Raw genomic sequence first — 115,222 nt, forward strand, 5'->3', positions numbered from 1 at the left:
CATCAGTAAAGTAATGGAAGGGGTCATCAATAGTGCTATCAAGTGGCACTTGCTTAGCAATAACCTGCTCACTGACGCCCAGTTTGGGTTCCACCAGGGCCACTCAGCTCCTGACCTCATCATAACCTTGGTTCAAATGGGAACAAAAGAGCTCAACTCCCGAGGTGAGGTGAGAGTGATTGCCCTTGACATCAAGGCAGCATTTGACAGAGTGTGGCATCAAGAAACCCTAGCAAATCTAGAGTCATTGGGAATTGGGGGAAAATTTTCTGTTGGTTGGAGTCATACATAGCACAAAGGAAGATGGCTGTGGTCGTTAGAGATCAGTCATCTCAACTCCAGAGCATCACTGCAGGAGTTCCTCAGGGTAGTATCCTCGGCCCAACTATCTTCAGCTGCTTCCTCAATGGCCTTCCTTCCATCATAAGGGAATGTTCGCTGATGATTGCACAATGTTCAACACCATTCGCGATTCCTCAGATACTGAAGCAGTCCATGTCCAAATGCAGCAAGACCTGGACAATATCCAGGCTTGGGCTGACAAGTGGCAAGTAAAATTCACGCCACACAATGACCATCTCCAACAAGAGAGAATCCAGTCATCGCCCCTTGATATTCAATGGCATTACCATCACTGAATCCCCCTCTATCAACATCCTGGAGGTTACCATTAACCAGAAACTGAACTGGACTAGCCATATAAATACTGTGGCTACAAGACCAGGTTAGAGGCTAGGAATCGTGCAACGAGTAACCCACCTCCTGATTCCCCAGAACCTGCCCAACATCTACAAGGCACAAATCAGGAGTGTGCTGGAATATTCCCCACTTGTCTGGATGAGTGCAGCTCCCACAACACTCAAGAAGCTTGACATCGTCCAGGACAAAGCAGCCTGCTTGATTGGCACGATATCCACAAATATTCACTCCCTCCACCACCGACGCACAGTAGCAGCAGTGTGTACCATCTACAAGATGCACTGCAGGAATTCACCAAGGGTCCTTGAACAGCACCTTCCAAACCCACAACCACTACCATCTAGAAGGTCAAGGGCAGCAGATAGAGGGAGTACCTCCACCTAGAAGTTTCCCTCCAAGCCGCTTACCATCTTGACTTGGAAATATATCGCTGTTCCTTCACTATCGCTGGGTCAAAATCCTGGAATTCCCTACCTAACTGTATTGTGAGTGTACCTACACCACATTGACTGCAGCGGTTCAAGAAGTTATCTCACTACTACCTTCTCAAGGGCAACTAGGGAGGGCAATAAATGCTGGCCCAGTCAGCGAAGTCCACATCCCATGAATGAATTTTTTAAAATCTTGTGTGGTTATTGCCTAATTTTCCATCATATTGAAATGGACAATTATTTAATGAAGATCTAGCCTTTCTTTGATAGAAGTCCAGCTTTCAAAAGGTAAATTAATCATTACTATCAGGCAGAGCTTTGATAGTACCCTTAACCTTTATGGATAACATTCTGATGGATTCAAACACTAATGTCAAATTCAGTAAGGTTGAATACTTGGATTTAATATTACTGAAACAATTCATACTTGGATTCTTGATTGGGCAGATCATTATCAACTTCCCTTTCAATTTTATGATCAGGCTCTGCATTTTGTTGGTGGAATAAAAATGAATCGTAAGCTATTATTTGTCATGAATGTATAATAATTTTCATAACATTTTTCTGGTTTATTGTGAATAAATATTATGAGGTTTATGGGGGTAAATATAGTTGGGTCAGTCTGTATGTGATTTAATTACAATTGGAGTCAAGTAGACTGTGAGTTTAAATCATCAAAAGAAGCTAGGCGCTTGACATGCTAATGAGTAAACATGGATGCTGGCTTAGCATGTAAGGTATGAAGGGAATTTGCATTTTTAGATAAATGAAGGGGTATTTGGATTTCAAAGGGATCTCAGTCTGTTTACAACTAGCCGGATAAGCAAGGCTAAGGAATGTGTTTATTCTTCCCAAAGGTTACTGGCAATATTGGCATCATGAATGTTTTTATGTTATGATGAAGATACAGTTTCATAGACATACGGAACAATAGAATTTATATATTAAAAAGAGAGAAACATATATAAAGGAGAATGAAAGGCTATGTGTCAGGAGAAGGCCATGTAAGATCTAACAAGAGTATGTGAAAAAGACTTAATGATGCCTCCAGCATTTGTGTAAAAGTCTGCTATCTAATGAAGCTGAAGCTGGAGAAATACCATTTAGAATTCCACCGTCCAGGGTACTGTGTTAACTTACTAAGTTAGTTTTAAATTTAAAATCTATTAAAGATGTTGCCTTAAAGGGAGTGTAACTGGGAGGCAGGTTGATAATGATTTTAGGACTTAGTATAATAGTAATTGTAGTCTCATGTATGTACTTTAAATCTTTCGTATTTTGTTATTAAATATTTTAAATTAATTTTTAACATCGTTAAAGATCATTGTGGTCTTATTACTTTTGAATTCAGTGCACACACCTTTTTGTAATAAATACAAATTGCAAAACCATTGTGACAGCACAACCATGTTTCCCTCGGTGATTTGGTCCACCTGGCACACATCATCTGCCACATCATAACATATTACAGAAAGATTCTAATAATGTCTGCAGCAATATGTTGCTGCAGTGATTGAGGGCTGGATTTTCGTCACTGAGGCAGGTAGCTCAAGCCGGGAAATTTCCCTACATAGCAGGCCTGCCATGGTTTTATGGACCCAGTTATACCCAATTTTCACTCTGGTTAGGCAGAGGTGGGCCTGCTGTCCCCAGAAGCAGAGTGGGCGAGTGCTGAGACAGGCTGCTTAGAAGGCCTACCTCAATTTTCTGTTGTTTTAGAAGCTGTTAAGCCCTCTAGCCCTCAATGATCACTCCTTCACCACTCCTCCCCCCCCCCCCCCACCCCACTCACCTAATCCCATGCCTCCCTTCTACAACCCATGGATCTCCATGCCAACTCATGCACCCCACCCACCTCCCATGCTCTCTCATATCCCCCTGCCACCTTCATAGCAACCTCATTCTCTCCATGCCACCTCCATAGCCACTCAACAATTATCCACCAGGACAAACATCAGGACCTATATGGAGATGTGAATTTTTTTTTACTTCTAACAATCTAATACAGCTCCTCTGTCTCATGCAAACATGATAGTCATAGTCATAGAGTTATACAGCACAGAAACAGGCCCTTCGAGCTATTGTGTACATGCCGGCCATTAAGCATCTATCTATTCTAATCCCATTTTCCAGCACTTGGCCCATAGCCCTGTATGTTATGGCATTTAAAATGCTCATCTAAATACTTCTTGAATTTTGTGAGGGTTTCTGCCTCTACCACCGTCTCAAGTGATGCCAACCACCCTCTGGGTGAAAAAACTCCCTTCATGAAACCTATTCAAAGCTTTTAAATTCTCTCAAGTGTTCAATCTGTGATAAAAAACAAACTTGTCTTCAGTACCCACATCAAAGACAGCTAATCGTTTAATATCCTCTTTAAACAGTCAATCAAACTGTTTGAATGCTTGTTGAGATAAGCGCTTGTAAAATTCAGCCATGCATTCATAATGACCTCAGCTGTAATAACAGCCCTTGGGAAATGTTAACAAAGGACTCTATTGAAACTGTAGAAGAGGTGGCCGTATGCTTTATCTAACCCAACATCTGATGGTCTGTCAATCAAAACAGTCCAGCAGGTGGTGTTTTTTTAACTTAAACTGACAGCTTAAGCTTGTTTTTTTTTTATTTTAAGAGTTGGAGATTTATGAAACTTCAGATCATGACACTTAAACAGACCTTTTCCACCTTTCAAGAGGATTTACATCTACTCCATCAATCGGCAACTCCCACACAGTGGGTTAAAGCCCTTGAAACTGCAAAAAACTCAGCATGAATTTCAAATTGCCCTACTGAGGTTGGGTTTCCTGATTGTGTCATTCATGCCCCGCCCTCTTCCCCTGCTGGCAAAAATGGGATCTGCCAGAAACGGGGACCGGACTTCCACATCGGGGTCCTGCTCACCATCCTTAATTGTCTGGCTCTGAGGAATCCAGCCTGAACGTCTACTGAGGAGTCAGTCTTGTACGTTTATGGTTGGGCATGTCTGCGTGATTATAATCAGCAGGCAGCACAAATACTACATGCAGCATGTCAACGCTAACAAGCACATATAGTGTGCACTCCACTGGGAGTGCCTATTTTCAGGTGCAATTGGATTTCTAGGCCATATTATCAATCCTAGAGATTATGAAGAAAGCAGATACAAGGACCTAGCAAGCAGATGTAGCTGCAAAGTATCCTTTTAGTCTATTGTGAGTGAACTCCAACTGGTAACAGTTTCATTCCAGCTCATTAAAGCACGTGACAGCTGAATTATTCGCACATGACAAGAAAACCACAGGAGACAGGACACATCAAATAGAGCAGAGTTCCTTTATTGCCAAGATAACTGTGTTATAATCAGATTACTTTTCCCTGTGTAAAAGATTTAAACCTGCTCCAGAATGATAACATCGCACATTGTGATTTCAAGTAATTGCTTCAAGGAACTTGTGCTATTTAGGAACTGTCAACATTGATATCTTGTTCTGTAGCTGAATGCAAGCATTGTTTTAGCCATGTGTATTCAATGAACACCTTTACACATTCAGTCCTGCTAGTCAGGTATGAATCTTTGTTTGGTGGTTGCAACTTCATGGATCTTGAATTTACATAGTTACATGTGAAGGTTTGGCTCTGAGCTAACAGATTTGAAGATGACACCAAAACTGAGAGTGGATGTTGTCTTTTCTTGTTCTATAGGTTCCTTTGTTCCCACATCCACAGTCAACCAACACAAGTCCCCTGTTGAACTTCCCTTACACTTAACATAGTGACTGTGCAACTTTTGTAAACTGAAAACGGAGTTTCATTTATAGAATATCTTTCATATGAACACACAAAAATGGGAAAGTCCAACAAAAGATCAGCTGCCAACTGGAGTAGGAACTGGTGCAAAGTAGTCATTTAAAACATCTGCCATGTCTTGAATTCGCCCTGAGGAATCCTTTAATGATCCTGTGATATCTATTATCATCCTTTGACATCCAACACAGCTGCAAAAGTGTTTACTATTATGACCACAGTTATCCACTACCTCCTTTTCCATTGAGGCTGTAACTGTTCTGATAGCAGCTTTACTTTACTTTAGTTGACCTTGATATCTATCTTCCAATTCTGACCTCTTGATCATCCCCAATTTTAATCGCTCCACATTGGCAGGTATACCTTCAACTCCCTACAGTCTGGAATTCCCTCTCTGGGCTTCACCACCTTTCTAACTCTTTCCTCCTTTAAGACACTCCTTTGATACCTATGTCTTTGGCCAAAATTTTGGTCACCTGTGCTAATGTCACCTTATGTGACTCTGTGCCAAATTTTGTTTGATAAAGCTCCTGTTAAGCAGCTTGAGATGTTTATTTGCATGAAAAGCACTATTACAAATGCAAGTTGTTGTTACTGTTATCCCTGATCTCTTGAAAGTTACTTCCTTTAGTGTGTAAAGTACTTTTGCTTAATTCTTATCTGTCCTTGCATATGATCAGTTAGCCACTATAGCTATATTCTATCATGTAACCTTCTTTTGACTTTAGGGGTGTACAGGGTCTCGTTTTGAATTGGGATGTCATAAAGCGATTCTGGTTTTCCACTTTGTTGGTAAATTTCCAATTTCTGTTTGAAATCTGGAACTTGAATTACATTCTAGGCAAAATAATCTTGATTGATCAAGCTGAATCTAATAATTTGTCACTGTTGGCCTGGTGTTCCCTGCGTGGAGGCCTGATTATATATCCAGATCACTACAAAACTAAAAGTATCCAATTAACTCTAGTTTAGTGTTGCTGATAAAAAGACATTTTTTGTTGAAGTTTTTCATCTTGCACTCATCAGGATAATTCTCAAGAAAATGCCAATGCCAGGGGAAACAACACACTTATACTATAATCTTAGTTTTTGCATTAGCCTGTTGTATTAGGAAACAGTCATTTATAAAGATTATACAAATCATTTAGGTTACCTGCTCTCCATTGAATGCCTAGGAAATGAAAACCCTCATAACTGTCATAATTCCACGCAGAGCAAGGTACAGATACAGGTACAGGTATCATGCATTTTATAATGAATAGTTAAAATTAATGAATTTATACAAGTTTCAACATCAAGCTGTTTCTCTGAAACGATTTCCCTGCATTAAGTATGGTCAATCCAATGGTCCATCATCTGGTACTTTCTGAATGTCAGTGCATTTTTACATTTGCACTTCTGCTTCCTTTTCTGCAATTCCAATGGTTTAAATAAACATTTAGAAAAGGTTTGCTGATTCACTTGAAATGTAGGAGATAATCATTTTTAAACCTAGTCAGTGGAGATAACCAAGTATAAAGATGTTCTCAATGATTTATGCTGAGACATTCAGAGACGGCAGGACGAGCTTTTGCTATATTTCAAGAACTATAGTTATATAAAGGTCACTTCAAAAAACGAGTCAGGCAGCAAATGTGCTGCATGGAATTAATGTTACACATAATGCTAACTCACTTACAATGGCAAAATCAACCATAAGATAGCAGGTTCTAAATTAACTGATGAATTTTGACCTCCATCATATGCACTTCTGGGTTGTGAATTAATACTTCTCAAAACCGTTGCTAACTTTCTATTTATCTATATTGTCAAGTACAGAATTTCACATTATAATATATCTGGACAGTTTCATAATCTCAACTTTACTCTTAGGATATATACCATCATGTAAGAACAGCTGCAACATGTGAAGAGGGAAAATCAAGCAAAACTACAAATAAGGATATACAAATTTTTAAAAAGAGTAACACAAGAATCCACCAGGTAAAAGATTCTCCAAACAACATGTTCTCAAGAGCCTTTTATCATCAAAAGCCTAGGTAATAACAAAATTGCAAAACACTGCCTTGGCTATCTCTCCGTGATATTCCAAACTCCTCCTGAAGCTGAGTAACACATTTTAGGATTCTTGACTGACTAGCTGTCGAGATCGTTGTGTATATGATATATGTTAATAATGATACCTTGGGATAAACTTAACTCACAAGGGGATAAATTCAAAGGACAGTAAAGCTGGGCGATATAGGTTAAATTTAGAAGGGTTGACTGAACCCGCATACAGAAAAACAACGAATGATGCCACCATATTCTAGTGATTTTCTTTTATTTGTTGATGGGATGTTAGTGTTCCTGTCAAGTCAGCATTTATTTCCAATCCTTAATCACTTTTGACATGGTGAGCCACCTTCTTAAACCATTGCACTGCAAACCGTGTAGATACACCCACAGCGCTACTATGGAGGGAGTTCCAGGAGTTTGACCTAGCGACAATGAAGGAATGGCAATATAGTTCCAAGTCAGGATGGTATATGACTTGGGAGGGAACTTGCATGCATCTGCTACTCTTGTTCTTCTAGGGTCAGAGATCACTGTTTAGGAAGGTGCTGTCCAAGGAACCTTGGTGAGTTGCTGCATGAAATTGTGTAAGTGTACTCACTGCTGCCATTGTGCACCAGTGGTGGAGGGAGTGAATGTTAAGGTGATGGGTGGGGTGTTGATCAAATGAGTAGCTTTCAAATGGATGGTGCTGAGCTTCTTGAGTGTTGTTCAGCTGCATTCATTCAGCCAAGCGAAATATTATCACACTCCTGGCTTGTACCTTGTAAATGGTAAACAGATTTTTGGAGTCGGGGTGATGTGAGTATTGCTGGCAAGGCCAGCATTTGTTGCCCATGCCTAATTGCCCTTGAAATGAGTGGCTTGTTAGGCTACTTCAGAGGGCAATTAAAAGTCAACCACATCGCTGTGGCTCTGGAGTCACATGTAGGTCAGGCAAGGATGGCAGATTTCCTTCCCCAAAGGACATTAGTGAACCATGGGGAATTCAACGATGCTATTCAATGTCAAGGGGCAATGGTTAGATTCTCTCCTGTTGGAGATAGCCATTGCCTGGCAATTGTGTGGCACAAATGTTACTTATGATTTATCAGCTCAAGCCTGAATGTTGTCCAGCTCTTGTGGAATGAGGGCACAGACTGCTTCAGTAACTGAGGAGCTGCAAATGACACTGAACAATGTGGAATAAATAGTGAACATTCCCACTTCTGACCTTATGATGGAGGGAATGTCATTGATGAAGCAGCTGAAGATGGTTGGGCCTAGGACACTACCCTGAGGAACTCCTGCGGCGATATCCTGGAGCTGAAACGATTGGCCTCAAACATCCACAACCTTCCTTTGTGCTAAGTGTGACTGCAACCAGTGGAGAGAGTTCTCCCTTGGATTCCCACTGACTTCAATTTTGTTAGAGTCACCACATTTGTTCAAAAGTTGCCTTGATGTCAAGGGCAGCCTTGGACAGCAGCGGTTCAAGAAGGCAGCTCACCACCAACTTCTCAAGGGCAATTAGGGATGGGAAATAAATGCTGGCCTAGCCAGCAATGCCCACATCCCCGGAACAAATAAAAAAAAAAAGCCACTTACCTCACCCCTGGCATTCAGTCCTTTTGTCCATTTTTGTCTCAAGGCTGTACTGTGTTCTGGAGCCAAGTGGCCCTGATGGAACCCAAACTGGGCATTGGCAAGCAGGTTATTGCTGAGTAAGTACAGCTTGATAGTACTGTCAATGACACCATCCATCACTCTGCTAATCAGCAATATTTAATGCTGTTCTAATTCTATTTCATTTGAAGTTATCAGAAGACATTGCCAAGTTAGGCTTGTGGATTCTGCTTGGGGAGTTGGGGGTTGGCTTGAGGAGGGGCTGGCATGGCAGTGAGTTGTTAGCTAGTCTAAAAAGCTGACAGCATAGTCAGACTGACTGAAGAAAAGGCAGGAATTGCACTGGTGGGGTGTTTCTGTTCCAAGTTAGAGACCAAAGCGCAGGGGAAGTGTTGTCCATTATTTTTATGCAAACTTGTATTGATTGAAATGAATGAATATAATCATAATTGTTGTTCAATGTGTTCACATCCTGTGAACTAAAGCAGGTCAATTATTCATTTGAAGTATCATCTCGCCAAATGTTTTCTGAGGTACATTTGAAGATGCACCTTTACAAAGGTACAAATGTCCATTTCAGATCACTCCTTGGGTTACGAGTAGTTATTGGGCAGTGTGAATCAAACCTGTAAAGGTAAGATGCTCAAACTGACTATGGGAGTGACTGGCAGTGCTTGACATGAGATGGCATCAATGGCAGACCTGAATTTGTAACAGAGAAAGAAATTAAGAACCATTGAGGATGGATACAACCGTTCAGTCCCAATGGCAATTGTGCCATTTTCAGTGTTTTAATCACTTCAGAAATGGTCTGAGCAAATTCTGGAAGCTACAACTCAGAACTCAGTGGCACAGAGTGAATAAACAGTTAAAGCTTGGAAAGGATTTGTGAGATTTGGAATAAAAGAATGAGTAATACCATTCACTGCACATCCAAGTGCCAGACCACAGGTTTAAGAGAGCAGGAAGTCAAGCTGCTAGCCACCTTGTCTACTTGAAGGTTAATATTTGTATGACTCATGCGTGAGACCAAGATAAAGATCAGAGATTAAAATTGAAGAAAATAGGGTGAATTAATGTTAACTTAGATAAAAATAAAGAGGGAGAAAAGAGAATGGATTAAAAAAGGACAAAGGGACAGAAAGGAACGATAAAAAATAACAAATACAGTTATAAGTTTAAAAAATCATTTACAGGCGTGATAACCTACAATTTCATTGTTTCCTTTGACATGTCTAATCACAGTGGTGTAAGTCATCCAACAGTTTGTGGTGAATTCATCTCTTCTTTACCACATATTTTATTGTTGAATTGTCACATGAACTCGCCATTATTTATCCAGCAATTTCAGGGCCTTTGAATCAAACAAACAGTGCTACAAGAGGGAGACAATAGGGACAGACACATACAGCTGCTCCAGAAAAAAGTGTTTGTTGCTGTACCCTGCAATTCACAGAAACAGAACCCCACATTCAGTAGCCAATAACAGTGGTATTAAGCCTTCAGTAAAGTGAAACATTCCAAGAAGTCTCATAAAGACTAGAAAAGTAATCAGGTTGTCTGGTAGCCAATTTCCTGGTTGCCCTAATGGGGTTAAGGAACTTAAGGAAGAAAAAAATTAAAATAACCATCAGTGCATGTTGCCTGCTGTTTTATTAAGTAAACTATCATGTTAAATGGCATTTCTATTTCAGAATTATTCCTGAAGATTGACCTTCCCCAAAATATATTGTCTCCAAGTCTTTCATTTTAAGAGCAAAGCTAAGTGGTTATCACATTCACCTCACACGCGAAAAGCCCCCAGTTCGAAACGGAGAGAAAACATTTGTGCTTGCTTTGGCAGCACATTTACTAAAATTGGAACAATACAGAGAAGATTAGCATGGCCCCTGTGCAAGGAGGGCACGCAAATTCCTGAAGCGTCCCATAAAGACTGAAGTCTTCCAAATAAGTAACGGATATAAAGTTTACAGTTTGACCATATTAATTACATCTTCCATAAGCACTGAACTGCTCAGGATCCACCAGGCTAGCAGGAGTTTAAAAACACCCAGCAAATCTTGCTATGTTTTAACTGAAATTTTCTCTTTTAATAGATAAGATACCAACAGTATTATAAATAAATGAGGGCGCATTTTTATCCATATTGCCTACTCTGCTCAATAAAAGGACTGATGTTTGGCTCAATCAGCAATCTAAAATAATGATTCAGCAAAAGAACTGTCACAGGCAACTATGTTCAGCAGAGACCATTCCATAATCCACTCTATATCACCTCAACATAATTATTCTGATGCCCAGCAATTTTCAAGAGTAATGTCTTAATACTAAAGATGCTGATATTCATTAGAGAAATTCACAGGATGAACATATTTGCTGTCCTCTTCCGTGATGCCTCATGAGATTTGTCTCGAATTGGCAATCACAAGATGTTGGAATAGCATATTCTGTGTGCAATAACTCCTGTGTGTGCTGCTTCTTCCAGGAAGGGTATCTGACTACCTAGTTTCCCAGATTATGAGACTCAGGGAGGCCAGATAAGTGAAAAGATTGATTCTAGAGAAGTATGTATAAGTAAAATGAGAAACTTCAATTATGAAGATCGGTTGGTGAAATTGGGATTCTTTTCCTTGGAGAAAAGTACGTTGTGAGGAAATTTGAAAGAAGTATGCAAAATCATGAGGGACCTGGGTGGGGTAGTTAGAGTGAATGTGGAAGGATCAAGAACGAGAGGGCACAGATTTAAGGTAACTGGTAAAAGAAGCAATGGTGAAATGAGGAAACCATTTTTCACACAGCGAGTAGTTGGAATGCACTGCCAGAGAGTGTGGTGGAGGCAGTTCAATCAGGGCATTCAAGAGGGACTTAGATGATTATTTGAAAAGAAACAATCTGCAGGATTACGGGGAGAAGGCAGCAGAATGGCACTCGGTGAAATGCTCATTCAGAGAGACAGTGCAGACATGATGGGCCGACTAGCCTCCTTCTGCACTGTTACAAGCCTGTGATGTACCACAATAATTGGAAGTAAATACATTGACGGATCAAGACAGGTACTGTGCGCAATATGAATCTATGTGCAAAGCATCCAGGAGAAATAGACATCCATGAAATGTATAGTTCAAACTGTGGAATGCTGAGCTTGGACATCAGCTGCCTGCGCTCTATCAAAAATAAGGAACAAGGTTTCCGGAAGGTACATTCCAGGAAATGGTCATGCGACAAATGGGAACAGTGAAACAGGTGATGAATAAGGGAACAAAGAAAGCAAGAGGAGACAGGAGGAATTTGAGGGTCTCAGCTTGACTGAATAAGTGTATGGTTCCTGGCATCTATGAGGAGAAGAATAGGAACACAGTGGAAGGTCAACACAGGTAACACTGCGGCACTGTGGAATGAGGAGTTACTTCTGAGGAAAACAATAATACAAACATGACAAAACAGCTGTTTCTTTGGGGGAATTAGCAGGTAGACAATATTTGCAGCTTGTAACTTGGAAATCCAAAAAGGCATTGATTTCTTGATGCCAGGAAAATGAACGAGGTGGAGAAGTTGAAATGGTAATTGCCAGAAATCCTGGTTCACACAGGCAAGGATGGCACAGGAAAAATTGAGACGATGGTCTCAAACAGGTAGGTTTTGGAGTTAAGTTCGGGATTAAAAAGCTGATAGGTCATGACGGGCCAGCACAGTTATCACCTTTGAGGGCTGGATGCAGCAGACTCATGCAGACATGGCTGGAGGCTTTTCTGAAGCAGTTTCACAAGCTGCTGCCAGATGTCATAGGGCCCCCCTGAACATAGCCTTTCATTCTCCCTTATATATGTTTTCTCTCTTTATAACCTGTAAATTCCATTGTCCAATTTGTCTGTGAAAATGTACTTTCCCATAATATAAATCTTTACATGGTGCTAATATTGTCAGTAACCTGTGGGAAAGATACACACTGCTTGGCCTAGCTTCTCTGGCTAGATGTAAACATCCTAACATCTCTCTGAAATTCAAACTTCCCCAATTTATCTAAAAATGCAAATTCTCCTCACACCTTACATTCTAAGACTTTAACCATGTTTATATATTTAGCTTTTCAAACCCCTCTCTACCTACCTTCAGAGGAGATTGTAAGAGGAGGACCCTGGGACAGAGAAGGTTAGAAGAGGAAGGGGGGAGTTGGCAATATTGATTAAGGAATAAATTATAGCCATGAGGAGGGATGATATCTTGGAAGGATCATCAAATGAGGCCATATGGGTAGAAGTAAAAAACACAAAAGGGGCAAACACGCTTTTGGGTGTAAACTATAGGCTCCCAAACAGTCAGGGAGAGATAGAGGATCAAATATGTAATCAAATTTCTGAGAAGTTTAAGAATAATAGGACAGTAATGGTAGGGGGATTTCAAATACCCAAATATTAACTGGGATAGTTTTAGTGTGCAAGGTAGCAAAATTCTCAAGTTACATCCAGGAGAATTTTTTAAGCCAGTATGTGAAAAGTCCAACAAGGGAGGGGGCAGTTCTGGACCTAATATTGGGAAATGAGCCTGGATAGTGGAAGGCATATCAATAGGGGAGCATTTTGAAGATAGTGACCATCAGTTAGATTTAGGATAGTTATGGAAAAGGATATGGTTGGGCCGGGAATAAAAGTTCTAAATTAGGGAAAGGCTGATTTTACTAAGATGAGATACAAGTTGGCCCAAGTGGACTAGGAGCAGCTATTTGCAGATAAAACTGTGTCAGAGCAGTGGGATGCATTTAAGGAGGTAATAGCGAGAGTACAGGGCAAATGTGTTCTCACAAAGACCAGGGCCAAGTCTGGAGAACCCTGGATATCAAGGGACATAAAGGTTAGGATTAAGAAAAAAAGAGATGCTTATGGCAGATACCGAGGGCTCAATACAGCAGAGCCCCTAGAAAAGTATAAAAAGTGTAGGGGAGAACTTAAAAACGAAATTAGGACAGCTAAGAGAGTGTATGAGAAAGCATTGGTGGTAGAATAAAGGAAAACCAAAAGTTTTTTTTTAAATATATAAAGAGCAAGAGAATAACTAAGGAAAGAGTAGGGCCAATTAGGGACCAACCATAGAGGTAATCTATGTTTGGACCCGGAAGACATGGGTACAGTCCTCAATGAATACTTTGTGTCAGTCTTAACAATGGAGAAGGATGACAGTGGTATAGACATCAGGATGGAGGACTGTGAAATATTAGAAGAAACTAACACAGAGAGAGAGGAGGTAATAGCGGGTTTAGCAGCCTTAAAAGTGAATAAATCTGCTGGCTTGGATGAGATGTATCCCAGGCTGTTGAGAGAGGAAAAAAGAAGAGATATCAGGGGCCATGGCAGTAATTTTCCAATCCTCTCTGGCCACAGGTGAGGTGCCAGAGTATCGGAGGACTGCTAACGTTGTCCCATTATTAAAAAAGAGAGGAAAGGATAGGCCAGGAAATTATAGGCCAGTCGGTCTAACCTCGGTGGTGGGGAAGTTACTAGAAAGAATTCTGAGGGACAGAATATATCTGCACATGGAGAGACACAGATTAATCAGGGATAGTCAGCATGGATTTGTTAAGGGAATGTCGTGTTTGACAAATTTGATCAAATTTTTTGAGGAGGTATCCAGGAGTTTTGATGAGGGTCATGCATTTGACACGGTCTACATTGACTTCAGCAAGGCTTTTGATAAGGTCCCTCATGGCAGACTGGTCAAGAAAGTAGGAGCCCATGGGATCCAAGGCAAAGTGGTATGTTGGATTCAAAATTGGCTAAGAGGCAGGAAGCAGAGAGTGATGGTAGAGGGTGACTGGAAGTCTGTTTCCAGTGGGGTTCCACAGGGCTTGTGCTAGGGCACTTGCAGTTTGTGGTGTACACAAAATATATGGACTTAAATGTAAGGGGTATGATCAAGAAGTTCGCGGGTGACATGAAAACTGGTAAGATGGTAAATAGTGAGGAGAATAGCCATAAACTGCAGGAGGATAGCCATGGACTGGTCAGGTGGGCAGGGCTGTGGCAAATGGAATTCAACCCAGAAAAGTGTGAGGTAATGCACTTGGGGAGAGCTAACAAGGCAAGGGATTACACTATGAATGGTAGGCCCTGGAAAGTACTGAAGGTGTGCATATCCACAGATCCCTGAAGGTAGCAGGGCAGGTAGATAAGGTGGCTAAGGGATACTTGTCTTTATTAGCTGAGGAGTAGAATACAAGAGCAGGGAGGTTATGCTGGAACTGTATAATACGCTGGTTAGCTCACAACTGGAATTCTCCGTGCGGTTCTGGTCACCACATTATAGAAAGGATGTGATTGCACTGGAGAGGGTGCAGAGGAGATTTACTAGGATGTTGCCTGGGCTGGAGGGTCTGAGCTATGAGGAAAGATTGAATAGACTGGGGTTGTTTTCCTTGGAGCAGTGAAGGTTGAGAGGGACCTGACACAGGTGAATAAGATTATAAGGGGTGTAGATAGGGTGGATAGGAAGGCACTGTTTCCATTAGTGAAGGGGTCAATAACCAGGGGGCATAGATTTAAGGTAAGAGGTAGAAGGCTAAGAGGGGAGTTGAGGAGAATTTTTTTCACACAGAGGGTGGTGGGAGTCTGGAACTTATTGTCTGAAAGGGCAGTTGAGTCAGAAACTCTTGTAATTTAATAAGTATTTAGATATTCATTACATTGCCAAAGCCTCCAGGGCTATGGGCCAAGCACTGGAAAATGGGATTAGAGTAGTCAGATCTTTGTTGACAGGCATGGACACCATGGGCTGAATGGCATCCCCCAACCCCACACACACACACACACACACACGCACACAGGGCAGCATTTTCCCCTTGTCGGGGGGCTTGTGCAGGAGCGGGCGAGTTCCTGATTCGCGCCCCCAGACAGGGGCGCGCAGCCATTTTGTGTGGGTGGGTCTTAATTGGGTGGCCCACCCAGCGTGACATGCGCCAGGAAGCGCTTTGCGCTCCCTGTGCAGGCGTGGGGGGGGAATTCCCTGAGCCAGGAGTGCACTCTTTCGCTCATGCGCGTGTGAGAGCACAACAGGTCTCCCTGAGGCTAAGTGCTGCCTCAGGGAGATCAGTATTACTTTTAAAAAGATACTAAAGGATGACAAAAATTTTACTGACATGTCCCCTCATGTGACACTGTCACATGAGCAGGGATATGTCGATTACTTTTATTAAAAATGTAGCACAAATTTTAAATCCCTCATGAAATCTCATCCTGCCTGTGGATGAGGTTTCATGTTTTTTCTGAAGGCTGCCTGGGCTTTTCGCCTGCCCACAAACTTTAAGGTTGGATGGGCAAGTCCATTTATTATTTTAATTACTTTTTTAATGGCTTTAATAGGCCGTTGACAGGTCAGCTGTGCCTCCGCCGAACTGAGAATCTAAATGACGCGGGTAACATCGGGAGTTCCACCCTATGTCATCCTGTGTCATTTTATGCGTCAGCGTGCGGATCCCGCCCCCAATCGCTAACCGGAAAATGCTGCCCACAGAAACTATCCAAACCTCACTATTAACCTACTTTTACAATAAATCACAGTAATATTATGAAAATTATTATACTTTCGTAACAACAGATCATTCTCAGTTTAACAGGTTGTTACTAGTGGAGCGCTGCAACGATCAATACTAGGGCTCCAGCCTTTATAAATGATTTGGATGTGGGGACCAATTGTAATATTTCCAAATTTGCTGATGACACCAAACTGGGTATGTAAATTGTGAGGAGGTTGCAAGGAGGCTTCAAGATGACTTGGACAGGCTAAGTGAATGGGCTAGAACATGACAGATGGAATGTAACGTGAATAAGTGTGAAGTTATTCACCAAGGTAGAAAAAACAGAAAGGCAGAATATTTCTTAAATGGTGAGAGGTTGGAAAGTGTCGGTATCCAAAGGGACATGAGTGTCTTTGTTCATGAGTTACAAAAAGTTAGCATGCAGGTGCAGCAAGCAATTAGGAAAGAAAATAAAATGTTGGCCTTCATCACAAGGGGATTTGAGTACAAGAGTAAAGATGTCTTGCTGTAGTTCGATAGATCCTTGGTGAGACCTCACCTGGAGTATTGCATACAATTTTGGTCCCCTTATCTAAGAACGGTATATACTTGCCATAGAGGGAGTGTAATGGAGCATCATCAGATTGATCCCTGGGGCAGTGGGATTGTTTTAAGAGGAGAGATTGAAGAGACTGGGTCTGTATTCCCTAGAGTTGTGAAGAATGAGGGGTGACATTATTAAAAGTTACAAAATTCTTACGGGGCATGACAGGGTGGGAATAGATGTTTCCCTTGGCTGGTGTGTCTAAAACCAGGGGACACAGTCTCAGGATAAGGGGTAGGCCATTTAAGACTGGAGGAATTTCTTCACTTAGAGGGTGGTAAATCTTGGGAATCTTCTACCCCAGAGGGCTGTGGAAGCTCAATCATTGAGCATGTCCAAGTCGGAAATCGATAGATATTCGATGTTCCGGAAAAATAGGCAACAAAGAAGAGGTGAGGTAGCTTTGTTCATATAGGAAGTTACCAGTGTGGTATCACTATATCAGTGGTAACATAGGTGCAGTAGATCGTGATGTGGAATCAGTTTGGGTGGAAATAAGGAATAGCAAGGGGAAGAAGACACGGGTTGGAGTCATCTATAAGCCCCTGAAGATTTGCCTCACTGTAGGACAAAGTATAAATCAGGAAATAATGGAGGCATGTAAGAAGGGTGCTACACTTGTCATGGGTGATTTTAATCTGCATATTGACTGGACAAATCAGGTTAACATGGAAGATTAATTTGTAGAGTACAGCAGGGATTGTTTCTTAGAGCAATATGTTATAGAACCTACCTGGGAACAGGCTATTTTAGATCTAGTAATATGTAATGATGTGTGATTAATAAGAGATATGTAGCTAAGGATCCTCTGGGAGTAGCAATCACAACATGGTAGAATTCAGTTTGAGAGTGAGCAACTCGGGTCTCAAACCAATGTCCTCAACTCAAATAAGGGCAATTACGGAGATATGGAGAAAGTGTTATCTAAAGCGAGTTGGGAAAATAGACTAAGGGGGAGGTCAGTGGATGAGCAGTGGCAGAAATTTAAGCAGATATTTCATAACGCTCAGCAAAAATTTATCCCAGTCAAAAAGAAGGACTCAATGAGAAGGATGAACCACCTGTGGTTAACAAAGGCGGTCAAGGAGAGTATCCAGTCAAAAACTAAGACATACAAAGTGGCAAAAACTAGTGGTGAGCCATCAGATAAGCAAGGAGCTAGTGAGAGGAAAGGTGTTGTAACAGTCTCTATCGCAGGGGACAAAGTATTTGACAAACTAATGGGACTAAAGGCAGACAAGTCGTCAGGACCTGATGGCCTGCATCCAAGGGTTTTAAGGGAAGTGGCTGCAGATCTAGTGGAGGCATTGGTCGAAATATTCCAGAACTCACTGGACTCCAGGGGTCCCAACAGATTGGAAAACTGCAAATGTGAGGTCCCTGTTCAAGAAGGGAGGGAGACAAAAAGCAGGAAACTATAGGCCTGTCAGCTAAACATGTCATTGGGAAAATGCTAGAGTCCACTATTAAGGAAGAAATAGCAAGACATTTAGAAAAGCTTAACACAATTAAACAGAGTCAACATGATTTTGTGAAAGGGAAATCATATTTAACAAATTTGCAGAGTTCATTGAGCATATAACAAGCAGAGTTGATAAAGGGGAAACGGTAGATGTGTGTTCCAGCCTAGATTTTGGTCCCCGTATTTAAGAAAGGATATACTGGCATTGGAGGCTGTTCAAAAGAGATTCACTAGGCTGATTCCTGGGATGAAGGGGTTGACTTATGAAGAATGGCTAAACAGGTTAGGCCTTTATTCATTAGTGTTTAGAAGAATGAGTGGTGATCTTATGGAACTGTACAAGATTCTGGGGGGGGCTTGACAGGGTAGATGTTGAGAAGATGTTTCCACTAGTGGGGGAATCTTGAACTAGGGGACAAAGTTACAGAATAAGAAGACACTCATTTAAAACTGAGATGCGAAAGAATTTCTTCTCTCAGAGGATAGTGTATGTCTGGAATTCTCTAACCCAGAGAGTTGTGGAGGCTAGATCACTGAAAATATTTAAAGAGGAGGTAGATAGATTTTTGAAATATGAGGGAGCTTAAGACTATGAGGAGCTGACATGAAAGAAGAGTTGAGGCCTGGTGCAGATCAGCCATGGTCTTATTGAATGGCGGGGCAGGTTTGAAGGGCCAATTGGCCTACTCCTGCTCCTATTTCTTATGTTCTTACGGAGACTAGTGACATCAAGGGATATGGAGATAGTGCTGGAAAGTGGCATTGTGGTAGATGATCAGCTGTAATCTAATTGAATGGTGGAGGAGTCTCAATGGGCTGAATGGCCTATTGCTGTTCCTATGTTCCTGGGACTAATGCAGGATGAAGTCATTAGAAAGAATGCAGGGAGCCTGCAAGTGAGAGGTGCTACCCCTCCCTTACACCCCATTAAGAAAAGAAATATTTTAAAGAATACACGTACACGTCCTATACAAATGCCAAGAACATCCAGAATAAAGTATTGGAGCTGTTTGAATAATGAGAATATGGATATTTTTTGCATTTAAGAAAGATGGCTAATGGTAGATGGGCAAGAGGCAGAGCTGAGGAGGTATAAAATGTTTCAAAAAGAAAGATCTGCAAAAGGTGAAGGATTTGCATTATATTTTAGGGATAATGTAGCATCTATAGAAAGGATAGATATAATTGCAGAAGGGGATAAGTCTGTCACAAAATGAATAGAATTGAGTAATCATAATGTCTTGCTTTAGAAAATCCTCGTTTGGTGGACAAATGTTGGTCTGATGACAAAATAGATGTGGGCCAGAGTACAGTGCACTCTATCATTCAGGATGTTATAGCTATAGCTGAATAAACTGGATCATGTCAATCCTCTAGGATTCAAAAATTGTGAAATAACATCAGGGGATTTTCCAAAGCAACCCATTATCATTATCCAGATATAGCTGTATTGCTCCAGCCTTATCTCCTTCTGCCGTTATATCTGTCTTATGTAGGTCATTACTTCTGGCAATGGACACGTCCTTTTGTCCTCCAAGGTGTCCTGACAGTCATCCAGGTCACTGCATTCATTGATCTTGAAATGGTAATTAACAATATGAACATCCTTAATGTGTCTAGAAGGTAGTTTCATTAAGTTTTGGCGCAAATAGCTCTGGCCTTATTCAGGACCAATTAAGTCATCATTATCTGAGGATCTGCAGTAGAATTGGAGGTTTCTTGGAACTCAGGGCTAAAATGAAAAATATGATTTACCTTTTGTGGCCTGTGTTCCAAAGCAACAAAGTGCTTTTGATGTGTAACCACTGTTATAATTCAGAATATGTGGCAGCTAATTTGCACACAGCAAGCTCCCACGAACAGCAATATGATAATGATCAGTTCATGATTTTAATGATATGGTTTGAGGGATAAATTTTATGAAGGAATTAATGGTAACTAACCAGATAGCTCTGCACTTGAAACAGGTCTGAATTTCAGCAACAATTGGTTTCATTTCTTTATTTCTTACACTAGGCATCATGTAAGTCTTTATCCAAAGCAAATTTACACTCAGAAGGACCTAATGCCAGAGATGCCTGACAACTGGGCAATCTCTTTCATTTGTGATATCACCAGGCACATAATTCTTTCAAAAACATTCATCTTTCCCCCCTCTGTTCTTATTTCCAGCTTTATTCATTGCCCTTAATTTTCAACTAGCAATATTTTCCATAAAGCTGCAGATGTGGAAATCTGAAATAAAAGCAGAAAATGCTGGACAATACTGAGGTAAAGCAGCATCTTTGGAGAGAAATTGAGATAATTTTTCAGGTCACTGGCCCTTCATATAACTGGAAAATATCAAGATATTTAATTGCTTTTAAGCAAATAGAGCATTGGGAGGAAAGGGAGTGGGAGTTAGGCTGCAAGCAGAAAGGTTGAATGCAGAGGTGGAGTTAGGGCAAGGTCCATGGCTGAAGCTGGATATATAATTAACATTCCTACTAAAACAGGGTTCAGTTTGAGAAAAATCAGGTGGTGCAGCAAGTGGGAAATTAAGGATGATGCAGGAATTTACTAATGCTGGCTGGTGGTTATCAATTATAGTCAGCCATAGGACTTTTATGGTACAAATCTGAGTTTTGTTTTTAAGATTTGGGACAAAACTCTTTAAAAAATGCTTATGTAATTTTCTCCCTTCTGTTCTAATAATAGTTTGATTAAACACTTTTTAAATTCAGGATTAAATTGATTTACTGGTTGTACTTTTGCTCATCTAAATGATGTATAATCTGAGCTCATATTGCAGAAAAACCAATTGCTAGATGCATTATCTTGTGCTTCATGGTTCAGCACATAAGGAAGATTAGATAAAATGTTACATACTATTAACCTTCACTTGATAAAGATTAATCACTGTGGGCAAAAAGTCACTTTAAGGATTTCAGCATGATACTTTCTGCAACTCAAACTTATTGATGGATTTCACCTGGTGAGAAAATGGAAAACTGCTGCTTAACCCTCTCCACATTAAGCTTCAATCAGGTCCATATTATAGTGATTGCATAGTCAAATGCAAGTTTTGCAAATTTCTTTAGATACATCTCATCTGCTCAAGAAACTACAGTATGTTAAGTGCCTAGCTATTTGTCCTGGAAGGAGAGGGATTGACATCTTACAAACTCCATGTAAGGCTCAATGGGATAATTTATGACCATGCAATAGCATAAAACAAAATCAATGTAAATATTGGAAGATGTAAAATGAACTGCCAGCTTATCACCCATCTTATACATGGTGGCTCCATTCTTTTCTATCTAATCAAAGACAGGGAACCAATTATAATAAATTCTCTTCGTGCTAGTGAACCATTACCTCTGGTGTCACCTAAGGATTCATTCATGGACCCCTCCTATTTCTCAAATATGCTGCCCCCACCTCAACAACATCATCCAAAAGCACAGCATTAGTTTCCACATGTAAGCTGATGACCTCACCATCACCTCTCAAGCTTCCTCCACTGTTGTTAAATGATCAGAATGTTTATCCGATATCCAGTACTGGGTGAGCAGAAATTTCTTACAATTAAATATTGGGAAGACTGAAACCATAGTTTTCAGTGCCTGCTCCAAACCTCATTCCCTAGATACTGATTCCATCCACCCCCCTCCCCCCCACGCTTTGCAAGTCTGAGATTAAGCTAGTCATTTGCAACATTAGTGTCACATTTGACACCCCTCCCCAACCGAGATGCACTTTCAACCTCATTTTACACCATTAGCAAGACAGCTTGCTTCTACTTTTGTAATACCGACTTGGCTGAAACCCTCATTCATGCCTTTGTTATCTCTAGCCTTGCCTATTCCAATGCACTCCTTGCTGGTCTCCCACATTCTACCCTCTGTAAACTTGAGCTCATCCAAAACTTTGCTGCCTGTGTCTTAACTCAGTCCTGTTCCCCTATCACCTGTGTCCCCTGAACCCACACTGCCTCCTGGTCAAACAGCATTGATTTTTAAATTCCTATCCTTGTTTTCAAATCCTGCCCTGGACTTGCCCCTCTCTATTTCTGTAATCTTTTCCAGACCCACAATCCTGAGATACCTGCACTCCTCTAATATTGGCCTCTTGAGCATTCTTGATTTTAACTGATCCATCATTCGTGGGTGTGCCTTCAGCTGCCTAGGTCCTGAGCTCTGGAATACCCTTCCAACACCTCTTTCCTCCTTTAAGACACTCCTTAAAACTTTTCTCTTTAACCAAGCTTTTGGTCATCTGACCTAATATCTTCTTAAGTGGCTTGGTGTCATATTTTGTTTTATAATGACCCTGTTAAGTGCTTTGGGACATTTTATTACATTAAAGGCACTATGTAAACATAAATTGTTGTGCAATCAACAAAGTCAAGATTTACTCAATGTGCTAAAATAGTTTCCTATCTTGTCAAAGCTGTTAACTTGCAAACTTGTTGATGGCAGTCAGATATAATTGCCTCAGGAAGGGAAGATGGATTATGAAAACCAGGTTAAAGAAGTGGTACAAATGAAGAACTATGCTAGCCAACTTAGTAGCAGCACAGTGGATAGTTTTGTGTTATGCACCAGGTGATCAAGCAGGGAAAGCAAACTTAGCCTGCAGTCAACTGCACATGGAGAAAACCCATGCTGCAATTTGCCAAAGTGCATTGACTGTCAAGGGATTTGGGTTCACTGCACTACAGCAGACAATGGCACGAGGAAAATCAAAGTTAATATGTCCTATCTGACAAAGCCTGATAAAATTCAACTCCACTCCCTTTCTATCCAACTTTATTAGATGCAAATTATGGATAAGAGAACCATGGAAGCCCAGAGGTTTGTTACCAGGTCCAGAATGGAGTTATGTTAGAACAATTTGAATGGTTGGATGCATCCATAGTATATTCTATTTTTCACTCAACTGTACTTTTTCCCAAGGATTCCGAGTGGGGGGAAAAAAGGCATGACTTTATTCAATTTTGAAGATTCAAGACACAAACATGCCTATACATCTAATTTCTTAGATAATTCACAGTAAGAACTTACGTATATACTTATAGCAGGCTTGAGGGTCACTGCAAATCTCTCAAGAGCTGAAGTATGGTTCAGGTCAGGCCAATACAACCACGTGAAAAGCTATTTTTGCAAAGTAAATCCTTCAGCACAGTAGTTTAATATAGGGAAATTGTCAGAGCATTCCAAAGCTACATGCTTAAAATGAATTTTTTCAGTTTGGTGTAAACTCAAAATCAGGTATATTGCACCCAGTGGTCATAATTAAACAAGGATCTCTAAAGACACAGCTAGAATAGAATCATTTACTGAAAACCTGTGGATTTAATTAGTACACTCAGAACTAAACCTCAATATTGGATCAGAAATATGACAGATCACTCAGACAAGGAATACAGCCTAACCAGATTGAAGCAGCAAAGACTGATGTCTGTGAAATCGTTTCAAGGGCAGTCAATATCACAGAATCAGATGCTGAGACAAGAAGAAACTTACCATATGATGAAAATAAAAATTACCAACAGTCCTGACAAGTGGTTTATGAAAAACTTACAAGTGAGAAGAAAGCAGATAACAACTGTTCTGAATAAATGTTCTTCCAAGATGGTGAGGGTCAGTCTCTATCCAGACTTTATCAAGTATGACTTATCTTCATAGGAAAATGCACTAAGAATGCAAAAATTGCACCATCCAAGCAATATTTACTTAATATGGTTGTGCATGTTAGTACAGTATTTAGTTCAATCTCAATTTCCAGAGTAAATTACAATTACAATTCCACCTTCTTGATTTTCATTTCATTTTCTCACTGTGAAAACCATTTAATATTTATCAAACTCTCACTTATAAAACAATGCAATCAAACACAATCCATTTAAACTATTTTGTCAAAGCCCTTACAAAAATGTGTTTTTGTAAACCACAGTGCATCATCAGATAATATTTCACACAATGTGGACACAGCATAAAGTTAGTAGATTTCTTTTAGTCAGTTAACAAACATTCAATATAAACATCTACAGGGTTCATTATTTATTCTCACATGATCAAAAACAACTTAGTTCAGTACATTTACAGTCAATGAACAAAAAGCAATGGAATTTGTTGTAAGAAAATTATATATACAAAGTACATTTCTCATTTGTATCTACAGCAGAATTTGTGCAACAACCCATGTTAGAGCGTATTAAAAATACATTGTTAATCTAAAAACAATATATGTACATGTAGCTTACATGTCATCTGACAACTGCAATGCACAAATCTGCATTGATTTAAACAATCAATAAAATAAAGATTTGATTTAAATGGTTGGCCCTGTTCATTTGTTTGTGCATTTTCTTGGTCTCTGCACCATGCAAAATATGTATGATTAACATCAAAGTATACAATTCCATGATATCAAACAGTGCTCTGCTTGCCATCTGAGTGTTTTGGTTTGCTGACTGGTACTCCAATTAGTTTTGGACAGTCATGCAACCCCTTTGCAATTTGGTCACACTTCATAATTAGGTCATAGTTGATTTTTTCAGTTACAATACCATCTTGCTTGTAGTTGGGATGATCAGCAACAAACTTCCTCAACCAACATGCTGCAGTCATCAACTCCCCTGCAACAAATAAAAGCATAATTGAGTTTTCAAATATTTAAATTGATTTAGTATACAATTTCAGTGCACGTATCAATTTCTTAATTTACTCTTTGAATCAGTCTGGTGTTAAAGTTTTGTAATCAGGTTTCCTTGTAGGCAAATTGTAATATGGGGCAGAATTTTACGTCCCATGGGAGGGTGCGCCCCATCTGATCGAGGGTAAAATTGCGCAAGATTTTGGGCGAGCATCTCAACATCATCCAGCACTAGCGCGATATTTCACTTGGCAGCACATGCAAAAGTCAGAAACATGCCCGCCGACAATTAAGTCCACTAACAGTGCAATTGTCTCCAATTTTTCGTAGTCCGCCCAACCTTACAGTTAGCGGATGGGTGAATTGGCCAGCTGACTGCATTTTTCATGAAACCTCATCCAAGGGCAGGATGAGGTTTCCGTTATTAAATAAAAAAAAAAATTTATGGACAGCATTTTTAACATCTATATGTTCAGGTGCTTGATCGTGATGCTTGGGGCATTATTTTTTCTGATTTTCAAAACTTTACTTCATGGTTTTTGGGTTTGCAGCTTCAGGGAGCTTTGTTTCAGCGCTTGCGTGCGCCCATGGAAACGTCATCACATGCCCTCCTCCCGCCCCTACCCCGGCAACGCTGAGCTTTTCAGCGCACGTTTCATGCTCGCTGGCCCACCCGCTCAGGCCATGAAGTTCATTGAAAAGCACAAAAGCAGTAAAGTTTTACATTCTAATGATTGGTCCCTCTGGGAGGGAAGGGAGAAAGAAGAAATCTAGAGAGATAATTGTAATGAATAGACCAATTTTGACACACACTCACCCACCCCAACCCCACAGGTTTGCCACCAACCCAAATTCGTAGATAAGACTCAGTTGCAATGGCAGGACAGCGCAAATCTGGATACACATGCTGCCACACTGAAAGCCAAGATCACATACATCATAAATTGCCATACATGCTAGGTGCTTGGCAGCCTCAAATAATTCAAACCAAACCATGATCTATACTTCCATCATGGTCTATTATTAGCCGAATCTTTCTAGGTGTTGATGTTAATATAAGATGGCATTTAGTGTTTCATCCACCAACCTCTTGTGATATCAGGACAACAGCTTATCACAGAAGACTACTTTAGTAATTCTATAAAATCAAGCTTGCAAACATGTCTACATAAATGCAACTGACCTTTAGGTCATGGACTCAATTCCAGGTATAGTACACCAATATAATAACCAGTAACAATTAAGTTAAAACTTTACCTGAAGCTCGTTTTCTGATCAGTTTGAGGTAGTTTAAAATGCTGCACCGTGTATCCACATCGACTTCCATGTTTTCAAGGTAACTATTTATGATTGGAATTAAACCTGGAAAAACTCCTTCCTGCAAAACAAAGAAATGGAGGTGGAAAATATATCAAGATTCACAAATTTTACTCAAATACACATTCAACTGTGACAGGAAGCTATATCGATGCAAGTTTTTAAAAAATAAACATGTGAACACATTTTGGCAAAAGATTTCGTATGTTAATGGAAATGTTTATAATATCAATTTGGCAATATTGGTTATTTACACAACCTATATCCATTTGACAAACAGTTAACTGTTACACTGCATACTCAGGTGGTATTTTCCCACTTGTTAGCTTCTTTCAACCAAGACCATAGCCTGAACCTTGCGCTCATCAGGCAGACACAATCAGTAGGCTCAGAAGTGGGTGCGAAATGCGCCTCCAGCTGTGAACGCGCGCACCCCCCCCCCCCCCCCCCCCCCCCCGCCCCCCCCAACCCCCTACTTCCTCACCCCTGCCTAAAGTGCAATTTCATGCTGGCTGGCCAATTAATGGGCAGCCAGCATGAACCACGCACTGGGAAAGGCTCAATGCTGTCAGAGGACAGCAGGTAGAGGGTGGGCGCTGAGCAAAGTGAGGGTGCAGGTGGGTGCTTCTAACGAGCTCCCGGAAGGCAGACAGCTGCGGCGGAGCTGCAGACCTGGACAAATTGAATAAGAAAAAAAATGCAGCAAACTATGTCCTTGCAGCACATTCAAACATCTGGCAGCAGAACTCAAAAAACATGTCACCAGACATCTTTCTTTATTAAAGTTCACCACGCACATTTCACCCTGCCCTGAATCGTGATTGTAGCAAAGAAGTGAAGTCTGCCAGGCTGATATACAGTTGGCAGATGCGCCAAAGTAAAATCACTTTCAATTGACTCCTTAATGGGCTTAAATGCCCGTGGGTGCGCTTCCGACTGCTGCGTGCAAGTGCCAAGCCAAATATCATGCGAGTGCGTGATGACATCGGGACAAACGCCCGATGTCTTCTCATGTGATTTCATGCTCTGTCGCCTGCTCAAACGATCTAAAATTCTGGCCCATGTTTCTTTTAAAGAATGGGTCAATCTAAACACATCACTTTTGCACCAAAATAAAAAAAAAAGCACTCAGGGGAAATGATCTTCTACTGACCTTAACAGACTATTATGAGCTAGATAGTCAGCACATAAATAGACCAGTCATTGGGCCTATGCCATCATTCAATTAGATCATGGCTGATCTGCACCTTAAAACTTAATTCTTCTACTGTTACTTCACATCTGTTGATACTCTTTATTCAACAAAAATCTCAGTCTTGAAAGTTCCAATTGTCCTGCCTTTTGTGGGAGGAGTTCCAAATTTCTACTCCACTTTGCGTGGGGGGGGGGGAAAAAAGTGCTCCCTAATTTCACTTATGAATGGTCTAGCTCTAATTTTATTATGTTGCCTTGCTCCCAATTCCCCCACTATTGGGGACTGATTCTCTGTATCTACCCTATCAATTCTTTTTTTAACATTTTAAGTACCTTGGTCAAATCACCACTTAATCTCCTATACTATAGGGAATAGAAGTATATTTTATTCAACTTTTCCTCATGATTTAACTTTCTAAGCCACAGTATCATTCCAGAAAATCTGCACCACATTCCCTCCAAATATAATTCCTGAGATGCAGTGCCTGAAACTGAAAGCCATAGTCTGGATGGTATCTGATTGGGGCTGAAGCACAACTGTCTAAATGTATTCCAGCCCCATGATGATAAGGTCCAAAATTCCATTAGCCTTTTAATTTGCTTTTTACACCAATCAACTGGCTTTTCGTGCTTAGACTTGCAAATCGTTCTGCTCCTCTACAATCCCCAATTTCTCATCCATTTAGAAAATAATTCCAACTTATCTTTCTTGGGTCCAAAGTGGATGACCTCATTTGCCCACAATGGATTCCAGTGCCCCTGGCTTTACACATTTAATCAGTCCACGTCCCTTTGCAATCTTCAGCTACAACCTGTAATACTTATTGTCCCTTCAGCAAGGGGTCATAAAATTCTATTTCTTCAAGCAACTCATTGATAAATATGGTCAAAAGTTAAGGCTCTCGAACAAATCCATGGGGAATACCACTTGTCACATCCAGCCAGAGTAGAAGCTTTCTATTCTGTACCCTACCTCCCAATCAATCAACTTACAACCCAAAAGCAAAAAGCTTCAAATCTGCACATTCATTTTTGTTAATAATCTTGTGTGGAACCTTACTGAATGCCTTTTAGAAGTCCAAACAGACAATTTCCACCTGAATCTTGCATCCTTCGCAGTTTCTTAACTCTACTGAAACAGTGTTCCTCTTGTCTGTTCACCTTTACTAATAATCCTTTATTTCAACTGCTATAATATTGTCTTTTAGCTGTACTCAACACTCTTATTTATCTTATTAGCAACCTCAAAAGTCCAACTAGGTTAGTCAGATACATTTTGCACTCAAAGCCATGCTCACTGACTTGGATCAGCTCACTTGTTCAACTGTTCAGTCACTATCCCTAATGACAGATTCTAGTAGCTTCCTCACAACTGTCATTACTCCCAGCTACCCGGTTCCTCCCTCCCATTCTTCTAAATACTGGAGTGACATTAGCAAAGTTCCAATCTAATTGGCACAATTCATAGTTTTTCAAAGCCCTCTCGATTTGTGACAAATGTTTCTCCAATTCCCTCAACTACTTTTTTTTAATGCCCTAGGGTGGAAATACTAATACCCTAGGCTGGAGGCTTATCTATTTTAACTTCCAATATTTTCTTCACTACTGTTCTATCACTCATTAAATCTACTAAGTTGCTCCTCAATTTATTTAGTTTTTCTTCTATCACTGGTATTTTATCCTTTCCTCTACTATGAAAAAAGATGCAGAGTGCTTGCTTAATAAACATGTCATTACCTTGCTGTCTATTAGAATATCATGTGCATCTGTCTTTAATGGACCCACTTCTTCACCATTATATATCTTTGTATATCCCAATTGCAGCTCTTAATATTTTTGTGCCCCTTTTTTGCTTTCTATATTTTCCCCAGTTTGCTAGATCATCAGTTTTCTTGGCATTTGTGAAACCATTGCCTTTAGATTTATAATCATCTTTTCTCAAATGGTGACCATGGTTAATCAATTGTACAAGTGGAACTTTTGCTCTTTTGGAGGTCAGGATTGGTCTTATTTTGCATTAAACAGTTTAAATACCCCATATTTTTCTGCAGTCTCTTGTTTGTGTTCTTAAACTTAATCATCTCACTGTTTGCAGGATGCTCTCCTACTGTCGGATTAATTACTTGCAGCTCATAATTCATCACTAAATCTAGCATGGCCTGTTCCCTTGTTGGTTCAAGGAACTATTCTGGATACATTCTAGAAATTCATTGGCTTGATGGACTTCAGCAGTTTTGCATCTCCCAATCTGTGAAAATTAAAATATTCTGTAACTGCTTTGCCTTTACTATATGCTTCTCTGATCTCCCTATTTATAAACCTTGTTACTATATCATTGCTGTCAGGAGGTCTGTAGATAACTCCCACCTGAGTCTTGCATCCTTCAGTTTCTTAACCCTACTGAGTGTTCCTATTGCCTAATCACCTTTACTAATATTCTTGTCCTTCAATTGCTATAATATTGCCTTTAGCATTATTGCTATTCCTTCTCCTTTCCCTATCCTTTCTAAAAAATTTTGGAGGCTGGAATATTAAGGTCCCATTCATGCTCAGTTTTCAGTTAGGTCTCCAATACCTGCTTGTGCCAATCCCCAAGTTGAATCTGTGTTTCTAGTTTCACTTGTAGGGATATGCAGAATTCATTATCAGAAAAAGGACAATATTTACTGAAGGAATCCCCAATTCTTGAAAGCAGCAGGCTCACACTACACACAATAAATTTTTCAGAATTTAGACTGATTTCTTTCTCAAATGGAGGAATTAGAACTCTCCTTCACTCTTTTGCTGCACCCAATTTGCATTCCTGTGTGAAGTTCAAGAGTTTGTTCAGGGAATGGAATTATGGTTAGCAATGCTTCTTTCACACCAGATCGCATTTATTTACAGACTTCACTGCAGTACTTCAGAGTTCCTCTGCCTTGCAAGAAAATCTTAAAAGGCAATCAAGGATTTCAAACCATAAACTGCTAAAAAAAGTACAGTACTAACAATATCAAATGATGGATTACTTAAGCTTTCACGTTCTGAGAACGTGATTCAACCTCCACAAGATGTGAGATGTAAGAACCATACGATGATTGAGGCCCTAATTTCTTACAAAAAATGATTACAGAAGATTGGTGGGGCAGGGAATCAAACAACTACCTGTGTGTAGTTTGGGTTCTGGAGTAGAAAGTTGTATTTAAATTATTTTCTCAATGACACAATTGCTGCAAATCACAGGTGAATGATACAAGGTGCATTTACACTTACCTTTCCATTAATGATTGTGTCTATGCTCATTAATGCATACTCTTCTGTATCCAAATCAATGCCATTTTGTGCACAAGCACAGCCATCAACAACTGGGTTTCCAGCTAGAATGACAAAGCCAGGATTAAAAATATATGATGCAGCATATTTGTAATTGGCCTCAACTGAAAAATAAATATGGCTTTATGGCAGATTTACACACAAGTTCAAGTATTATTCAAATTTAAGAAGTATACTAATGATAGCAGGAGATAATCATCCACACACAGCTCCATGTTTTAGTTTTGCTTTCCTTAGAACCCCATATACTTGAGCAAGTTGAATGAATTGGGAGATATTACAAATTATGCCAGTCAGGTAACTCATTTAGTGTATCCTATCTACCAAATGTAGTTTGCTTTATTTCTATAAATCTGGCACAACTGAGTTGTCCTGCTCTTATCCAATCTATTTGTAATATTGGGTTTTTCAGATAAAGGGACTGGTAAAATTATATAGTTACTTCCTCTCTGGTGGCATATATGCACAAAATTATCTTTTAATAATTAAAAAAAAAAATCATTCATAGGATGTGGGTGTTGCTAGCCAGGCCAGTATTTATTGCCCATCCCTAAAGAGTCAACAACATTGCTGGAGTCCGGAGTCACAGGTAGGCCAGACCAGGTAAGGACAGCAAATTTCTTTTCTTAAAGGACATTAGTGAACCAGATGGATTTTTATGACAATCGGCAATGATTTCATGGTCATCAGACTTTTAATTCCAGATTTTTATTTACTTCATATTTCACTATCTGCTGTGGCGGGATTTGAACCCAGGTCCCCAGAGCATTACCCTGGGTCTCTGCAATACTAGTGCAATGACGATACCACTATGCTACCACTTCCGCCATTTGTTAAAAAAACAAAAAGAGAGCACCACAGACTAGGCTTTTAGTAGGGTTCATGTGCAGCTTTCCTTACCCACATTAGTTCCTATAATGCAGCTTTTGGTTCATCTAACTTTTGTAATGTGTAAGTAACTTACTTTTAGGTAGCATTTTAGGTAGTATATTCCACTGCATTAAACCAAAAAAAATACTTGGGGTGACTTCTGGTAAGTATTAGATTATTAAATTGAAACCTATTCAGATTCCTAAATTTTTACCTTTGTAAATATCTTTCCTAAAGTAGAACATTCCTTGGCGTACAGCATCACGCTTTTGAGCCACAATCAAATTCTCATCCACCTAGTCCAGTAAAAATAGTATGTTAGATTTTAATATTTACGTACTGTTTAAAGCAAAATCATCATTTTAAATATTGTCCTGATGAACCTCAACACACACTAATATAAAATATCAAACAACTTTTTAAACTGTAGGCAGATTGGAAAGCTTTATACCTGCAATTTTCTCTTCACTACACCATGTTTCAATAAATAAGTTGATGCATAAACAAAGCTGCTACTCTGCTGACAGGCCAAAATATTGCTGACATAAAAGCTTCAATTTCACAAGGCCAAACTATTAAAGCTAAATAGCCATTTTCAAAAAAAGACACTGAGGCAAATTAGCTGGTCCAGGGGCAATTGACAGTTCTGCTGACTGCTGCCATTTTTGGTGAATCGGTCATGAAACAACTGGTTGAACTGTGGAACAGAAAATTAACAGAACACAGCAGCATATAATTTTGGTTCACCTGATTCAAAATATTGGCTTGGAGTTTCAGCTAGGCTCTCCTGTTGTTTTCCCAGCATTATTCATCTGAAATTGGCCAAGCCAGTACAAAGGACTGTAAATGTTAAATGCAGAGTTTCTGTAGTGTTGTACATTAATTTAATCAATATCATCCTAGATTCCAGCCCCACCCGCAAAACTGGTCACACCTAAAATCGACTTTCTGCTAATTGTGCCTGCTTTTGGGCCTTAAAGTTAAACCTTTTGGGGGTACCAAGACATGTCTTTTAAGCTTTTATTTTTTTAAATTTAGTTGACTACTAAGGTACATGGTTCTGTACAGTTCTTCTAAAAATCATTTTCAATTTTTAATTGAATTTAATACAATATTTAAAATTGTATTACTCACATGTGGTGGACTAGACACTGACTAAAATCCTTATTTTCAGCTGTATTAATTAAACTGCACCAAGTTATCATTAAAATACATCAAAGAACCTTTTAAAGCAATGTTTTCAAGCTTAATTTTAAAATATTTTCAGATTGCAGGGGTTCATGGCAGATCTTATGTCCGGCAATATGAGAAAGTGTTTGAGTGGAAATCAGAACATCAAAACTAGTTCAATTTTGGGTGCATTTTGCCTCCAGATCGCTGATTGTGCCCAAAGTGGAAACTCTACCATATTACCCACACAATGGAGTATTACGCTGATGCATGCAGATTAAACAACACTAATGCATTAGGTTGGTAGGAGACAAGTGCAAAGATATAGTTGACCCTGGTGGCCTGTAGGAACAGCAAGCAGTTTGTTCTGAAGGGTCAACAGATGGATCACATGACTTCAGCAAGTCTGCATGAGAAAAAAGCCTGTGGCCTGAAAGATCAGAGACCCAAATGTTAACTGTTTCTTAGATTGCTGCCAGATTTACTGAGTATTTTCAGCATTTTCTGTTTTATTTCAGATTTCCAGCATCCACAGTATTTTGCTTTCTGCTGGATGAGAAAATATGGTTAACTTTGCACTTGAATTTATATGTACACGAGGTAATACTCCAAACATCACTGCCTGAGGGCATGGGAACATAGAGTCAAGAGTAAGCTATTTAGCCCCTTGATCCTGTTACACCATTCTGTGAGGTCATACTGATCATTGATCTAATTCCATACACTCGCCTTTGCCCCATATCCCTTAATAACCTTTGTCAACAAACATCTATAAATCTGATTTAAAATTAGCAATTGACCCAGCATCAACCGTTGCTTGCCAAAGTGTTTCAAACTTCTGCCACCCTTGGCAAGTAGAAATATTTCCTAACTCCACTCCTGAAAAGTCTGGCTCTAAATTTTAAGTTAAGCCCCCAAGTCCTAGATCTCTCAACTCCCAGCAGTTTCTCTTAATATTGTGAAAAGTACGATCAAATTACTTCCTAATTTAAATTCCAGGGAATACAACCAGAGTTTGTGTAAATGTAAAATACTGAGGGGATGCTGGAAATCTGAAGTCAAAGCATAAGATACTGATAAAGTTCATCGACCTGAACATTTTCTCTCTACAGAAATGTTGCCTGACCTGAGTATTTCCAGCATTTTCTGTTTTTATTTCAGAATTTGTGTAATCTCGCCTCAATTTAACCTTCGGGGTTCTATCAAATTTATGGGGAGAATTTTTCCAATGGCGGGCAGGCTGGGCGGGAGTGGGAGCGGAGCTGATCGCCATCCATGATCAGCTATGTGCCACCATTTTACGCAGGCGGGCCAATTAAGGCCCGGCCAGCGTAACGCACGGCCGGCAGCACTCGGTGCTACCTGTTTGGGCAGGGGGAGGAGGGACAGTTGGACCTGCGCTCTTTTGCACATGTGCGTGAAAGAGCGCAGTAATGCCCCTGCCTCAGGGAGATTGAATAGATTATAAAACATTTAAATAAATTAAATAAGAATTTGTTTAAACATGTCCCCTCATATGACAGTGTCACATGAGCTGGGACATGTTTGTGAAGTTTGGAAAATTTTATTCATTTATTTTATAAAAGCTTCAGGAGACCTCATCCCACCCGTGGATGAGGGTTCCTGAAAAACGCAAAGGCTGCTTGGGCTCTTCGCCTGCCCGCCAACCTTAAGGTTGGACGGGCAGCATTATTAACTTGTTTAATTACTTTCTTAATGGCCTCAATAGGCCATTGACATTTTGGTGGGCACACAGCCACCTCTGGCATGCGCCTGCCGAAAGGAATATCAACATGACACACGATGACGTCAGGATGCATGCCCAACGCGTCATTTTACGCGTTGGCATGTCTGGCCCACCCCCGCATGCCAACTGGAAGATTCAGCCCTACAGTTCACTCTCTCAAGGCCAACATATTCTTCCCAAAATGTGGTGCCCAGAACTGAACTCCAGAAATGGTATAACCAGACAATAGTATGACTTCTAGTCTTTTGTATTCTAGTCCTTCAAAAATAAAGACCAGCATTACATTTGTCTTTTCAATTATTTTCTGAATTTGTTCATGACATTTTAATGATCCATGTATATGGACCCTTCAGTCTCTTTAAACCTTCGCAGCTTTTGCTTCAACATTTAGAAAGTACTCAGATTTATTCTTTATAGGTCTACAGCAGATGATCTCACACTTGGCTATACTGAAATCCATTTGTTACAGTTTTGTCCACTTCACCTATCAATATTCTTTTGTAATTTTATGCTTCCATCTACATTGCTTACAATACCACATATCCAAGTTTGCTGATGACAAAAGGTATGTGGCTCTCTATCCCATCATCGAAGTCAGTAATGAATACAATGAATAGCTGAGGTCAAACACAAAATCCCTTTGGGACTCTAATAGTGACATCCTGCCAATTTCCGATAACCCATCTATTGGGCAGGATCTTAGGTCAGCATGCGGGCGCAATTGGTGGGCCAGGGAGTGGCCAAGGAAAGGATCACCACCCGTGAACGGCCCCTGACCACAGTTTTACGCTGGCTGGCCATTAGTTGGCCAGCCAGCGTGAGGCGTGTGCCGAAATGCTCAGCGCTGCTAGGGTGGTGGGGGAGGGAGGAGGGCGGGAACTGACATAAGCACAGGCATGGACAAGCACAGAATGAATGCTCCCTGAAGGCAGAGAACAATTGAATAAAGATTTTAAAATCTGGAAAAAGATGTCCACGCACCACAGTCACCTGAGCATATACACGACTAAAATTCTGTCCATACATTGTTATTTAATAATGGAAACCTCATCCCGCCTTTGGATGAGGTTTCAGCAAAGATACAAAGTCCACCTGGACAATTCACCTGTCTGCCAACCATGAGGTGGGACAGACCACAAAAAATCAGGGACAAGTGGAACTTTAACATTTTTAAACTGTCTTTTTAATTGACAGGCTTCTGACACTTGTGCATGCCCGCCGACTGAAATATCATGTGGGATGACGTCGGGACATTCGTCCGGTATCATCTCGTGATTTCGCATCTGATCTGGTCGGGCACGCGCCTGCACACCAACTTAAAAATTCTGTCCATTATCCCCGCCTCTTGCCACTCAGCCAATTTCCCAATCAGGTCAATAAGTTTCCCATGAGCCTCAACTTCAGCAAGAAATGAAGGGTTCAGCCATAAAGGTCAACACAGGTTCAATTCCTGAGGATGGCAATAAGGACACCATTACAATTGTCCTCGGTATCCCTAGGTTTGTGTGGGCAAGAAAAAGATTGTCCACTGCTGCTCACTATGTGATGATCTCTGCAAGTTTCCATGCATGGATGTCAAGTGGGCCTTGAAGGCATTATTTAACAAACTGCTGTCTAAATTGTTTATGCATATAAGGCATTAAGCATTTTTGAGTACATACAGTCTCCTCACAATAATTCAGTGAATATTTTGATTAATCAAACATGGGATTTTAAAAGAACATCCGAGGTAGAAACAGACTTCAAATTGAGAGCAGGCATTCACGCCACCTTTGATAATATCCAGCAGGTGACAGAGTAGCAGGGCACTGCAACATTAAAACTAAGAACCTGCAGTGCAAACAGGTTCTAGGAGGTCATATTGTGAATATGATTAGAACCTGTGAATAGACATGAATAGATCAATTATCTGAAAGGACCGATAATATATGTTTTCGGCACTGAGCAGAGGGTCAGGAGATGGACTGAATACAAAGACGTTACTAAGTCTTTCAGAAGGAGATGAGATATTCAGGTACAAATCATGAGAAAATGACAATATTACACAGATTCACTGAAGAGGATTACACCATTTACAAGATGATTTAATGGGTTAATGTGTTCCACTTTGATAAACAAATAACCAGAATGTGTTGACATGTTATCATCAAGTTAGCAAGATGTTACTGAAGTCAAAAAGGATCAATACACAAAAGCTTGGGCTCCTTGACCAGGTCCACCTTCGATCAGACTGATCAGATTAGAATAATGGGCTCACAACTCTTTCTGACGAGTCCTCCTGTGAGTGTCCTGGTGGAATTCTTGTAGGGTGCTGCAACGTGATTGCTTACTTATTATGCAATGTTTACAGTGACTGAAGCCACCTGTCCTGTTCAAAAGTAGATACTAGGAGAGCTGTTCAATAAAGCCAAAGCTATACATTGTAAATGAGAGTCTGGAAATATTTTTTCCTACCGCTTCAATCTCATGTTTAGCAAAAAACACCACAGGTTTTTGAACAGCAAGATTTGAACATCTTGGTTGGCTCTCAACCTAATTCAGCAACTATTTAGGTAACAGATGGTAATGACAGATATGGCAACAGGTTCCACCTGCTGCATTTTTGATGAGCTTTTCTTGGAGATCTGCCAGAGCCCTCTACCAAACAGCACTCCTCTGCTCACACTAATAAATCAAAACAGTAGTGAGAACAAGAGATCAACATCCTTCTGTGCTCCAACAATTTATAACAGATTGGGAAATACTATGGAGTCCATTCAGTTCTGCAGTGAATATTAAAATAGGATAATCTTCCACAAACACTCCCATCATTCCAGTGTTCTTAAACCACCTGCCTTGCTTTCTCCACCTTTACCAAAGAAAAGCACCTTGTTCTACGTTACTGACCCTATTCCTGATAAAGTGACTACCCAACTTCCCTTCCTGGCTAAAAGTAAATTAAGTGCTGGAAATCTGAAATAAAAACAGAAACTGCCAGAAAAATTCAGCATTTCTGGCAGCATCTGTGGAGAGAGAAACAGCTAACATTCCGAGTCCGTATGACTCATGACTCTGAAGAGTCATACGTACTCGAAGCATTAACTGTTTCTCTCTCCACAGATGCTGCCGGACCTGCTGAGTTTTTCCGGCAGTTTCTGGTTTTATTCCCTTCATGGCTCTCATGTTAGCTCATATTATTGAGTTCTCTCTCCTCAGGTACTGCTCCCCTCACAAATAAACAACTGTTACAAAACTAACAACCTTTTTCTTGGGGAGGGGGCTCTGGGTGGAGGCTGACTACAATACCTGGCAGGCCACGAGTTTAGGCACATGCAGTGTGTGGCAGTCTGCCTGGCCACACGCTCTCTTCTGGGTTTCTATTTTTGCTTAACCAACTTGACAGAACAGGCAGTCCTCAACTTTACAACATTTGAGTTATGACAAACGGCACTTATGTTTTTAAATTGACACCGTTTTGACTTTCCCACGTTGGTTTCGATTTTACGACACCATGCCAGCAAAAAGGTTTGGGCGAGCTTCCTAACATCATTGTGTAGTCCCACGATGGCTAGGTTGGTGAGCATGCGCCGGAGCCGGCAGTGGGTCCACTGACAATTCAAAGGCCTATTAAGGCCATTAAGTCAACAACTGTCCTGAATTTTTCCAAGCAGCTTTTGCAATTTTTAAGAAAGCTCATCCATGGGCGGGATGAGGTTTCCTAAAGCAAGTAAAAATAAAAATAAAAATTTAACACTTGAAATAAAAATATGTCCCTGCTCATGTGACAGAGTCACACGAGGGGACATGTTTATAACATTTTTATTTTGTGCATTAGTTTTTTTAAACAGCGCTTCATCTCTCTGAGGCAGTTCTGTGCCTCAGGGAGATTGAAGCACTCTTTCACGTGCATTCAAAGTTCACGTAAGGCCCGCTCACTCTCCTCTCCCCGCCCGCACAGGCAGCACTGAACGCTGCAGCTCAGGTTCCATGCTGGGCTGGCCAAAAATGGCAGGGCAGTGCCACCCCCCAAAATTCTCCCCATAATGAATGAGGTTATCAAACATTGCAGCCTAAAATTCTTCCTAGACAAGTTAAACAAAATCAATGCAAGCATCTGTTAAGCTGCGATAAATACCAATGCAGTTTACAAAGATAAAAGACAATTTGAAATTTCACTGTGATCATAATGTAATAAACATGCATATACATATCTCAGTGTCAAAAGGGAAATTCAATTGTCCACAGAAGACAACGGTTACATGTAACACACTTAGGGCATTTTACATGTACATCACTGTACAATTTTCCATCTCTTAGCTGTTATAAAATTTTCTAGCTCTTCTAGAATAACCATGCTTTTCTCCATTTCGTAGTCATGTCAGCTGCAAACCAAAAAGTCCTGGCGGATATCTATTCCATTCATAATTGCTTTGTAAGCAAACATAGAACTAATATATTTAATAGAGCAATATGTTGTGGAAGTACTACTTACTTTAGAGAGTGGAATAAGAAAATCCAACTTGTATGAAAGGATCACTCGGGTTAGCAGTACAACAAAGACAACGTATGCAGAATTCTCAAAATCTGTCAACTGGACCTGTGAACAAAATGTTTCCAAAAAAAAAAAAAATGAAAGATTCCTCTACACAATTACATTTTAAGGGAGCTAGTGTTTTCCTAAAACTTAAACAGGCAAAAAACACACTGGGCTGAATTTTTCCAGGGCCGGCTCGCCGACGCGAAAATGACATGGGATGATGTCGGGCAGAACCCCTGACGTCATCCCGCCCCATTTAAATATTCAGGAAGGCAGGAGGACAGCGTGATCAGCTGTCCACCCGCCAACCTGTCAATGGCCAATTGACGCCATTGACAGGGTAGTTAAAACAATTAAAGGCCCTGCTCGTCCAACCTTAAGGTTGGTGGGCAGGCCAGGAGCCCCGGCGGGCTTCTGAAAAAACATGAAACCTCATCCACCAGCGGGATGAGGTTTCATGTTGGTTTTAAAAAAGTTTAATAAAGTTTTTGTGCACTTTATTAACATGTCCCATCTCGTGTGACATTGTCACATGAGGGGGACGTGTTAATGATTTTTTTTATTTTTCTATTTTTACACTTTGACAACCTTTCAGCGATTTCCCTCAGGCAGCACTTTGCCTCAGGGATATGTGCGCTCTTTCGCACACATGCGCAAAAGAGCGCACTCTCGCATTTGGGGAATCCAAAGCATAGCGCTTCCAGTCAGGCGGGCCTTAATTGGCCCGCCCACTTAAAATGGCAACGGGGCCCGTTTCGGCGGCGGCAATCAGCTGCCCACCTGCCACCAAGTCAGTCAGGCCCGCCATCAAGGACAAAATTGTGTTTATTAATAACTGTAATGCAACAATTTAAGGTGGTTAAGGGGCAGTCAAAAGGTTTTTGAAACTATGAAGGGTTTGATAAAATGAATACAGAAAGGCTATTTCCTCCAATTGGGGAATCAGCAATAATTGGTCAACTTAAAATAGTCATCAAGAGTTCGGCTAAGTGTTGGGAGATATTGAAGAGTGAGGAGGATTGTTGGAATACTCTGTGGTGCTGTGTTTTAAGACAAAAGTGCAAGTAGAAGACCAGAAGGCTGCAGGAGAATGGGAACAGTTTGGATTGTTCTAATAAAGAGATGGGACAGACAATAGCCAAATAATTTCTGACCAAAGGTTACTCACTTCTTTCCTCCAAAAAAAAAAAATGGTGGTTATTTGGAAAGAGTCACAGGAGGGAGTGTCAAAGCTTGAAATTAGATGATAAGCTGATAATCAGCTGCGTTCTAGTGTCAGCTGAGCAAACAAAACGGATACACGCGAAAAAAGAAGAAATGTTGGCAGCTAATCCAGCTCTGCCTTACGAAAATTCTTTGACATGTTGAAACATCAGAATTATGGAACAACTCTCAAAATCCATTCTGGCCGTTAACACAATATGGATCACCTCTGGTTTGGAAGCACTCTACCTAGTAATTATTTACATTAACCCTAAATGACTGACAATATGGCAATCTTTTTCCATAAATTGCCTGGTATTATTTTGTCACTGGTTTAGAAGCAAAATGGGACACGCACTGCTGAATCTGCAACTTGTTGCTCAGAAATGTGTTGCCTTTAGTTCAAATGCCTGGGGGCCCCATTGCCTACTTTACATAACCACTTTCTGCAGATACTGAAAAGTTGACACCTACTGTTTTGGGTTGTAATTTTGTCAAGGCATCTTAGGAAAAACTACAGTCAAAAAAACCCACTAAATTATGGTTTCCAAGTCTTAAGAAAAGTATGAAGGGTCAGGTATAAATACAACAGCCTTGGCAGATTTTGCTATAGTTCTCTCCATCTTTTGTCTCCCTCTCTTCCCTTATTTACCTTTAATTTTTTTCTCTCCTTGCACTTTTATTTGCATTCCTCTCTATTTCTTGAGTCTATATTTTTAACTTGATTTTATCTTCCCCTCTCCCTCCAGATCTCTTTACTCACAAAGATGAAGCAGCATCAACCACAGCACTCAAAGCTTCACTTGGTAGTGATGGTGTAGACATATTGCATGTATCTTTGTAGAGTGGTGGTGTGTGGGTGGGTGGGGGGGGTTGGGTTGGTTGCGGGGAAATAATTGAGGTTGGTGCCTTTGCTGGCAAAGAACCAGAAATGCTGATGTTCTCCAGCTTCTTAGACCTGTGTGAAATGATAAAGTTTTTCTTTAGGTAATCAACTGCTTCTATGTAGGCTTGCCAAGTTCAGTACATCACTCCAAGGACAGTCACATACATAAGTTATTTGGGACCCAGAGATTGTGGGGATTGGGGTTGGGTGTGGGGCTGACACCTTGGATTACTTGACAGAGGGTATAACTACCAAGGCAAGTGATGGTTAATGGCTGCCAAGCTAGTGTGCTGGCTCTAAGTAGAGCACAAAAATCATACAACCACGGTGATGCAAATAAGTATTGGGAAACACAGTGAAACACTCCAGCTGAACGGCTGGATCAGGAGGAATGAAACGCAAAGCGAGCTTGAGACATATACAATGAGACCTTAAATGGTGGAAATTTAGAGGTGGTGAAAAACAGGGTGAGCAAATTAGGTTGGTCACCTAAAACTGGTAACCGTCTGCATTTATTTTTATAATTTTATAAATTTACTTGTATGTCGTACAGTAGGTGCGGAATAAATATGGCTTAACAGAACTCATGACTGAAATAAATTGTATTATAAAATGGAATGATTTGCAAAATGTAAGCTGATCAAGTGACAGCCATTACACATGAATAAAAATCAGATGATGGTCTGGGTGCCTCCACACGAATGCACTGTTTTTTGATGCAATTTGCTAAATAACTGGTGTAACCAGCATAAAAGAATGTGGAATTTTAACTGCAAACTGCATTCAGTGCAACTTGAATTTCAGCAATCTTTTGCACTGATTAAAATCACAAAAAGCAAGCCCTACTTACATAACTGGCCATGCCTCCACATTAACTAATCATTGGACATTTTCACTGGTTGGCGTGCCTTCGAGAAGAATCCAAACAAATTTAGATGGATCTTTTGAGCAGGGTACCAATACATTTTGAATGGTTTTTAATTTACTGAGGAAACAACTATGGTATTCCAAACCGACTAGAAAATAGTTCCGTATATTGTCATTTTCAATTTAAGATCAGCTTACTCAAAAGTGGTTAATTGACAAATGATTTAAAATGCTTCATTTTCAGCTGCATTAATCAAATCGCAAATTCCCACTCAAATATATCAAGGGATACTTTCTAAAGCAAAATAGGCTTTCAAAAGAAATTAATTAACTGATTTTTTGTTTGGTAATATGCAAATTGGCATGAAAAAGAACTTGGTGATTTGGGGGGGGGGTGGTGGGGTGTGTGTGTGCGTGTGTGTGTGGAAAACATACTTCAAAACAGGTATAATTTGTGGTGATCACAGGTTGCACCCCAAGTGGAATCTCTACTCCTAAATATTTAATTATATAAATAGATAAAACATAAGTGAATGGTCTTGATGGCTTGTGTTACATTGAATACAGTTACATTAATAACATTACGGGTACTTACCTCCATAGGTCGAAATTCAACTCTCCATCCAATTTCAGAATTTGGGGGCGGCGGCTTAAATCTCATGGTTTGCCAATTCGTAGACTGTATATTCTACAGGTAGTCAATTGCACAAGTGATTGTTTTTTAAAGTTAGCTTTCATAACCCACCCAATTCCCATTAAACCTTTCAAAACATTTCATTTAACAGAATTATTGTTTCATCAACATTCCAGTTCATTTCTTTGTACTTAATAAGCAAAATCAATACCATAGAAATAGGATTTTAGTAGGACAGCTCTGTACGATAGTAAAATGTCAAGGGAATCTTTCGACATTAAATATTTCAAAAAGTGTTTAAATTAAGTGATCATAGGAAATATGTGTTAGGTGCAAATGGGCAAGCAATGACAGTGCTTTTAGCTTTAATGGTGAGAAATCTGAAAGATAGGTGCAACTGAAATTTTAAAATTGTTCCAAAGTCAGAACAGAACACCTTAAAACTCATTACAAGAATGGAAGCATAACATTTACATATAATAATCTGAACCTAGAACTGAAGTTTTCTAATGACTAGAGTATATACAGCAGCAAATGAACAACTGGCCATTCAAGTGCAAAACCTGCAGCATGGGACTAAGGCTCAACATTAATGAACTGAAAATATATTAAATAGACACATTGACTTAACAAAAGAAATGATTAGAAGGAAAAACTCAAGTACCATTCACCCAAATATGGAGTAGTGCATCACTGTTTATCTTTTGGTTGACACCGAAAACTGCAGTGTTACTGGGGTTTGGTAAAGCAGAGGTTTCTTTCCATACAGGAGAAAATAATTTTATTCAAAATTAGAATCACATTTTGCTGAGTGTGGGACTGACAATTTTGAAGTTAAATTAAAAGCAGCACTCAGGAAAAGGAGATAGTGGCCCAAATTTTAAGGTAATAGTGACAACAATTGTCAGCGCTTGCAGTTATTGCTCCTCTGAAATGGACAGCAACTTCTGGAGTCCGCACATGTGGAAATCCAATCAGTGATTCTACGACTCTCAAAAGTTGAAGTCTCCACAGGCTGCCATCAATGAGAAATCATTGAACTGAGAAAACTTCCATTTTATACTGTTAGTCTTGCTGTAAAAACTTTTGAATAACAGTTACATCTTGTTGAATGAGATGTAGCCAGTGTACTAAGTTCATAATTGCTGCTGGAAACTTTTCTAGCCTTGAAAAACTAATCTTATCTTCATGGAAAATGAAATTTCTACATGACTGCTTTTCTAAAGTTTATGATATTTCAGCTTTTACTTTAACCCACCTCCCAATCTTTACTTTGCTTTCTGTAAAATTATATTAAAATGGATGGTTAATAGTGCTTTTAATTTCCTGGTTTGCTGTCTGAGAATTCTTCAATACGATTGGTTGCTTACCCTGCTTCATGGCATCACTGTTGCTGGCTGCCTGGACATCTCCACTTTACACCAGGTTCAATTTAACATTGGGAAAGGTGAACTCCACACCACAGAGATCGTTAGATCTTTGTGCGCAGCTTTTTTCAAGATTAGCAGCAAGCGCAGTCACTTCACTGCTGTTCGCAAAATCCAGGCCACTGAAATAGCATTAAATTGCACTGGTATAGTACCAAGTACAGTATTCCCTAAAGTGCATTAGTGCCAGTTCCCTAAACATGCCCAGCAGCAATATAGATGCAGCTTTGCCAGGTCAATAGTGTAAGGGAGTCTACCACATTTCAAGTGGATCTGGATCAATAAACCAAATAAGCTTCAGAACAGCAGGTGAATTTCAATGTAACAGTAATAAAAGAAACACATTTTCAAGGCAGAAAAGGGTTTGGCTAGAAATCATAATTTTTGAAAATTGATATGAAGTGGTTATCAACAAAACTGTCTGCCAAGAAAGACATCAACAGCATCTGGTTAAAAATCATTAATCTATGCAAAATTAGGAAAGAACTAAAACTCATTATAGGTTATACACTACATATGAAAGCAGTTCAAGGAGAAAGACGCAGGATCAACAGCCAAAATGGAGGCCAAGGCATCGTGGCTCAGAAGGCTGTCTGGGGTGGGGGTTGTGGAGGGAAGAGAAAGGGATGCCATAGTTACGGGGATAAAAAGCATTCTTTGCAGCCAAGATCGAGAATCCTGAAGGGTGTGTTGCCTACACCATGCAAGGGTAAGGGATACCTTACGGAGGCTGGAATGGAACTTGGAAAGAGATGAGGTAAGTCCAGATGTTTTGGTCTATGTTGGAACAAGCTACATAGGTAGGAACACAGAGGATGTATTGCTCAATAAGTTTAAGGAGTTAGGCTCTGAATTTAAAAAACACAGGACCTCAAGGGTGATCATTTCTGGTTTATCTTTGGTTTATCGCCTGAGCCATGCGCAAATTGGCAGATCAGAGCAGACAGATTGGGAAAGTTAACACATGGCTAAAGGGCTGGTGCGAGAAAGAGCGATTCCTTTTCATGGGACATTAGCACCAGTTTTTGGATAAAACAGGATTATACCAATGGGAAGAGCTCTACATGAATCGAGATGGGTCCTGTGTTTTAGCAGATGTGGCAAAAGCTTTAAACTAGTAAAATGTTGGGGGGCGGGGGGAGCACATGCGGGCAGTGGCAAAGGCATCAACAAGAAAGAGAAGCAACTCAAATTGTAAACAAAACAGGGCAGGAAAGCATAGGAAAGAATAAGAGAGGACGTTGATGGCATGGGAATAAGTAGGGTTATAGAACAGGAGTCAAAAGGGATGGTTAAACAAAGCGTGAGGAAATCATTAAAAATAAGTTAAAATGTCCTCCCTGCAATGCATAGACTGGAACAAGGGGACAGTTTAAAAATAAAGTCTCTCATTTAAGACGGCAATGAGATGGAAATTTTTTCTGAGGATTGAGAATCTTTGGAATTCTCTTACCCAGAGGGCGATGGGGGCAGGGTCAATAAATATTTTCTAGGCGGAGCTAGATAGATTTTTGACTAACAAGGGAGTCAAAGGTTATTAGGGGTAGGCAGAATGTGGAATTGAGGCCACAATCAGATCAGCCATGATCTTATTGAATGGTGGAGCAGGCTTGAGAGTCTGAATGCCTACTCCTGCTCCTAATTCGTATGTTTGTATACAGAGTCTGTGATATAACAGAGGACCTAGAGGCAATCATACATCGGGAGGAACCAGAAATAGTAGGGATCACCCTGAGACATGGCTACAGAAAAACTAGAATGGTATTAAAACATTGCAGGATATTACATATTAAGAAAAAAATAGAAAAGGAACAAGAAAGTGTAGTAACTGTGCTTATTATGGAAAACGATGACAGTAGAAAAAAAGAATGCAGCTTTCAGCAATGCAAAAACAGGACCTTTGTGGACAGAGCAAAAAGATAAAAGATCCATCATACTAATAGATGTAGTTTACAGATTATCCAGGAGGAAGAAATATGCAGACAAATTAGAGAATTGAATAAAAACAAACAGAATAACAATAATGGGGATTTTAAATACCCTGACATTAATTGAACATAAGGGGCAGAATCTTTGGCTTGGCGAGCGGGGGGCAGGGCCCGCTCACCGAGGCTTAAAATGATGCGGGCTGACGTCGGGAGTGCATCCCGAGTTCACTGCGTGTCACTAAGATTTTCAGTTTGGTGGTCGCGCCTGCCTAAGTGTCAAAGGCATATTAAGGCCACTTAAATATCAATTAAACTAATAAACTGAGCTACCTGTCCAATCATGAGGTTTCATGAACTTTTAAAATAAAATTAATGGACATGTCCCAGCTTATGTGACAGTTTCATATGAGTGGACATGTCCTTAAAATTTCTGGTTACCTTTAATCAATGTTTCATACGTGAAACTAATCCCCCTGAGGCACAGAGGTGCCTCAGGGAGGTTTCTGCGCTCTTTCACACGCAGGAGCGCACTCCCAACTCAGGGAACCGTCCACTCCCTGCCCACACGGAGTGCACAGCGCTTCCTGGTGCGTGTCATGCTGGGCGGGCCTTAACTGGCCCGCCCATGTAAAATGGCAGTATGGACTTGATCGGGGCGCCGATCAGGACCGCACCCGCCCGCCCTGCCCCTGCACAACCCCCTGACGTGGGGAAAATTCTACCCAAGAGGTGGGGGAAGAAGACAAGGGAATGGAGTTTCTACAATGTGCACAGGGCTTCTTTCTAATATAGAAAGTAAAGTCCAACAAGTCACTATTGAATCTACTAATGTTAATTGTACCAAACCAAAGAGAAGTAAACGTAGAGAAACATCCAGGTAATAGTTACCATAACGGTGACCATCCTTCTCTATCATTATCTTAAAGCATAAGTATGACAAAAACCAAGTTAATAGATTGGAGGAAAGCTGATTTTGAGGGGCTCAGAAGAGAATTTAGTTAAATAAAATGGACAAACATATTTTCATATAATGATGTGGAACAACAATGGGAAACATTTAAAGTGGTATTCAATGGATTAGAGAGAAAATATATTCTACCAAAAGGAGCAAACTAAACACTGTGGGACTCTATGGATAAATAAAGACATAAGGTAGCAATTGAGGATTAGGAAAGAAGCTTATATCAAGTACACGGGGCAGAATTTTGCCCTCATCGGGCAAGTGCGGCTGGCGTGCCTGGGAGCGGGGTCAAAGCTGCCTGCCGTCTGCGATCGGGCCCCAACATTGATTCAGACTGGTTGGCCAATTAACGGCCTGCCAGCGTGAAGCGCACGCTGCAGTGCTCAACGCCACCAGGGTGGGGGCAGGAGCGCAAGCGAAAATAATGAAAACTTGTTCCCTTGTGAGATTCTATCACATGAGCAGAGACACGTTAAATATATGAGTTTTAGAAGTTTTAAATTTCTTTTTAATGACTGGTCGAAACCTCATCCCACCCATGGATGAGGTTTCGCCAAAAATACAAGGCCGCTTGACCTTTTCACCCACCGAACAGTTGGATAGGCAATGAAAATTAAGAGTCAATTAGTTCTTTAAAGGCCTTAATAGAGCATTCAATTGTCAGCGGGTGCACTGCCAACTCCTGCACGCACCCGGCGACTGAAACATTGCGCTCTGTCGGGACGCTTTACACTCGTTTGGGTCAGGCACACACTCACCCAATGAGTGAAAAATTCTTCCCATAGATAGCAGGAGGAGTGCATGATGAGAGAATACAAAGAGATTAGGAGAGAAGAAAGAAAACAATGAAGGCAATAAAGAGGAACTATGAAATTATCAAGGAACATGAAACAAAAGTCAAATGCTTTACAGGCAGATCAATAAATGTGATGGGATAGGACCATTAAGGACAGACAGGATAACAAGTAACGATAGAAAATTCTTATGTTCAAATCCTTTCAGGGCTTCACCTCCCTCTTTTGCAGAAACCTCTTCCAGTCCTATAAGTCTCCAAGAACTCATGTTCCTCCAATTCTGGCATCTTGTTTATCCCCACTTCCTTTGCAACATTACTGGTGGCTGTGCCTTCAGCAAGCTAGGCTCCAAGCTCTGTACATCTCCCTCCTCTATTAAGATGCTCCTTGAAACCTACCTCTTTGATCAAGCTTTTTGTCATCTGCACTAATAGCTCCTTTGGCTAGGTGTCAATTTTTGTCTGATTGTGCTTCACAGGAGTGCGAGATGTTTTATTACTTTAAAAAGGTGCAATAAAGAATGTATTGCTGTTGATATTGTACATTACCTCAAAGTGGTCAGATTCATTTGCATCATCCATGTGTATCCTTTCTGCATACAGTGTCAAAGGATCCCGAATAAAAAGGTGAGCTATATGTTGTGCCAGGAGATGATCAATACCTGAAAAACATACTTCCAACCTCAAAAAAAAACATTTCTTCAGAACAAAGGATATCACAAAAAACACTACTAGACAACTCATCATGACAGGTCCTTATACCCCATGGGGATATTTAGTAATCCACCAAAACCTCCCCAGTTTCCTCCATAAACTGAATACATTTAATATACTAATCTTATCTCCCAAGATCAAGTTCAATCTTCAGGTAAACCAGGGGCTAATTGAAAAGTGTACCAAAAAAAATTTATTTTAGAAGTTATACATTTTGTTCTTTCCATTTAAGTCTTTATATTATTTACAATTAAATAAAGCAAAGTTAAGATAACTTAGAAAGCAGAAAAGCAAAGTTAGCTAGTGCACTAGAGTTGCTCTGCAATACAGGTCAAGTAATTAGGAGATACAAAAACTAAGATGCTACATTGTGAATATTGTGGAGTGTGTAATTACAACTTACACGTACGTAATGCCTTTAATATAGTAAAACATCCTAAGCTACTTCACAGGAGGATAAGTAGGCAAAAACTGACATTGTGCCAGGAAGGAAAGACATTAGTACAGGTGATCAAAAGCTTGGTCAAAAGGGGGGATTTTGAATATCTTTAAAAAGGCAAGGGGTTTAAAAAAGATTTGCAAAGCTTAGGGTTTAGACAGCAAAGGCACAGCACTCAATGGCGGGGTGAAGGAAAACACAGATGCACAAGAGGCTAGAATTAAAGCAATGCAGAGTTCAGAGGATTGTAAGCTTGGGGAACTTAAGAAATAGGAAAGCGCAAGGCCATGGAATGTTCAAACAAAAAAATGTTGTAAAGAGAAATAATATTTTGTAGATGGGAACAGCACACAAGATATGATTTAAAAAAAAACATAATTAGTCAATTCCCTGTGGCATTGTACCTGGCAAGTCTAGGTAGTCTTTATGTGAAGTGAAATTAGAAGCTTGGGGAAAATTTAACCACAGTATACAGATGCAATTCAGATCCCAATCTTTCCTTTTTGTATCTCCATTATAAGTTCCATTGTTCACACTTATAACAGAAACTTGTCATGCTGTAACTATATGCTTCCCCTGCTGATAATGCTGCAGCCAATACGGTTCAAGTTAATCAAGTGACAATTAGGGGCTGTGTGTTTCAAAGTTCAACTTTTCTAGAGGAAAAAAAAATCTCAACTACAAGTTGGGAAATGCATGGTGCAACTTAGAGAAAAGCAAAATTACAAAAAGCATATAATTAGCAGCCTGTCTTGCCATTCACTTACGCCAATATATCTCCCACACCCCAACCCCTCTGGCCACCACTTAAAATATTTTAAATTAAGTAAATATTTTGAAATGTATCTACTTCAATTATTTTTGAAAAGCTTTCAAGCAGAAACTGACAGAAGCGAAGTATTCAATCCATAAAGTTACCTCAACAGTATTGAGGCAACCTGGGAAATTAGGTGAGCTGCACAGGTTTATACTGCCCAAGTAAAATTTGCCTTTCAAAAAGCAGAGCAAATTGTGGGAACCTAGTGGCTAGACTGCATTAAGTGAAGAGGTTACAGGCAAAACCCTTTATAGGTGAATTCAAAGTTGATAGTGTGATGGTCAATGCTTGCAGACAAGATGTGCAAGAAGATGACAAGGAGTTATGAAACAATATAAATGAAAATTGTGTGTGTTTTCTGGTGACAAATCTACAAACAGAAATTTGTTAAACAGCTCATTGTTGTACATTAAGTTATTTGCACTATCACACTTTGCAAACAGGTCCTGATCAACAATGTTAAGTTAGCTCAAGATTCAAATTGAAAGTGCTGTTTTTTTAAAAAAATCCGTGAACCAAGAGTATTTGGCAAATGCTGACAAGGGACTTCAGGTTGGCATCCTACTCCATCATATCCTCTTAGAAGTAGTTAGTATAAAAGTATATGAATTTCATGCCTATTCATTTAAGTCAAGAAGACTTGAGCTACAAATGTTGTATTGGCTAAAGGCACATCAGTCATACTAGGCTAAATTGTTACCAGTACTTTACAAACAAGGTCTTAAAAGCCATTAAGTACAGCATCACTTCAATACCAGTCAACCTGCAGTTCAGAAATTTGATGTACATTATAAAATGTAATCCCAGATTTTATTTCAATGCATACTTTATTACCTCCTTCTCGAAGCTGCTTGTAGATTTCATCATCAACTGTCAATTCGAGGTCATTATATTTTTCACCACATTTCGAGAGGTAACTATCAATGGAATCATACCTGGATTTACTGATCCTGTACTTGCTATGTTTTCGAGGCTGCAAAAGCAACAAATCAGGCATAAGGTTCATGCTATGCAGGTTAAAATGACAAGCAACACATTAACATGAGAATTCAGAGTTCGTTACCTCCAAACCTCTTTCTTCCCTGGTTCGGTCATCTACAGAAGCTGAAATTACACCCCAGCGACAATCAATGTCCGACACATAACCTCTATAAAATGGTGAAGCAGCACTCAAAGCCATCTGGAAGGGAAATTACACTTAAATGACCAGGGAAAAGAAAAAGTACAGCATTTGCAATTCACTTCAGTTGAATATTCCATAAACGTTACCATTTAATCAATTTTTTGCACTGAAGCTGTCAGAGCACTTTTATTCAGTAAATGATTTTTTCTTTAAACAGCTAAATATTACAATCAAGTATTACAAACACATTAAATATCACAATCAAGTCAATCTGTAGCACTCATCAATCTGTACTACTTAGCAATCAATATGTAAGAGCACTAAAGCATCTGATACATAGTTTCAAATTTGTGAACACCTTTCTGTCCAACTTTTCAGATAAGAAACTTGCATTTATCAATGGCAACTTTTAAGTCACCAAGCCTAATTTCTAGGGGCTAAGAGTTTATACACAGTTAGATGTGTATTATCATTTTGCCTGCTGAACAAGGTCTTACCACCAACTTCACAAGCTTCTACAGACTAGTTTTAAGAAGTTATCAGGTGTTTTAATTTCCGCTATTAATTCACTTTAAAAGCTAACTTTCAGCAGTTGCTTTCTCTATTTGAAATGAATAAAGCACCTTCAATATCCACTTCCTCCACCATCAATGCACAGTGGCGGCATTCCGTACCATCTACAAGATGCACTGTAGCAATGCACCAAGATTCCTTCAAAGGCACCTTCCAAACCCATGACCTCTACCACCTAGAAGGACAAAGGGCAGCAGATGCACAGGGATGCCACTGTTTGCAAGTTCCCCTCCAAGCCACACACCATTCTTACTTGGAACTATATCATTGTTCCTTCACAATCACTGGGTCAAAATCCTGGAACTACCTTCCATGCACTGTGGGTGTACCTATACCACATAGACTTCAGCGGTTCAAGAAGGTGGCTCACCACCACCTTCCTGACGACAATTAGGAATGGGCAATAAAAATGCTGGCCCATCCAGTGACACCCATGTACCGCTAAAGAATAAAAAAAAACTAAGAGCCCAGCCTGAGCTCTAATTGTAAACAGTCCCCAAAAGGCTTTTTAAAAAAAAAGTTTGATAATGCTTTTAGTTCTTCTGAGGTAGTAAGAGTCAGAGGAAACAAAATAAGAATGGGGCTTCAAATTCTATAAAACAAAGTATATTAATTATAAAGTGAATTTTTTAAAAAGTGGGTAAGGAGGGTATTTAGATTTGAACAGCTTTATCAGCCTGACAAACATGATTCAGCTACAGCAATTTGTTGTTACTAAGACTAACTCATCCAGAAACATTACAACAGTGACTTCTCTTCCAGCACCTACTTGCCATGAAGTGCTATGGAACACTGAGGATATGGGTGCTATTTAAATACAAGTTCTTCCTTGATATTGTGCTACCGCTTAGTGGTGAAAATTAGTTATTGCAACAACAACAAGGAAAAACATTTTTCCCAGTTGGAAGAATGAGGGCAAATTAGAAATATGGTAAGTAAGATCTGGGTGCACTCCACCAGAATGATCAGGTGAGGGGAAAATCGAAACTTCAAAAACATTTTACATGCAAGTAGCTTGTTGCATCACTAAGAAATAGATCAGGGAGGTTAAGTGTCTATTCTGTAAAAGTTAGATTCCAACCAGAACAGCTGCGAGGCCACAATTGGTTTTGGTATTCTTCAACTCGAGAAGCAAGGAAAATTTAAAAAGTCATGGTCAGAGCTCATTATCATACAATACCCTTGCTGTAAAACGCCCACAGCAGACAATTTTAGTCTTTACTGTGATGCGCCCACAGTCAAACAAAATTTGCCAACACTCACTGCTGAGGCTCACATAAATAGAGAGAGTTGAATGATGTATTGTACAGTTACTGCTACCTACAAAAATATGCCAGTATCTTGCCAACTTCAGGTTAGGCAATGGGGACAAAAACTGAAAATTGGAAAGACTTTAAAAACTGTGAGAAGTTCTACCAACAACACAGTAATTTAGAAAGGAAACTAAATTCTTGGAGTCATGTTATCAACTCTAAAGCACTCTTCTTTGTTTAAGAAAGCAAAATATTTAAAGAAAAGATTTGTTTGACTTCTTAAAAGAAAAACTATGTTCCAACAGATGCCAAGCCCACACAGCTCAGAGATGCTTGGAGATTACTGATTGCAAGGGTGTTAACTTAATGAAATGGCAATTATAACATTGAACCATCTCAAGTACTGATGATTTGGAGCTTCCCAAACCCAGGAATCCACCTGTCAATTTTTGGAACTCTAGGTTAGTTCATGGCTGCTAGCTCTTGTACTGTATGGTGTCACTTCAGGACAGTCACCACAGTGATATTAGACAGACAATTCTTAATTTACAAGTGATAGCATTAGCAGAATGAATTCACAAAACAGAGACCAACAGTCCTTTGCACTTACCACAATAGGGCAAATTGTAGCAAGCTGATCATATAGATACCTGGCTTCCGAGATGCTGCATGCTTGGAATGTTACCTATCACAAAAGATGTATGTATGTAAGAGAGCGAAGACGAGAAGTTAAATGAACACTTCCAAATTTTGCAATCGGACACCCACCTGAAGACAGCAATTGCCCATACCAAACCCCATAGCATCCATATAGATGTGATCAGGTTTTGTTGCTCTTGCTGCTTCGCCATCATCATTAACAAATCTTTCAATAAATGGAGATGAAACACCTTTGTCTTTATAAACTGCAATGGAGAAAAAGTTAAAGTCTGGCAACAGCTTGTAGCAATATAGACTTGAAAAGGGGAAAGGCAAGTAGTTGACAGTATCTTCTCACTTTCTCAGCATTTAATTTTTCAATCAACTGTTAAAAAGGTTAAATATCTCTTTGTGCAACCTAGCATACCAACATTTCACTGTAACAGACATGATCAGCCGGCCACTCAGTGCAATAAATGGTCTGTTTACAGACAGATCAAAAACAACTACCTTTAAGTTTTTGTTGTTAGTGGAGAATACATCAAAACTCACTTCTGTCTCTAAACAGACTAACTAAAACATCAAATGGTGACATGCAGATAGGGATCCTTGCCGAATCTCTGCTGCTATTAAATGTAAATCTACCAAGTTATATGGAAGAGGCTTTTAAATTATAATGTTCAAAACAAAAGGCTTGGCACATAAAAAGGGCATGCTAATTCACACAAAGTAATTATTCATCTAATAACATTCCCTTTAATGTATGCACCTATGATTGGAGATAAGACGTACCCATGGATAAGCACATGACCCAACATGATACTAAACAATCCAGGTAAGAATGTTCCAGGTATGATCCTGAATATGTTGAGTTAATGGGTCTCAATTGTGGCAACTCTACAGTTTGTTGTAGTAGTGAAGAACAGACATGGGTCTCTATTGTCTATTATTGAATGGCTTTTAGCTGTAAAGTACAGATTAAGATGGATGTTTGGAGAGTCCAGCATTGAGCTCAACAACCCAATTAAAGCTTATAAGCAGAATGGCATCTTGAAGCAGAATCACTGTTATAATGCAGGAGACAATTCGGCACAATGCCTGCACTAACTTCTCAAAGAGCCATCTCAGTTCCATTCTCTTTCCTCATTCGTAGAAAATGCAACCCCAATAGATCTTTCAACCCAACTGGTCAATGCACCTCTCATGCCTCCTCCCATCCATCTTAACAGCCCCCTATTCCTTTCGCTTCACGTTCATCTAGCTTCTCCTAAATGCATCCATACTATTTGCCTCAACTATTCTAAATTCTAACCATTTTTCTGAAAAAAAAGGAAAGTTCCTCCTAAATTCCCTATTGGATTTATTGGCAACTGCAATTCAGTTAGATCATGGCTGATCTGCACCTCAATTCCATTTACCCACTTTTGTTCTTTGTCCTTCGATACCCTTACACAACAATCTCAGTCTTGAAAGTTTCAACTGAATCAGTAACCGTAGCCCCCAAAGGGGGAAGAGGGTTTCAGATTTCTACAGTATGTAAAGAATTTTACTCTTGAATGGTCTGTTATCTAATTTTATTAAGATTACACTCTCTTTCACCAGGGGAAATATTTTCTCGGCAGCTCTTCTAATGAATCCTTTTAACATTTTAAACATCACGTTGTTATCAGGTTGCTAGCCTGACTTATGCGCCCTATCAGGAGTATTAACTGGCTAAGTGCAACTGATGAGGTTACCACTCGATTCCCATTGAGCAATCCCTGGATATACATCTGAAGTTGGGCTCAAATCCATAAAGATGACCAAAGAAATAATGGGGGAAAAAATAAACTGAGGGTAAACCAGACGTAAGAGCTTCTTTAATATAAAAAGGAAGAGAGGCCAAAGTAAACATAGGCCCCTTAGAGAATAAGGCTGGGGAAATAATAATGGGGAACCAGGAAATGGCAGGGCAGTTGAATAAATACTTTGCATCACTCTTCACGCTATAAGACACTACTAGCATTCCAAAAATACTAAATAGTCAAGGGGAAAAGGGTGGGGGGTGCAGGCAGCAGTGGAGGGAATAAATGCAATAACTATCACTAGAGAAAAAGTGCAAGGGAAACTAATGGGGCTAAAGGCTGAAAAATCCCCTGGACCTAATGTGTTGCATCCTAGGATATTAAAGGAAGTAGCCACAGAGATAGTGGATGCACTGGTAGTAATAGTCCAGGAGAGCTTCTGGAAAAGTCTCAGAGGATTGGAAAACTGCCAATGTAACACCCTTATTCAGAAAAGGAGCGAGACAAAAAACAGGTAAAATCAAGCTTAACATCCATCATTGGGAAAATGTTAGAGTCTATTATAAAGAATGTAATAGCAGAGCATTTAGAAATACATAGGCCAGAATTTTTGGCTCAGTGACATCACTGCGCATCATTTAGATTTTCAGTTTGGCGGGCTCGCAGCTGATTAAGGCCATTAAATATCAATTAAACTTATTAACTGAGCTGCCTGTCCAACCTTAAGGTTGGCGGGCAGGCAAAGAGCCCAGGCAGCCTTCGCGTTTTGCATGGAAACTCATCCACAGGCGGGGTGAGGCTCCATGAAGGGTTTATAAATTAAATATTTTTTCATTAATGTCCCTTGACATGTCCCAGCTCATATGACACTGTCACGAGGGGACTTGTCTTAAAATATTTTCTTTCCTTTATTTAAACCGTAAACTAATCTCCGAGGCACCTCTGTGCCTCAGGGAGATTTCTGCACTCTTTTGCGCACATGCGTGAAAGAGCGCAGGCCCCGACTCAGGGACCCCCCCCACCGCCCGCACACACAGGGAGCGCATGTCACGTTGGGTGGGCGTTAATTGGCCTGCCTACGTAAAATGGCAGCGCAGACCCGATCGGGGCGTCGATTAGGTTCGCGCGCCACTCCCCCGCCGATGGGGGAAATATACTCCCCATAATATAATCAAGCAGAGCCAGCATGACTTCATGAAGGTGAAATCATGCCTGACAAATTTATTACAATTCTTTGAGGATGTAACAAACAGGATAAAGGGGAACCAGTAGATGTAATATATTTGGATTTCCAAAAGGCGTTCAATAAGGTACCGCACATAAGGTTGCTTAATAAGATAACAGCCCATTGTGTTGGGGGTAGAGTATTAGCATGAATAGGGGATTGGCTAACTAATAGAAGAGGGAGAGTAGGAATAAGGGGGGCATTTTCAGGATGGCAACCTGTACCTAGTGGAGTGCCACAGGGATCAGTGATGGGCCCACAATTATTTACAATGTATGTTAATGATTTAGATGAGGTAAGTGAATGTACTATCGGCAAGTTTGCGGATGACACAAAAATAGGTGGGAAGGCAAATGGTGAGGATGACACAGTCTACAGAGGGATATAGACAGGTTAAGTGAGTGGGCAAAACTTGGCAGGTGGAATATAATGTGAGAAAATGTGAGGTAATGCATTTTGGCAGGAAGAATAGAGGAGCTGAATATTATTTAAATGGAGAAGGACTGCTGAAAGCTGCAGCACAGAGGGATTTGGGGGCCCTCATGCATGAATCACAAAAGGCTAGCATACAAGTTCAACAGGTAATAGGGAAGGCAAATGGAATGTTGGCCTTCATTTCAAAGGGAATGGAGTATAAAAATAAGGAAGTCTTGCTAAAACTATACAAGGCCACACCCAGAATACTGTGAAGTTTTGGTCCCCTTATCTAAGGAAAGATACACTGGCATTGGAGGCAGTGCAGAGGAGGTTCACTAGGTTGATCCCTGGTGTGGAGGGGTTTTCTTATGAGGTTCAGCCTGTACTAAATGAAGTTTAGAAGAATGAGAGGCGGTCTTATTGAAACATATACGATTCTTAGGGAATTTGACAGGGTGGATGCTGGGAGGATGCTGTTACCCCTTGTGGGAAAGTCTAGGACCAGAGGGCATAATCTCAGAGTAAGAGGTCACCCATTTAAGATAGAGATGAGGAGGAATTTCTTCTCTGAGGGTAGTGAATCTGTGGAATTCTTTACCGCAGAGGGCTTTAGAGGCTGGGTCGTTAAGTATATTCAAAGCTGAGATAGACAGATTTTTAATCAGTAAGAGAATCAAGTGTCATGGGGAAAAGGCAGGAAAGTGGAATTGAGGACTATCAGATCAGCCATGATCTCAACGAATGGCAGAGCAGACTCGATGAGCCAAATGGACTATTTCTGCTCCTACGTCTTATAATCTTAGATTTCAAACGCTCCTTGATGGTTTAGTGGGTTAAATGTGATCTTAAGCTATAAAAAGCAGACATTCCAAATTGAATCCCAAGTTAGCTAGTCTCAGCCAAGGCAGCAAGAAAGACAGAAAAACCCTCAATGCCCTTGGTTTATTGGCAAGGACAAAATATTGCAGAGTTTTGGGCTCCTGCTCAAAACCCAGTTACTCTAGTCTTATCTCAGTATGTAAGTGCACATCAAAACCTGGAAGAGGATTTTTTTTCGTAAATCTTTGTAAGAAATGCTGTCGCTTACCTGTGTTCTGGGACACTAACCTGTTTAAGAGCAGATTCAATAGTAATGACTAAAGTCCTAACTTAGAATAGACATCAACCTGCCCGTATTTTAAAAATAACTGAAACTCAACCTTTCGATAAGACTGGTCTGAGTAAAGCTCTGTGAAGCTAAGTGACAGCATCGAAACACAGGTTTGAGGTGGCAAGTTCCTGGAAGGCACAGTCTGACCCAATCTGCAGCTGGCTTGCTAGACTGATTAGCTGAGAGTGTCCCTGCTCTCAAAAACTGGACACAGCTGCCAGAATACTGAATGGAAATCACAAAAAAAATGGAGGTTGAGACAGCGATGTGGGGGCCTAACCCATGGTATCTGACCTGCTCCATGCTGTCTGTCACCGCTCAACTTCTGAATCAAATAAAGATGAGGTCATGTGCAATGTCACATTTTGAATTATTTCTTCACCAATGGGAGATCAATAAATTACAAGGCATTACTGCTTTCACTAACAAACATAAGCTCACTCCAAGAAATAATATAATTACAAGCATATGGAGCAAATTTTGCATTTTCAGATGGGAAAGAGGTGGCTGCATGGTTAAAAATTGTGATGTAGAATACATCGCCTGTTTTCTGCCAACATCCAGCCACAAGTTTGGAGCTGCAGGAAAGCAGTCAAACAGCATTCTTGCCATAAGAGGCAGAATCTTACTTCCAATATAGAAATTGGTGTCGTACACTGTCGAAATTCAGTACAAATCTGGTCTTCCAATGGAAATATTCTACATGCTTTGCCCATTGGAACTGAGCAGCCAAACCAGCTCTTCTTAAAAAGGGATCACTGCAGGCTGCTCAGAAAAATACAAAAAAAGTTTTGCCAGTCACAAATAACTTCCTGTCTGCTAGTCCCTCCATGCACCCCACACCCACCAACACCAGTTTTACACAGGAGAGATCTGGGATTTCTACCCTAACGCTTGGTCAATTAGTAGCCTGCCCGCACGCTAATATTTCTGTAATAAGGAACTGACATGAAAAAGATTGGGCCTCACACACCAATGGTGCCAAGCAGGCATAATCCATATCACTCTTCTATCCACCCTCATCTCTGCACTAGCTCCAAGGCCTGTCCCTTGTGGGGAAATCAGCTCTCTAAGCTCAAGTTTCCTGCACACAATTTTCTGTTGCAATAAGTTAGGTTAAGGTGAGCATTTGAGGATGGTTCCCAGGTGGCAACATCCAACGAAACAGTTCTGTTGACAGCACTCAGTTATAGTGAGGTAAGAGTTTTAAGGTTCTGTATGCAAGTAATTCCAGTTAGGTGAGTCGGCAATCCCTTTAGATATAGAATTTGTGAACCACTTGATGGTGCAGTGTGAAGGATATATTATTCAACTATTGTGAGATGGTAAACAGTATATTGGTGTCTATGGTGACCAAAAAAAAAAAGAGATTGGCTGCTCACGTTAAGTCAGGATCTTTCCCTGTTACTGGTCTGTATTCCAGGGGGTGACAAATGCCAGTTAACATCACAGCCACCTCCCTACACAAAACAGACTTGCAAGAGTTCCTCAGAAGGGCTCCCAACAATCTTTACTGTATTCATTTAGGATATCTAACGTTCAGCTTCTTGGGCTCTTTTCAGCCTCCTTCTGGTATCCTGATCCCGTTTTTGGGTATCACTCTGCCTGCTTCTTCAGTGGTAAACATGCTTTAAAAAAGGTTCCTAAGTTTCAACTCATGTAAATCATCTACTTAAGGCTCCCGAATAGTCAACTATGGGCAGAATTTTCTGCCTGTCAGGCAGGCCCGACCCAACCTCCGGCGGGCGGGGAGCGGATCCCCGCCAGAGAAGCAGGCCCCATCGCCATTTTACCTGGGCGGGCCAATTAAGGCCCGCCTAGCGTGACGTCCGGCAGAAAGGATTCCCTAAAAGCCAGAGCGCGCTCTTTCACGCATGTGCACGGAAGAGTGAACATCTCCCTGAGGCTAAGTGCTGCCTCAGGGAGATCGCTTAACACTTTTAAAAATATGAAAAATAGAAAAAAATTCCCTAACGTGTCCCCCTCATGTGACAATGTCACATGAGATGGGACATGCTCATAATTTGCATAGTAAGTTTATTAAACTTTCTAAAACCCCGCATGAAACCTCATCCCGCCAGTGGATGAGGTTTCATGGTTTTTCCATGCCCGCCGGGGCTCCTGGCCTGCCCGCCAACCTTAAGGTTGGACGGGCAGGTCCTTTAATTGTACAATTGATCCTGTCAATGGCCTCAATTGGCCATTGACAGGTCGACAGGCCCACAACTGATTTTGTTGCGGGCCCACCTTCCTGAAAATTTAAATGGCCCAGGATGTCATCGAGGGTTCCGCCCAACGTCATCCCGCATCATTTTACACATTAGCGAGCGGGCCTCGACCCCTGCTCGCCAACGGCAAATTCTGCCCTATGTCTTACAGAAAGTTTACTACTTATATGTTGCTCTCCTAGCTTGCTGCTGAAATCTGCAGCCATTTTAGACTTTTTAAATGGTTCAACTTTAAATTTCCAACCTCCCCCCGCCGGCATTACACAAGAAATGATGGCAGGGACCAAATAAGGTCGCCCTGCAATTTATAGTGGGGCCAGCATTACAGTGAGTCCACAGGCAGAAGTCAGGCTCAGAAATGGCTACATGGAAGGTTAGGCCCAGGGTACCATGAAATTAAACAAAGCAAATACCCAATCTGGTATAATCCAACGTATTTTTCAAACGCACTTCAATGTGCTAGTAACTCCAATAGTTCAATATTGGCAAGATTTCGGAGAGTAATACAGGAACTGAGAGTACACTCACCCAGTCTCCTCCACCCTCACATCCAACACTTCACAGACTACTTTGGCACTAAGATCAAGACCGTCTGATCAGCTGCCTCTGCCAGGTTCCTCCCTTCCACTAGCCCACTGGGTAAACTTTCTCTAAAGCTCACTCCCTGCCTAAACCCTGAACTTTCTCTAGTTTCTATCCCACCTCCCCTCATGCCAAGATCTTCTGATCGACAATAACTACCTCCTGCTTCCTCGGCCCTACTCCTACTAAACTATTGACCACCTAACTTCCCTTTCAGGTCCCCATGTTAATGGTTCTCTCTTGAGGTGCTGTCCTTCTCTTCTTCAAATCTGTTGTAATCACCTCTTCCTACAAAAAAAAATTTACCCCACTGTCCTTGCAAACTACCATCCCAACTCAAACCTCCTTTTCCACTCAAAGTCCTTGAATGTGCTTTCAGCTCCCAAATCTGCTCCTATCTTTCCTGGAACTCCGTGTTTGAATCCTTCCAATCAGATTTCCACCCCTGCTACAGTACCAAAACAGCTTCGCGTGACAAATACCTTTGTCACAGTCAGATGGGATGTTAAGTTATCCCTCTTTGTCATTCATGACATAAATGCAGCATTTGACATATTGACCATACCATCTTCATTCAATGTCTCTCCACTTTCATATGGCTGAATGAGACTGCTCTCACCTGGTTCCATTCTTATCTAATCACAGCCAGGGAATCAATTCCTGCTCCTGCACCATTAACTCTGGTGTCTCACAAAGATCAATCCCATCATGCTCTACCTCACCATCGCACTCCTCAATTGCCTCTTCAACATCCAGTACCAGTGGGCAGAAATATTCTCCAAATACCGGGAAGGCTGAAGCATTGTTTTCGGTCTCCACTCCAAACTCTGTTCCCTGGCAACTGAGACCAAACCAGACTGTTTGCAACTTTGGTGTCAGATTTGACCCAGAGAGAAACTTCCAACTTTATATTTGTGCCATCAGTAAGATCACCTATTTTCATCTCTAACTTCACCTGACTTTACCATTGCCTCAGCTCTTCTGCTGCTGAAACCCTCATTCTTTGTGGCCGCTAGACTTGAATATTCCAACGCACCCATCTGGTCCCCCACATTCTATCATCTGTAAACTGGTTATCCAAAACTTGCACCAAGTCCTGTTTATGCATCATCCCTGTGCTTGCTGACCTACATCAGCTCCCAATCAATAACATATTCATTTAAAAATTCTTGTCCTTGTTTTCAAATCTTGCCATGGCCTCACTCCTTCCTATCTCTAATCTCCTCCAGCCCCACAACTTTCCTAGGTATCTGCAATTCCCTAATTCTAGCCTCAAGCATCCTAGATTTTAATTGCTCCACCATTGGTGGCAATGCCTGCAGTTGCCTAGGTCCTAAGCTCTGGAACCCCCTCCCCACATATATCTGCCTCACTACCGTGTTTTCCTCCTTTGAGACACTCCTTAAAACCTACATCTGACCAAGTTTTTGGTCATCTGACTTAAAGTCACTTTATGTAACTCTGTCATATTTGGTTTTATATTATTCCTGTGAAGTGCCTTGGGATGTTTTATTACATAAAAGCACTATTTAAATATAAGCTGCTGCTTTAACACTGAGTGAGCTTTTAATTTTTTTTGGAGATATGTACTTTCCATTAAAAAACTTTCAATTCTGCATCCACCACTGCTTCTGTAGGGCATCCCCATTTCTAACAGCTCTCTGTATGGAAAAAATTCTCCTAGCCAAAATGACAGAGCACGTTTATATTTTTGCATTTATGTTAAGCTTTAAGTACCGACTCATCAATGCAAAAGTTTTTTTTTAAAAAATTCAGCAAGTGCTTTAATTCTCAATACCTCCATCCGTTCTTAGAACTATAGAACCAAAGAACCATTGAAAAGTTACAGCACAAAAAGAGACCATTCAGCCCATTATGTCTGCACTGGCTTGGAGAGCTGATGGCACCCATGGAACCAGCACTATACATAGCTTAATCAATTTTTTAAGAGACATGAAGAAATTCAGAAGGGGAAGGGAGAAGAGAATTTGCAAAAGAAAGATTTGTAAAAGTCAAATTAGAAGGTTTACCTACTTGGTACATTAATGGCTATTTTTTCTCCCCGCCTGTGGCGAATATTCCTCGTCAAAGTGCTGAAGAAAGAAGTCCAACAAAAGAACAAACTGAGATGGCATCATGAAAAATAAATATAAAAATCCCTTAAGCAGCTATAATTTTTCCATATAAATCAGTAGTGTAAGAATTGGCTAATTTCAATATTGTTCAAGTAAAATTAAACTGGGAGCCAAAAAGGTATACTTTGAGAGATTGAAATCAGTTTGAAGCAAAGTAAATGATGGTTTTAAAAGGAGATATTCCAATTTTATTTAATTATTTTATGAAGCTAAGGATTCAGCAGAGGCTAATGAAATCCACTAAAGATATCTGCTAGCATATACTCTAGTTTAAAATTAGACATTCCTCAGTGTGGCTATTGATGGGGAATATCTAGATCTAGAGGCAGTGTACAAAAGGAAGGATATTGTGTTAAAGCTTTATATATCACATGTTAGGCCTCAGCAAGCATATTGTGTTTAATTCTGGGCACCACATCTTAGGATGTCAAATCCTTGGAGAGGATGCAGAGATTTAGAAGAGAGATTCCAGGATTGAAAATTACTTGGAGGAACTAGTGAAGTTGGGATTTTCAGAACAGAAAAGATCAAGGGGAGATTTAATAGAGATGTTCAAAATTATGATGGGTTTTTACAGTTACTCCTAGTGAATTCAGTTTCCACTGACAGGTGGATCAGTAGCCAGAGGGAAGATGGTTTAAAAAAAAATGCAATGAGTTATAGTGATTTGGAATGCACTGCTGGAACAGAAGCTAATTCAATAGCAAGTTTCAAAGGCAAATTGGGTAAATACTTAAAAATCAAACTCTGGAATGTTATGGGGCAGATAAAATGTGAAGAGGTGGGACTACTTCAATAGCCTGGAGTCAGCACAGGTACAATGGATTGAATGCCCCCCGTCTGTCCTGTAAGGTTCTATGATTTGTGCTGATGGATTAGCTAACCTATAGATCGTTCTTACCTCCTAGCCTATCCCCCAAATAAACAAACAGTGTTAGAACCATATCTACAAGAACTATATTTTCCTTTAAAATCTGAAAGGACATTGCATTATTTGGACACTTGGGAGCTGACCTGGATTTAAAAAAAGTCATAAATTCATCTTGGATTCAAGCAATTATGCCTTTTCCAAGAAATCACATGAAAGGGAAACAGTGGTTTGGGGCAATGTCACTAGACTAGTAATCCAGTAGCCCTGGCTAATGCTTTGGGGGCATGGGTTCAAATCCCACCACAGCAGTTTATATTACAGATTTATTATACTCCATGATGGTGATCATCAATTGTCACAAAAACCCATCTGGTTGATGTCCTTCCTTTTCTGGTTCACTAATGCCTTCCTGTAGGGAAGGAAATCTGCCACCCTTACCTACTCTGGCCTTACACGTCACTCCAGACCCACAGCAATGTGGTTGATTCTTAACTGCCTTCTGAAATGGTCCAGCAAGTCACTCAAGTTGAAGGGCAATTCAGGATGGGCAACAAATGCTGACCTTGCTGGTGACACCCACACCCCATAAAAGAATAGTAAAAAAAAATGACCAACATAGCAATTATGGAGGAGAGCTATCTGTCTCTTTGAACTGCAATCACTTTAATTGATGGGGGAAAAAATTGTTTGAAAGGCAAAGGCTTGGTGATTTACTGGAAATCACCTGACAGAGGAGCTTTATGTTTTGAATGCAGTTGGGAATCAACTGAGAAGGGGAAAAGCTGCCCAACTCATGCTCTCCTTGCCTTGCTTGAAATAGTGTGGTTTTCAGCTGGATGGATCTGGATGCTAGGAATCCTCATCTCAGGGGAACTTGTCTGTATTTGGAAACCTGAAAGGCTGAGATGAGAAGCAATGATCCGGCTCTAAAGGGGGGGTATGTGCGTGCGTGTGAGATTACAAATTTGTGTGTTAACCAGTTTTTGCAGCTTGTTTTAAAAAAGAAGTTTCATTTTATAATAAATCAATCATTGAGTTTATTGAAAGAAGCCTGGTTAAAGTTTCCTTTATTCTGTGTCTAACAGTAGCAAATCATTGGCCATTTTAGCAAGCGAATTAAACATTTACACTAATGGTACGATCTGCGGCATAATGGGGCTAGATAAACTTATGCACTCCTCCCATCCTGGTCGTAACAACAGGCCATCATCAAAATCCGGAGAATGCAAGGTATTTTCACTTTAGGAGAGCATTAAGCTACAGACTTCCTAGATGTGCATAAAACACAGCATTGAATTTCTTCTCTATGGGAGTAGAATAAGGCAAGGTGGCTACACCCAAAAAACTGACTTCAGATATTGTGTAGCAGAAAGGGAATTCTCTTGTATAAAAGGGAAGTGAGCCCCAAATTCCAAATGTATACTAATTAGTATTTATTTGTGCATCCTCCACGTACTAAGTGATACCAAATAAAGTTGCCAAGAGCTTTTGTGGAAGGGAGCGCAAAGGGCAAACGCCATGCTACAGCCTCAAATAAAAAAAAAACAGCCATGGGATGCCTCAAAAAATGATAGGAAAGCTGCCCTGGAGTAATAAGTGTGAAAACTGGGGCAAAGTTTAGAATATGAAGTGTTACTAAAATGGAAAGACAGGAGCAGATATGCAAAATAGACGTGGTAAAGGATCCATACCCTTTAGTGCAGGCTTTTAAAATTGAGAATGCACATTAGGGAGGAAAAAGCCACAGGGACCGAATAGATCTTGGATTCAGTAAGCTACTTCAACATTGGCATTGGTATTAACTGCTTCCATCATTTGGCAAATTTGTAACCACAAATCTTTGCACCAGCAAAGAAACTAGACCAACTAAGTGGAATAAAATCTATGAATATATTTTTGATGTAGGTGACAGAATTCTGCTATAGGTAATCTACTTCAGCCATCCATATAAATGGTGTTCCGTGATGCACGAGGGATTGGAAACGTGAAGAAGGCTGTCTAACCAAAAATTCACTTGGTGATATCAATATATCTGCATGTATTATATTGTAAGAGGTTATTGTACAAAAAATACATATGCATTTTACATTCACGGGAAATCACCAGGATGTTCTTTACCAACATAAGGTTAGTGTTAACTCACCTAAACCTTGGATGTTTATTAATTGCTTCATCAGGAAAGAACAGCGATTTAGAGGCTCCACTTTCAACTGGTTTAGGCTCATATACAGGTTGTGTGAATTGATGACATCCCAGCCTGGAAAATAATATTTCCCAAAGTGAATTTAGAAATTCTCTCTCAGAACAAGACCATTCATTTAGTCTTTCTTCTCTTCAGTCCCTGCAAAGATGTGACTATATTACTTTCATCATAACCACTTCACACTGGAAGCGGTTCAGGCAAACTTCACTAGGCTGATTCCTAGGATGAATGGGCTTGTGTTATGAGGAAAGGTTCAGCCCATCTATATTCACTGGAGTTTAGAAGAATGAGAAGAGATCTTATGGGGCTTGACAGGGTGGTTGCTGAATGTATCCCTTCACAGGGGAATGGCAAGCTTGGTGGGGGACACAGTTTAAAAATAAGGGGTCTCCAATTTAAGACTGAGATAAGGAGGAATTTCTTCCCTCAGAGGGTGGTTAGTCTTCGGAATTTTCTTCCACAGACAGCTGTGGAGGTAGGGTCACTGAATATATACAAGGCTGAATTAGACAGATTTTTGATTGACAAGGGAGTCGAGGGTTATGGGGACAGGCAGGAAAGTGGAGTTAAGGCCACAATCAGATCAACCATGATCTTATTGGATGGTACAGCAAGCTCAATGAGCTGAATGGCCTGCAACTGTTCCCATTTCTTATGACCTCATGATCATTGGGAGCTAAACCTTTTATGCAGCTGAACAGTCTCCCCAGCAAAATAAGAAAAATTGCAAATATTTGTACAAAGGATGATTATTCATCTTTATACCAGGAAATTTTTTATGACATTGTCTATCAACTGAATATACAAATATAGCACTGGAGTACGAAGATTTTAGAAACATGCTCCATTGCACCATCTGCTGGCTAAAATCCACAACTGTATTCTAATAGGCAACTGATTATATACAGGAATTCAATTCTAAATATTCACATTGGGAATTGAAATGCAGACAAAAGGTGCAATCAAAAATTGTGATAACAGGAAGTTGCACAGAAAGCATGCACTTAGATTGAAATTTAAAAGCATTTACCCAATGTCTATTACTGGTGCACTCTCAGAAGCAAAATAGTGTTAATACTAGTCTTCCTAACAGCTCTGAAGAAGAATCATACGGATTCAAAACGTTAACTCTGTTTCTCTCTCCACATATGCTGCCAGACTGAATTTTTCCAACATTTTCTGTTTTTATTCCTAACAATGCACTTGAACTTCAGAACATTACCTCTTAATTCCCACATCAGCTCAGAATCAAGATCTTCAGCCCAACAGCATTTTTTCCTGCTGTGGGCCATCGTACATAGAATTTGGAGTGAAAGTGGCCGAATGCCCCACCAAAATAAATGTAAAACAACAGAAGAATCAACAAGGCAATTTCATCTCCCTTGCTGGGGATGGATTTAGAAGAGGATTATAAATCCTACCTTGGCTAGGTTATCTTATCCTTTCCGTATGACTTCTTCAGAACATGAGTTCTGATGAAGAGTCAGATGGACTCAAAACGTTAACTCTGTCTTCCTTTCCACAGATGCCGTCAGACCTGCTGAGCTTTTCCAGCTATTTTTGTTTTTATTTCGGATTTCCAGCATCTGCAGTATTTTGCTTTTATCTTATCCCTTGACTGGGCAATATCTATGCTCCACATGTCCTGGTGACAAGCAGAGATCCAAGGTTCACTTTGTGAATGTGAAATGCCTCCATTTGCACCCTAGTCTCACTCAATATCCTAAGTCATGACTTAACATATGCAGATTGTTAGCTCAAAAGGTAACGCTCCCTCTAAGGTGTGCATGCACAGCCATTTGAGATGTAACAAATTACCTGCTTCTCACAATGCACATCAGGGAGCTCACGAAGGAGCAGGGTTTGGCAATAAATCCCAACTGCAAAATGCAAGGAACAGGAAAAGTGCAGCTCTGATTGGAGGAGATTTGCGTGACGAAGAGGGGGATATCTGTGATTGGAGAATTGACAGCACGAAAAAGGTGCAGCTTCTGTTGGAAAAGCAACAAGCTCGAGTTGGAGGATGGGAGTACATGTGCCCTTAATTGTGCAGCATGTGGGCAGAAGGATAGGAAGCAAGGAGCCAAAGTCTATCTGTAGGCACCAAAACCAAGGCCAGGGTTTCCTGCTCCAGGCCTAAGTCTGGTGGCGAGAGCAGGAAGTTAGAAGGATGCTCACTGGAGAGCAGGGCAAATGTGCATGTTAAATCATGTGCTGCTCACCTAATTAATTATGCAGCTGCGGGGATTGTGTTGCATCACAGGGCGGGTAGGTAGTCACGAGCCCCATCGTCATAGCCAGGCGCCATATTTAAACGGCACCTGGACAGCAGCATGATGCCGCCACCAAACACATCTTCCCTTCACCCCCCCACTGTTGGCATTCAATAGGGACCGTTCCCTCATGGACCCTGGTCCACTCCTCCATCAACCCCAACACCTCAACCCCTTCCTGCAGCACTTTCCCATGCAATCGCAGAAGGTGCAATACCTGCCCATTTACTTCCCCCCTCCTCACTGTCCAAGGGCCCGAACACTCCTTTCAGGTGAAGCAGCCCTTCACTTGCACTTCCCTCAATTTGGTCTACTGCATTCGCTGTTCCCATTGTAGTCTCCTCTACATTGGAGAGGCCAAATGCAGACTGGGTGACTGCTTTGCGGAATACCTTCAGCCTGTCCGCAAGAATGACTCAGACCTTTCTGTCGTTTGCCATTCAACACACCATCCTGCTCTCATGCCCACATGTCCGTCCTCGGCCTGCTGCAATGTTCCAGTGAAGCTCAACGCAAACTGGAAGAACAGCAGCTCATCTTCCGATTAAGCACTTTACAGCCTTCCGGACTTAACATTGAGTTCAACAACTTCAGACCATGAAATCTCTCCTCTATCCTCACCCCCTTTTGATCCTCTTTTTGCAACTATTTATTTTTAAATTTTTATATATATTTTTTCCAACTTTTTAAAAATTATTTTTAAAATTTATTTCCATTTTTATTCATTGTTTTATCCCCACCTTTTAGCCTATTTCGATCTTTTTTCACCACCGCTGTCCCCTTCCCCTCACCCCACCCCCCCCCCATGGCCATTTGTCACTTGCTCATTCTGCTTTCTGCTCTTATTGTAACCACTAGCATCTTCTTTAGCCTGTATCACCACCATCAACACCCCTTCAGCCTTTGTTCATGACGTCTTTTGCAATATCTCCTTTGCTTCCACCTATCGCTGGCCTTCTATCCAGCTTCACCTGTCCCTCCCCCCACCCCTAAACAGTATATATTTCACCATATTTTTACTTCTCTTTAGTTCTGAAGAAGAGTCACATGGACTCGAAACATTAACTCTGTCTTTCTCTCCACAGATGCTGTCAGACCTACTGAGTTCTTCCAGCACTTTTTCTTTTTGTTTCAGATTTCCAGCATCTGCAGTATTTTGCCTTTATCTTAGCAATTCATTGCGCCAGGAGTCCAGGACATCCAGATAGCTTCTGGAGAGCAACAAATACCAGGCCCACAGTTCAATGATGCCTCTCTGGAGACTCTCATCCAGTCCATGGAGGATAGGAGGGGCACCCGCTTTCCCAGAGATGGGCGCAGGAGGCCCGTTCGACTCACCACAGCAACCTGGGAGATGGTCGCCTGGGTGGTCAGTATCACAGGGGTGGAGAGGAGGACTGCCCTCCAGTGCAGGAAACACATGAATGACTTAATCCACATGGCCAGAGTAAGTGAACCCACGATTTTCTATACTAACCTCACCATTTTCTGAATCTGCCATGGTACGTGGATATCAATGGTGAGGCCAGCATCTGTGCTGCTGATCCAAAAAAGCCCTTCAGAAGGTGAAGTGCTGCCTCTTTGCCCCACTGCAGCCCATGTGGTGACAACTGTGGGTTGCTGACCCAGCCACACTGAAGGCACAGTCATTCAGTGGTGGTGGCCTGGGTGGGTAGGTTGCAGCAGATGCTGCTGATGCCATGCCTCTGCTACCCTTGTCCTTCTAGCTGCTACAGCTTGCGGGTCTGGAGGAGGCTGAAGTAGCTTTGGGGACCAGCAGCAGTGCATCATTCACACAGCACACATAGCTTACAATGGGTCGGCGGTGGAGAGACTGCATGTTGAGGGTGCTGGATTGGGGGTTAATCAAGCAGCCTGCATAGCTCTGCATGGTGTCCAGCTTCCTGAGTGCTGTCAGAGCTACACTTATCCAGGCAAGTTGACAGTATTCCCTCAAACCCCTCACTTCGGCCTTGCAGATGGTGGACAGGCTTTGGGGAGTCATAAGTCACTTTCTCAGCCACAGAATTAGCAGTATGGGACCTGTTACTGCATCAGAAGTGCAAACAATCCAAATATCTTTACGCAGAATAAGACAGCACACAACAGGCGAGCGAGGGGGAAGACGGGAGGAGACATGCCTGAGGCGCTCTCACAATTTGAACGGCTGGCTTCCAAGCTGGTGGGGGAGGACCGTGACTGTGCCAGTGTCAAGGGCAAGGCCGGCCTCCCAAGTATCCAGTCAGGAATCATGCTTAATCTTTGTAATTCGGAACCAGAGAGTGAGGCTCTGTGCAATGTAGGAGGTAGCCTAGGCACTCATTTTCTCACCTTTCAAATTTTGGGTGCCAGCAGGAAGAGGGTGAGGCCATCTCCCACACCTGAATTCAGCCCCAGCTGGCAGGAGACCTCAGAAGAGGACAAGGATGACTTCACATCTGTACAGCTGTCACAGCATACACCTGCACTCTCCACCAGCCCAGATATGGCTCATATTTAAATTAGGCTCAGGATCATACTCTGGTGGTCACCCCACAGCAGGAGGAGGCAGTGACAGTCAAGGTCTCCAGCACTCAAGAGGACTGCTGAAGAAGAGGCCCCTGCTAACTGAGTCAGATGATGAGCCTCTGGGAGCAGTCATTGGAAAGATGCTGGAGTAGCAAAGAAACGCTAGGAGAACATCAGCAGAGATATCAGAGGCCCTCAGTAGTGCATCCACATGCTCTAATGTAGCAGCTCTGACATGCGAGTGCATCAAAGTCTCAATGGGGAGGACACCATGAAGAACCTGGTCCAGCAGAACGCCCAGTTTCTGCTGGAGAGGCATTCAGACTTGCACTCCATTGCTGTAGCCATGGGTTATTTTTTTGTAGTGGCAATGTGAGAAGGGGGCAAGGCACCACGACCTCCCTCCTGGTGCCCCCTCTCCTCAAGGTGTCAGGGAGGGGCCCTCAGGCACCCAAAGGGAGGTGTGTCAGGCAGACACACACAGGTTTGCACCCAGGATTCTCCAAGGGTGTCCTTGAGTTCAGAGTCTCCTGTACCAGTGACCACATCAGCTCTAGCCTCAGACCTCTGAGAGTGCACCTGCCGCAGAGCAGGAGACCCAAAGGAGGCCAAGGCCCTCCAGAGGAAGCCCGTCAAAGTCAAAAGCAGAGGCAAGAGGGTATAGTAGTCAGCAGGTTGCCTCTACCTCTGCTGCAGATGTTGGGGAAGCACCTAGACATAGCAGTAGGGGAAGAAAAATTAAAAAGTATTAAGTTCACACTGGTAGCATGGGTGTACAATCATTGTAAATAGATATTGCATCAATGTACATATGTTAATCATTGCACTTCAGAGGTCTCCTGGGTTTTTCTTGCTGCCGGTTATGTTATTGCCTGTGCACACACTGCAACCCCACCGTCCCCCCAACCCCAACAACCGACTTCCAGGAGAGGGACCAAAGCTGGGTCTATGTCCTGAATCATTATTGCATATGGAGTCATCGCCTTATGCCAAGGTTCTTACAAGGCATGTGCAAGAAGTATCCCAGTCAAACAATTCCCCTTCTCTCTGCAACCTTTCAGGAAGTGCTGCCTCATCATTTTGGGCTGGTTGTGAATTGGACCGGCATGAATTCCTGCTGGTGGGGTGAAGGGTATGCTGGGGGAGGGGGGATATTTCCAGCCCTCAAGTTTCAGAAGGTGAGGGTACAGTAGTTTCAGGTTCAAGGGCTGTGAAAGGAGGAGACACTTGGGAACATTCCCTTGCACAGAGGCAGCTCTCAATGGGATAGGATTCAACCCGGAGCTGAATGGCCCAGAAAGGCCAACAACTAGAAAGGAAATAAACCCAGTGAGCATGGGCCATCATGGTCGGAAAAACACAGTCTGGGATGTAGTTGATCAATTAATTTAGTCTCAATGTACAGCTAATGCTTTCCGAGGGGCAGGTTTACGATGCAAATTCAATTTTGATCGTACATAGAGAATATTGCCAATGAATACCTAACATTGACTGAGCCACATATACAAGTCTGAAAATCACCAGTTTATTGAATCTGTCTGGTTTAATGGATGAGACACCAGATTAAGAGTGTTTTGTTTCATTGTTCAGCATGCTGAATACATCTTTTAAGGTTTGTGGTGATCTAAGCCCAGGCTTCCAGGCCATGTATGCCCTCCCTATGCCTTTTGTATTTCACATTTATCTATTCGTTCATGGAATGTGGGTGCTGTTGACTAGGCCAGCATTTATTGCCCATCCCTAACTGTCCTTGAGAAGATGGTGGCAAGTCACCTTCTTGAACCACTGCAGTTCATGTCATTGGAACACCCACAGTACTGTTAAGAGTTCCAGGATTTTGACTCAGCCCTCCTGAAAATGTTACTAGTGCCAGGCAAGTGGAGCCACCAGAGATGTGCGTCGAGTGAGAAGGAGAATGGCACCAGGTGGAGGCTCTTCTTTGGCATCCAGGAATGATGATTTATGCCTTGATGGTCAACTCCATTTAAATATGTCACCTGGTGTAGTTCAGGAATCCACTTTGGCATGGCAGACTCTGCCAGATTTTCTGAAGATGAACACAGTGAGTCAAGAAGATGCAGTATTTGCTGTCCTCTTTTCTCTGGGCCCTCTTCTTGGCCAGCTGAGCTTTCTGTTTCACCTATTCTCTTCCAATGCTCGTCTAGACCGTCAGCCTCCAGAAGTCACAGCTGATGGCAACTGTCTCCCAGTTCTCAATGTCTAACATCTTCATACCTCACTTGCAGGTTTCCTTGTAGTGGAAGCTTGGACCTTCAGCAGGTCGTGACCCAGTTGCCAGATCACAGTACAAAGTGCCTTTGGGTATACAGTCGTCAACCATCCAATGAACTAGCTGAGCCAGCGCAGATGTTGTTGCCTTAGTAATGAGTGTGTGCTGATGGAATTGGCATGCACCAGGACCCAAGTTGGTGATCCTGTCCTGCCAAGAAATGTCAAGGATATGTCTGAGACAGTGAAGGCGTAAAATGTTCAGCCTTTTCTCTTGCCTAGCATATGTTGTCCAGGTGTATCACAGCAGAGAGGTGTGTGGAGGACGCAGGCTTGATAAACACTCAGTCTGGTGTTCTTCAGGCTGTTGTTCCTTACTCTTACTCACCTTGGACAGAACAGCTGCAGCTTCTAATTGGTCCCATTCTACCTCTGCTCTTGCACATCTTATTCTAACTCTCTCTACCTGTTCCTATTCATCCCTCTCAAACAGGATTGCATTACTCAGCCTATACTCTTTGACATATTCTCTTTGCTGCTGTCATATGCCTTCAGTTCATCTACAGAGGGTATCTACTGGATGCCAAGTATAACAACTGTCCGACATTGCCCACCTGAGATCCAAGACAAAAAAGTGCATCAAGTCCATATCAGAGAGTTGTTGTACGCCAATGATGCCGCAATAGCATTTCATACTATAGGAATACCTTCAGCAGCAAATGGACAGACTCAGTCACACTGTAAAGAGTTTGGTTTGACCATCAGCATCAGGAAGACCAATATCATAGTCCAGGATGTTGCCATACTGCCACCCATTAGCATTGTTAATGTAATGAAAATTTCACATATCTGGGCTCCACAATCATCAGCAATCTGTCATATCACGTGATGCTGAAGCTGCATGGTACCTTGCTGAGAGACTGGACCTTGTAATACAATGAGGTGTGAAGATGCTGGATTTATGGTAGGTACATTCAACTCATCAGAAAAAGTTAAGCCTTGACCAGTCCAAGAATATTTTTTAAGCAGTATTTCAGCCTTAATTATTGCCAATTAATTCCTTTGGCACTGAAAATTAACACTTAACTTTTGTAAAAGTCTTATTCCTTCTGATTTTAATTATTGTTGAGTTTTTTTTTTAGTTTGACTCTATTAATCCCATCCATTTTCACTTTCGATACCTTACTTGACATATTCTGATAATGCTCATGAATGACTCTTCCAACTGATTGGTTAAGTACATACAGAGTTGCTTTACTGTTCACATAGGCCCCAGATCCCCAATAGAGGGCACTATGGTTTTTGGCTCTCCAATTACACTAAGATTTACAGCTGTGCACAAGGACAGACCGTCATTCATTCACCAGTGATCTGGCGCATTATTTATTACTTTTTATTTATATCGAGGCTTGGACTGACAAGTGGCAAGTAACATTTGTACCACACAAGTGCCAGGCAATGACCATCTCCAACAAGAGAGAATCTAACCATTGCCCCTTGATATTCAATGGCATTACCATCGCTGAATCCCACACCAGCGACATCCTGGAGGTTACCATTGACCAGAAACTGAACTGGACTAACCATATAAATACTGTGGCTACAACAGCAAGTCAGAGACTAGGAATCCTGCGGTGAGTAACTCACCTCCTGACCCCCCAAAGTGTGTCCATCATCCACAAGGCACAGGTCAGGAGTGTGATGGAATGCTGTCCACTTGCCTGGATGAGTGCAGCTCCAACAACACTCAAGAAGCTTGAAACTATCCAGGACAAAGCAGCCCTCTTGATTGGCACCCCTTCCACAAACAGTCACTCTCCTCACCACCGATGCACAGTGGCAGCAGTGTGTGCCATCTACACGATGCACTACAGGAACTCGCCAAGGCTTCTTATGCAGCACCTTCCAAACCCACGACCGCTACCACCTAGAAGGACAAGAGCAGCAGACACATGGGAACACCACTACCTGAAAGTTCCCCTCCAAGCCACTCACCATCCTGACTTGGGATTATATCGCTGTTCCTTCAGTGTCGCTGGGTCAAAATCCTGGAACTCCCTTCCTAACAGCACTGTGGGCGTACCTATAGCACATATACTGCAGCGGTTTAAGAAAGCAGTTCACCACCACCTTCTCAAGGGCAAAATCAAAAATTGCTGGAAAAACTCAGCAGGTCTGACAGCATCTGTGGAGAGAAAGGCACCCTTTCTCTCCACAGATGCTGTCAGGCTTGCTGAGTTTCTCCATCAATTTTTGTTTTTGTTTCAGATTTCCAGCATCGGTAGTATTTTGTTTTTTTCTCAAGGGCAATTAGGGATGAGCAATAAATGCTGGCCTAGCCAGCGACTCCCACATCCCATGAATAAAAACTCCAGCATTTAGAAGAAATGTTTATTGTGGTCTTTAGAAAATCCAAGTAAAATGGAATGTGGATGCAAAATAAACGAGTTCAAAAGCATAAATAAGCTTGAATCTTGCTCATCATGAAACTTTATAATACTCAATTCAAAGTGAACCTTAAACATCAAGGATAAAAACAGAGTAATCCCTTAATATACAACTATTAGATTCAGTGGATTGATAAGAGTAAACTAGCTATCATCTGAAATGATATCTTCCCATCTTAAGCCATTTTGCTATTCTGTAAAAATACAATAATTCTATTAACACTTTTTAAGGAACTATTATTTTGATCTGTTTCTCACCCCAACAAAATACACATATACTGATTTGAAATACACGTTTACCAAAGTTCCACAGGCTGCAATTTCTCTAGTGCGTTTCCCAAACAGCCATTCTCCAAGAGAAAACTCAGCGTTAGCAAGTGAAAGCACGGCATGAGCAGCTATGAGCTACATTTCAGGCTTCTCCATTGCCACAGCTGATATGTGCACTGATAATACACACAACAGCCACACACAGTAGAAAGGTCCCAGGTCCGACTTGCGATGTGCTATTAGCTGATAATTTCTGGTGACAGTTGGGGTACTGCAACTGGCATCACCATCTCCAAAGTGCTGAGAATGGGGTGGAAAATCAGGTGTTACTACTACTGACCCCTATCCAGCTATTGGCCACTGATGGAAAGGTTGTGGCGCCTACCCCGGAATAAATTAAGTTTATTGGGTAGATAATAAAAGGAAAAATCCTCAAGCAGTTTTGGCACACACAAAATACTGTTGTACCAGTTCTGATAGGAGTTTTGGATTAGTCTACACATTCAAGGCTATCTTGCCAATTAAATGCTTGTTTAAAATAAATTGCGAGAAAGAAACAGAAAATTTACAGCACAGGAGGCCACCACTTAATTACAGGAGGATATAGACGGGCTGATCAATGGCAAATGGAATTTAATCCGGATAAGTGAGAGGTGATGCACCTGGGCAGGACAAACAAGGCATGGGAATATACGGAATACACGATGAAAGGTAGGACCCTAGGAAGTACTGAGGATCTGAGGGACCTTGGTCTGCATATCCACCAGTCCCTTAAAGTAGCAGGACAGGTAGATAAGGTGGTTAAGGCGGCACATGGGATACTTGCCTTTATTAACCGAGGCATAGAATATAAAAGCAGGGAGGTTATGCTGGAACTGTATAAAACACTGGTTAGGCCACAGCTAGAATATTACGTGCAGTTCTGGAATCTGTATTATAGGAAGGATGTAACTGCATTAGAGAGAGAGTGCAGAGGAAATGTACCAGGATGTTGCCTGGGCTGGAGAGTTTTAGTTATGAGGAGAGATTGGATAGACTGGGGTCATTTTTCCTGGAGCAGAGGAGATTGAGGGGGACATGATTGAGGTGTATAAAATTCTGAGGGGCATAGATAGGGTAGACAGGAAGAAACTTTTCCCCTTGGCATAAGGATCAATAACCAGGGGGAATAGATTTAAGGTAAGGGGCAGGAGGTTTAGAGGGGACGAGAGGAAGGAATTTTTCTCCCAGAGGGTGGTGGGAATCTGGAACTTACTGCCTGAAAGGATGGTAAAGGCAGAAACCCTATAACGTTTAAGAAGTATTTGGATGTGCAATTGCGATACCTTGGCATACATGGGCTTAGTGCTGGAAAATGGGATTAGAATAGTTAGGTACTTGTTTGACCGGCACAGACTCAATGGGCCGAAGGGCCTTTTTCTGTGTTGTAGACCCCTATGACTCCTGTATTTGGTCCAACGTAGCTGTGCCAGCTAAAACAGATGCACTGCAGCAACTCACCAAGGCTACTTTAACACCACCTTCCAAACCCACAGCCTCTACCATCTAGAAGGACAAAGGCAGCAGATACATGGGAACATGCACTCCTCCAAGTCACACACCATCCTGACTTGGAACTATAATCACTGTTCCTTCACTGTCGGTGGGTCAAAATCCTGGAACTCTTTCCATAACAGCACTGTGGGTGTACATGCACCACACAGATTGCAGCAGTTCGAGGCAGCGGCTCACCATCACCTTCTCATGGGCAATAAATGCTGGCCTAGCCAGTGATGCCCACATCCCATGAAAGAAATTTTTTAAAAAGAGCGATCCAGCCTAATCCCACTTTCTAACTCTTGGTCCGTAGCCCAGTAGGATGTAGCATTTGAACTGCATATCCATGACTTTTTTTTAAAATTGCGTTCTCGGGATTTGGCCGTTACTGGATTGACGGCCTAAATTTCCCACTCCCAATTGCTTGAGGTGCTGATGGTCAGTCTTGAACTGCTGCAGTTCTTGCGTTAATGGTGCTAGCTAGGGAATTCCAGGATATTGGTTGACTCAGCTACAGTGAAGGCAATGTCCAAATCAGAATGACGTGACTCAAGCAAAAAACTTAGCGATCTCATAATATCGTTGTTCTCATCCTTCTCAGTCGAGAGGATGATATAGTAACTCTAGCAAGTTGCTGCAATGAACGCTAAAGATGACTGATAGCTGAAGAGTTCAGCTCATAAAACCAAGAATTATTAGAATCATTACACTGGCACCACATCCACAAACATTCACTCCCTCCACCACCAACGCACACTAGCAGCAGTGTGTGCCATCTACAAGATGCACTGCAGGAATTTGCCAAGGATCCTTAGGCAGCATCTTCCAAACCCACGACCACTACCATCTAGAAGGACAAGGGCAGCAGATGGATGGGAAGACCATCACCTGGAAGTTCCTTTCCAAGTCACTCACCATCCTTCACTGTCACTGGGTTAAAATCCTGGAACTCCCTTCCTAACAGCACTGTGGGTGTACCTACACCACATGGACTGCAGCAGTTCAAGGCAGCTCACCACCACCACCTTCTCAAGGGCAATTAGGGATAGGCAATAAATGCTAACCTAGCCAGCAAAGCCCACATCCAATGAATGAATACAAAAAAACCATGGCTTGCCTGGGTCTACATAGTAGCGGTAAGCATTACCACCTGACAAAAGTATACTTGTAGCTTTCCCCCCTTCAAGTACAGGGATTGAAGAGAGAAAACTCAGAGCATAGCCCCACCTAGTTATGTTTTTGTATGTTTACTTCCAATACTTGGATCATGCTCAAAAAATTCACTTCCTTTGCTCTAAAACAAACTTGTGTGCCTAATACCTGGATAATGATTGCAACTTTACAGTATTTACCATACTTGACACACTGCCCATTATTAATTTCATTGACTTCTGAAGGTCATAGAACAAATACCAGACCTCACCTCAGGCTATAAGCTAACAGATTTATTAATAGATAAGTAAACAGTAACAAAGCCAAACTGCAGAGTTTCAGTCATACACAGAACACTTACTTGTAATATAGAAATATTAGTCCCTGAAAATTTTATTTTGACATTTGCTGCTAACTTTCCACAGAGGTCCTGTGCCTCTCAGCTTTAAAATGATTTTTGAATTGGGGCAAATTTAACCACAATTACTGTTATTCCTTTGACATTCATCAAGAAAAGCAAATGCTTTTTTTGATGGCGCGATGCAATTTTTCAAAAAAGATGCCAAATACAAAAGGTTATTTACTGCACGGGGTATCCACTTGTAATCAGTAAAGTTTATCTATGAAGCAGAACATCAACACTTCTACAGTTAAGTATTTTCAATGCTTGTGGATAGATAACTAATGCAGTTTTGCAATAAACACACATTAACATGTTAAAATAATCTTCTATTTCACTGCAGAAAGTTACAGATATCTATGTACCTGTACTGAAATGCACTAGTCAAATGAAGTCACAGCTTTAATTGATCCTGGCTTTAACCTAAAGGCATTCTAACAAGGAAACAAACAAAATGCACTATATGTAGTCCTCAGATCTGTGGTTACAATGCTCAAATTCCTTTAATCTGATGTCAAGCACTATTATCTGCCATAATTCCTAGAAGCAGGTGAGGCAACAAATATTGAACAGAGAACAAGTTCTACTCTGGGAAGAGCTTAAGAATTGTATTGTCTATGTGGGTTCCATTTTTGCAATTGCAGCCTTGGCTCAGAACAAACCATATCGGAAACATCAAACTCATGACATTTCAATGTTAAAATGTTATCACCATAGAGATGGCCCACACTTACAAAAGCATTTTGATACCAAATGTTAAACCAAAACAAAATAGCAATGAGAGATTCATGCCAATGATATATTCATGCTGAGGATAACTGTGGGGAGCTTAACAATGGTTGAATAATGGCTTTGGAATTTCAATTCATACAACCAGAATCAATGGCACAAACTTTCCAGTATCTGGGTCATCCAGAGATTGGTCACAAGTCGGGATGTGCACATCAGGACCCCACAGAAGTCCTGATGCACGCACATATGCACTGAAATTGCTCAAGTTCAAACTTCCGATGGGCTGATTTCCCCTGCCCTGGATCCTCTGTGAAATTCTCCAACACTGAGCAGAATCAGAGACTTAGACCAGATACTCAGACTTACTTACACTGGAAATGTTATGCTGATTAATACCTGATGTAGCTCAGGTGATTAGCCAGGGTAACTGAACTGAGCACCGACTTGGCTACCCCTTTCCCGACCAGACCCACCCACCACCACTCCCCCAACTCAACTATCCACTCAATGAAAAGACTTGAGACCTTTAAAAACTGACCTGAATATGACAGTTACTGTTGTGAAAAGGGGACATAGCCTGTCTTTTCTTCCACTCAGAAGGTCTTCCCCATGGAAGTCTGTGCTGACCTATCGATGTTTCAGCTGGGATTGGATGTCCAGATCTTCCAGTTGGCGTTGACGCTGCATGCAATGACGCTGCCCGCAAAGATTTCTACGATCTGACCTTTTTGCAATTTCTTTTTTAGCTGGGGGTGTGGGGGAGAAAAATAGCAAAAGGGTCGGGTTGCAGATATCTATGCGGGCAAAGTCATTGCACACAGCATCAATGCTGATTGGAAGATCTGGGCCATTAACTCTGTCTCTCTATATGTAGATACTGCCAGACCTGAGTATTTAAAGCATTTTTGCTTTGCTGGCTGCATAACATGCTTGTAAAGTGCCTTGGCATATTTTATTAAAAGTTGCTATACAAATAAAAGCTGTTGCAATAATGACTAAAAGATCAACAAGGCAACATCTCTGGATGTCAGAACTGTCAAATGGGTATAGCTCATGGTTCTCCCAGTTGGTGACTGGAATTTATTCCTAGCATTAGAGGAACTATGGAATTTTTTTAAAAAAACATTCATTCACAGGATGTGGGCCTCGCTGGCTGGGCCAGCATTTACTACCTACCCCTAGTTGTCCTTGAGGTGGTGGTGGTGAGCTGCCTTCTTGAACCTCTGCAGTCCATACGGTGTGGTTACACCCAGATTGCTGCTAGGAAGAGAGTTCCAGGATTTGACCCAGCAACATGAAGGAACAGCGATATATTTCCAAGTCAGGATGGTGAGTGACTTGGAGGGGGACTCCCAGATGGTGGTGTTCCCATTTATCTGCTGCCCTTGTCCTTCTGGATGGTAAAGGTCATGGGTTTGGAAGTTGCTGTTTAAGGAGCCTTGGTGAATTCCTGCAGTGCATTTTGTAGATGGTACACACTGCTGCTACTGTGCATCGGTGGTGGAGAGAGTGAATGTTTGTGGATGTGGTACCAATCAAGCGGACTACTTTGTCTTGAATGATGTCAAGCTTCTTCAGTGTTGTGGGAGTTGCACTCATCCAGACAAGTGAGGCGTATTCCATCAAACTCCTGACTTGTGCCTTGTACATGGTGAACAGGCTTTGGAGAGTCAGGTGGTGAGTTACTCGTTGCACGATTCCTAGTCTCTGACCTACTCTTGTAGCCACAGTATCTATATGGCTAGTCCAGTTCAGTTTCTGGTCAATGGTAACCCCCAGGATGTTGAAAGTGGGGAATTCAATGATGGCAATGCCCTTGAACATCAAGGAGCGATGGCTGGATTCTCTCTCGTTGGAGATGGTCATTGCCTGGCACTTGTGTGGCATGAATGTTACTTGCCACTTGTCAGCCCAAGCCTGGATATTGTCCAGGTCTTGCTGCATTTGGACATGGACTGCTTCAGTACCTGAGGAGTCGCAAATGGTGCTGAACATTGTGCAATCATCAGCAAACATCCCCACTTCTGACCTTATGATGGAAGGAAGGTCATTGATGAAGCAGCTGAAGATAGTTGGGCTGAAGACACTACCCTGAGGAACTCCTGCAGTGACGTGGAGCTGAGATGACCGACCTTCAACAACCACAATAATCTTTCTTTGTGCTAGGTATGACTCCAACCGGTGGAGAGTTTTTCCCCCGATTCCCAATGACTCCAGTTTTGTAAGGGCTCCTTGATGCCACTCTCTGTCAAATGCTGCCTTGATGTCAAGGGCCGTCACTCTCACCTCACCTTGGGAGTTCAGCTCTTTTATCCATGTTTGAACCAAGGCTGAAATGAGATCAGGAGCTGCATGGCCCTGGCGGAACCCAAACTGGGCGTCAGTGAGCAGGTTATTGCTAAGCAAGTGCCGCTTGATACCACTGTTGATGACCCCTTCCATTACTTTACTGATGATAGAAAGTAGACTGATGGGGCAGTAATTGGCCAGATTGGATTTGTCCTGTGCGTACACAGGACATACCTGGGCAATTTTCCACATAGCCAGGTAGATGCCAATGTTGTAGCTGTACTGGAACAGCTTGGCTAGGGGTGTGGCAAGTTCTGGAGCACAAGTCTTCAGTACTATTGCTGGAATATTGTCAGGGCCCATAGCCTTTGCACTTTCCAGTGCCTTCAGCTTTTTCTTGATATCACGTGGAGTGAATTGAATTGGCTGAAGACTGGCATCTGTGATGCAGGGGACCTCCGGAAGAGGCCGAGATGGATCATCCACGGCACTTCTGGGCTGAAGATTGTTGCGAATGCTTCAGTCTTATCTTTTGTACTGCTGTGTTGGGCTCCTCCATCATTGAGGATGGGGATATTTGTTGAGCCTCCTCCTCCAGTGAGTTGTTTAACTGTCCACCACCATTCATGACTGGATATGGCAGGACTGCAGAGCTTAGATCTGATCTGTTGGTTGTGGGATCACTTAGCTCTGTCTATCACTTACTGCTTTATCCTGTTGGGCACACAAATAGTTCTGTGTTATAGCTTCAACAGGTTGACATCTCATTTTTAGGTATGCCTGGTGCTGATCCTGGCACGCCCTCCTGCACTCTTCATTGAAACGGTTGATCCCCTGGCTTGATGGTAGAGTGGGGGATATGCCGGGCCATGAGGTTACAGATTGTGTTAGAGTACAATTCTGCTGCTGCCGATGGCCCACAATGCTTCATGGATGCCCAGTCTTGAGTTGCTAGATCTGTTCAAAATTTATCTCATTCAGCACGGTGGTAGTGCCACACAACACGATGTAGAGGATCCTCAATGTAAGGGCAGTTCTTCGTCACCACAATGACCGTACGGTGGTCACTCCTACCGATACTGTCATGGACAGACGGTTCTACAGCAGGCAGGTTGGTGAGGATGAAGTCAATTATGTTTTTCCCTCTTGTTGGTTCTCTCAGAACTTGCCACAGAGCCAGCCTAGCAGCTATGTCATTTAGGACTTGTCCAACTTGGTCAGTAGCGGTGCTACCTAGCCACTCTTGGTGATGGACATTGAAGTCCCCCACCCAGAGTATATTCTGCACCCTTGTCACCCTCAATGCTTCCTCCAAGTTATGTTCAACATGGAGGAGCATTGATTTATCAGCTGAGGGAGGGCAGCACATGGTAATCAGCAGGAGGTTTCCTTGCCCATGTTTGACCTGATGCCATGAAACTTCATGGGGTCCAGAGTCAATGTTGGGGACTCTGAGGGCAACTGTGCTGCCACCTCTGCTGGGTCTGTCCTGCTGGTGGGACAGGACATACCCAGGGATAGTGATGGAGGAGTCTGGGACATTATCTGAGGTACGATCCCGTGTGGATGACTATGACAAGCTGTTGCTTGACTAGTCTGTGAGACAGCTCTCCCAAATTTGGCACTAACCCCCAGATGTTAGTAAGGAAGACTGCAGGGTTGACAGGGCTGCAATTGCCATTGTCTTTTCCGGTGCCTAGGAAGATGCTGGGTGGTCTGTCTGGTTTCATTCCTTTCTTGTGACTTTGTAGCGGTTTGTTACAACTGAGTGGTTTGCTAGACCATTTCAGAGGGCATTTAAGAGGGTCTGGAGTCACATGTAGGCCAGACCAGGCAAGGACGACAGATTTCCTTCCCTAAAGGATATTAGTGAATCAGATGGGTTTTTACAACAATCACCAATGGTTTCATGGTCATCGTTACTTTTAATTCCAGGTTTTTATTCAAATCAAAGTCCACCATCTGTGGGATTCGAACCCAGATCTCCAGAGGATTACCCTGGGTCTCTGGATTACTAGTCCAGTGACAATACCACTACAACATCACCTCCCCTATGGAATGCACTATAGTGCAACCATTTAAAAAATAAAATGCATGGGAATTCATTTATTGCATTCCCTAATGGGATGACCAAAAGCTAAACACGTTTAATGCAAGTAACCTGAAATCAAGCATCTTAAAACATTAGGTTTTGTATTCAATTCAATCTACTTCATTATTGTATACATACAAACCAGACATAGATTAACAAATACATTGGAAGTATAAGTGATCTTACAAGATTTCCATGAAAGCACTTCTCATATCCTCGTAGCTGCTGGCCCATGTGTTTTACTCTATCAAGAACATGACAATAACGATCCTCTGTGCTTTATGCTTATTCTGCATTTCAAACTACTTCATATGAACCTGAAAATGAAAAAAACTCACTTACCTGGGGAAAGCTGTGATGGTGCAGATGGTCTCATTCACTTTCAGTAAGGAAAACACTTCTTGTCGGCGTAACTTCATGTTTGCTTCCACAGTATTAAAATCTGCCATTGTTCCTCCATATGGTTGCCCTGGAGTACCTTCAATCATATAGCTGCCATATTCAGGTCTCCAAAGAGTGGGATGGCTTTGGGCAAAACATCAAGTATAAATGAATGTTTCCTGCACTATAGAGCCTTAGCTCCACTATTTATTTCTTAATAAGGAGTTCTTGAGTGTTTAGCTGTACCTACGGTTCAGAAACCCCTTAAGAGTTCCAAGCTTTGTCCTTCGCTTATGTGGCACTTGCCAATCATAAGCAAATGGCGATGCTACAACTGGTCCAATGTCTCGGGCTAATAGACTTATATATAAGGCATTAGGTAAGGAGCAGATTGTGTAGAGATTCTTTTCCCCAATCGTATAAGACAGTGCAAGTTCATACATGAAGAATTACCACTTGGATGAAGAACTGAATAGAACAAACCCTACCATGAGTTCCCTGCTGCTTCAAATGAGCAGTATGGTTTAAAGGGGACACTTCATCAGCGAGTAAAGTAAGTCTGTTCATATGGATCAACTGCCTTAGAGAGTTTTGTTCACCAATGTCCCTAGTAATCTTGATAAAACAATTTACTGCTCCTGAAAAAAAGGGTCCCTAATTACATGACTGAAACTGCTGACTCTCTCAATAAGTTACAATTCTACAGCTTTGAGATCTCTTCCAAGTGATCAATATTTATATTGCATTTTGACAGGTTGTGCAACAGAAAGCTGTCACAACCAAGCACTGCCTCATTCCCACCCACTGACAATACATATATATCCAGTAGAGGTCACCACATAGATAGAGAACCATGGATGATTTTTCCTTCCCTAACGCTGGCTGTGCAATTAATTGCATCACACCTACTGCACCAGCTGAGAAAAATTACAGCATATAAAAATTGAGATTCCACTCTAAATTTCAATTTACAAACAAAATATCTACTTACTTGGGATTTGTCTTTTCACCCTGATTTTGGAGCTCGTGAAGAATCTCTTCTGCGTGCAGCAGCAATTGAACTTTTTGATGTTCATGATCAAATGACAGCAACATATACTCAACCTAGTAGACAAAGTAGAATTGAGTAAATACTAACATTAGCACAACTGCTATAGTCAACATACGACCTTAATAAAAACTTCATCATATGATCTAAATGCACAGCAAATAACTCATTTGTTAACTTAAAACAGAAATAAGCATCTGTTCAGAAATATTGTGCTGAATGCTTACAATGGAATATTGATCAGTAGGCAATCATTCATTCATTAACCCACAGTGCTTCATTATCTTGGTTATGCTAAGGAACAATTTTCCAGGTCTGCCATGGCTGTTCTAATCCAGAGAAAATGCTCTGTGGCTTATTTGCACTATCCTGGTGGAAGTATTCAAACTTTTGGATTAGCCCCCTAAACTGGTTTACAATTGCAGCCCTATTAAATTGTATAGGGTTTTTTGGCACAGAGGTAGCTCCTTGATGTCCCACAAACTAAAGATGGAGGTATGCATACCAAAGCACTCAGCTTCAAGTAAAACAAATCCAAAGAAACCTGATCACCTACTGCCCCACCTCAATTGTTGGCACATTAAATGACACAGTCTGACAGAAGCAAGGACACAAGGACTTCAAGGTGGCTCAGTAGTACCAGTACTGATACACTGACCAAGTCCTAAAGGATGCAGATGAAAAACTACACCAGCATCAAGTAGTGAAAGGATCAAAACGAGGGAGCTTCAAGATCTTATCATTACCATCCAATCGCAGACATGCCTGTGCATGATAGCACTGGTAGAAAGGACCACCCCAGAGTCTCTATGTCCACTGTGAGGACATCCTCTATTGTGTAATGTGGCAATACCACCATGTTATGGCACAGCAGATGATAAATGCTGAGTTGTTCAAATCCCTGAGGGAAACTTGAAACAGTTGCCACAACTGTTTTACAATTTGTATTTATTTCCAGGTGTGTGCCTTGAATTCAGTAGTAATAAGAACACCAAGCCTTTTAGGTTTCTTACAAAACTAAATTAAACCTTTAATAAAAAAAAGTGATTTTAAGCATACATAAGTTTACAAATTACTGCTATGGTAACTCCTAGCTCCCCTGGTTAATTTAACTCCCAGTTACACCTCCATTAAGGCAACAGTAAAACAGATTTTAAAAAGCCCAGGCAAAGTAACACCATACTTTGAATTTAACTGTTCAGACTGAGTTTTTTTCACTTCAGTTTGTGTAGACAGCAACTTGAGGTTTAGAGGCTGGAGGCTTTACACTCATTAGATCTTAGAATACCTTCTTCTTACACATACCCCCATCTCCTTTATAGAGGTTTTTCCCTTTTTAATGTAAATCCCATTGTTCCAATATGTCTTTTCAACTCTACTCTTCTAATAATAAAAATCTTTCATAAAACTTATTTTATCAGTAGGCTTTGGGAAAAATAAACACACTGTTTGGCTTCTTCTGGCTAAGTGTAACATTTCACAACCTCTTGAAATTCAAATTGCTCTGGTTTATCTAAAAATGCAAATTTTCTCTTTACACCTCACATTCTAAAACTTCAGCAATATTTAACTACTTACCATTTCAAACCTAGCTTCTCTTCTTGATACGTCAAAGCCTTCAAACCAGCTGGCTTTAATTAAGACACAGACACACACACACACTACTCCTACCTTACAATAAATTCCAATAACATTATGAAAATTATTATATTTTCCTGACACCAAGTAGGACTGAGGTCTCGAAGTTCAAAACTAAGTCTCTCAAGAGATGCTATGGGTCATCAATAGCAATTAAATGCTAATATAATCTGTAACTTCATAGCCCAGTATATCCTCCACTCTGATCAATCCTGATTCAACAGGGAGTGTAGAAAGATGCGCCATGTGGAGCACTAGGCACGATTTAGGACATGGTGCAAACCTAGTGAAGTGTCATAGGCAAGAAGGCACAAAGAAAACAAAAATTTTTTAAAAATGTATTTTTCCTCCATATTCTCTTGCAGCCTTCCTCTTACAATTCCTCAACCATCTCAAGGCTCAATTATGAGGGAATTATTTACTATGGACCTGCATCAGTGCACCTACACTAAAGCTCAATTTGCTTTGCTAGAGCCCCTGGACACAGTCACCCATCCACTACCAGTACACTGTCAATACATTTACATGACAAAGGTTACGTCTCTCTCCTCTGCAACTTCTAAGAGCTACAATATTGTGGGAACACCACCTCCTCGAAGTTAGCTTCCCAGTAATGCATCCATCCTGACCTTAACATTATGCTCTTCCTTCATTACTATGTCAGGATCTTGAAGACCCTACTTAACACCACTGCACAAAAAAAATGCAACAGGTCAAACAAAGTCCACTACCATCTTCTCAGGGTAACAAGAAACAGCCAATAAAATGATGCCTCATCAGTGCTGCCCACATCTCTTTTACGAGAAACTGAAAACTTCAAGTGCTGAATGTTACCAGAACAAAGACAGCTTTCAGCAGGTTAAAATTACAACAGATAAAGCAAACCAATTAAACCTGAATTCCAGTTTGGCTTTTGTCTAATTTAAAAACCCAGGAGTTCGAATCCACATATTAAAAACAAATATTTTGTTTATAATGCTTTGGATTAATAGATCAGTTTTCAAAAGCTTGAAGTGGCAATGGTAGTGAATGGAAAAGCATAATTGTATTGCTATGCTAAATTTCATATAGTTAGCATTCCAGAGTAATCTGGCCAATACTACTTAACCAAATCAGTAACAGAATAATATTGCAGACAAATACTGGTGAGTCTTAGTGGCTGAAAAGTGACCTATGAATTATAAAGTATGAACTTACCCAGTATAAAACTGAAGCAATTAAAAGTGCCATTTCTAATTGTTCATTTTGCCTTGTTTGATATATAATACCCTGGTTTCTAAAAGCAAACCACCACCCCCCCCACCTTAAATTAGCACTGAAGTAGCATGGAGTTGTATTATAATGGAGGTCTGATGTACCATAATCTGAGAATCAGCAGCCCTAGATTGGATTCTGATGTTCAGATTGTCTGCAAGTTACAGCTTTGTCAGCAGATCAGAAAAATGGCATACAGGCACCTTGTTTACCATACTGACAGCACCAATGACTCTTCATCATTGAACTTTGTCACAAAACTTAAGGAACAAAGAATTGAGGAGATTGAAACGGTCACTCGCACCCATTTTAAAATATACACACTACCACCATCCCACCAAATGCCTCATGGAAGAATATCTGCCCCAAAAACATTTAAGTATTTACCTAGTCATCATTTTATCCAAATTCTGCCAGTTAATTTTCAATCCAGCAAACTAAAAGATACATTTGTTGCAAGTGGGAGAGGATCCGAATGCTCAAGTGAAGTTACAGTGAATGTGTTATGTTCAAGTTGTTCAAGAATTCCAAATTGTTTTATTCTATGACACTACTTGCACAACATATAAACAAATACTCATGAAAATAAAATTGAGTTTATGTCAGAAAGAAAATTTTTTAAAACTGTGGTAATCCCAATTTGTGGTCATGTTGGATATACTGTGTTACAAATTTGAAATTTGTAAGATGTTGTGCTTTGTGATGGTCTCATGAATTTCGGATGAAATGGAGGACTGAAGTTCACGTGACTGGTTCTGAATTCTGCCCACCAACAAGCTTGGGTGGCTTGTTTGTGAAAAGTTGGTGGGGGGGGGTGCAGGTTGTCTTACTGGGAAGTAGGTACCAGATATTTGCACGTGTAAACCTGGGCAGCTGTGCGGACACTTAGATGTTAGCAATGTCAAATTTTGTGAACTGTTATACTTTAAACTGCCTATATTTTGAAAGGGGAAGAGTCCATAGCAAGCCATTGTCAGATCAGGTTACAGAGTTTTTCTTAAGATCAGGATGGCTGAAGTCAAAAAGGTCTAAAATATTCGTGTGACTAGAAATGATGTAATTATTGCACTTTTTATGATCTGCATTGAAATGCAAATGCTTCTAGGCCACTTCAAATAGGTGGAATTATTAACCTTCAAGTGGGTAGAAACATTAGCTTTCCCTTTGTTTACCTTCTATTACTGTCAAGACAGTGGATCAATGCATTCATATCAAATCACCAAAATTACATCAGTATTTCAGTATTCAATGTTGTTAATGCATGTAATATAAGATGAGGTCCATACTAACAACAGAACATGATACATGTGAAGCAAAGCAAAGGACTATGGCAATGCTTTGCAAACTATTTTCTAATGTGACCTTAAATTAGCTCACCACCACCTTTTCAAGGGCAATTAAGGAAACGCAACAAATGCTGGCCTTGCCAATGCTGTCCACATCCCATAACCTCTTGAAAATTATGAGCCCAGACTCTAGCATGCCACTTAATACAGATCGCCAGGTCACTGCGCAAGTTTGCCATACCACCACCACTCCCTGCTTTAAACACTCTGTTTTCAGAGTACAGTTTTTAGTGATGGTCAGGCCAACACCAATTCCTCCTTGCCATTTCATTGTTTCAAATCAGGAAGAAGCAGATAAGTAGTATCCTGAAGTTGCTGTCCAAGTTGTGCCACTCTGCTATTAGATTTGAAAAGCACATTTCACTGCTTGCCTTGCTGTTGAAATGCATTGAAATGGTATGAAGTTGCTCTATTTGTATGGCAGATATTTAGGGCTAGTAATTATAAGTGTAAGCACACTTTCACCCTGTTAATATAAGTGTTCATGACTGCCAATGAACCTTTCTAGTCACTGAAAATAACCTATTAAAAGCATAGAGTTAAATTCTGACAGATTTTCAATTTGAGCAAATTTTTTTAAACAAGACTTTTTTTTCAAGTTTCCTTTCTCTCTTTGTCCAATCTTACTATATCTTATTTGACATTGAACTCATCATTATCTTCAATTCATTCTTCTTTTCAGTTCTTCTGCTGTTTATTTCCTAATCATTAAATCTCACTGGTTAAGGAGATACCCTACTGATTGCTGGGTTCACTCCGGTTCACAGATGCTCTGTTGTCCTCAATGTGCCATTTTCAGCACATACTCAGTAATTATGGGTAAAACATGTTTTGTGCTGAAAGGTGCAGGGACAAGTCTAACCAATGACAGATGCTGTTAGATGCCCTGCTCCTGCAATATTTGGCCATTACATACTGTACCAGGTCCAACGTTCAACTGAATGAAAGTAGTACACTGATACAAATCTCATGACTGTTTGCAAGTCTGCCAATTCTACTTATCCAACTCATGAATGGGATTGAAGAAATCCAATATTACATTGAACACAATGGTTCCTTTGCAATAGGATCATGGAAACGTCACCTGTGGAATACAGATTACAACAGAACAGGTTGCTATCTTAAAACAATGCTGGAAGTTTTGCTGGTTAAACTTAGTTGAAGTGTGGACAGACAAATTTTGTTTAGTTTTTGCTATAGAAATTGTAGATATTCCTTAGGAGTTAAATTAGGTAAATGTATGGTGTTTTTGAAAATAATTTGTTGTCAGACCAAGTTTTCTTTTCTTATTCCAGTTTTACATTAATTACATGTCCATCAGCTTTTCACAGCATAGTCACTTGCTAAAAGGTTTTTGATCAAATTTTGTGTATAGGATACATGGCAGGTAACCCATTTTGAAATGGTCAATTACAGAGAACAGAGCAGCCATTGCCCTTTTGATGGACTAAAGGATTATGGTTGGATGAAAAATCACCTGCAGCAATAGATTTCTCACAGAATCCCTAAGTTCATTCATATGTAAATTCACTTGTCCAAAGATGATAGCTAATTTTCCAATGGTCCAGCAAATTTATCCAGTGAGCCACACAGACCAGGAGCACTGACTGAATCTCAAGACTGTGCTATGTTAGCCAACCAACTAGGAGGAAAAAAGCTTGCATCTTGAAGTTTATTAACTGTTGTAATGTAGAAAAAGTGGCAGCTAATTTGCACAAAGCAAGGTCTCACAAAGAGCACTGAGATAAATGGCCAAGTAACTGATTTTGGTTTTGAGGTTGAGATACAAGTACTGGCCAGTACATAACCTCTGTATTACTCCCTCGGTACCACATTGGATAATCAGTCGGTTATGATCAAGTTCGTGGCACGGTACTGAATCCACGACCTTCTGACTCAGAGGCAAGGCTGACACCTGAAGCAATAATATGGGCACAAAATCTGGTACCATGGATTAGAAGTAAGATTCCAACATCTAGTTATCTTGGTTAGAAATAGGCGGTGGGGACAATGGGTGAGGACAGGTTCAGGTTTGGCGGTAGTTTTCCTCTCGCGCATGTAGAATTGGAATCCCCTCCAACTGGGAAATTTATAGAGTATAAAATCCAAACCGCAGACATGTTTTGACCTCATGTTTTGTACCACACAAAAGAGACCAAGCTGCAGCCAACAGCACAGGGCTAGGCAGCAAGGGGTTAATTTGGGCATTTAGTAAAAGACAGTGGCCCATCAAAAGCGTTTGGACATTGACTGATTGCTATCATGCAACAATAGTACCAGGAAAATGCCATTATCTGCCACTGACTAATGCAATTAAGACACTGATTACCCAATACAATGGCACAAGGAACATGCCATTGACATAATATAGTGAATGAACTGTAATGCAACTAAGGCCTGCATCACAAACAATGCTGCTGAAATGTGGAATTACAACTATGATTGGTTCCTCTCAGGGAGAGGAATAGGGTCATTCAAGCCTTCATCAACCTTGGAGCCAGGTGCTGTTACTGTATTGCCTCAAAACAGCAGGAGAATTGTTTAAACAATGTGAGAGCTGATCATATTCATCCGGACTATGTGTAGAATAAACTAAGAGTGTTAATTACTGGACATTGAAATGATAAAAGCAAAAAACTGTGGATGCTGGAAATCCAAAACATAAACAAAAATACCTGGAAAAACTCAGCAGGTCTGACAGCATCTGTGGAGAGGAATACAGTTAATGTTTCAAGTCTGTATGACCCTTCTGCTGAGTTTTTCCGGACATTGAAATGAGTTGGTCAGGCCAGCAGCGGAAATGGTATAATTGGGGACAGAGATCGGAGGATGCTACTGTTATCTGCAGGCATCTATGAAGTCGGTGGAATCTGGTCAACTCCACCTACAACACCAGTGAAAGACCAACTGTAAGTCTTCTTAGGATATAAAGATTTAAGTATCAAGTTAGGAACAAGGTGGGGGTTTAGCCTCTGGTGGGACAGGGTTCTGAGTAATGTAATGCTAATTGTAACTGTATTTCGTGATTGCTGCATGCAGCCCTCCTCTGAGGGCTGAGGGCAATTCAATAAAGTGATTGTGAATTATCAGAAGAAATTTGTCTAGCTGATCATTCTGTCTACGTCATGCACTCATGAATCTGGTGTCACGAATGAGTGTGGGGAGGGATTCTGGAGGGAGAAACGGGAGACCCCTACAGGCACCCCCTCCCCTCCAAAGCAGAACAGCCAGTCAACTACAGTCACTGCACACCTATGAACAATGGGGACTAGGTCAAGATATTAAGATAAAAGCAAAATACTGCGGTTGCTGAAAACCTGAAATAAAAACAGAAAATGCTGGTAAAACTCAGCAGTTCTGGCAGCAACTGTGGAGAGAGAAGCAGAGTTAATATTTCAAGTCCATATGACTCTTTTTCAGCACTAAAGAGATGTAGAAATGTGATGTGACGAATTCTATACTGTCTAAGAGGTGGTGGAAGATAGTAGGTCAGGGATAGGTGACAGCTAAGGAGAGATTGACAAAGAGGTCATGAACACAAGACAAAGGGAGTGTTAATAGTAGTGGTAAAGAGTGAAGAAGGTGCTGATAGTGTCATAAAGGTAAAATAGCAGAAAGTGTTAGTTGTAGAACAAGGATCAGTGCTCTGTGAAAGCGCCATATAGAAATGAGTGACAAATGGCCCTATGGGGGCGGGGGATGTGCGTGTAGGATAGGAAAATGAAATAAGTAAAAGAAATAGTTTCACATAAGATTGATCAAAAAAGTGTATTTGTACACAAATCACAGAAAACTAATGTGAAGGTATAGCAAGCAATTGAGAGCAAATGTTATGTTAGCCTTTATTACAAAGGATTTGCCCTGAGCAAAAGGTCCTTCAACAACACTTTCTGAACACGTAACCTCCACCACCTAGATGCATGGGAACACCACCACCTGGCACTTCCCCACCAAGGCACACACCATCCTGATTTGGAACTATATCACCATTCCTTCATGTCACTGGGTCAAAAATCCTGGAAATCCCTTCTTAGCAAGCATATGGATTGCAGCAGTTCAAGGCGGCGGCTCAAGGCCATTTTCCTCAAGGGCAATTAGGGATGAGCAACAAATTGTGGCCTGGCCAGTGATGCTCACATCCCACAAAAAGATATATTAAAAAATGAGTAAGGAAGTTCTATGACAATTATACAAAGCATTGGTGAGACCACATCTTGGAGTACAAATTTTTGTCTCCTTACCGAAGAAAGGGATTGGAGGGATTGCAACAAAGGTTCATTACACTGATTCCTGTGATGGTGGGATGGTCCTGTGAGGAGACATTAAGTACACTAGGTCTATATTCCCTAGAGTTTAGAAGAATGAGAGGTGATCACATTGAAACAAATTCTTAAGGGGTTCAATAAAGTAGGAGGACGTTTCCCCTAACTGGGAAGTCAAAGCCTCAGAATATGTGGTCAGTCATTTAGGGTTCAGATGAAGGCAGATTTCTTCACTCAGAGCATTGTGTCTTTTGGGAATTCTGCATACAAGAGGACAGTGGATGCTCAGTCATTGACTATATTCAAGAGATTGACACATCTTTGGATATTATGTGGATACAGCAGGGAGGTGGAGTTAGGTAGAAGATCAGTCATGATCTTAATGAATAGCAGGGCAGGTTCAAAGGACCAAATGGTCTACTCATGCTCAAATTTATGTTTTTATGCTTATAAAGTATGTCAGAAGTATAAAATCAACTTGTAGACAACTGTATTCGACAAGCTAAACTTGCAAATGTTGGATGTTATGCTTTACTTTTCTGAACAGTGAAGTATTGGGCAGCAACAGTTTCACAAGCATGTTGTATAATTCATGCAGCAATTTTCCACAAGTGTGTTTGCAAACCCAATGTCATATGCAATATAAAAGCAAGATCAAATGGATCAAGGTAGAGATTACAGCTACACAAGTTTGTGGCACATGATAAACTCAACTCTGTCAGACTGGAGAAGTAGATATAGGCCGAGAGGAAATGAGTGCCAAAATTTGTAGATGTTACCATAAATGATTTTTTTTAAACCAAAGAAAATTTCAGTAACAGGTTAAACAGTGACAGATGGAATACAATGAAGTGACATATTTTGGTTAAAAATAGAAGTAATTATGCTTTGAATAGAATTAGGCTCAGTGCTATGGAAGAGCAAAGGGACTTTGGGTTAAAGGTTTACAGAGGGAATCTGGGTTTCATGAAGGCAGCTCTCAAGTTGATAAAGGCTATAAAGAAACCAATAGGATTCTAGGTTTTATCTCAAGAGAAAACCAGAGTTAGAGCACTGAGGGCCATAATACAGTATGTCTGTTAGGACTTTTTAAAGAGGGTACAATACAAGACTTCACTAGGATGGATGCCTACATGGTATAGACAAATATAAAAAAAACTTCTTGTATTTATATATTGCCTTTAATGTAGTAAAATATTCCAAGGCACTGCACAGATATTAGGAAAATTGACACAATCACATATGGGAATATCAGGACAGATGACAAAAACTTGGTCAAAGAGGCAGGTTTTCAAAACCTTCTTAAGGCAGGAAGGTGGAAAAGTATTGGCAGGCAAATTTTAAAAGAGGTGAGAGCCCAGGCAGCTGGGGGCACACCACCACGTGGAGTGATTAAAATTATGGATGTGCAAGAAGCCAGAATTGGAGGAGCACAGATATCTTGAAGAGTTGTATGACTGGAGATTACAGAGGTAACAGGCCATGGAGACATTTAAAAGCAAGTCTGAAATCTTTAAAATTGAGGTGTTTCCAGCTGAGCATCAACGTCAGTCAGAGAGCAACAAGGTGACAGAAACAAGGATTTGGTGCGCATCAGGATACGAGCAGCAGAATTTTGGATGAACTTAAATTTTGGAGGATAGAAGATGGGAGGCTAGCCGAGAAAATACTAGAATAGTCAAGTTTGGATACAAAAGGATGGATGAGGGTTTCAGCAGCAGATGGCCTAAGGAAGGGATGTTATGGAGCTGGAAGTAAGCAGCCATGGTGAGGGAGTGATCAGAATTTCATCTTGGGGTCAAGATACCAAGGCAGTGCATGGTCTCAGGCAGTTGCCAGATAGAATGATGGTCATTGGAGGCTAGGGAATAAAGTTTGTTGTGGGGACTGAGGACAACAGCTTCAGTTTTCCCAATATGTAGTTGGGAAGAAATTTCTGCTCATCTATCACTCGACATCAGACAAATAATCTGACTTTAAAGGCAGTGGAGGGATTGAGAGAGGGTGGTGCTGAGGTAAAGCTAGGTGTCAGTGTACATGTGTAACCTGACGTTGAGTCTTTAGATGACGCTGTTGAGGGCACATTGTAGATGAGAAATACAAGGCAGATAGATCCTAGGGTACTTCTGAAATAACTGTATGGAGCAGAAAACAAAGCCATGGTGTGTTAGTCCCTGGCTATGACTGAATAGATGAAAATGAAACCAGGTGAGTCAAGTGCCATTCAGTTGGACAGCAGAAAAGAGGCATGCTGGAGGAGGATGGTGTGGTCAAATGTTTCAAATGATGCAAACAGGTCAAAAAGGGTCAGGAGAAATAGTTTATCATCAGTCACATGGGATGCTTCTTGTGACTTTGGTAAATGCCATTTGAGTTCCATGGCAGGAGCAGAAACCCGACTGAAGGGATTTAAACATGGAATACTGGGAAAGATGGTCACCATTTTGGGAGGTGACATCACGGTCAAGGATTTGAGGGAAAAGGATGGAAGGAGATAGGGCTGTAATTTGCAAGGACAGAGGAGTTAAGGTTTGGGGTTTTTTTGAGGAGACAGGTGATAATAGCAATTTGGTGAGAATAGGGCCAAGGGAGCAGGGGGGGGTTTGTCTCACAGGCAAGATGAACTTGGAGAAGAAATGAGAGAAACTAGAGAAAGAAGCAAATATGGACTAGGGTGGGGGAAACATTGGCCTGGTGGGCTGGGGAAGGAAGGGGGGAAGCAGAATGATTTGAGATGAAAAAGTTGATGAGCTTCGCAAATTTGCTGGAGATGAAGGTGTAGGAGTCAGTGGAGAAAGGTTGAAGAAGGTTGTGTTGAAGAGAAGTGGGGTGTTATCTTTGCATTCAGGATCCAATCGGAATAATGAATAATTTTGACAGAGAGGAGCAGGACCTGATAGTGCTTCGTGATCTAGCCAGATCTGGCTGTGAATGGCTAAACTAGTTGCCTGTTCAAGTTTCCTCCCATCTTTTTACATCTAAATCTATCATCATAACCATCTCTCTCAAATGACTGTCTAACTTCCTTTTATCCACTCCTATCAAAATCTTAAAGGCCTCTGTTAGGCCAGCCCTCAACCTGCTTTTTCAAGGGAAAAGAGATCCAACCTGTCAATCCTTTCCTGATATGCATACCAACACATTTCTGGCATCATCCTTGTAAATGTTCTCTGCACCCTCTCCACTGTCTGCATATCTTTTTTTATGGGCAGGATATTGAGGTCGGCAAGCAGGGGGGCAGAGCCCGCTTGCCGATGCGTAAAATGACACGGGATGATGTTGGACAGAATTTCCGATGTCACCCCAAGTCATTTCAATATTCAGGCCGGCAGGGGAGCAGCCGAATCAGCTGTGCGCCTGCCGACCTGTCAACGGCCAATTGAGGCCATTTAAAAACTAATTGAACTAGTTAAAAGGACCTGCCTGGCCAACCTTAAGGTTGGCGGGCAAACCAGGAGCCCTGGCGGTCTTCAGAGAAAGCATGACACCTCATCCACAGGCGAGATGAGGTTTCATGTAGGTTTTTAAAAATTTAATAAAAGTTTGATTAAAAAAGTGGTGGACATGTCCCAACTCATGTGACAGTGTCATATGAGGGGACATGTCAGGGAAGTTTTATTTTTCTACATTTAACATTTTTAAAATTGACGCCAATCTCCCTGAGGCAGCACTTAGCCTCAGGGATATGAGTGCGCTCTTTCACGCGCTTCCTGGAGACATCATGCTGGGGCTTAATTGGCCCGCCCACGTAAAATGGCGACGCACCCCCAATTGGGGGTGCCGATCGGAGGCTAAACTCCCCTCCCACCCCCCACTGAAGTGAAAATTCTGCCCCATGACATGGTGACCAGAACTGCACACAATATTCAAAATGTGGTCTAATCAAAGTACTCTATTTTTCAATTCTATCCTTCTAGAAATAAAGCCCAGTGCTTGGGTTTGTTTTTTTTAAATGACCTTGCGAACCTGTGGCACAACATTCAGTGATTAATATACTTGTACTCCAAGATAGCTTTGTACCTCTACGCAACCTAGGCATGTACCTTCCAAATAATAAATGACCTCCTTATTTTTCCTACCAAAATGTACTACCTCACATTTATATGTGCCGAAATTCATTTAGCCAATTACTTGCCCATTCTGCAAGTTTATTAATGTATTCCTATAATTCATTGCAGTTCTCCTCAGTTGACCATTTCTCCCTACAATATGTCGTCACCTGCAAATTTAGAAATTGTGGTTTTGATTCCAAAGCCCAATTGTTAATGTAAATTTTGAACAGCAGTGGTCACAGCACTGATCCTTGTGGAACACTACTTCCCACCTTCTACTACTGAATAACTGCCCTTTATTCCCACTCTCTGCTCTCTGTCTTGAAGTTACCTAGCAATCCATTCTGCCACTTGTCCTATAACTCTACAGTCTCTGACCTTATTCAATGTTATATTACAGAGCACCTTATCAAAGGCTGTTTGAAAATACAGATAAATTACATCTACTCCATTACCATTATCTGCTGTTACCTCCTCAAAAATAAGGTTTCTCAAGCAAAATTTTAGTTTTTAAAAAATTTTAAATGCACTTCTCTCATCATTCAATGTCATGTCTACCTGTTCTAGCTCCCTAGTAAAACTGAAGCGAAATAATTCTTTAAGGTCCCTGCCAACTGTATCGTTACCTGTGATATTATCCTGAATATCCATTAAAAGGTCCCATTCCCATCAATAAAAAATGTTATGAAAAATGTAACCAATTTATGTTCCTTGATAATTTAATTTCTAATTCCTTTTTGTCTTCTCAACTTCTCTCCTAATCTCTTTTCATACCCTCCTCTGCTGTCTTTGTACTTGAAGTAAGCCTCGTTCCTAATGCTCAGTTGTTTCCTTATGCCTTTATTTATCCATGGAATCCCACTAATGTTTTGTTTGTTTTATCCTTTTAACAGAACTTATTTTTCTGGTACTCTGTTGAACACAATTTTCAATGTTTCCCATCGTTGTTTTGTATCATTATTTGCCAATATTGTTATCCATTTTGTTTTCCCAAGTTTTAATCTCAACCTCTCAAAATCAGCTTTTCTCCAATTCATTAACTTGGTCCTCATTATGCTTATTTTCTCCATCATCATTTTATTATGGTCACTATTACCTAGGGTGTTTGCTACTTTAACTTCTTTATCTGCTCTGGCTCATTCTCCATTACTGGATCCAATAGCGAATCTTCCATTGTTGAGCTTTTGGCATATCGGGTTAAGAAGGAGTCCTGAACATATTATAGGAACGCCATTCCCTTATCCTCTTTATCCACCTCTTTTGTTCAAGTAATTGAGTAATGAGAGTAATTGAAGCCCCCCATAATTATTATTCTGTTTTATACTCAATTCCCTGCTTTCTCTGCATATATTTCTTCCTCCACCTCCTTTTCACTATTGGATGGTTTGTAGACCATACCTATTCATGTGATTGATCCTGTATCTTTTATCTCTATCTATATGGATTCTATTTTTGTCCCTGATAGCTTCATCTCTTTTTTTCTGTCATTATGTTAACCATAATAAGTACAGCTACTCCACCCCTTTTTGCCTCACATCTTTTTCTAAAAATGTTATAACCCTGTAGTGTTTAATTCCCAGTGCTGACTTTTCTATAGTCATGTCTCAGTAATTCCTGCCTTGACTGGCTCCTCCCAATGCATGACTGCCTCCAAGTCTCCCTTTAAAACAAAGACACTGTACGCATTGCTGTACAGATATTTTAACCCTCCTTAATAGGAATTTTCTCACTTTGTATTTAACCATCTTTTCAGGCTCCTGTTCTATAACTATTTATTCCCTTGCCATCAATGTCCTCCCTAAAGTTTCAAAAATAGACACCAAAAAAACTTGGAAGTTTAAACAGTGAGAAGCATAACAAACAGACTGATGAAATGGCAAACACATGGCAGATTAAATTCAATGCAGAAAAGAAAAAATGCAACTTAGGAGGAAGAATGAGAAGAAGAAGCAATATAAACTAAATGGTGCAATTTTAATGGGTGGAAGAAAAAGAAGATCTGGACATTCACACATGTAAATCTTTGAAGGTGGCTGGACAAGTTTCTAAAACTGTTAAAAAGTATGTGGGATCTTTGGCTTTATAAACAGAGGCATAACAAAAGCAAGTAGTTCTATTAAATTTTTATAAATCACTAATTGGGCCTCAGCTGGAGTACGGTGTCCTGTTCTTGGAAATCCAATTTAAGAAAGATATCAAGGCCTTGGAGAGGGTGCCAAGGGGTGTACCAGAATACAAGGCAGGCAGACTAGAAAACTCAAGTTTGTTCTCCTTAGAGCAGAGAAGGCTATGAGATTTATTAAGTGTGATTAAAGTTATGAGGGTTTTGATAGAATAAATAAGGAGAAATTGTTTCCAGTTAGTCAGTAACTGGAGGACACAGATTTAAGGTGAAAAGAACCAGTCGTGAGATAAGTGCTTGTTATGCAATGAGCTATAATCTGGACTGCAGTAGTTGAAAAAGTGGTGAATGCAGATTTAATATTAACTTTCAAAAGGGAATTAAAGATATACTTGAAAATCACAAATTTGCAGGACTATATGAAAAGAGCAAGGCAAAGTTGGCATATGATGGGCCAAATGCGCTCGTTCTGTTCTGCAAGGTTCTATCAATTTTAAAATTTGGAAAGTCAAAATTACTGTAATACATTTAGCATATTTAATGATCAACTCTAAATGTATAAATGTACACATATTTGCCCCTTCCCTCAGTTTTTCAAGAATTTAGCTTGCATTCTACTGAACTTGATGTTCAAGCAGTTTCAGATTACGCAAGAAATGCTGGAGATCATTACTTTCCACAAGAACATCACAAATTACAAAGCTATCCCTATATAATAGGCTATGGTTAAGCAGTTAATCCAATATCTGGCTGGTCTGAAAATTCCTATGAATGTTGGATTAATATTTGGTTTTTCTTCACACTTTTGCACAAGCTCAAAGCAAAATAATTGGCCTCTTTTAAAAAGAAACAATTTATAAGCATTAAAAATGTTATCAGATCAGACAAACCAGTTGGACTATCCTTGAACTTTAATTTGAAAGGTTACACTATATTTCCCTACATTAAAATGTTCCCTTCCAATGAGATAAACCCTAGTTCTAGCACGAGTTTACACTTATCTATCCCCTACACAACCTTACCAAGTAATTTGCACCTCCCAAAATATTCAACCAGTCTGTCTCAGATTATGTGATTTCCTCTAGCACAGTACTCATCAACCTATAATTTTCATAGATACTCCTCCAATGAGATAAGTCCCAGTTCTGTCACGAGTTTATACTTATCTATGCCAAACCAATGAACTACTAAATGTCTCTGCTCCACCACAGTTCCTAGCATCTCAGCATTTAAAAGATGCTTTGATCTAGCTTTCTTAGGTGCAAAATGGATGACCTTGCATTTTCCTACATTGAAGGTCATCTGCCATAGTTTTGCCCCACTTAATCTATCAACATTCCTTTGCAAGTTCCTGCTTCCACCTACATGATTTACTGTATTTCCTAACTTAGTGTTATCAGCAGGCATTAGATGCGTACATTTGAATGTGATAAACTTTGTATTTTGCCTTCTGTTTGTCAATGTTGTCAATAACTGGATTGCTTCCCCACTTAATTTTTCCAAAGATATTCAATTCAGAATCTCTTTACAACTGAATGGTTTCAAATTCCAGAATTACCCTGCCTCACTCCTTTAAATTCCACCCAATGCATCCATGTAATCTGAATTAATTTGAGCGAATACACAGTTGCAAAGAAATAATTTGGGTCTTTCATAATCTCTTCATAATGAAATTAAGACTATGCAAAATTATAAATAACCTAAATTTCAGCTTCAACCTGCATTAACTTTATTGCTGGGATGTCGGAGTTTCATTTGCAATCTTTTGACAAAGCTCTGTAGTGTAACTACAGTACTAAGTCCCAAGGATAGGTAAATTTATCACGAGTGATGTGAGATTCCCCCAAGGAGGCAAAGTCACATTCTTTAAGATTTAAATTAAAGCACAGGTGCAACTGTTACAAATCATTCTTTTAAAACAGCTAGCTGTTGAACCAACTATACACTGAAGCATGGAAGTACAGAGGCCCACTGCACCTAAGTACAGCTGCCTATTTGTTTAAAGCATGTACAGGTGTCAAAGCAGTATTTGTTGTATTCAAAGCCAAAGTAGATATTATATTAAAAAGTAGTCATTTTAGGAGTGACTTTTCTATTGTACGATTTGAATAATCCTTTGTCCCAAGGCACAAACCCTTTCATGAGTGCAAATTGACTTGAGCATAATGGCTAACTATGAATTTTGCTATTCATTCCACAAGGTTTGTGCTATTATATTGGGAGATACTGCCCTAAATCTAAAAAATCCAGTTGATTGATGGAACACATAAGGAATGTGCACAACTGTATTTAACAAAAACATTTATAAATAATGCTGTTTGACCCAAAAAGTAAAAGGGAAAAAAACTTCAAATTTTCAACACATACAGATTAAAAAACCTAAAGGTATTTAGTTTATAATGAAGCATGACATTATCTCTTGACCACAACAAAAGTTAATAGAAAATTGAAAAACACCACTGTAGAAACAGTTTTTAAGCTGAACACATGCCCATGAAAAATTTGGCATCTTTCTAAATGTTACTTGTAGTTATAAAACACACCTTAGTAAACTAAGTATTTAGAGGTGGTGAGGGGCAATTTAATTGGGGTGTGTAAAATTCAGGGGCCTAGAGAGAGTGCATCAGAAGGATACAATTACTTAAGCAGAAATGTCAACAACCAGTGTCATAGATTTAAAGTAAACGATAGAAGGATTGGGGTGGGATGGATGGAATGGAGGAGGGATTTTTCACCAAGAGGATGGTGGGAATCTGGAACTCACTGAAAGGGCAGCAGAGGCAGAATCAAGACAAATTTATTTCCAAGAAATGACATGCAAGATGCAAACTGGAGTAAAATCTCCATTATTAACACTCCTCTTTCAGGATACCCAGTCATTTTAGGCATCTTCTCAGGAATCCAGAAACCATATATTAATCAATAATACCAAACTACCACATGCAATAACCAGTATTGCTTAGACTTAGCAGCTGCAAAAAAATCCTTTGGGGTGCGTTCAATTTATTTGTCCATCTCCTTGTAAATGCAGTACTGAGGAAGTGATGCACCAGAGATGCAGTCTTCTCAAATGAGATGTTAAATGAAGGATCAGTCTGCTCTGACAGATTGACATGAAACATCTCATTGCAATATCCAGGAGACAGCAGTTAATGTTCTCCCTGATGCCCTGGCCAACATTTACTCACTGAAACAGATTATCTGATCATTGTCTTGTTGCTGTTTTTGGACTCCGTGGCACATAAAATTAGTTATGTTCCCAATACAACAGAGGCTACATTTCAAAATTGCTTGGTCAGTTGTAAAGCACTTTAGAATGCCAAAGTCGTGAAAGGTGCTATATAAAATCTAAGTACTTTCTGCCTTTTGTACCAGTGTTCACAGGATGTTGAATGAAGGATACATACATTGTAGGACCACCACTCTTCAGCTACAAAACATCCTCATACCCACTCACCTACCCCTTTAAACCTCCCAAGGGTTTCACAAAATGATGTTTTTAGTAAAAATAGAGAATGTTGGAACTTTTCAACATGTCTGGCAGCATCTGTGGAAAGAGAAAACCAGTTAATGTTTCAGGTCGATGATCTTTGGTCAGAACCGAAACCCCTACTCGGGTCTCTCTCTCTCCACAGATCTGAATACTTCCAGCGTTTTCTGTCTGTATTTCAGACTTTCAGCATCAGCAATATTTCGTGTTTGAATTATTTTTGCCGTTTCCCCCAAGCATCCTTCGCAACATTTGCCTTAAAGAATATTAGATAACTGGGGCTGTTAATAACCAGTTGCAAAATTTCTTTTGGTCAACCACCAACATCACAAGATTTGTCAGGCTCCGAAAGCCAAAAACCCGACAGGTTGATGCTGCGAGTGTAAAACGTGTGTGGGGATGCGTGCTCCCAATTGAACTATCAACTTTTCTCGTTCTGGTACCGAGTAACTAGGCTGCACGCCTAGAATTTTCCATTTCTCCTCTCTGCCCATCCGGCGTTTTGACCTCTCTCGATTGTACAAGATCGAGATGAGATAGTTCCAGAGGAAACAGCACCACACACGCCTGGCCGAAGGGGGGGGGGGGGGCAGGGGGTAAGTAAACATAGAGGCTGTCACCCATCGGAGACCCGACAGAAAGCTGCCCCTTTTACCTCGTCTCCCCATTTCAGCACGTCCTTCTGCCGGTCCTTCACTTTATGGTAAATGTTGAGGAACTGGATGATGCCGTGCTTGCGGACGTGATCAGCGTATCTCTTCGTCTCTTCCCAGTTCAATGGCGACCCCTCCGACAACAGACCCATAACCACCGACTGGAAAGGGGAGAGAGAGAGGGGGGTGAGGGGGTCAGTAAGGTTACTTAACTGCTTAAAATAATGCCGCGCTCTCTGAACGAATAGCGGTGTTTTAAAAAGCTCAACCCATGCACGAATGCCCATACATTTCCAGCCAGATTCCAGCCACAGAACACGACGACCACGGTCTTTACTCACTCCGCAGCCTCGGGTAGCACTCACCGCCTTCGGGATCGAGGAGACTGATCGATGGACTTGTAGTTTAGCCACTCCAGCTCGGTGCTCCCGCTCCGTAACCGTGCTAAAGCACCGCCGCACTCGATGGATGTTCACCGGAACAATACCGCAGCTCCCCCTATCCCGCTGTACCTCCTCCGCGCCTCTGCCCGCCCAGCGGCGCTGCTCATAATCTTTACCGCGACCTCCTCCTCCCACCAGCCCCGCCCCCCACAAATATTCAGAACACGTCAGCCAACCTTCCTCCGCCCCCTCCCTATCCCTCCTTGGATTGGTGGGCCGGCTTGAACCGCGACCATCACCACTCGCGACCCCCCCATGGGGCCCCACCTTTTGTAAACCCTCCGCCTCTTCCCTCTGCGCCGTTACTTTCGAGCGCAACCGTCGACCCGGTTCTGCCCTGCCCCTTTCCGCACGATCGCTCCGCCCCCCACTGTCTCGAGAGCAATTGCCAATGTGACCCTTCCCCTTTTCACTCTTTCCCAATCACGTCCCCTCCCTTCGACAGTCTCTTTAAACGCCGGCAACCGCCATAGTCACGTCACACACTACTGCCCTCCCCTTTTGTCTTTGTCTTCCACCCACGCGCTGTTCCGAGATTAACGGCTGGGTTCTTGAACCCAGTGACTCAGCATATTTTCTTCGGCCGGGGGAGAGGGCGGGGTTAGCCTGCGTGGGGGTAGTAGTGGGCAGGCTGGGTAAAGGGGGCTACAGAGTGGAAAGGCAGGGCAGATAGAGCAGAGGGCAGGATAGAAGTCAAGGTAGAGGAGGGGTTCAGTGTATAGAGGGGCAGGGCAGAGTACAGAAGACAAGGGGGGGATTAGGGTAGAGGGAGGCAGAGGGCATAATAGAGGAGTTCAGGGTAGAGGATGGGGCAGGTAGACGGGGCAAAGTAGGGGGTAGGTTGGGGCTGGAGCAAACAGGGCCAGGGCAGGGCCGACGATAGGGTAGTGTAGAGAGGGACAGAGTAGAAAGAATGTTAGTGTAGAGCGGGCAGGATAGAGGGGGCACAGCATAAGGAAAGCAGGGCAGAAGGGGTAGGAGTAGGTAGGGCTGGATAGAGGGGGACAGAAGGGCAGGGTAGAGGGTGGGGCAGAGGGCGGGCAGGATGATCCACCCTGCCTTAGCTCACCCTGGTTTGCGTTTGAAATAAATATCACCATTCAACCTTATTTTAATCAGAAACACTTTTTTTGTTTTTGTTCTATTTCCAAGATTCCCCACAAAACAAGACAAAGCTTTATACCAATACAAGTAAATAAGAGTTTGGGTGGAAATTACGTGACCATTGTACCATAAACATTCATCGGGAAAACAAGACAGCAGCCTTGTTGCTTGTTTTGACCTCCTTTATACTATGCTGTTGATGATTGTTTATTAAAGGGCATGACCATTATATAATTGTCTTTCATTTTAAGTTTGGGGAGAGGAATTACTTCCATTATTAAGTGAATGACAATCATTTTCAGTCAACTTCACATGCACCACCAATAGCCAGATTTGCAAATACCTTTTGCACGAAACAATTGGTGAAAAATTGTTTTAAATTAGCTATGATGAAAAACTCTAACAATTTAATGAAATAAAATAACAAATTGAGCGATGGATTTCTTCCATTTTAACTTTTTCCATCAGTTTTCCCATTTTAAATCTTCGCACCTGTCTTAGTGATTATAGCCTCTGGACTTAAGGAAAATATAATGTTCTATCTGCTGAGAAGTTAGGAACTGTGGATTTTGCGGAGATGTTTAGGGGTCATGTACAAAAATCACTAAAAACTAGTGGACAGCTATAAAAATAACTTAGAAAGCTAATGGAACTGTGACCTTTATGTTAAAGGGGTGGAAGTTACATTAGGGCCATGTGTAGCTCTCTCCAGCTGCAGCACTGCTGCTCAGTTCTGAGCACCGTACCTCAGGTAGGTTATATTGGTGCAGTGGAGAGTGACTGGGGCTAAAATGGTTAAAGTATGAGGAAAACTTGAATATACTAGGTTTGTATTCCCTTCAGTGCAGAGATTAAGGGATGATCTAATTTCGATGTTCAAGATGATTAAAGGAGATGACAGAGTAGAGATAGAGGATCAAAGGACCATCCTTCGCCATTTCCGCCAACTCCAGCATGATGCCACCACCAAACACATCTTCCCTTCACCCCCCTTATCGGAATTCCATAGGGATCGCACCCTCCGGGACACCCTGGTCCACTCCTCCATCACCCCCTACTCCTCAACCCCCTCCTATGGCACCACCCCATGCCCACGCAAAAGATGCAACACCTGCCCCTTCACTTCCTCTCTCCTCACCGTCCAAGGACCCAAACACTCCTTTCAAGTGAAGCAGCATTTCACTTGCATTTCCCCCAACTTAGTCTATTGCATTCGTTGCTCCCAATGTGGTCTCCTCTACATTGGAGAGACCAAACGTAAACTGGGCGACCGCTTTGCAGAACACCGGTCTGTCCGCAAGAATGACCCAAACCTCCCTGTCGTTTGCCATTTTAACACTCCACCCTGCTCTCTTGCCCACATGTCTGTCCTTGGCTTGCTGCATTGTTCCAGTGAAGCCCAACATAAACTGGAGGAACAACACCTCATCTTCCGACTAGGGACTTTACAGCCTTCCGGACTGAATACTGAATTCAACAACTTTAGGTCGTGAGCTCCCCCCCCCCCATCCCCACCCCCTTTCTGTTTCCCCCTTCCTTTTTTTTCCAATAAATTATATAGATTTTTCTTTTCCCACCTATTTCCATTATATAAAAAAAACTCCACTAGAGCTATACATTGAGTGCCCTACCATCCATTCTTAATTAGCACATTCGTTTAGATAATATCACCAACTTTAACTTTAACACCTATGTGTTCTATTGTACTATTGTCGTTGACATCTTTTGATGATCTGCTTCTATCACTGCTTGTTTGTCCCTACAACCACACCCCCCCTCCCCCCCACCACCTCTCTCTCTCTCTCTATCTCTCCACCCCCCACACACACACCTTAAACCAGCTTATATTTCAACTCTTTCTTGGACTCGAACTCAAGTTCTGTCGAAGGGTCATAAGGACTCGAAACGTCAACTCTTTTCTTCTCTGCCGATGCTGCCAGACCTGCTGAGTTTTTCCAGGTAATTCTGTTTTTGTTTTGGATTTCCAGCATCCGCAGTTTTTTTGTTTTTATATATATATATATTATAGAGATAGAGGAAAATGGTTTCCACTGATGGGGAAGTCCTGGACAAGTAGGTATAATTTTAAAATTAGAGCTAGACTGGTCACGTTGATATCCAGAAGCACCTCTTCACCCGAAGGATGGTGGAAATCTGGAACTCTTCTAAAATGTTGTTGAGAATTTCAATTGAAAATGTCAAAACTGGGATTGATAATTTTTTATCAGACAAGTGTGTGAAGGGATATGGAACAAAGACAGGTCAATGGAGTTAAGATACAGATCAGCCATGATCTATTATTGAATAGACTACTCCTTTTCCTATAATGGAAATTTCATTTATAAACACATTACCCTGTATCACATACTCTAACAGAGATGATACAGCAGCACTGCTGGCAGCAGAACATAACTGGAGTGTGGCCGCTTTCCATTATTAATGTGGACCTAAGAATTAAAAATGTAAATATGAGAACAGACCTTATTATATCTATAGTCTAATTATTTTCTTCCCTCTAACTCTGCTTCACCTGAAAATTACACTTGGCCTTGAGTTCTCACGTGCAATGTCACAAAAGATCAACTAGTAAAATTATCATTTGCTGCGTGTTATGCACTTTTTTTATTTTTGCATCACCATTCTGTCATGCCTGCAAGTGGCATCACAATAGAATTTCCCTTGATAACATTAGCTGTCATACAGTCACACCTGCAGCTATGCACTTTGTACCATTAGATGAGCTTCATTAACTACAGATTCTATACACTCTGATGGAAAATTGTTTACCCTTGATTTTCTATAGGCAATGCCACAAGAGATCAACCAATCCACATTAGGCAATCCCAGTCAGATTATAGTATTGATGAGATTCATATTAAAGTTCTCTAATCTTAACCAAGAAGGTCTTGCAGTCCTGTAATCTTGTAATCTCAGAAGAGCAATGTCAATTGCATCAGTGTGCATTTTCTGTTTCCCATCTTGTAGCTCAGAGTGAGATTGTTCAGTTTTCTGCTATGAGTTCTTCAGTAGGCAATGGATTGAGACTTTAGTAGGTAATGGATAATAGACTTTCATCTCATTCAGAGAGAAGTTTAGAAAGGCTATTCTAGACTATCATCATGTCTTCAGTGAAGTATCCAACTTTCTTAAATGAATGGCCTCAACTATCCACACATAATTTTTAAAAAATTATTCACAGAATGTGGGCTTTGATGGCTGGATCAGCATTTATTGCCCATCCCTAGCTGCCCTTGAGAAGGTGGTAGTGAGCTGCCTTCTTGAACTGCTGCAGCCCATGTGGTTTAGGTACATCCATAGTACTGTTAGGAAGGGAGTTCTATGATTTTGAGCCAGCGACAGTGAAGATCACCCTTTGCATAAAGAATAATTTCCTCGAATATGGTCCAAAATCGTATATTAAAACTTTGAATTTAGGCCTTTTTATCCTGTTGCTTTGGGGTATTTTTTTTCATGGGACATGGGTGTTGCTGGCTAGGCCAGCATTGTTATTGCCCATCCTTAATTGTGCTTGAGATGGTAGTGGTGAGTCGCCTTCTTGAATCACTAGTCCACAGTGCTGTTTGCGTGTGAGTTCCAGGGTTTTGATCCAACAACAGTGAAGGAACAACGATGTATTTCCAAGTCAGGATGGCTTGGAGGGGAACTTGCAGGTGGTGGTGTTCCCATGCATTGACTGCCCTTGTCCTTCTAGGTGGTAGAGTTCACAGGTTTGGAAGATGCTGCCAAAGGAGTCTTAGTAAGTTTCTGCAGTGCATCTTGTGGATGGTACAAACTGCTGTTACTGTGCATCAGTGCTGGAAGGATTGGATATTGGAGGTGGTGGATGGGGTGCCATTCAAGCGGGTTGCTTTGTCCTGGATGGTGTCAAGCTTAATGAGTGTTGTTGGAGTGGCACTCATCCAGGCAAGTGAAGTGTATTCCATCACAATCCTGACTTGTGCCTCATAGATGGTGGACAGACTTTGGAGAGTCAGAAGGGGAGTTACTCAGTGTAGAATTCCCAGCCTCTGACCTGTTCTTGTATCCACAGTATTTATATGGCTGGTCCGGTTCAGTTTCGGGTCAATTGTAACCCCCAAGATGCTGATAGTTGGTGGGGGGGATTCAGCGATGGTAACACCATTGAATGTCAAGGGGAGATGGTTAGATTATCTTTGTTAGAGGTGTTCATTGCCTGGCCTTTGTGTGGTGCGAATGTTACTTGCCACTTATCAGCCCTATCCTGAATGTTGCCCAGATCTTGCTGCATTGGGCACAGACTGCTTCAGTATCTGAGAAGTCATGAATAATACTGAACCTTGTAAAATCATCAGCGAACATCCCCACTTCTGACCTTATGATGGAGGGAACGCCATTAGTGAAGCAGCTGAAGATGGCTGGGCCTTGGACACTACCCTGAGGAACTCCTGCAGTGATGCCCTGGGATTCAGCTGATTGACCTCCAACAACCACAACCACAGCTTTGGTTCAAACATAGACAAAAGCGCTGAACTTTAGAGGTGAGCTGAGAGTAACTGCCCTTGACATCAAGGCAGCATTTGACTGAGTGTGGCATCAAAGAGCCCTAGCAAAACTGGAGTCAATGGGAATTAGGGGGAAAACTCTCCACTGGTTGGAGTCATACCTAGCACAAACAAAGATGGTTGTGGTAGTTGGAGGTCAATCATCTCAGTTCCAGGAAACCACTACAGGACTTCCTCAGGGTAGTGTCCTAGCCCCAACTATCTTCAGCTGCTTTATCAATGACATTCCTTCCATTGTAAGGTCAGAATTGCGGATGTTCGCTGATGACTGCACAATCTTCAGCACCATTCGCGACTCCTCAGACACTGAAGCAGACCATGTCCAAATGCAGCAAGGCCTGAATAATATCCAGGCTTGGGTGACAACTGGCAAGTACAAATCTTGCCACACAAGTGCCAGGCAATAACCATCTCCAACATGAGAGAATCTAACCATCGCCCCTTGGCCTTCAATGGCATTACCATGACTGAATCTCCCAATATCAACAACCTGGGGGTTTACCATTGACCAGAAACTGAGCTGGACTAGCCATATAAATACTGCTGCTAGAAGATCAGGTTAGAGCTAGGAATCCTGTGGTGAGTAACACACCTCCTGACTCCCCAAAGCATGTCCACCATCTACAAGGCACACATCAGGAGTGTGCTGAAATACTCTCCATTTGCCTGGATGAGTGCAGCTTCAATGACACTCAAGAAGCTGGACACCATCCTAAACAGAACAGCCTGCATGATTGGCACCCCTTCCACAAACATACATTCTCTCCACTACCAATGCACAGTGGCAGCAGTATGTACCATCTACAAGATGCACTGCAGGAACTCACCAAGGCTCCTAAAACAGCATCTTCCAAACTAATGACTGCTACCATCTAGAAGGACAGGGGGAGCAGATACATGGGAACACCACCACCTGGAAGTACCCCTCCAAGCCACTCACCTTCCTGACTTGGAAATATATCAGCGTTCCTTCACTGTCACTGGGTCAAAATCCTGAAACTCCCTCCTTGACAGCACTGTGGATGTACCTACACCATATGGACTGCAGCGGTTCAAGAAGGTAGCTCATCACCATCTTCTCAAGGGCAATTAGGGATGGACAATAAATGCTAACCTAGCCAGCGATGCCCACAACCCATGAATTAATTTTTTAAAAATCTTTCCTTATGCTAGGTATGACTTCAACCAGTAGAGAGTTTTCCCCCTGATTCCCATAGACTCCAGTTTTGCTAGGGCTCCTTGCTGCCACACTCAGTTGAAAGCCATCTTGATGTCAAGGGCAGTCACTGTCACCTTAGCTCTTGAGTTCAGGTCTTTTGTCCATGTTTGAACCAAGGCTGTAATGAGGTCAGGAGCTGAGTGGTCATGGTGGAATGCAAACTGAGCATCAATGAGCAGGTTGTTTCTGAATAAGTGCCACTTGATAGCACTGTTAACGATCCATTCCTTCACTTTAATGATAATCAAGAGTAGCCTGACGAGACAGTAATTGGCCAGGTTGGATTGTCCTGCTTTATATGGACAGGACATACCTGGGCAATTTTCTACATTGCCAGGTATATGCCAGTGTTTTAGTTGTACTGGAACAGCTTGGCTAAGGGCGCAGCTAGTTCTGCAGCACAAGTCCTTGGTGCTATTGCTGGAATGTTGTCAGGGCCCGCAGCCTTTGCAGTATCCAGTGCCTTCAGCTGTTTCTTGAAGTGAATCAAATTGGCTGAAGACTGGCATCCGTGATGCTGGGTACCTCAGGAGGAGATTGAGATGAGTTGGCACTTCTGGCTGAAGATTGTAGCAAATGCTTCAGCCTTGTCCTTTGCACTGATGTTCTCCCCACCATTGAGGATGGGGATATTTGTGGAGCCTCCTCCTCCAGTTAGTCGTTTAATTGTGCACCACCATTCATTACTTAATGCGGCAGGACTGCAGAGCTTAGATCTGATCCATTGGCTTTGGGATCGCTTAGCCCTATCACATGTTGCTTTTGCTGTTTGGCATGCAAGTTGTCCTATGTTGTGGCTTCACTACATTGACATACTTGGCACAAAGGAAGATGGTTGTGGTTGCTGGAGATCAGTCATCTCAGTTCCAGGACATCACTGCAGGATTTCCTCACGGTTGGTCCTAGGACCAACAATCTTCAGCTGCTTCATCAATGACCTTCCTTCCTTCATAACGTCAGAAGTGGGGATGTTTGCTGATGATTTTACAATGTTCAGCACCTTTAACAACTTCTCAAATACTGAAGCAGTCCATGTCCAAATGCAGCAAGGCCTGGACAATATCCAGGCTTAGGCTGACAAGTGGCAAGTAACACTCACGCCACACAAGTGCCAGGCAAGAACCATCTCCAACAAGAGAGAATCTAACTATTGCCCCTTGACATTCAATGGCATTACCATCGCTGAATCCCCCACTATCAACATCCTGTGGGTTGCCATTGACCAGAAACTGAACTGGACTAGCCATATAAATATTGTGGCTAGAAGAGCAGGTCAGAGGCTAGGAATCCTGTGGTGACTAACTCACCTTATGACTCCCCAAAGTCTGTCCACCATCTACAAGGCACAACTCAGGAGTGTGATGGAATAGTCTCCACTTGCCTGGGGGAGTACAGCTCCAACAACACTCAAGAAGTTTGACATTATCCAGGACAAAGCAGTCCACTTGATTGGCACCACATCCACAAACACTCACTCCTTCTACCACTGACGCACAGTGACAGCAGTATGTAGCATCTACAAGATGCACTGTAGGAACTCACCAAGGGCCTTTAGGTAGTACCTTCCAACTCATGAACCACCACCACCTAGCAGTTCAAGGGCAGAAGATAAATGGGAACATCACCACCTGAAAGTTCCCATCCAACCCACTCACCATATTGATTTAGAAATATATCTCCATTCCTCCACTCTAGTGACTTTACTAATTGTGTATTGATGCCAGCCTAACCTATGTTTTGTGTCTGAAACTTAACTTTTACAGGAAAGTAGACTTTTTATTAGCAGGCATAGAGTGTGCAATGTACATGTTGTAAAATCTTTCTTTAAAAAAGTACACAGTTGTATCTGCTTTATTCATACTCTTGTCAGTATTATACCTGACATCTAGTTCACATATCCTTTGGAGTTACTTTTGGTCCTTTTCATTTGTATACAACCAAAAATTGATTCACAACTCAATTGTCATGTGTATTATTTTCATTTGCATTGTGAACTCTTTTTAGTAAGCATACATTATCTAGAAAGTTTAAGGGTACAATACATGTGAAATTTACATGTTTCACAAATGAGATTAAAATAAAGCACAAATTTATTCAGCTGCCCCAAAGGACTGACTGTCAGGAAGGTACAATATTTTCCATAAGGTTATTGGAATTTATTGTAAAATAGAGTAATAGTGGGATGTCAATATGTGTCTATATGTGTGTAACTTAATTGAATTAAAGACAGCTAGTCTGGGTGCTTTGATGTAAGAAGAGAAGTTGGGTTTGAAATGTTAATTAGGTAAACATGGGGAAGTTTAGAAACATAGATGTCAAGGGAACATTTGCATTTTTAAACAATCTATAGTGGTTTAAATTCAAAGGAGGGGTGTAAGTTATACCTAGCCAACAGAAGTAATAAGAGATAGTGTGTTTATTTATTTTTCCCAAAGATTACAGGTGGACTTGATACTATGATAGATTTTTTTATTGGCAGAGAGGTAAAGTTCAAAAGACATAGTGAAACAATGGGAATTTGCATTCAAAGAGAAAAATATGTATAAAGGAGAGGAGACTGTTTGTAAGGGAGGCAGTTTAAGATCCAACAAGTGTGAAAAGCCTGCAGCTTGTAAGTACCAAACTGCTGCCTCCAAGGACTGAAGTTAAGAGAACTCATTTTGAATTCAACTTGTTCAGGGTATCATGTTTATCTGGCTGAGTCTTTTAAAATCTACGTGTTTTACTATTGCCTTAACGAAAGTGTAACTGGGAATTAGATTGATTAGGGGATTTAGAAGTTATCATAGTATTCATTTGTAGATCTATGTATGTATTTAAAAATAATTTCTCTTATTAGTAAATTTGTGTATTATTTTCATTTGCATTGTGAACTCTTTTTAGTAAGCATACATTATCTAGAAAGTTTAAGGGTACAATACATGTGAAATTTACATGTTTCACAAATGAGATTAAAATGAAGCACAAATTTATTCAGCTGCCCCAGAGGACTGACTGTCAGGAAGGTACAATCATTTCCATAAGGTTATTGGAATTTATTGTAAAATAGAGTAATAGTGGGATGTCTATATGTGTCTATATGTGTGTAACTTAATTGAATTAAAGGCAGCTAGTCTGGGTGCTTTGATGTAAGAAGTGAAGTTGGGTTTGAAATGTTAATTAGGTAAACATGGGGAAGTTTAGAAACATAGATGTCAAGGGAACATTTGCATTTTTAAACAGACTATAGTGGTTTAAATTCAAAGGAGGGGGCGTAAGGTATACCTAGCCAGCAGAAGTAATAAGAGATAGTGTGTTTATTTATTTTTCCCAAAGATTACAGGTGGACTTGCCCAAAACCTTAAATTTGTGTCCAATGTTCCTTTTATAATCAGCCAATGGGACTTTCTCCATCTTAGCTAAACCTGTAATAATCTTTTAAGCCTCTATCAAATCTCCCCTCAAATCCCTATGCTTCAAGGATAAGCAGCCCAATCTAACCTTGTAGCTAAAGTAATTCATCCCTAGGACCTTCTGGTAAATCTCCACTGCATCCGCTCAAGGACCCTGACATCTGTCCTATGGTGTGGGGACCGGAACTATACGCTTTACGTTAGTTGTGGCCTAACCAGAGCTTTATGAATGTTCAGCTTAACTTCCCTGCTTTTGCTTGGACTCATTCATTGTTTCTACAATTGTGGATAGTGTATGTGGAGGCTCTGCCAATATTTCACAGATTTTATGCTGCTCTGCTCAATGATCAACATTTTCATCCATGGGCTCCAAAGTTCAGCATCTGCGTCCATCTGAACAGTGGTGGATGGTTAGATGAGGATATGAGGAGCTGAATAGAAAAGGAATGATGGGGCAATGCCCTCCAACGTAGATTTTCCACAAATGTCTCTGCACCATTGCCTGCGCTGCTCACTTGTAAACTGTGAGTCGGCAGATGAAAAGCCAACTTAGTGCCTAACTGGACCCAACAAAGTGAAAGTATCT

General features: G+C 41.2%; 1 protein-coding gene and 1 non-coding gene across 5 annotated transcripts; one reads left to right on the plus strand and one right to left on the minus strand.

The window, feature by feature from the left end:
* The first annotated feature begins 10,400 nt into the window (after window positions 1–10,400).
* LOC121278524 lies at window positions 10,401–10,507 on the plus strand. Its single transcript, XR_005943187.1, has one exon. It is a non-coding gene; the product is annotated as a U6 spliceosomal RNA (small nuclear RNA).
* Window positions 10,508–24,174: 13,667 nt separating this feature from the next.
* gclc (glutamate-cysteine ligase, catalytic subunit) lies at window positions 24,175–104,733 on the minus strand. Of its 4 annotated transcripts, none has more exons than XM_041187376.1 (17): window positions 104,300–104,733; window positions 103,937–104,095; window positions 85,061–85,173; window positions 84,031–84,213; window positions 65,701–65,814; window positions 62,586–62,644; window positions 53,295–53,431; window positions 53,137–53,211; window positions 50,641–50,757; window positions 50,412–50,550; window positions 48,157–48,269; window positions 42,460–42,552; window positions 38,864–38,968; window positions 31,690–31,771; window positions 30,546–30,649; window positions 26,040–26,160; window positions 24,175–24,765 (listed from the first exon to the last, which is right to left on the minus strand). In XM_041187376.1, exons 2-17 carry the CDS (start codon window positions 104,084–104,086, stop codon window positions 24,557–24,559), a joined length of 1,914 nt encoding a protein of 637 aa, XP_041043310.1. In that variant the 5' UTR covers window positions 104,087–104,095; window positions 104,300–104,733; the 3' UTR covers window positions 24,175–24,556. The 4 variants fall into 4 exon arrangements, with proteins under 4 accessions (XP_041043310.1, XP_041043313.1, XP_041043312.1 ...); XM_041187379.1 differs by having other exon boundaries at window positions 104,276–104,473; XM_041187378.1 differs by having other exon boundaries at window positions 104,224–104,473.
* Between the last annotated feature and the right edge of the window lie 10,489 nt (window positions 104,734–115,222).

The sequence above is a fragment of the Carcharodon carcharias genome, chromosome 5 (genome assembly GCF_017639515.1).
Source record: "Carcharodon carcharias isolate sCarCar2 chromosome 5, sCarCar2.pri, whole genome shotgun sequence".
In the NCBI taxonomy this organism is placed as follows: Eukaryota; Metazoa; Chordata; class Chondrichthyes; order Lamniformes; family Lamnidae; genus Carcharodon; species Carcharodon carcharias.

What these genes read in the sequence shown, in the direction of transcription:
- gclc (XM_041187376.1), bottom strand. Translation starts at nt 104,086, where the DNA reads ATGGGTCTGTTGTCGGAGGGGTCGCCATTGAACTGGGAAGAGACGAAG. An exon ending in TGCTGAAATGGGGAGACGAG is followed by an intron (nt 85,174 to 103,936) that starts GTAAAAGGGGCA and finishes TTTGTCTACTAG; the next exon opens with GTTGAGTATATGTTGCTGTC. An exon ending in GGTGAAAAGACAAATCCCAA is followed by an intron (nt 84,214 to 85,060) that starts GTAAGTAGATAT and finishes TTTTGCCCAAAG; the next exon opens with CCATCCCACTCTTTGGAGAC.